A 144179-nucleotide genomic window follows, 5' to 3' on the forward strand; every position below is an offset into this window, starting at 1 on the left:
ACCTTGGCAGAAGTTCAGGAGTTCTACCAATAAAAACCTACTTGAAGAATCAGCCAAATCTGCCACAACTAGATAGCAGAGGAGCAGATGTCCCTGTGCCTGTTCATTTCTGTACAGTAGGTGAACTTTGGCTTTCATATGCAGCTCCATATCCTTGAGTATTTCCTTTTATCTCATTCCTAACAAAGTTTAAGCTGCAGAGTTTTTGTGGTTTGTTTTTTTTTTTGAGGAGTGGGATTTTTTTGGTGTGTTTTGAATCCTCACAGTGGGACGTGAAAGACATGTCAAAGTTGCATGGAAGCATAATGAGCTTTCAATTTCTTTGTGCTGCTTAGATATGGAACTGAAACTGTTCTAGCTTTGTGACATGACTTATGCTTCTGTTACCTAACAACAACAAGCTCCTGCAGAGTTCATACCTCTGACTATAAACTCTGCACAGGTCTTCTGACTCTAGGTTTCTATCAGTGAAGCAAACCTAAGGACTAGAATGGATTTTATTCATCATTGAACCCAGTTCCTTAGTTATTGAAAGAAATAGCTTGTTCAAATCTGTATCACTCTGATGATGCATTTTTTTTGTCTATTTTTGGGCATATATATTAATCAAATATTGTTGAATCTATATATAAAACCCATCACATACCTATATGGGTCTATACTGAACTAGTTTATGTCATTTTTTTGTGTCAACATTCTCATTTCTACTTTAAATTTATTTCCGTTGCCTATTTCAAAAATACATATTATTGTGGCATAATATAGCATTTAGCTGGGGAGTTAATGTTACTGGGTTGACACAATGAAGGCACAGGCTGGAAGTATTTGGAACAAAAAAAAATCCCTTGATTTTTTTTTTTTAAAAAAGCAAACAAATAGAAAATAGAAAGAAGGTATGAATACAATTGCAATGCCAGTCAGCAATATTTCAAGTTGAATCCAGATCCAAGACTGATTGATCTGTCTTTCTCAAGTTATAATGCAATTCTTGCTATGCTTTATCTTACAGAATATGAACACTTTGAAATAATCACCCAATAAATAATCTTAAAATACTTAATCATGATAGCGTAACATTTCTTTTATACCATGATCAGGTGTAATCTCTCTTTTCGTCTTCCATAACTGGCTTTTGAGTATGTGAAGTGCTGGGTATCATCTGTGGCGTGTGTTCACCCCAAGCTCTCTTCAAAATCAATGGTTGCTCTCAGCAACATACTAAATTGGGCTTCAGGCTTCAACGGGGCCAATTCTTAGGCAATATCTTGAATGTAATCATGTAAGTAAGCATATTAACTGAGAGAATAACTTCCTATTTTCTGTTTAGTCCAAACTGCATTTGGCTGAATGACGACTGGAAACGAAGGCATGACCTATTCAAATGCTGCTAGATAAATTTAGATTTAAAGGCATGGTGCCAATTTCACATTTACAGTTAAAGAGGGTGATCTAAAGTCTATTGACAAATTCTGTGGGAACCTTCCCAGTGCAACAGTTCCAATGTTAGCAACTTCAATTTTAACCAATTCGACTTACTTTATTAGCTTGAATCTTCCAACATTTTTTTCTGGAGAATCTCACAGTTAATCCAGTGCACATAAAACCTTCCTTGGGGATTCAGGATACCAGAAACTTACTGGGTTGTCCTGAAGCTGAAAAACTTCTTTTAAAACTAGGCTGAAAAGGACTAAATGGAGCAAAATCTATTAAATCCTCTCAACTTTTACACTGAGGGATTAGGCATCACTAAATGTCAGCTTAATAGAAGTCTGTTTTTCATTTCTCCCTTTGTGTGAGTATATATGTACATTAGCAGCTTGATAAAATGTTGTATTTACACCCAAATCAAGTCTAGATAATACCTAGACCAAGCTCCTTAGGGTTACTAAGTAGGTCCTATGAATTGCTGAGTACAGTCCCTCCAGCACTGTCTTTGTTATGTCTGAACTATGGACAAAAAACCATCTAGAACTATTTTAACCATTCTCTGGTGCAAGGCACCTCAGGCTTAATTTTTGAGTTTTTCTTTTGGTGTGCTTCAAAAATACTACTTTTGTACTCCCATCAAAAATCAATGGGTTCATCCATCAGCCTTCTCATTAGTTTACAAAGCTGCCTACTCTAGATTGCATTTCCTTCGATATAAATAGATTTTGCTGTGGTGGCTACCATGACCTTCCTTCGTGATGTAGACACCTCGGAACTCCGCAATAACTTCTGCCCAAAAAAGAATTGAAGCTATTCCCCCCCCCATCTTTTTTAGCAAATATAAATGTGTATCGTGTTTCTGATGATTCATCTGCTAGAAATGGAAGAAAGAACTTGTCAGTCCATACTATGAGACAAATTATGTTCTGTATCTCCTCCTCACGTATATTTCAAATTCAGTAGATTAAAAAGAAAACATGCAGCCCAAGTGGAAGCGGAAGGTTCAATTCTGCTAAATTTTAGACTTAATTTTATTTCTATAGCAGCTATAAAAGTATAGCTCATTTTCCTTACAACCTTCTATTTCAGAGCAGTGTTTAATATGTCTGCATAGAAAGTTAGAAATATATTAAATCCTTGGCGCCTAGATAAAACTCTCGGACCTCCTTAATGAAATTAACTGTTTCAGATTCTTAGCAGTGGGTGAATCACTTCCCAGGTAGCTCAGGAACTAAATCTCACCTCAGGCCTAGATTCCTAACCAAGTGGCAGGAGGCACTGGTATTTACTGGCAGAGATTCCCTAAGAGCCTATAGACTGCCCTGCCTTAAGCTTAGTTCCTTCTCTTGACTCCTGTCTTTCACAGTCTCTTCTTCCCCAGACTGCTTCACTCTTCCATCTGCTTCTTGTGGGTCATCCTTATTGCCTGGATCAACGTGCTACTTGACTGTGGCCTGAACTCCAACCATGCTACTCCTTTGTCTTGGTATTACAGCGTGTATTTTAACGTACTGATGGCCTAATCTCTGATTGTTCCCATTTTTCCCCTTTGACTGGACCTTCTGGTCTCCCCAGTTCTTAGATCTGGTTTGTTCTGGCTGCAACACTTCTGTCTTCCTCGCAGATCTACTGAAGGTCTAAATGCTAAGTTCCTCACACTCTGGTTGCAATACCATTGCAATTTGTTGCGTAGGTCTGTTATACAAGATGATGAAAGCTGGGAACCTATCTGTGCTGCGCAAACGTTAAGACATGACACTTTGTAAGAGCAGGGTTTGTCTTTAAGTCCACAGACATAATTTCTATAGCCAGCTCTGAGAGAATTTCATTTCTCAGGGGAGAGGTTCTGGCATACAACACAGTTGTCTACTTCTTCCAGTTGTGTTTGTTGTTATAATAAAAGACATTACGTCTTCCCATAAACCTCGTCTGCAGTTACACTGTCCTCTCTGGACCAGCCCCTGTGAGGGGAACAGCACTAGCCACTCTCAGAAGCCAAAGTCTCATGTAGAGTTCCTCTTGGCAGCTACAGATGCTTTCACCACTTTCAGCATCCCAAGAAGAAAAGGAGATTGGAGACGAGCGTGAACAGTTGAAGGAAAAGCCCGAATGTGTAATAGTGTTGTCTATCAGACAGATCTAGTGCTGCGCAGGGGGGAGCTGTGAAGTAGGACACCTTTTCCCAAGAAGCATCTCAAAGACTCTGTGCTCCCTGCTGCTTCAAGTCTGCTTTTAATGGTCCTCTCCTCTTCCTACAGCCTCAGTGAATACCTAGAAACCCTTCTGCCCCAAGCAGTGGCCTTCGGGAGGAGAGAGGGTGGGGATATTTCTGACCTTTCACGTTCTGCCTGCGAATACCTCATCTGTATCTTCACCAGTGTCAAAAGAACAAAGGTGAAACCGTGGCCGTACTGAAGCTGAAGTTCTGCGTCCATTCAGAACAACAAGAAGAACATTAAGACAGTCTAAAATTGCTTTTCTAACTCTAGAATTTAATAAATACTTCACTGTCTGCTTTTAACAAAGAAAAGGGGCCAAATGCTGGGTAGTAAGTATCATCTGAATTATAATTGGCATGGGTATCATGTATAATGTATCAACGGACATAAATAGCAGGGATGATTCTTGTTTTTGAAGCTTCCTTGGAAGGATGTTACATATTTACATAGAAGGAAGTGTTTGATTGGCTACATCACCACCCATAATTCATGGTGCGTCCTAGTAATACTTCTTTGTGTATATTTAGGCAATTGATCTACTCGCAAACTCAGAAATGAAGAGAACTGCCCGCGTCCAGAGAGGGAACAGGGAGCACCTGGGAGGCTGTGCCTGCGTAGCGCAGCACCCGGCCGAAAATGTTGGCGAACAGAAGGCGCCCGAAGAGAAGCGGGGCCCAATCTCCAACCCCCTCTTCGAGCGCTGCCTTCCGAACTGGACGCTGGGCTCCGCCCCGCCGCGGCCACGCCCCTCTCCGCCTCACTCCCGCCTTCCTGCTAGCCACACCCTCCCTTCGCCTCGGGATGAACCCGGCCCCTTGCTCCTCCCCCGCCTCGGGGCGGTTTGGCCACGCCTTCCGCCCGTTAGCCCCGCCTCTCCGCGGGCCGTTGAGGACGGGGCCGCGGTGCGCGCGGGGACGCTGCGTGGTGACGCAGCAGGAGGAGCTGAGGCGGCGCTGCCCGCCCTTCTTCCTCCTCCCCCTCCCCCTGGGCGCCCCGCGGACGGTGACAGAGCGGCGGAGCCAGCCGCAAGCGCCGCCGCCGGGACCCCTCAGCCGCCGCCGGGGCCCGGGGGAGCAGCCGGCCCTGCCGCTGGCCATGGTGGCCCGCCTGCCGCCGCGGGGGCAGGAGCAGGCGCGGCGGCGGCGGCCGCCATTGCGCGCGGGGGCCGCGGGACTATGAAGGATGGAAGCGGACGAGGTGACGATCCGCGAGCAGAACTTCCACAGCCAAGTGCGGGAGTACACGGTAGGCGACGCCGCCCTCGCCCCGCCGTCCCGTCCCCCCCCCACCAGCGCCCGCCTCCCTCCCTGACCTGTCACTGCCGTGCCCCGGAGGCCGCGCTGCCACCGGACCCCCTCCTGCCCTGCGGCACTCTCCGGCCCCGGCCCCCCGCCGCCGGGCTCCCGTGTGCGGACCAGCTCGGGTGGCCCGTCCCGGGCCGTGCGTTCGCAGCCGCGCTGCTGTGAGGCGTGCGTCGGGTTTCGTCTTACGGCTTGCGGTACCGACGCCCTCCGAGCCTTTCGCCGCGGCTGCGTCTCTCCTGCGTGCTCTCCCTCACCCCCGGTGCCGCTCGGGGTAATGCGGCGTCCTCCCTGCTCGCCGAGCGGAGCGGCCCGGGGCGCGGTGCCGCACTCCCCCTCGGCCCCCCTCGGCCCCCCTCGGCCCCCCTCGGCCCCCCTCGGCCCGGGGCACAGCGCCGCGCTCCCCCTCAGCCCCTGTCGGCCCGGCACCTTGCGGACGGAGGGAGGGGACTGCTGCGCTCCCCTCCCGGGCCGCCTCAGGGCCGCTCTCGGGGCCGGTGGAGGTGTGTCGGTGGAGCTTGTCCCTTTTCTGCTTCGGTTCGAGGACGGGAGCGCATGCTGCGCGCGGGAGAGGTGCGGTGCTGTTTTCCCCGCAGATGCTGTCCTCGCTCAGCTGGGTAATGGCCTTCTCTTTGCAGTTACTGCTCTCTGAGAAAGAGTGGATTTCTGGAATAAAAATTTGCGTTCATAATCTAGCTTTAAGTATTTTTCAGCTGTATTGGGAGACAAATACCACTGTTAACTAATTTACATAGGCCTGTGGCTAGGTTATTTAATGACAGAGACATGTTTGGATCCCTAGTATCTTCATTTCTGTTCTGTGTTTTAAGAATCCACGTGGTAAGACCTTCTTTCTTTTGGCGAAGTATTATGTTTGTGGTTTGTTTTTTTTTTTTTTTTTAAGAGTGCAAAACAATCTTCTGTATGAAGATAACTGTTACTTTAAGAGATTTTCTGGACCTTCCCTTTTCTGCGAATGGATGTAGCGTGTGTCGTGAGAGCTGTGACCAGTGGAGGGGCACAAAAAGAAAAATATTTTTTTTGTAAAGAAGTCTTTAATCATTATGTTAATCTCCTTTGTGCTACAAAAGCACAGGTGTATACTCAAATCATGCATCTCTTCTGGACGCTAGCACCCATCTTTTCCATAGTGTCCATTTTTTCCATTTATATTTCTTTGTTAATTGTATGTCCACTGGAGCCTTGTTCTGATGTGTGGTATGCTACATATTGTGCTTTTGTACCTAGTAGGATGCACAGGTTTGAAGTCTGAAGGAATGGCTGTGCGCAGCCTCTCCGGTGCTGTTACAGATAGTGAAGGTCTATTAAATTCTGAAAGAACTAGGTAATCTATGCTACAGCTACTTCTCTGAAGCTCTTTCAGCCCCTCTAGAGCAGTTGGTAACTCTTCCTATTGGTGTAGTTGTGCAAGAAATCACATAAGACATCAAGAACTCGTATTTTAGAGGTGCAGTGTTGCGTTATTTGGACAGTGGAGGCAGAATATTCAGTGAATGACTGCTTGCTTTTGAAACTGATCTCTAATATTGATCAGCAGCCATCTATGTTATTGTTTAATCAGTGGGGATGATAATAACAATTTTGCCTTTTAAATTGCGCATTGTGATTTTGTCTTAAATTTATGTTGAGAGACCACAGGGTTTTATGAGTGCATAAACTGCTGCCATCCACGGCTGAGTGTACAACCTTCTTGTGGCTCTCACATAGCTGCAGAAGAATATTACAAGTATGATTACACTTGTGGTTCGTTTAAGCATGATGAAGCACGCAGAGTATGTTGCTTACGTGTACTATTATGTTAACATCCCCTCCTCATCATTCCTGCCCTCGCTGGTCATGAAGTTACATGGTGACTAGAATTTCTTAAACTGTGCAAATAGACAGTTGTTGTGTGGGTAGTGGGTAGAATCGTCAGCCCCTCAGCTGGAGGAGGGAACATATTCTACTTTCTGACACATGCACAAGACTAATTCCAGCTGTAGGTGGGCTGGGGGCAGTGGAGCAGTTAATAGGAGCATTTGATGTTTGTTGTGTAATATTACAGTGGAGGAAACCTCTGTATGCCTGTAAGAAGCAAGTCAAATATATGAAATCTGATAGTATTGTCTTTGGAGCCCTAGATGTATGGCCCAGTCTCTGCTGAAAGATAACAGTCATGACAGAAGAGAAATCAAAGTTGATATCGTTGAAAAGAAAACCCTTTTCATTTCTCTTTTACAAATTTTCTTCATGTCTTTGAATAGACAAGAATTTGTAGATTGTGCTTTCTGATGGAGTCCGAAGGCATACTAAGCTTAACTTCAGTGTAATGCTTCATTTCTATTTCATCTCTTTTCTGAACTGGCAAGCTACAAGGGTTTCCATGAAGTTGTGTTATGTAACACAAATTAAAGGCTTGTTAACCTTCTGTTGGTGGTGCCTGCCTCATTCTGTAGGTGCGAGTTTCTGCTACTTCCACCTTAAAAAGACAGATGTTTCTGACACAAGTTTATAGATTGAGCAAGGGTAGTAAAAGATTTTTTTTTTCACTAAATCCTTCATTTGCTTTTGAGTTGACTTTCTGTCTGATTTAATCCTTAATTTAACTCAGGCCAATTCACTCTTGTCCTCATTTGGAGTGCCTGTATGGTACCTTGTTTTTTTAAGAGGGTGCCTGTTGTAAGAAGATAATCTGCCTTGTATTTTGTTGCTTCATGAGGATGATGTTTTACTAATAGGAGATTAACTAATTTTGGCATGATTCTTTGAATGTGAATCTGCGATGTTGAGGACCTGTTGTTTGGAACAGTTATTGAAAACATCCAGGCTGTTTCAGATTTGTATGAACTTTAAAACTTGGATCCGGTAAAGCAGACATGGAGATTGAGAACAGATGACCCGGTGTATGAGACACGGCACAGCCAAGAGTTTGCTCTAAGTCAGTGGGAGCCTTGACTTCGATAAAGCCAGAGTTGCACGTGGTTCTGACTAAAACGGGCATCTTTCTGAAAAGCAACTTGAGGTGGTTACAAAATATCGAGGAGCATCTGTGTTCTGTACTAGATCAGCATTTCTATGAAAGAGTTGTAGAGGCCAGACAATGTTCTGTGCTGGTCTGATACTATCTTTTATTTTTATATGCTTAGTTTGCCTTTCTTGATCCTTTAGATTCATTTATAGTTTGCTGAGATCCTGCACATCCATGGAAAATATTAAAGCTTTTAGGGAACTGCGTTTCCCTTGAGTCCTGTTATTATGTCTGTTTATACAACATAATTATAAAGTGTTCCCTTTTCCGCTAGTATTGTTCTGAATTGTTTATTTCAAATGCAAGTCAAGTAAATGCAAAGGTTCAGTCTCTTTGTGTTCCTCTGAGTTTATTTTTTAGAATATTCTTACACTCCTTTTTTTCCCCCGCTTGAGTCTTCTATTCTGCAATATGAGTTTGTATTTTTAAAATTTAGATGTAGGATTTTGACTTTGTAAAAATATGTACATACACTTGGTTATGAGGTTTCCTTGGCAAAATAAGTACACTGTGCTTGCATTTGTATTATGGGGAAAACTGCAGAAGAAAACAATTTGGTGACCACAGAATTATTCGTTAGAAAGCTTAAGAACAAACATAGTATATTTGGAAATGACTTAATTATATTAAATATGTCATGAAGAATGGTATGAATTATATTAAATATGTCATGAAGAAGATCAGTCCTGGTGGAATAAGTTCAAATACAAAAGTGCTCTCTAATTGCTTCTTGCAAGTCCAGGCAGACATTGAAACTGGTATAATATGTAGTTTTATGATTAATGTCATATGCTTCCATTGGAAGGACTAAAGGCTTTTGGGGCCATAGGCTTTAGATGCTAGATGTCTGAGAAACTTAGTTTCTCTGCTTCTTAATGCAATTCCCTCTACAAGAAGACTTTTTTTTTTAAGCCATACCACTTTTAAGTACTAAGGTGTTTGGTGTTTGTATTTTTTTTTTTTTGTTACAGGTGGTACAATGGTTATTTATTGTGTGTGTGTGTAAATCTGAATCTAAAAATAATTTCCAGCAGTTTAGAAAGGTCTTTTTAGGTAGTTGCAACTGTCTCATGTCTTTGATTTTTGTTTGCAACTTCATACTAATACCACTGGCTTGGTTTTCTTTTCTGTTTTTTTTAGCACCTTTTGTCCTCTCATCCTGTTTTGGGGTAGAGAGGTGTTCCGGACTCTTCTATATGAGCTAGTGCAGTGTGGTTACTGCTGCTATTAGTCCCCATAGGGCTGGAAAAGGAGAAAGCTGATTGAGCACTGTACTCCTGTTAGTGGCGTGCTCTTGTTCCTGACTGGTTCTGCTTCCTTGAATTTATGCCCCAGACAAAAATTGTAACCTTCACAGACCCTTTTTCATGCCAGAAGTGATGATATCCTGATAGTGGGCCAGGAAGAGAGTGCTGATTAGAAGCGTGGGTGATTTTTAAGAACAAACTTAATACAAATGCTGAAATATTGTTTGAATGTTTATGCAAGTTTATCTTCTATTGAATAAAATTGATGCCTTTCAATTTTTATCCGTAGGCTGAAAATTTGAGGAGTAATTTATCTTAAATGGCTTCTTGTATCTCACAAATAACTGCCTAGGTTTCTCAGTATTGCTGCTTTTTTTTTTTAAGTTTTGAAAAAGACTTGTAACCCAATAAAGGAGTTTTTGTGGTAGTGGCGTGGGATGTAAGGCTGAAGGACTGGTGTACATTTAACATCATTGCATATATAAACTGTTGGTGTCATTCTGTCATCCTAAAAATACGTCTTTACTTGTAAACATGGGTGCTGTGATGCACTTTAAGAAGTGATGAGTTATCTTCTGGCTGCTGGTCCTGCAGATCAGCACTGGTGGATCCATCTGGAATCAATAGACGTCTCCAAATATTGGCATAGACAAGTGGATAGAGAGATGGTTATTCCCAAACAAAGAACAACTTTTGGAGAGTTTCACTTTCTCTGTTTACAGAAAATAAGCATGAGAGGTTGAAGTGTAAAAAGTTGCTATTAGTTACAGTTCAGAATAGTTCCTTTTGAATACTGGTGTGTTTCTTTGTGGTAGCAGTTGACCAAAAGGACGACACACTTCATGAAAACTACAGACATCTGTTTAAGAAAACTTAGATTAAAGTGTAAATTAGATTTGAGAAAATCTTATGAAAAGTGAAAGAACTGACAGCAATCAAAAGCAGATGTTGGTTACAAGACCATGGACAAGCATATCTGTCTTGGGTTTTGTCTGGATAGCTGGTCATCTAGTAGAGGGACTGGAGAAGATGGCAGGATGTACCTGGGAGATAGCAGGGTTGTGACAAACATCTCAGTCTTTGCTGTGGTGTGGGTATGCTATGTGATTCGATTTGTAAGTGCAGGACCCTTGTGAAGGAAGTGTTTTCAGAGATGTTGACGGGGTGGGTGAAGCGGAGGGTGGAGGAGCAGAGGAGGTGAGGGTAGAGTCGGAGCAGAGAGGGAATCTGAAGCGTGTTGCCAGTGAAGTTAGGATAAGAAAGCGAGAGTTCAGTTCTGGTGACATAGATGGGAATTTGGGTTAAGGAAGACTAAAGAAAACATTTCATTCGATATAAGAGTACTGCTTTTATTTGAATGTTATGTAAGTGCTTTGTTTTTTTTTTATTAAAAAAACTGCAGTGTTTTCTCCTTTGCTGTTTTTCACCCTCTCCTATTTCATTTGGTATTTATCCTCGTGTAGGAGGGCAGTGATAACTCTGAGAAAGGCTGAACTTCTGCAGTGCTCTCTAGTCTCTCCATCCCCTCCCCCTTGCCATGAAAACCGCCAAAGCTTTCCTGTAAACATGTTCTGTCAAATGACTGGGGACAGTGACTTCTTGGTAATGTTAATGTGCAAGAATTTACATAACTTATAACCCAGGAACAGGAGAGACTACAATAATTAACAGCCTTGGTTGTTGCATCACTCCAGAAGGTAAGCTAGGTAGAGATGACCTCGGATAAGTTACTTCTGTGACCCCCTTATTCAGCCATTTGTGTGACAAGTGAAATTGCTTCATACTTTCAGCACCTTTGATCTGTTGCTCTTTGGGCCCCAATTTACTCTCATGAAGATGGTGACAAAAGTCATGTCACCGTTTCATCAGCTTGGTGTTGCACAGGTGTCGTAGTGTTGCTGAGCTGCTTCCCGTACAGAGGTTTCTAAGTTGTTTCATTAGCTGAATGTATTCAAAGTTGCTTCTAACTACCATCAACGTGGTTCCAAGAAAGAGACCAGTGCTTTCTACTGTTTTAATATTTGAGCACTTTAATAATTTGGCTTTGAAAATTTTGATTAAATGGAAAATATTATTCTGCAGAACTTTTGTTTCGGTTCTATATTTCCATATCACGTGTGCTTTCCACAGCGAGTAGTATGTGTATAGATGGCATTGAAGTCTGTCTGTGGCTGAGTTTAATACACAGAGGATAGAAGCGATGTATGCACGTGATTTCCAGCCTCCTTAACTTCTTGCCTTATAGTGGTGCAGTTTCCAGGGTTAGGCTCCACAATCGTTGTCGAAATGTGGTGCTTCACAGTTTTACTGTTGAAGTACCTGTTTATGCCCGAGTATCCCATTTTTTTCCATTACCCAACTGTAGTTTCTATTTTTAACATATTTAGCTGATGGGAAGAATGGATGCTGAGGAGTTTGTGCTGAATTTGACAATAGCAGCGTGTCTAAAGTATTTGCTGAGTTTAAGACTGCAATAACTTATGTCTAGTGGAGCATCTGCTTAATTGATGAGAATTATGAAAACATAGAAGAACTGCAGTTTAAATATGTTTGTGCTTTGGGAGTGGGGATGAAAAAAAATGTGCTACTTAAAAATTCAACAGTATGTATGTGTGAGAACACAAGGAAGAGGATTTTTGAGTTAGGAGGACAGAATTCATTAGCTCTGTCTTCTAAGGTAGTTACACATCTTGCCCTGGGAATTAATATTAGCCAAAGAAGCTGTCTTAACACAAATAGATTGTTTACAAAGTTTGTATTAATGAGAGTTTTGAGGTTGTTTTTTTTCAGAAGGGACTTTTTAATGGAATGACTCTGTGAAGTTTTAATATAACCTATTATTATAGCCTGGCTGTAAAATGTTGAATAATACCTTCATTCAGTGGCAGAATGTTGGCGTGATCTAGGTTGGTGCTATTGGTGTTAATTCTAGAGGGTATTTTTAAATCTTGCACTAATGCTGAAAAATATTCTTGAATCCGATTTTAATGGCATTGCTGTTGCCCATACAGGTCAAAAAAAATGCCTTGCAGTCATTTTTTGAGGGGTTTTGAGTGTATTATTGAGTATAGAATACAGTACCCTGAACAAAAGTATCTTGGGCCTATTACGAAGGGTCGTGGGAGTGTCATAACATTGTTCCCCCCCCCCCCCCTTTACTCAGCAACATAAATACATTCCCTTTTATATACTTAATAGGAACGTAACAAATGCGTATATTGATTTGAATTCCTTCATTAGTTTGAAGTGGGGCTCTGCTGCTGGCGAAGTTAACATGAAGGTAGTTTTGAGTGATGTATGGAAGCTACCTTCTGAAGGGCTACAGAGACTGGGTTTTGTCTTCAGCTGAGCAGCGTTTCTAGCATATGAAATATGTTTTTGGATGTTTCATACTTTCTTTTATATCCTGGATTTTTTTCATAAATGAGCAAGTCTAGGCACCCAGCCTCTGAACTACTTATGATTTCTTCATGACTTGGGAGCCAACAAAAAAAGTGGGTCAACTTCTTGCACTTGTCTTAAGCCAGGGATAAGTCCTGAAAGGAGACCATGAGGCATGTGAGGGAAATCATAGGTGTGGAGGGCTATGTTTAATGAGTAAAATTAATCTGTAGTCAGAAGACATATTTAACGTTTTGTCATAAGCTTGAATTTAGTGTGTCATGCTAAGTGTATAAGGCTGGCTAGATTAGAGTGAACTTCATCTAACCACAGAAAACAAGGTTTTTAAGAATGAATAGTTAATATCTCATTTTTAGAAAAATTAGATGTCCAGAGCAGATGATACTGTGAATGCCAAGGTCAAACTGAGAACATAGCTAAAAATTTTAATTTTCTTTAGTCTGCATAGTTTGTTATAGGTAACTTACTGTTGACAGATCTGAAACAGTTGGAACACCTCCTTTGCTTTTTAGATGTCTGTGGGATAATGAAGTTATTAGAAATAGACTGAGCAGAACTGCTTGTCTCCACCAGTATTTTCTTGCTGTTTATTCCTGCCATCCTTTCCACAAGTAAACAAAAGTAGTTGCCAAGTGGTACAGCAGGAAGAAGCTTTTTAGTTGCCATGTGGCATTTTAATGCACATTAAAATATTTAGCAGCATGAGAGCAGTAAGAGATGAGTGTACAATGCTATGTTTAGTTGTTTTCTATTATAGAAATGAAAACCCAGAAGTGCAACACTACTACTTTTCTGTAGGTAGTAATCACAGTCAAGCAAAACACTGACAGTTCTGTTTTCAACTCTTAAACGTGTTCTTAGATGTGTTCTACAAGGTGATGTAACCCAGAGTGACCTCTGCCTTCTCGTTTCTCTGTGCTGTTTGCTCTGTTTAGGGAAAAGGACACATTCTGTAAAGTAACAGCAAGAAGTGGAGATATTCTTCATTACGTCTGTAGCTGCTTTTTTTTGCGCATCTGTTGCATGGAAATGCTGGTGGTTGTCATAGCAGTAACCTATGTTTTAATACTGACACAGCCACTTTAAAATAAAGTTATTTCCTTCCCTTATTCCTTAGTTTTCTGGACCTTCTTGATCTTTAATTTCATACATAGTGTAGTAAAATACTGTTCACTTCTTGTCTGTTTTGCTCCTCCAGATCTGCTCTCCCTATTCTAAATGCTAGTATGCAGTCAAGTGGGAGGAAATGATCACTTGTCCGCTTTGATGCTTTTCAGGTAGAAGCCTTGAACCTGTGTTTCGTGCTTGCAAGTGTATTAAGTCAAAAAGTGTTATGAAGGTCTGTGGCTTCTTTATGCATAGGTTTTCTGTGGTGGTTCCATACTGCTAAAAGTTGTTGTTCTGCAAGATGTCCAGCCTTTCATAGTGGGAGGACATCCCTGACACAGTCCTACAGGGGCTGGTGCTCGCACTAATACTTTTAAACACATTCATAAATGACCTAGAGAAGGTTATAAATTATGAGGTGACAAAGTTTCTAATTGTGCTTATTTATTCAGAATAGCAGAGAAGTATGCTGACTGGACTCCAGCCTACTGCTAGAGGAAGGTCAGCTCTGACATCAGGCTAGGCTGCTTAGGGCTTGAAAACCTCCAGGGATGGAGATTGTACAGCCTTGCTGGGCAGCTGGTTCCACTTGTTGGCTCTCCTCACAGAGGGGATTTCTACTTACCTTCATCCTCATCCTACCACTGTTGTCAAGAGCCCAGCTCTGCCTTCTTAGTAACCTTCTTGTAGGTACTGGCAAGCTGCTGTCAGGTCCTCCTGAAGCCTTGTTGTTCTCAGGCTGAACAAGCTAAAGTCCTTCAGCCTGTCGGCACCATGTGAGTGTTCCAGCCTCCTGACCATCTTGGTGATCTTCCTTGCTGGAATTACCAATGTCTTTCCTATATTGGAAGCTCAAAACTGGACGCAGCAACTACATGTGCCCTGATGAATGCTGACTGGAGAGAGCGAATTACTTCCCACAATTATTTGGTTTGTTTCTGGTAATAGAGCCCAGAATGCTCTGTGGAGTGTTTGCTACCAGGACACACTGATTGTCAGGTATTGAACAATTATTGGACAATGCAGCTGTACGCTATTTTCCTAGTGTAAACTACATCTGTATTTCCTGCACAACAGTTGGGAAGAATATCATGCTTTATAAATAGAAGCTGTTGATCTTTCTGTACACAGGTGCAGCTTTGAATGCACACACACTCACAAATTACAGCTGTGAAAGATGGTTGTATCGTGTGCATAAGGGAGAAAAAAAGAGAATCTTGTGCATTTTGGGTATATTCTTTCTTGGCATTAAAATGTAGCTCTAGCACCTACAACAGAAGATGATGCTTTACCGGCTCGAGGCATGAATTTCAGTGTCAGACTTCTGAAGATCATCCACATGGACAAATTAGTGTCAGCTGAGCTTTGGTGACTGTCAGTGGGAAAAGTACAATGTAATTCGAGTTAGTTCAGACCTTTATTGGTTGTGTTTAGTGCTGGACTCTTAGACCCTTGGACGCCCATGGTTACAAACTGAAATGCATGCAGTTTATCTCCAGCTCCATTCTCACAGGAGCTGAGAGCTGTCTGGGGGAGCTCCAAAAGTATGACTTGGATCATACTTGGATCATGGATCTGAAAGTATGACTCAGTGGAAGAGCTGGGCACAAGATCCCCAAGAATGCAGTGCAGCGCGTCTCCAGAAGTAACCTCTCCTGGCATGTCTAAAATGTAATCTAAGCATAAAGCACTTCCTTTCCCAAATGGAGATTAAGAACTCCAGGGGCAGACAGGTTTCTTTTGCTTGTCTTACCAGAGGTTGTATTTAGTCCATGCAAAGAGACGTGAATGAATTACATGCTTAAGGTTTGAAGAATTCTTGATGTGCCACTTGTTAAAAGGGAGCCCCTAGATGTAGCGTAGAATCCAAGCGTTTTGTTTTCAGTTACTGAGTGGTGTGGTAGAGGGAACACAAAGACATTTAAAATTGTGAAGAATTGCTTTGCTTGACTGTTTGGCTATAACAATATAAAATTCTCAGACTGCTCTTAATTTCCTTTACATTTTGATGTAGCTGGTCAAACATGGACTGAGTATATTTCCCCTATAAAGTGAGAATGTACCATAGTTGGGTTTGAAGTAGCTTCCCAGGAGTGGTCTATGGCAACAGATGCACAACTACTTTCCCCCTCCGTAAAGTTGGAATGAATTTAAGGAAATAAATGTTAAGATTGGAAGTTATTATTTGTTGTGTTGTTGTTCGTTTTTTTTTTTTAAATTGACACTATTGGGGAATGTCAGAAATCCTTATTCATCACAGTTGCAAACACTCTCTGCACAGTGTCTACACTGTCTCCTCAAGTCAAACCTGGAAGAGCTGCATTTGAGCTGCAGTGAAAAGTCCCTGCAGAGACCTTGGGGTTATGAGGAATATAGCTTGTCCTAGATTTGCTGCATTTGCAGCATCCTTAACTTTTGTCAGCTCTGTTGTAGAGATGGGTGATGGCATAAAACACTGCTTTTTGGCTGAAAACATAGAATGCAGTATGATTTGGATTTAACATTGCATTCCAATATTGGCTCCAATATTGTCACATATAATAGTTTTCTGAAGAAAAGGTGAAATTTGAAGAATATAGGCTCTTCTATCACTGAAGACATCAGTGCAGCTTTATGTATGGTGTTCTTTTTCGATTAGTGCTCTATTTCAGTATGCTTTTTAATAAGTAATTAGAAATCAAAGTTGACAGATGATTTAGGGTACTATGAACATGTATATGTGGATTTGCCTCCTGAGGGTTTTTAAGAAAGTCAAATTAGGAGGAGTTAAGAACTGTATTTTCTGAAGCCACAGGACTATTGGTAGAATCTTTCTTTTGCATATGCCAAGGGCTATATCAAGGAAATGCACTGAAACATATTTCTTAAACTAGGGTCAGTGTGCCTTAGTAGAAGAGCTGTAAAGTGAATAAGAAACTGGCTGTAGTACGCGTGACAATAGGTGCCGCATTTGGGGGGGTAAAAAAGCTGCTATTCAGTTTCCTCAGGTATCAGTATTAAGAGCAATGTTGCTCAACTTAGATAAAAATGAAGTAAAACATCCTGTTGTAGGCATTAAATCAGTTCTTCAGGAGGTGTAGTCAATATAAAGGAGGGTTACAACATGGTGTAGAAAGGACTCGATTACCCCAAAATAATAGATGTAGTATGAAATTAAGGTGTGGTTTTTAAAAGGAAAAGACATGGTGATGAACTTGAACCCCGAGAACAAATTTCTACTGCAACTTGAGAGCTGCTCTGCTGGAAGCAATTGGGGAGGACAGCATGAATGGATTCAGCGATTGGAGGCAAATGCAAAGTTACGAGTGTGACTCTCAGGTGGATGTGTTGAATTACAGAAATAGAGGCTTAGTGCTGTTACATATAGCCAAAAGACCTTACCTGGAGTACTGCATACAAGCCCAGTCATTCAAAATTGAGAAAGATGAACTGAAGCTAGAACAACTACAAACAAGGGCTGTAGGCTTGGTGTTTTTTTTTTTTCAGTACAAAAATATCTTGAAACAAAGAGCAGTATGAGGAGTAAGAACCCAGGATTGCAGTGTGACAGGACAGTGGAGTCTATTCTTTGGCTATCGCAGGCAACACATTCCTCTTCCCCAACTTAACTGAGTGCACTCTAAAAATAGTTAGAATGCTGGCTTTTGCTACTCCCTTTGGAAAGCTGTGCAAAATGCATCATTAGAAACACATCGGGATCATAGGTTTCGCTAAGTATGAATTGAGACTGAAATAGTATTTCTGAGTTTGCTTGTTGACTTGTTTTGGTCAGTACAAAGGACTTTTAATTTATGAATTGTCTTTTGTTAAGATCCTAAAGCTTTCACCGATAAGAATTTGCTGATTTCTTGCCGATTGTTTTAAAATTATATGTATTTTCCGTAATAAACAACTTTATCAAGTATTTACAAAATTGTTCTCAGTTCTGACGGAAGCAGAGGGATAATTACGCTAAGATATATAGTTACACCTTATTGCTGAGTTGCAAAGTAGCTGTCATCTAAAACTAGAAATACAACATTTGACAGTTCGCGTTACTGGACAGCTTTCATCTGCTGTGCCCTCTAAATACCTCAGTTATCTCAGTGACACCTTATAAGTACAGACCTACATTTTCATTGTGACCTTGCTGTCACAGGTAGAATAAAGGTCATCTATTTTATTTGAAGATAGAAACAAGATTATGGTAATTTTTACTCTTGTCAAATAAAATTAAATAAAAAATGAGAGTAACTATGTCTTTATTTTACACAGGGGCAGTGTTATTTGGGTCTGACAGATTTTAGAAGATTTTTAATGACCCTGTATGTGTGATACCTAATTTTCAAAAGTGGATGCCTAAAATTAGATGTCTGTATCTGTAGCCTTGGTCTAGTTTTCGGAGGAACTGGAAACCTATAGAAGGACTCACTCTCAGCACTGGCATTGCGTTTTCTGTTATTGACAGGACAAGCTGTGTCAGAATGCTCTGAAAACCCAAGGCTAGTCTGAGTTTCTTTTGTTCTTCCGTATTCAAGAAATATACCAGCATATTTTTTTATTAAGTCTTAATAAAATTCTTTATTAATAGAGTTATTTATTTAAAGACTTAAATTCTCCATCAAAACCCTTTCCTCTTTGAAGCATCCTCTGAATAGTTGGAGTGGTGAACTTTATTCAGATTAAATATTTGAATTCAGAGATCTAGTTATGAAATCTAATTTTCAGCACCTGTATTTCAGATATTGCCACTGTGCGTTGCCTGTGCAGAGGATGAGCTCAGCTGCCACTTGCAAACCTATGGCACTGTAATACTTCTGGGGGACATCCATAGGGCACTTGCAGGCACCCAAATGTTGTGCTCAGACACTTGGCTATGCTTTGTTTTTTTATCTAAAATGTCTGACTACAAGAAAGAAAGAACTCTCCCAGTTTATTTTTATTAGTAGTTCTTAAAGTCTGTCTTTCCTGATTGAGCAGTCCATTCTTTCCCCCTCTGATTCTGCTGATTCAGATGTAATATGCCTCTTAGATGTAAATTTTTAAGGGCTGTCATCATTACCTTTGCTTTCACTTTTTCCTTTTGCTTAGGATAGCTTTTCTGCTTCCGATTTTGTTTTTTAAGGCAGTGAGTTCTTAAAGGCAACAAATCTTTAAATGATTGATTACAGAAGAAGTTTTCATACTGGTGAAGTAATTTTTGAATTTCAGATCATAAAGCAGATTAAATCTCAGACTGAAGCAGAACATGTTTAGGGTGCTAATATTATGAATTGCAGATCCAGGCATGGCAAATTAAAAAAAAACCCCTTGTATAGGTAATAGGGCAAACTCACTTCATGTAGTAAAAACTGCTCAAACAGTTTTGCCTGATTCAGTTGGTTAACAGCTGTGTGTCAAGATTTATTATATAGCTACTAGTATTGTGCACAAGCAGAAGAATCTTAACAGTTTGGGCTACTTCAAGTATCTTCTCAGCCTGTGGTGTGTTTTTTAATTTGTTTCCTGCAAGCTCATAAAATTTATTATTTATTTTGGATTCCCACAAAGGCTTGGAGGGTTAAAACTGTCTTGCTGTTTGATTCCTTTCCTCCCCAAATTTCCAACATATTTGTAGATGTTTTAGTCTTACCTTATTGTATTGAAATTCTAGTGCCAAATCTCAAACAACTTGATGCGAATCATGCAGGGCTCAAGGTTCATCTGACTTAAATCAGCTGCCTACCTTAGGAGGGGTATCGTGCCCTGGGCTTCTGACTGTAAGGGAAGCGTTGTGTTTGACTCGCTCGTGCTTGGACATCCACTGCAGGCAAATGAGCCTCTCTTGAGTGTATTGTCACTTAGAATTTGTTTGATTCAAGACATGATGGAAACAGTAAACATAGTGCTTTCTTCTTCTTTCCACGTATGTTGATAGCTTTCTCCCAAATAAGTCTTCAAGAGCCCATTGAATAAAATACAATTACCCTTAGGTTGCATGTGAAGGGAATATAAAGCATAGTAACTTACAACTCAAGTGGATTCAAGCATTAAAACCAACCCACCCTACCCACCTCTCCCTCCACCAAAAAATCACACTGTAAATAAGGCTTTTCTCTTAATTTTAGAGTAAAACTTGCTGCCCATATAATTGATCTGATAATTGTTACTCTAATTAAACTGTTCTTGTTATATGACTTCCTATTAACAAGATATAAAACACAAAAATAAGTGTTGACATGTAGATAGAATACATTTTTGTTGATCTAAATTAAATTTTAAATTGTTGATACTGGACTTTCTATTTATTCTTATCATTATCTAGGCATTTCTTCACAACCTAATAAATGCAATGCTTTTTTTCCAGATCTGTTTTCTCCTATTTGCTGTTCTCTACATAGTTTCCTACTTCATAATCACAAGATACAAAAGGAAAGCAGGTAAGCGTAGACTTTTTAATATGTTCAAAAATAATTCTGTTTTTGAAGTGAATAGGTGTTTTTTTTGTGGGTGGGTGGTTGTTTTTTTTTTCTTCTCTCTGCCCCCACAAGGAAAGCAGAAGAACTGGAGCTCTGACCAAAAGTGTTTCTCTGACGGCAGGTCTGTGGCAGCCTGAACTGATCTGATTGTATATGCTGCTGTCTTGCCCTCTGTCTGCTCCCTTTGCCCCTGAGCCACCAGTTTCCATCCTTTCTCTTGTACCCGCTCTGGCACTTCTCAGACCCTTCAGTGTGCCTTCTGATGTCATTGGCCAAGGGAGGGCTGTAGCTGGCACGCTGCGATTCACTGGAAATGGGTGGCTGTTATGGAGATGCTGTGGATGGCCATAATCAGCCGTTCTGTTGAGGCTGCGTGGCAGACTAAATTTAAGCAGTTTTGAGAGGGAAGAAATGGGACAATTTCAAGTAGGTGCTTCTGTCTCCCTTGCCTTTAGATCCTCTTCTCCTTTCATGTGAGCTTTTCCAGAGTAAGTATCATCAGTCTGTGTTCTAGCACCAAAATCAAGTTAAAATCTTTAGTTGGTAGAGTGAAAAGATTGCCAGTAATACAGAAGGGAAGTAGTGGATTTCTTCTGAAAATCCTGCTTTGTTCAGGTGCAGTTATTTTAGTGTTCTTAACGTGTTCCTTATGACCTCACCACTGAGGTCTTATTCCTTGAGATAATCTTGTATTTTTTTTTTCCTTTAGAAAAGATATCTGCATGAAACTAGTCTGTAGGGACCCCTGTCATTTTTTTTTTCTGTGTATCTTCTAAAGACAAATAGCATGAAATTCTGTGTAAAATGTCAGAATTTTTGACTCTTGACAGCTTATCTGGGACCTTGGTGCTCGGTGATACTCGGTCAGTCAGGCTGGAGAAGCATTCTTATGCATGATAATCCTGGCACTTTGAACTTTGATGGAAACTGTTTACAGAGCTATAGTGACGTATGTTATGATAGAGCTGCTTTCACAGATGGATTCATGTTCAAAAAAAGTAAACTCTACAATAAATTTAATACCATTTAAAAATAGAGTGCAGCTCTTTAAACAGAGAGAGTAGTTAAACAAGTAAGATGCATGCTATCTTCTGATCCTGATGCGTATTTTGGATACTGCGAAGCTTATACCATTTGGAGATAGGGAAGAACAGGAAGAGGAAAGTGGTTTGGCAATATTATTGGACATAGAGACACTTTTATTACCTTTTTGGCAGTTGGTCTTGTCAGCTGGTTAGAGCAACTGCTCTGCAGCTGTCCCGACTTTATGGATGCTTAGTGAGTATTTAGTTAGGCAAACTTTCTAGCCTGCCAGGATCTTCATGATGAGACGCATTTGGAGAGTTAGCACTTCTGGAATTCTTTCAGGACAAATTGTTTGCCGTTTCTACAACAAGCTCTTGACCAAAATGATTCATGAGACCTTGGCTTAGTCTATCAAAACACCATGAGATACCCATCAAAAAAACAGGAACAATAACCCAATGTAATTTCAAAGAAGAATTTCAAAATAGCATGATGTTAGTGGCTATGTGTTTATTTCAAGTATGTGCATGACTTTTAAGAGCTTTAAACACCTGGCTTTATTAGTAGATTTTTGAAATAAATTGGAGTTGCCTCTCGGAGAAAACCTGAAGGACTTAAAAGAAGAAAGCTGACTCTAAAATTATTTCAAATGTGGAAATGCATACATTTGTGTACACATGTGTAGAGAAGGATCTATAGAACAAATAAAGGGTACTTTAGTTGTTGACCTCTGAGTTAAATGTTGATAATATTTCAAAAAGTTGGAATATTAACTGAGGAATAAGTGAACAAAAGTGGTCTAACGTGAAATACCAGAAGGGAAGCCATGGTGTCTTAAATCCAAAACAAACAAGAACAACCACTGTCCTTCCCCCTCTCCCCCTAATCGCCAGGAGTGAGAGGGGAGGGATGAATAGGGGGAAGCAACTGAGTGGCCATTACTGCTGTTCTGGGTATGCTTTCTTGTTTCAAAAAATACATAAATACTGAAAATGGAAACATTTATTTAGGGATTTATAATAGTAGTTAGTATGGATCCTAAGACTTTCCTGTAGCTTGCCTGCTCTCCATGGCTTCAGAGATGCCCAAAGGGACAGTTCTAACAGCAGCTGTGGTAGTAGTAGTCTGAAAGCTTGTGTGTTGTAGAGCCATCTGGAAGATGTTTCTAACAAGTTTTGATCTGCATATTTAAAGTGAAATAACTTTGTAGTTACATTGAGTGAAAAGAGCTTAAGACTAGCAAAAAAAGACAGAGTATTCTTTTTCAGTAGGAATGTTCTTAAAAGATTGATGCTAATAAATTGTTTTAGTAATTCTAAATTTTAATTGAAAATTAAAATTATTCCTATGTATATGCATTTTAGCCTGAGGAAAGATCACTAAGTATTGAATGTAACCTGCTATAATTTAATTTTCAGATGAGCAAGAGGATGAAGATGCCATTGTTAACAGAATATCGTATGTATAGTTCTTGTTTGCAGAACTTTTTTCCTGACTATATTGCTGTGATAGGAATCTTGTATGCTTCCAAATGACAGTCCATTTTAGATGTGACAGCAGATAAATTGCTGAGGTGCAGAGGAAAAAGACTTGATCAAATGGCACCCTGTGTTATGAAAGGCACGACAAGAGGCAGGGCAGTTTGGTCTAGGGCTTTTTTCATCTGTGGTTTTCCTAGTAGGCATGAAGTTGGCCAGAATATTGCATGAGGACCTGATGCAGGAGGTGGAATTCGGTGCAAGACCTGCACCTAAGTTTAGGTCTCTAAAATGTTGATGTTTATGTGGGAGACAGGTGTTTAAGTTCCCACTGCAGCCGATGGAAGTCCTGTCAAGGGAGGTGGTGGATCCGGGAAGGAAAGTTAGCTCAGGCTGAAGTAGACATCTGTATTTGATCATCTTAAAAAAGCTTGAAAAAGAATAACAAATGGAAGACAAACACTTGCCAGACCTGCTGGTCTGCCAGCAACTCTCTCTCTCCTCTTCCTGTTCCTTTGTAAAGCTAGATATTGATCTGTCCTATTTAAACATGTCTGAAGATTTACAGACGTCTGTGAGCTGTTGCCGCCCTCTCAGTTATGTGATTTGCTGAACTGTGTGGACTTGCTACTTGCTAATTACAATGTTCTTAGCTCTTCCATGGTGATACTGTCATCCTCTTGGAAGGAGAGCTCACGGAGTATTTTATTGATTTGTCTTGTACCCTGGGAAAGTGCCGAGTACACTGCAAGCTGTTCACTTTTAGTTGTGTGTTTGTGGCAAGCTTAAAAGATATACAAAGATGATGTAAATCTTAGGTGTGCTTCTCCCAGTAGTGTCTGATACCAATATTTTTTTATGAATTTGAAATACTTACTTGCCACAAGGTCTACTTCAGATCTAGAGAGAGCGACGTACGTACTTCTAAATGCTATGAAGTTCTTTGCTCTCAAGTAGAGGAGCATTTCTCCTCTGTTTTTAAGACTACAGTCAAGGCTTTTCTAACAGTGAAGGCTTTTCTAGATTGAATGATTTTTGTAGCAGCTGTGGTCTTAGCCTGCTTCTGAATTTTTCAACATTCAAAGAGTAACAGTTGATAAGACAAAATTTATGCCCCTGCATCTATCTTCTAGTGTAGCTCTAAAATACAAGTATCAATTGTAAATACTGTGTTCTTCGTGCAGAACCAATGTAAGACAAGATTAGCACTTCCATCAGAATAATAGCCTTTCATTTAAAGTATTATAAATATAACATGCTTCTTGTTCCTTAAATGTGCATGTTATTTTCCAAAAGGCAATAACTGTCAAACATATGCAGATCGGTATTTATTGCGTAGCCTAATTGTCAGGACTTAAGAGGTGAGTTCGGGGAGAAAACAAAGGCAAACTACTGTAGCACCTTGAAAGGCTACAGTGTGTTAGGTTTCAGAATTCTGGCTTAGTGTACTGAGAAACCCTTAAATAAAAGAAGAAAATAACTCAGAAACGAACAACAAGAACATGCAAGAATGTATTTTTAAAATAAAATTAGTCACCCAGACTTTCTTCTGTAAGTTAAGTACTGCGTGAATGAAGAACAGGTTGTAGACTGTTAAGGAAAAGTAAGAGCTGTGTAAGCAGCTTACTGGCATTCCTGTTGTATGAATCATCTATTGAAGTTTATCTTTTTTGTCATGCAATTTTGAGAATTATTTCTGATTTTACTCTAGCATTGGATTAGTTCTGTGAGAATATTTTTGTTGATCTTAGTTTTTTTGAAGAACACAGTTATTTTCAATGCCACAAGATGGCATTTGATAGAATTTGTATTTGGAATCTGAAAAGAATAAGCTTAAACATCTATAATACTGACAATTTCTGTGTATTGACTTCATAGCTATCAGAAAATCCCAAGCTATGGGATGATACTTGAATAACTACTTTGTTAGAGAAAAGCAGTATTTTTTTCAGTTTGGTGTTAAACTATTTGTTTGTGTATAATTATACTCACTTTTTAGATGCTAAAACCTGCTCTGCTTTTAAAAATTGTAGTAAGAATATAGAAATGGATTTTTTTTTCATTCTGAGTGTGTATGTGGAAAATGAAGACTAACATAGGAGACTTGTGAAAAGATACTCCATGAACTCCAGTAATTTATCCTGTGTATGACATTGGAACTGAATGCATGCGAATCCCAGGAGCATAATTGTAGTAGTTCTTAAAAACTAATTATGTTTACTGGATTCTGTAAACTATTTGGTATTTGAAATTTATTTTTTGGAAATGAAATATTGTAGAAATCAGTTTCTCTTGCCCTTTACAATGCAAGAATGTGTTGCCTTCAGACACTGAACAATAGGTAGGATAACTAGTTTTTTTTCTTTCCCCTGTTCAGAGTGTGTTGGTGGTAACAGTGGTACATTTCTTTAAATTTCAGGCTGTTCTTGAGCACCTTCACTCTAGCAGTTTCAGCTGGTGCAGTCCTGCTTCTGCCTTTCTCAATAATCAGCAACGAGATCCTGCTTTCTTTTCCACAAAACTACTATATTCAGTGGTTAAATGGCTCACTAATTCATGGTTAGTACTCAGCATGATGTAATTAAAATGGATGTCTTCATTATACGTGCACAGATATATTCTCATTTTCAAACTAATAACCCCATTTTCACTTAAGATTCTAATTGAATTGTTAATATGTTATTGGCCAGTTTCTTTTGCTGCTGTGTGATATATCACAAAAGTCTGTCTTAACTGTTCTGTTGGGTTGTTTAAGAAATTACACAGGCTTGATGGAATTAAACCAATTTTACTGCTTTGAATATTAATGTGGAATAAGAGCTACTAGAAGCTAACTTGAAAACACACTGTTCAAACTTCATCATGTGTTAATGCAAGATTCGTAAGCCTGCCTGTTTATGACGATACATATAGATTTAGTCTCAAAATAAAAAGTTTTGAGAAACTTGCTGCCTGTGAACAGTTGGGATTAGGTAGTTAAATTCAACTGTTAGTGATTTATTTGTCAACAAGGAAAATTACAGAATGCAAGTATTGAGTGTGGTAAAGAGGCACAATAAAAATGAACTGTTTCAAGCAAAACAAGATGCAAGAGAAGAATATTACTTGTACTTGCACCGATAGTGGCTTGATGTCTGGCAGAGTGAGTTTTGCATCCTTTCCAGTACTGGTTAACATGCTTACGACTGTGACATGTGTAATGGATACTAACGTTTGAAAATAATTTGGACTCTTCTGTGTGTCTAAGGGAAATAACTGGTGGAAACAGGACATTTTTTAGTAGATTTTGCTGGGGAAAGAAGATAATACCTTCACTCTGTGAAACATTTTATTTAATCTGGAACAAATAATTTAGAAGTTAACTGTGCTGTCCTTTTCCTGTTCTTGTGAAGAGATGGTAGTTGGGCTTTGAAGGATTTTTCTCTGAAAAATGTACTCTTGTTGCTGTCTGCTAATGCTCACAGACAGCAAATTCATGAATTCCAGATCCACATTTTTTTTTTACATCAAATTAAATGTGTATAGGTGAAGACAGGAAATGCTGCATATTGCCTGTCATCTGACAGTAAAATTCTTTTTTTTTTTTTTTTTTTTAAACCCCAAACAAAACCTTGAATAAAGAGGAGCTGACTGTAGGTGTGGTGGTCAATGATGACTCTGACTGTGGTGATGAAGTAGTTGGAGACCTGAGAAAAGCGAGGAAGGAAAATAGTAGAATAAAGGCGTTAGATTTTCAAAGAGTAGACTGTCCTCTTCAGGAATTGTGTTTGTGGGACCTTACTGGAGAAGGCTCTGAAGGCAAAGGAAGCCAGGAGGGACGCTTACTTTCAAGGGTAATCTTCAAGCACCATAATGTGCACCTTGGCATGCAAGAAAATGAGCAGGTGCAATAGGAGATCAGCTTGGCTTAGTGGGGAAGTCCTGAGCTCAAAACCAAAAAGAAAGTGTACAGAAGGTAAAAGTAGGGATGAAATCCCAGGAAGGGGGTAGAGAGATAACAGCTGGGTTAATATCCTGGTGTGAAATTAGGAAAGCCAGGGCACAGCTGAATTTGCAACTGGTGAGGGGTTTGTATGGAGCCCGCTCTGGGCATGCAGTGAGAGGCAACAAGTAACGTCTGCAGGACGTAAAGCGACAGTTCTTCACAGTGGGCATGGCTGAACACTGGAGAAGTTTGGCCAAAGAGACTGGGAGATCAAAGTCCTTGGAAATTCTCCAAAACTCAGCTGGCTAAAGCCCTGAGCAACCTGGTTGCACCTGAAGTTTAGCTGTTTTAATCACAGAATCTTTAAGCAACAAATCAGGCGACATGACTTTAGAGATTCTTTCAGGTTATTCTGTCATCTGTTTTTGCACATCCTGGGGGACAGCTAATTTGGTATGTCTCCAACTTGAAAGGAAAAAACCCAGCTAACTGTAGTTTTTCACATAGATTTAGTTGCTCAGACAGATACACTCCAGAACATGACAAAAAAACTATTTAATGGAAAACAATCCTTCCTTCTGTGTCTGAATTGACTTTGGAAAAACTACAATAAAATGTTTCAGAGAGTGAAAGTTATATAGTAACCTATTCAGAAATTTTCACTCTGTCAGAGTTGCTACAGTACTTGGGAAAACTTGGGTTAATGGGAAATCTGCTGGAAAAAGTAGCTGTCACATAGGAACGCCTTTGAATTTTCCAGTGACCATCTTCTGGTTTTATTGTGATCATCTTTTGAAAGTACCGCTTTATACATGCACAGTGTAATGTGTGTTTCGTAAGTCCAATAATAATGGATAGCAAGCAAGTAAATTCAGCATCTTGTTGTTTCCAAGTTTGGCTGTGTATTGCAACGCTTACGCTGGGGGTAGACGTGACTGAACTAAACCAGGATTCACCACAGTTGGTGTGAGGACTCCAGAAACAGCAGCAGATTTTGGATCTGACCACGGGCTCCTGTTACTGCAGCGTGACGAAAAAGCAGGGTACCTAACCCGCAGCCGTTACCTTGGGGAAGCGCTCTATCTGGTGGTGTTCGCTGGGTCTGCACGGGGGCATTGCGCCGCGCTGCAGAAACCCCTTCCGTGCAGGGGCAAGAGCTCTCTGAAATTACGAAAGACCTGTGCGAGTTTCGAGAGCTGACCGTGCTGTCGTAAGCATTCAAGTTCAGAAAATGTTCGTATCCCCATAATACTCTGTCTGGCATAGCTTTCAGGTGCGGCTTGCTTGCTGCTTTGAAAATGTTATCAAATGGGAAAATTGGCATGACTCTCGAACACGTCGGTTGTGCTAGGTTTATCAGTTACAGCTACAGTGAGGTACTTGAACATAACATGAAGGGGTTTTATGTGGTAGGCTGTTGCATTAGTTGTGGCATATAGAAAATCTATGCCTCTAATTTTTGAAACTAGACAGAAAACCCATACCTGGGTCCAGTATAAACACTCTTACCTAATGCGTGTTGAACTAAACCCCGAAATACTTCCGAGAGCCTGATGTTGCCTTGTGCTGTTGTTGGATACAGCCAGCAGGTGGAGGTAAAATGTAATGAAACTGCCATGAGGAAGGAAGAAGAAAAATTGCGGAGGGTCTAATCTGTTTGCCTAAGGCTGAAAGACTTTAATTTTTATGTTTTATTAACTTGTTTTATGGGGGATATTCTTAGGTCGCTACAATGCAAAAAAAAAAAAAAGTTATCATATTCCAACAGACTGCTTAAAGCTTTTATATATGTTGATATCTACAAGTCTCTCTCATGCAATGTTATGATGCAGTCAATGTAGTAGGAAATAATTATTTTTCAGAGTATTTTAATATGATTCCTGAAATATCAAATTAGCAAAAGAAATACAGTTGAGGGAAGAAGAGGGCCCTGTATATTCCTTACTTTGAGGGAAGTGTATATGTATGTCAGCAGTGGTACACCACAATCCTCACCTCTCATAACTTTACACACATGTTGTAGCTCTGTAATTTAATATTCTATAAATCTGGTTCCCACCAGCTGCTAATGTGTAGATTTTTGGATTTTAACTGCTTAAAAATCACCCCAGATGTGCCCCACTCTCCCCTCCCTTAAAATGCTCTGTACATACTATGCAGCTCCTAAACACTCTGTTACGTTATAGATACACGTGTAATGGAGCTGCTGAAATTAGGACAACCGGGTATTCAGCTTTACGTCAAGTGACTGAATGCGCTGTGTGTTTTTAGTTGGAGAAAACAAATGAAATGACGCACACCCCGATGTAGTAGTATTTCTATTCCTGGAAAAAAGGAAAAAAAAAAAAAATTTACATGTTAACTCAGAAGTGCTTGAGTTAATGTACCTCTAGTAGGGGCTGTTAATGACATTCTTGCTGATGTTGCTATGTGTGAATGTTCCTTGAATGGTAACAGGAGCTTCCCGCCAAGCAAATTCAAAAGAAAAGATCCTCGTCTTTGTTAACTGGAGTTTAGCCACCTTTAGGCAGTCTGTTTTCTTTAGCAATGGAGTATTGTATTTCACGTATCTTTGGGAATTTTCTTGTTTTGTTTTCTGTAGCTTATTTGGCTAAGTTTGGTTCTTGGTGTCCCGGTGCTGTCAGTTGCTGAAGAAGTAGATTTCTTGCCCACTCCCCCCCCCCCCCCCTTCCCACCCTGTTTTTATTTCTCTCTGAAATTTTATTTCATTTAAAGAAAAAAGTAAGTATATATGGTGAAAGCATTTTTTTAAAAGGGGTGTAGGTGAAGAGAACTGCTAACTGTTTTACATTTGGGGCTGAATACAGGAGTTTCTCTCAATAAGGAATACCCCAGACATGCAGTAGATGTCTCTTTCCTTCCATATTCTTTCCAAAATGGGAATTTCAAAGAAGACGACGCACAAGCTTGTACATGAGAAGAAAGAAATAAACAAAGCTGTTAGTTTAAATTTTCTTATCACGGGGAATGTTCTTCTTTGGATTTCAGGTGATATAATATAGTCCTGCAGAATTGTGGAAATGTGCATGTTCTGCGGAAGGTGGGGGACTAAGCTTGTTTTTTCTCAACTACAAAATAAAAGCTGTGGTTTCAGGATGCAGCACATGCGACACTGGTTAAACCTTTTATCTGCAATTTAGTACTAGGGAAGCTAAGTTTCTGCTTTTACAAAGAAGAAACACCGCATCCTGCACAGCTATTGATGGGATGATGATGGTTCATGTTTATGCACCAGAAACTGGCTGTTCAGAAAGTGTTCAGCTTAGAAGATGTTAATAGAGCAGATACCCTTAATGGAGATCGGTTATCACTTCAGGTTGTTTTCTAAACCTTTTTCCTTCCTGCCGATGTCACATGTGTCTTACAGATGTCCTAGTTTTAGTCAGTTGTTGATTTCCCACCTAGATTGCAGAATGGTGGAGGTTGGATGGGACCTCTGGAAATGGTCTAGTCTGGTCCCCTTGCTCAAGGCAGGGTCGGTTAGAGAAGGCTGCTCAGGGCAGTGCCCAGTCAGGTTTTAAATAAGAAGAGGATGGAGATTACAAAACCTCTCTGGACAGCCTGTTGCAGTGTTTGACGGCATTCACAGTGGGAAAAGGTGTGTGGTGTTTTTTGGGTTTTTTTTTTTATAGTTAGGTTGGATTTTTTTGTTTTCAGTTTGTGCTCATTGTGTCTTCTCCATTCACTGGATGCCACTGTGAAGAGTGCGATTGTTTTCTTTTCCCTCTCCCTTGCTAGATATTTATATACATTGATGAAGCCCTCTCCTCTCAAGGCCAAACAATTCCAGCTTTCATAGCCTCTGCTTCTGTGACAGATCCGTTAATCATCTTTCAGCATGTCCGTGTCTGTCTTGTATGGAGGAGCCTGCAACTGCGTGCAGTGCTCCAGATGTGTGCCACCAGTGCTGTGCAGAGAGGAAGGGTCACCTCCCTCGGCCTGCTGGCAACACTTCTCCTAATGTAGCCCAGGATGCTGTTGACCACCTTTGCAGGGGCACGTTGCTGGTTTGTGTTCAACCTGGTGTCCGACAGAACCTCTATGGCCTTATTTATGAAGCTACTTTTGGAACGACTGGCTCCCAGTGTGTGCTCTACCCATTTGGCCAGCCTGTTGAGGTTCATCTGAATGACAGGCCACTGCTCGTCCCCATCTTGTAGCTTCAGCAAAATTGCTGAGGATTCAGTCTCTCCCACCGTCCAGGTCATTAATGAAGATGTAAAACCTAATATCAACCCCCTGGGGTACACCACTGGTGACTGATTTCCAGCCTGATGTTGTACTGCTGGTCATAACCCTTTGAGCCTGGAAGCTCAGCCAATTTTCAGTTGACTTAAGAGTCCACTTACCTAGCCCGTACTTGATTAGTTAGTCTGAGGAGGTTATGGGAGATGATGTTGAAAGCCGTACTAAAGTTGAGATAAACAACATCCACTGCTGTCCTTTTGCCCACTGATCCTGTCATCTCATCGCGGAAGGCTGCTGTTGCTGTTACCATCACCTCTTCTAATTTAGAGGTGATGATGGCATTTATGTATTGCTGATGTCAAAATCCCTGATTTGTTGAAGTTTCTCTTGAGGAAAAAAATATCGTAGTGAGTACGCAGAACCGAATTTCGTGAGATTCACTGATGGTAGTAAAATACTTTTGATTGGAAAATTTTTTAAACAATTACCTAAAGAGGCTGAAGTGGGATATTGTGGAAACGGTCCACCGGAGTTTGCAGTCTGTCTTCCAAGACTTCAGACAATTTCTGCTGTTTAAGCTGAAATCTGATTTTTATTTGAAGATCATTATGCAGAGAAATGGGTGTGTTTCAGCAATGACTTTATCCATAAAAACCTGGCTTCTGCTAGGACTTGTATGTATGCTACATTATTATATGTAAAAATGTAACAGCTTTAACTTTTAAAGCTGAGAAACCTGTAATGTAAACTTTTTCTTGTTTGTTGCAGGTTTATGGAATCTTGCTTCTCTTTTTTCAAATTTATGTTTGTTTGTGTTGATGCCTTTTGCCTTTTTCTTCCTGGAATCGGAAGGATTTGCTGGCTTAAAAAAGGTAGGAAAATACTGTTAAATACAGAGCAATTACAGAACATAATCAATTTTCAGCCCTTGCTTCTGATGAAATTGAAATTACTAATTTGGGAGGATTTGGCACTGGGATGCGTATGCTGATGTGAATGTTTATGTACAGATGTGCACCCTTGCACAAGCAGGTGAAGTGAGTATACAGTGTGTGGCTGTGAGTAAACTTAAGGGGGGAGGGGAAGTCCTTGAAAAGCCGTCCATACTGAGATCAAGAAAATTACTTAACTCATCTTTTTTTTTTTTTTTTTGCTTTTAAATAATGGAATGTTGTAATTGAGATTTTATTTTTTGGAAAAAGATTTTGTTGGCATGCTCAAAGGAGAGAAGGTTCAATAAGTACACTAGAAATGAAATAGCAAGGGAAAGAAGTACAGGGTTCTTACTAATGGGAGGAGTGATGAAATAACAGATGACCCAGAGAAAACAAGCTTCATTTGTGAATTGTAAAGATTACAGACATCCCAAAAAAGGTTCAGATGTGGTCAGTATTGATAATAGTTTAAGAAAACTGTCTTAAAAGGTAGAGAGTAACTAAAAATATTGAACTCAGTTGAATATATTCAAGTTGAGAGGGCTGAATATTTATTTCAGTGAGGCATCTAATTTGACAAAACAATTTCTGAACAAAAAGATAACTATTATGTGTGAACTAAAGAAAGATAATGAAAAGTTACTATAATGGGAGGCACAGTAAAAGGAATTTCAAATTATATATAGCAAATAAATTCAACTGGAATGACTGACTGGGGACCAGTTGTAGCACATTTTCATTAATCTTTACTGTCCACATGATTACACTTTTGTTTTTAATGATATTACACTGGAGGGAATTCCACGCCCTTTGGATGACAGTTACTAGAAAGCAAAGGAACTTAAAGTGGTCTGAAATCAGGAAAATGAAATGCATTAAAGATGGATGCAGAAGACTGAGTCATGGGTGGACTGCATGTAACATAAATCAATAAGGGGATGGTTGTGTGGGAGGGAAAACATAATTCCTGGTTGCTTTGGCAGGAATGTGGCATGGAGGCAATGAAGTTGCCATTTTTGTTCTTGGTGGATGTTCTTGGTGGAATTGGGGAAAACTCAAGTGAAGTACTGCATCCAATTTGGGATTTTAGGGTTCATGCGGACACTTAAGAGAAAAAACAGAGGACAGCAAAGAAAATAAGATACAAAGTATAGCATGAATGAAAATTTTAATTTGGAAAGAATAATGTGAAGAAACAAGAGATTTTATTCTATAGTTGAAGCTACTGGGAGATTACATAGACTGAGCAATATAGCGGTGTCAGAAAGGACCTGGAGGACCCAGGCAAGATGGTGTGTAAACACTTGTTTGGTGTAGCCTGTTCTGAGCTCGTTGATGTTACTGCAGTCTTACTTTGTATTGACTGAATTGTAGATGTCTCCATGTTACTTCAGGTAGAAGTTTGGATTACCAAGCTAATGAGTTCAACTTCAAAGGAGTCTGGTGGTAGGCTAAGTATTTTCCATACCCCTATGTTTAACTCTGTTTGTCCAGCTGGGCTGGAAAAAAAACTCTCCTCTCCTCTTTTTCCTTCACTTCAGGTATCTGCAGGGCTAAGAAAACTTTCAGTGACTCAGTTTGTCCTTTCAGTTTTCAGGTGCAGGCTGCTCCATTTTCCTCTTGATTCTAGGTATCTAGCCTCAGCTAATGTAGATCTTTGCTTTTAAAAAAGAAAAAAGTTAACTGATTTTAGTGGGATTTGTCTCCTGCAGTCCAACCAAACCCAAGGGTTCTCTCCATTAGCGTACCGTATGTGGTACTGTTGGTGTGTTCCCTTGACTTGTAGATTTCTGTTGGCTCAAGCAGATGCATTATGTATCCTAGCTGTGTTTAACTTGCACTTTACATGAAACTGTAATAGTTATAGCATAACTTTAGAACTTACAATACTGGCTATTAATAAATCCCATTCAGGATAAATAGGATCAACCATTGCATGTTTACACTTGGAATGGAAGCATTTGTAACTCCAAATGAGAAGGAACTGTAATCTGTCTACAGATGTCAGGAAAAAGATGATTGTTGGTGCTGCAGAGTAGTTTTGCTTCTTCATGGGGGTACATGAGATCAGATTTTAGTATCAAACCCCACATATTGTGAGAGGGGGAAGAACCCCAGTTTTTGGGATGTTTTGTTACTTTGACTTCTGGATGTTTTTGGTACAGCCCAGAAGCAAGATGTGATTCCTAGTACAGGTACTCAAGGCCTTTATCCAATGTCTGTTCTACCTGGCTGCTCTTGTTTGAAAGTATACAAGATGAATGCAGGTATACACTGAAGTGTTTTACCATCTTTGAGCGAGCCCTTTAGCTGTTGGTGAAGATGTAGGAATTGTAGTCCATTTTTATATGAATGCACCTTGTCTTTGGTTGCTTTTTGTAGAAAGTAAGTGATAAATGTCACTTTGGGACTAAGTTGATAGTTAAAATTCAGTGTGCTGTTCCGTTCAAATTCTGATGCACGTAAATGATTCTACTTGCAACAAGTACTATGTATTTTTGAAGAGTTACATCACATAATAGGGTGATTGGAATCTGGGAGAGTTTGTGCTTGATTGAACTCGGGATTGCACAAAAGCTTTTCGGTTGTAGAATCCGTGAAGGGTACATCACGTCTTTTTTTTACTTTCCTTAGATTATGGCATGTTGCTTATGTCTTTTCAGAGAAGATTTTGAGAACGTGATTGCCTTGTAGAATTCTGGTACTTTAACAAGTTTTGATTATACATGTGCAAGTTTAAAAAAAACTGTCATATTTTGTCATTTGTCACATCAGACTAATGGGCCATAGAGATAAAATATCGTTCAAATGCTGTTACTGTTAACTATCTAAATTTGTTTTTTACTGATCTCAACTTAAAAGAACATTTCATACATTTGGCAAAACTTGCAATGTTTTAGAACTGTAAATGTGAGGACATTCAGTAAGGAGGTTGGACACGGGATATGTGATCTTTAATCTTTCATCTGGGAGCTGGATACAAAGAGTAGGGAAAGCAGTTGATTCTAGATACCTGCTCAGCTCAAAACTTGGATGAAAAGACTGTTTTGGTGGAAACTTTCATACAGATGATCATGAATTTGTCATAGAATCATCTTTATTATGATGAATAAATAGGTCACTTGAGAGTTAGGTGTGCACAATCAAGATATCTATTTGAAGGTGTATGCGTAAGAATTATTTGCTGGATTTTAATAAAAGTTCTGAAAATGATTAAAAGAGGTTCAGTTCTGAAATAGGATGGCTCTTTTCATTTTTTCATGTATTTCTTTGTTCAGCTTAAATTGCGAGAGTGAGGTTAGTCATTATCACATACAGGTCTAACTCCCAATGTTTTTAGCCATTTGAGTGTTTATCATAGATTATGCTATAAAAGTTGATTTTTATCTGTTCACTGTAATAGGAACTTTTTGCAAGCTATGATACTTCAGATAGCTCATAGGTTACTATTATGAGCTTTGTATAACTTTTCTTTCCGTGTTTTTGTAAGGAACTATTGCCCCCTTAACAGTTTGAGTTTCATGAATCTGAATGGGTTTGATTAACCATCTTCCAGTTTACTATGGCTTTTTTCTTGGTTGCTAGTATACTTTCTAAATGGCACATGGCCCCTCTTACAGACTCGTTTCAATTCCCCAGGGCAACTGTTTAAAACAACTGAGGACTTGCATATTGTGCAGAGGAGAGAAATACGGAAATTAAGCACTCGCCATGGACGGATGCAGTGTTGTACTGAAAATCAAATTGATTTTCTGCCTAGTTTTTAATTACAATCACTATGTTAATTCAAAAAGGGCATTTTGGGCCTAAGGGGGTTGATCATGCCCTTTTAAAGAGCTTAAGTGCTCTTCCTTGCCATAGCTTATTTCTATTTAATGGCAGTTGCAGATGTCTGTTCTCAGAAAAATAATTATAAAAGTAATATTGCTGGTGTATAATATGTGTATATCTTTGTGTATATGCATACACACAATGTGTGTATTTATGCACACATTCTTTTTGCCTTCTTTTGCAGAGTCTGTGCATAAAGCTATGTCTTGTTTAGATATTCTTTTGGTGCTTTGTCAAATTGTGTAGTACAGTTATGAAACAAAGGTGTCAACGAAGTTCCTTAATGTCAGAATTAACCTCATTCTCTATCATTCCTTTCAAAAAAGGAAAATTGTGGTATCTGCAGTTGAGCATCTGTAGTTCACAGCGCCGACGTTTCCATGTGTGGTAACAGACTGCACAGAAAACTAGATGTGTGCTGCTGAGTGAAGGAGGCAAGCATTTTTGAGGAGATAATTGCTGTACCTTTTCTTGACCTTAAAATATGCTTTCTCTTGATGTAACTTCAACTGAAATTTGTATTTGTTTGAAGTTGACAAAGATAAAGATGTTTAGGAGTAATTTCCTTGTAAGAAAATACAAATAGTGCAATTTACCGCCGTGAGAAACTGGAATGACTAGGTATTGCATCATCACGAGTGTAGAGTTTTAAAAAGACTTTATGAAGTATTTTACCTTAATACTGATCTTTGAACTTGAAGTCATGGCATAAAGTTTAACATGAGCGACAGCAACATCCTGACCAATTATCCAAATTATCCAGACATCCCAAAATGTTCAGAACACAACACACAGAGTCTGTGGATTAAGAGGTTAACTCCTAGAACATCAAAAGAAGTGCATGATAATAAAAACAAATAGTACAAAAATTTGAGGTAACTTCCTTGCTTAATTAATTAGGTGGACCAGGTGGAAGCGAAGAGGCCGGAGCTGGTGCTCAGAATGTCTATAAAGCTGAGCAACATGACAGCACAATGGAGGAGGAACAAAGATTTTTTTAATATACTTCTATCCTGTGTCACAGTTTGAAATTGTCCTGGTTTATGTCCCTTTTGGCAAACTTACATAAAAGTGACCTTGTACTGTATTTTATGACCAGATGACTCTTTTCCCAGTGGCTAATTTGTATCAGACCCCCATCTTAAAGAGACACCGAAATGAGTAGGAAGTCCAAGCCGGTTTGTCTCAATGAGCTTTCATTGCATGCTTTCATTATTTTTGCTCGTTTTTGCCACTGATCATCCATAAATTGTTGGAAATGAGTGATTAAGGAAGTGCTGCTTAGTGTTAGTGGCACATGCACATTCTTGGTATGTTTTTTGTGGGTGAGAGGAAATCACGTACTGCACAAACAAAAAGGAAAACTCCTGCTGGGAACCTTTCAAGGAAATTTAACTTGCATAATGTTTTGATCTTGGTGTTTATTACAGAAAATAAGAGTACTATTTCACCAGCTATTGTTATGTGTCAGCTAGTCTCTCCATCTGCTTGCTTTTCCTTGATATCTCTTCCTAAATGCTCATGGAGTTATTTTAATAAGAACACCACTTAAAAATGTAGCGGTTTATTCATACACTTAAGGCAGGTGAGATGGGCCATTGTTCAGAACAGTTTATTGCACAGTGCTTGCTACTGTAGAAAGATTTGGCTGTCGTGACTGCAGAGTCCTGCCTGTGTTAGCGGCTGCAGCTTAGTCCGTGCAAGTAAAACGTGGTGTGTAGGTTCCCTTCCAAATAGTGAAATACAGTGGTTTCTGCTGTTAAAGGCAGAATTCTTCCCTTCCCCTCTTTCATTGGAGCATAGCGTTTAAAAATGTGTTTTGTAAATAAATTTACTTATTTGGGGATGGAGTGAAACGTTGACGCTTTGCAAAATTACAGTTACTAGCAGTTTTGAAACTGCTTTTTTGCTGTAAAGGTGAGCTGTTGTTAACCTGCTGAGCAGCCACAGTGTGTACGTCTTACATCTCTTCAATATCTGAGTTGATACAATACACTTTATCCATTGCAATGACTTTTCGTAGTCATGTTACTATATAATAAGACTGAACTAAGCTTAAGTTTCTAATGCAATGTGTTGCAGTGCATTGCATTTGCAAACTCTGGGTAACTAAACACAGTAGTAAACATAAAAGTAAACCTGCTGCTTTTTCCTTTCGTGGTGGGTATGGAAATTCTGATTTCTGTGTTTTTCTACATAGAAAAGCTGTACTCCCCAGTTTTGCTGTGTGTACCAGTAGAACTCTGGTACAACTATAGGTGTAGAGCCCTGTAAAATACATTTTCAGTATGTGATGAAACCAGGGTTGGACGTACGTTCACAGTTGATTTTGAAGTATTTACTTTTAGAAACTTTTTTTGCTAATCTCGAGCAGTATTCTGTGGAAAGCAGTTGTTCCTGTAATACAAAATACTGGGGTAACTGGCTTGGAAATCCTTTCCAATATGAGATTATCTCTAATTAAAACCAATCAGTTTTCTAAATTTGTCTTGATTTGTGTGGAAAAGTGGTTTGGGGAGTGCAAGAGTCTTGAACCTTGTTTGGAAACAGCATTTGACTGCGTGTTTTATGCTTGCATGTACCTCCAACTGCAGTACCCGTGGGCCACTGTGTGTAGTGGCTCACCAAATAGTCTTGAGGTAACCTGTTAACAGTGTATGTTTATTTGGCATTTAAGCTTATATTCATTTGTCTATAAAATCATTCAGCATGAACTGAGATTTTAGTGCTCTGATCTCCATGAAATGTTTACTAGTGTGTAACTGAATTATTGTACATTATATTACAACCCACTTACTCATTCCATTAGTAATACCAGAGACAAAAGTTGTTTAATCAGTCACATCAAAGGCAGCTGTTTGGTTTTGTATTTTTGACATAAGCTAACATCTTAACTTCAGATATGAAGTCCAGTTCTTTAAACTAGGGTCATTTAAAATGACACCATTTAAAATTTATTAGACTCTTTTTGTTGTTGTTTAGAAGCAGTTCCTGGTTATTCTAGGATTCAGATTTGGCAAGTGGATTTATCAGGGTTTTTCCTCCTCCCTATTAAAATAAAAGCATACTTAACTGACAGTTATACAAACCCGTAACATAATCTGTAAGATGTAAGGTGGATAGTTAAGGACTGTATTTAACGGTAAATCTTGCGGTAAGAATGGTGCGTACCTTGACTCTTCATGTGCTTCCTGCTTCTGTTGAAGCCTCAGAAGGTGTGTATACAGCTAAACGTAGAGTATGTTTATAATTTGCAATGTAGAGGACAGGCACATCTAATAATAAATTTGAGAAAAGCTTATAAAATGGCAGGAAATGGAAGTTGAGAAGGTTTAGCGTACTTGTTAGCCTGTCACATTCACAAGTGTCTACACTAAGCTCTGGAAACATGTTAAAACTGACTATGCTGTAGATGAGAATGAGATGCAAATAGCTTTGTCTGTGAGCATTGCAGGGATGTCTGGTTTTCTGTCCTTTCATGACTGCAACTAAGGCAAAGTTAAAGACAGTAAGAACATGAAAATTACTACAGTTAGGTCAAGAAGAGGTTAAGAGTGTTGGTTATATTTATTTTTGTATTACAAAGCCTAGACTTCAGCGTGTATAATTTATTTGGTATCTGTATTTAGACACTTAGGAGCAAAGGCTGTGCAAGACAGCAACTTTTAGGTAAATAACATGCATGTATTCAACTTAGGGCCTTGTCATATTTCAGTAAGATAAAATTTAAGAATCAGTGGTTAGGACAGAGAAGTGTGTGGCTATTGAGTAAAAATGGCTTATTGTGAGTTTGTTTTTGTAGATATATAAAACATTTTATAAGGTTATATAAAACATCTTGCTTAACTTGGTTGGGGACATTAGATGCAAAATCTGTCCTTTTTGTTTTACCATAAGGAGATCTATGATTTGTTGAATGTAAGTAACAGTTGTGTATCTGGGACAGCTGAGGGGGAAGTAAGTGGATATTGGTTGTTGCACACATTGGATCAAGATGTGATGAGATGTGATCTGTGCTCCGTTTCATTGAAGTAGTTAAATGTCAGTTGGTTGCTTCCATAAATTAGAATGTACTTCTTTTAAAGAGGCCTCAGTGTAAGTTACGAAAAATAGAGTAACAGGAGATAAGCTGATGGTGTAGTTTACTCGGCATAGCTTTTCTGCACTGCCTGCCTCCTTGCAACTTCATTAGCTGAGCAGTGATTCAGCCTTTCTGCAGTAGTTTATGGGGTGGAGATTATAATTACATTTTTATTCTACCAACTCTTTAATGTAGATAGAAAAGCAAAGCATGTCACGTTAGTCTGTGTTCTTGCAACATTTTCGTGTGTTTGAGCTATGGAAATGAGTAACAAGATTAAATAAGAATTATTAGTAATATTGGAGTGAAAACACTGTGCAGAGAAAATCCCAGACATGCTTAGTGTTGTTCCAGAATGTGGTTTTCTAACCATTATCTTCTGGCGTACTGCGAGAAACTGTATTAGATGACTCTTGCATATGAGTAGGTAGCGTCATCTGTAAAACTAATTAGTTTTACAAGCTAGCACTGGAGCATCGATTATTCCACCTCGTCTGAGCCAGGAACGAAATGCGTTGCTGAACTTTGTGCTTTCCCCACTCCTACATTGTTCTGGACTTGTACATCTCTGCTGTACTTAGCATGCTTATGTTTTGTGGAATTTCCATAGCTCGTTGCAAAAAGCTTTAATGTGTAGCTGGAAGCCTGCAAATAGAATAAGATGTGAATATTTTTCTCTGCTGCTCTCAGTGAATAAATTGAATGTTTTTTTTTTTTATGGTACAGTCTTTATTTGTTTTTAGGATAACTTACAGAGTTCTGCATGAGTGAAAATAGGCATGCTAAATACTTCCACTACTTGTAAAGTGTACGGATGGTACAGCTACGAATACTAAGCTTGAGTCTCTTCATTTTATTGTTCTTGTGAACTGAAGCACTGGGTTCTAAAAAAACTTTTTTTTTCCTGAGATACTTTTTTTTTTTTTTTTTTTTAGACAGAAATGAGTAGTTTTCAAATTCTGTTTGAATGAAGCATTCTTAATGTCCTCTGTAGACCCTTCTGTTTGTGGTAGGTGACAGCTATGTGTCTAAAAACCCTGAGACGTATTTCTTCGGTTTTTATTGTCAGTTTATAATAAAATTCTTAGAACTATTTCATTTAAACTAGAAAATTTTGCCATCCTTTGGTAAGTATTCACACGTGCAGAATCCCAGAAATGGCTGTGATTCTGGGGATTTAGAAGCCCCCTCTCTTAGGCAATGGAAAAAGGCAGATGCCTCTGAGAAATCCGCATGTCTGGGTTAGAGGCTTCAAGAAGACACAGTGGACACCTTTCCATCTTACTATTTGTGTTCTGCTTATTAAATGGTAAGAAACATTAAATTGATCTGCTGCTGTTTTTTATTTGAGCATGGTGATTTGTCTTTTATAAGAGTGGCTGGTTTATGCGTGAGGAATGTTTTAAGATTTGAATATTTTCATGTTAGTCTGTGTTTTCATTTGAGTCTTCATTGACATCAAGTAGTGACCTTTCAGGACAAGCAAAAACATGGTATCTATTTTAAGTCTCTTCATGCACTTTTGTTACTTTATGTAAAGAATAAAAAAGACTTCCCAGATTTAATATAGAGTTGTTTTAATTCACAGAGAGAAAAATTGCCATATAATTTTGTATTGATAGTGGCAAGTTTTAATATAAATGTCTCAATCATAGAAAGGCATGAAACATTTTCTACTTGGCTTCCTTTTATTAAGTGAGGCTTTACTAGGTAAATACCACTTTTGATTCCCTCTCTAAAACCAGTGTTTTTTTCATTAATACTGATACTCAGCAATGAGATATTTAGACCTTTAGTCTATATTACTTATTTAGTATTACTGGAAATACTGCACATTAAGGATTGCTGTATGTGAAGAATTACTTGCTCTGAATTGAGAGCGCAAGGAAGGCGCTAATGCATCTGTGGTGAGGATTTGCAAGGCAGCCAACAATTTTATTTACAAAGGAGGGGATCAAGGAGGACCGATGAGTTTGTCTTCCATCGCTGGCCATTTTATTTTTTAAATTTTTTTTAAATTTTTTTTTTTTTTTTTAGTTTTGGGTGTAGTGTTTTGAAGGATTTCCCAGCTTACTAAACGGACCTTTGAGCAGTCTGGTGCTTTGACCAGTTTCTAGAAGTATGATTTCTTGATCTTATTCATCCTTGTAGGGGGTTAGTAATAGACATTGACACCAAAAAAAAATTAGGTTTCTCATTATTTTAGAAATGTAATAGTGACCTGTGTGCTTCTATGTGTCATTTGCTTTTGGGATCTGCGTCTCATTGTTTCTCTCTGCCAGAAACAGAATCACAAATTCCAGTTCTTTCTTTCTACTTTTGTGTTACTTATCTTAATCCTCTGCCAAGCTACGAAGAAGTTGGAAAATATCTATTTATCTTCCTATCACTCCAGTCTAGCAGGAAAGATTCTTTCTGATCCAAAAGCAAATGATTAAAGGGAGACTCAGTGTCAGAAATCCCACAGCTCCCATGTTGTTGTTGCAGGTGGCTTTGGAAGGTCTGGGAAATTTGGTAGGTGGAGGGAGTGGAGCATCTAAAAGCTAATTAGTGAGGGCTGGGCTAGCGAGTGGAACAGCAGAGGAAACTTGTGGGGGAAAGGGGTAGCATGGAGCCAGTCATCATTTTACTATGTGTAAATACTATTTCATTCCTTACTTCCCTTCTTCCCAAAAGGTTTGGGTTGTATGCTTTTACTATAGCATCAATAGATCTGCATCTGTCCTTTTTAACAAGAGATAGACATAATCCTGGTTATTTTTGCAGTAGTTTCGGGAAAAGAGGGGAGGGCAGGCTGCAGCAGGGTAGTCGCATACATCTGACAGCGGTAGGCTGTGATTATTTTATTCCAGCTAGTAGGCGTTTGCATTTTCTCTGATACTTTGTCTAGCTTTTCCTCGTTTGAGAAATTGGTATGTCTTCTGTTACAGAATTTGGAGGGCATGTCTTTTTAATATTCTGTTTCTGTGTTAAATAGGCAAGAATGATACCTGGACATGGAAGGGCCAGGTGTATGCTCATTCTTTAAGGGATTTGAATCCATGCAATTGAAACAATGCCTCAACTGCTAGGCAAGAGATGAATCTCATGTTGTCATTCTCACTGGAGTCCAACTTGTATTGGAGAGTTACATAGACACTAGGGAAAAAAGTGAGAAAGAACTGGTTTTTATCCCAATCACGAGGATGCAAGTCTGCAAGGAGTCCATCTTGGTTGTTTGGTTATTTCAGTGAGTTATTTGCATGCAGTGATGTCAACAGGAAAGTTTGACAGATATGGATCCCAAAATATGCTGTAACGTTGTGGTTTGGATACTCTTGTAGAACACTGGAGAAGAGGGCCTAAGTTTTCTTTGGCAGAGGAGTCACTCCAGTGGGTGTACTGCATCCTGGATAGATGTCCTCTTCACCAGTCTAATAAATACAGACATCTTTTCTTTCTGACCTCTAGTTGAGCGACTTTGGTCCTTCATTTCCAACTTGGCAGGCATAGCTCTGGTGCGTATTGGTACATGTCTTTAGCCAATACCCAAAGAATTCATCCTGAGTTTTATCCCATCAAGTTTCTTTTAACTTTCATTTTGTTTTTCTCTCTCCAGTTCATAGTTTCTCTTTGAAATTTCTGGGTTTGGTTACTTATACTGTGTAACTGTTAAACTATAGACAGTTAAATGATTTCAGCTGCCTCGTCTTGCTCCATTGACAGAATGGTAACCACTGTGAAATCATTTGGGAAAAAATACTAACATAAAAATCAGCTGAAAGTTGCTGGGAATGTTTTGTGACTGATTTTTTTCGTATTGTGTGGGAAAATAAATATAAACTTTACACTTGTTATATGGTGATGTAAAGTGTTCGTTTTAAACTTAAAACCCCCACAAGCTGGAAGGATTTTGTGAGGGGTGAGGTGATGTGGGAGAAGACACAGTCTGCTTGTTACAGTCTCAAGTCTTTGGTTCTTGCATGGGCAAGGAAATTTTTTTCTGATTGCTTGAATCCAATATCTGAATATATTATTGCTTGATTAAAATTTTTTAGCTCACTCTGTGAGCGTTCTGAGTCATAGGCTTTTACATTTTTTAAAATGAACTGAGTTTTTCTAAAACTGCAGCTTCTGTTTTCAACTCAGTAATTTGCGGTAGTATCAATTTATGGTAGCATCATAAGGTAATGACCCCTTGACTAAATATCAGTGTGCTAGGTGTAATGTGTGTTTCATTGTTACCTGATGGAAAATGGGTCTCCTTTACTTATTCAAGGCAGTGCAGAAACATTTTTTTAATAGGTCAGAACAAAGATTCCTCAAAGTATGGTTTCTAACCATAGAAGTGGTTAGAGTGCTTGAAGTTGATGTCTTCACTAATGCTTGCCAATTGAGAAAGAGGGGGTATCGCGTGCTAAAAATGTAACTGATGTTAATATATAACATCTCCAACCTCATACCTGCTTTAATTCTCATTCATTTTAGAGCCTACGGTTATTTTCTACAGATGTTAGCATGCATGTTTGTTGCAGTCGACCTCTCGCTTAACAAATCTTAAGGTTACTAAGACTCCTTTTTGTCACATGAAAACAATGGGCTTTGTGTACTTTAAATGTGCCATGATTGCAGAAATGTTTCCCAGGCTTTCTCCATGGGTCAGGGCATGGGGTAAAAAGTAATGTGTACCTGCCTTGCAGGAGGTCAAGATGTTCAGGCAGAACTGTGTTCAGATACTCAGCACCATGGAAACTTTGTTAGGACTCTTGGGTTTTGTGTGTAATATGTTGTAATTTTTCCTTCATTGATAATAGTTATTTCTTTCCTCACAATTTGCAACCAAATTGAAATGTAGAATTAACAAAGGCCACACCATGTTGTACATTGGTGATATAGTTCCAAAATTATCATTCTTATAGGAGCTAATCATCTGTTCATAAAATCCCTATAGCCAAGTAGTGTTCCAGCGAAGAAAAGCTTTTTCTCAAGGTAAGGATGGGGTTGTAGTTCTGTGGGTTTACCAGGAGTTTTGCGACTTAGGGAAAGAGAAGATAACATGTTGCAAGATTTTTCTACTCTTTTGTCAGTGTTAAAACACGAGGACTCTTGGTAAGTACTATCCGTACGTATGTGAGATCCTTGTAGCATTAGAAAGCATTAAAAAATACGCTTAAATTGCTGGAAAATAGTATTTGTGTTCCTAATCACAACTTGCAGAGCAGAAATTGGCAAAAAATGGCTTGATTGCTTTCATTTATGTAATCACTCTTTACCCAGAAGTGACAACTTTTCAGTTTCTGGCACAGCGTTGTGTCACTGCTTGGAAGATAACTGTGTCTTCCACAGTGTTTTCTGGATATATGGTGCATGTTTTACCTTAGCTTTGCAAGAATGACAGGTGTCGGAAATTTTGTTTTAAGCCTTTCCAGACTTTGCTTGTGACTCTTAAAGGTGAGAGGAGCTGTCAGGAGGTTTCTTGCCTGTGCACTGTCCTTGTGAGTCGTCGGAGTCAGAAAAGATCCCTGTGCTAGTTATGCAAAACTCCTGAAACCTTGTGGACAGCCAGTGTGCAGAGCAAGTTCTCTGCTTGTTACCTATGCTAGCTTAATGGCAAAGCATTTTGTATTGTTACATTTATAACCTTCAAAATAGTTGCAGAATTTCAGATGGGGAAAAAAACCCCAATACTTCTTACTGTCTCCATTATCAAGAAATCTTCCTTTTCCTTATTGAAAAGCTGTAAGAAACTATCACCAAATATATGTTCTGTTATAAAGTAAAATACAGCTTCTAGGGGTGTGCGTGTGAACGCAGGTAGTGGGGAAGGTCTGAATGTGTTGCAATTGGCAGAATACTCATCCTGCTTAGCACAAATGTGCTGGGGAGGAGAAGCGGTTTCCTTAGTAATTACACTTTTTTACTTTCTTGTCTGACATACGTCGTCCCTTCAGGACTGTTGTTGCTGTTTGTACTTAACTGGGCTTTTCAGGTGGAGAATTACCTTTTTTTGGCCACGTACTGGTTTTTAATATGTTTTGGATATTTGTCATACAGGATGACTTTTCTGTGTAAATCATAAGAGGAAAGAAACATGGTGAGGTTTTGATGATGCCTTGCCATAGTAGCAATTAAAAATTTGTCAGAACACTTCTAGAATAATTAAAACCTTTCTTGCTAAATTTTGGCTTTTGTGGAAACATAAACCCTTAGGTCTGCTGCTTCAGGCAACATAAGTAGCTCAGGATTAAACAATCTAAAAATTTCTGAATGTCTCAGCAACTGAATTTTAAAGAAGTCTGAGAGTCAGATATATCTAAGGCTGTACAAACCACAAGGTCCTTAGAATGTGTTTGTAGGACAGCTTTTGTTTGTAGGCATGCCTTGAGAGCTTCAAATGCTCTTTTTGTTCATCTCTTTTTTTTTTTTTGGTCCCATCCCCCCACTCATTATTGTACAGAAAAGATGACAGATATATTACCAGGCTTCTGGTAACTTCAGGCTCTTGGGATTCATGTGTTAAACATCTTTCCTATTATTTCACTTGGCTAAGCACTCATATTGCAGAACTAGGTGGATTTTGAAAATGTGCTGTGAATAAAAGTGTAGGTGAGCTGTTTGGTCTAGACTGTGAAACACTGAAGTTTTTTAAAAAAAAAAAAAAAAAAGAGGGGTAGAGGGTTTAATTTGCCAGGTTTTTCCCCCCGTTTTTCTTGATAAAACTCATGGGTTGAGATAAAGTCGGTTTAATAGGAAGGATGCAATAGTGATGATGATGGAATATACAAAATGAGTGATGTATAATGCAATTGCTCAGCACGGGTCGGCCGATGCCCTGCCCCACTCTGAGCAGCAGTCGCGGCACCCAGCCAGCTCCTACCAATTTATATGCTGAGCATGACATGGTATGGTGTGGAATAGCCTTTTGGCCAGGTGGGGTCAGCTGTCCTGGCTGTGCTCCCTCTCAGCTTCTTGTGTGCCTTCTCAGTCGGTAGAGCACAGGAAGCTGAAGAAGTCCTTGACAGTATAAGCCCTGCATAGCAACAGCTAAAACCATCAGTGTGTTATCAGCACTATTTTCATACTAAATCCAAACCACAGCACTATTAACAGTTACTAGGAAGAAAATTAACTCTATCCCAGCCGAAACCAGGACACCCGGGAACAACATTCCTCTCATTTTTTGGACCTAGAGAGAAGTTTACGTATGAATTGAAGACCAAAGATCAGGTGGTTCTTCCCAGCACTCCTACCTTTCTTTTAGCTTGTGTTAGTGCTGTCCCTTTCCCTTTTGCTCTTCTGTTTCACTTCCAGTTGTTCTCTTTCTCCTTCTGGGTGTTTTATGGCCTTTCCTCTTCTCTGCCTGTTGTTGGGGAGTAAGAGCAACAACAACACCTACAAAGGTGAGGATGCTTTCTGAGCCCTTATCTATAATAAAAAAAAATCTTTTCTGTTCATGTCATGCTTGTTTTTTGAGATCTCCAGGGAGTGTCTGAAGAAGTGACTTAAGGTCTACATTGCTTTACCCATTTCCTTTGAGGAAATTCAGATTGAGCTTTTCTAATCTTCCTGACTAGCAAATAATCTTTGTAATCCAAGGCTTTATTCTAGATGAGTATTTTTTTAAAGGAATATATTTTTTTTCTAGGTCCTACTTCCCTTATTTCTTTCCCACTCCCCTCTCCTTGTGCACACAAATGTGAGCTGGTCACAGCAGTATTCTTAGTGTGTAGCAGTGAAAGCATGAAAACCCACAATCTTAACATGTATTTCCATTCCCCATTTAATTTTATAACTTCAAGCTCAGTTAAGTTTTATGTAGCTTATGGTGGGTTGTTTTTTTATTTATCTGATATTTGTAGCATTTTAAAAAAGATTATAAAATCTTGGTGTGTGTTTGTTTTCGTTGTTTGTTACCTCTCCAACTTAACCATCATCCCAACAGTAATTGGCCAAGAGAAAGTATGGTATTTGACTTCCATAAAATTAGTATAAATGAAGTAGTAATAGAAGTACTGCACGGGTCAGCTTGGCTTACTGAAAATCAGTGTATTGCCTGAGCTCACTCTTCTCTTAGAACTGACTTATCACTGTGTTTAAAACCAACACAGTTTAGCCTGAGGTGGAGGCGAAGGTTTTTAATTATTTCTGAAGGCTATGGTTGTGTTCATCTTGTAAGTCTACAGCACAGGAGTATTATCTAAGGCTGTGTAGTTAATGCTGTACCAAAACCTGAGTTTGATATTTTAATTGATAGTGGTATCAAAGTTGTTCTCTTTATGACCCCCTTAATAAGCTGTATAGACATTTATTATTTGTTTCAGTCTGCATCTTATGTTTGAATTCTTCTTTAAGTACTAGAACATAGGATAGATGCAAGCCAGTCTTTTTTTCCGCAGTGTGTCATTATCGTGGGGGTATCCTTCTGGTGCTTTACTGTGCTGTCCATGCTTGGTTTGGAGATAAATAAATCCCTCCTCCCTTAAAACAGGTTAAACTGCAAGTGGAATTGCATTGAAATAAATCATAAGGCAGTAAGTTAATTGTCATATGTGCATTCTGTTTGTGATGAAGGACAGTTGAAGAGTGAAATAGTATTTGTGTTACCAAATGCAGGTTTGAAAGTTGAGTTTTAGAACAGTTTTCTGAAAAACCTGATGCAAGCTGGTTGGTTGTATAGTGCTTACTTTCCTGGTTCTTACCTGTCAGAACCATTAGGAAAAGAAAACTAGATGAAGACTTGGACAACTTAATTTTCCTTCCCAAATACAGTATGGAAATCTAAGAATAGAAAGTATTTTTCCATTCCTCTTCCTTGTAATCAGTTTAGTTTCCAACAGAATGTTGAACAGTGATCATGGGAGCTCTTGCGGCAATTTCTCCTGATTAAACAATCAAACTGGAGAGCTCTGATGTAAAAGGTGACTGTTCCCTGCTTCTTCCCTTACCTGCCGCTGTATGTATACATAGATACGCACATGCGCATACACTTCACTTGCTGGGGAGCTGCCGCCTTTGCTTGGGTGGTGAAGGTTTCCTTTGTTTCCAGTTGCACAGTGATGATGAGGAATCAAAGAACTTCTCTAACTGATCCAAACGCACTCACTTTTCTTGACATTAAGATTTAGTGGTGTATGGCAATTTTTCCTTTGTTTTGAAGTAGTCCTCTGTACCTGCACTACGTGTTTTATCATATTGTACTCATTTGTTAATTCTCTACTCAAGACAGATACGATGGCGTAGACTGAACACAAACAATAAATGCACTCTTAAGCAGATTTGAAATCTCCAGTTTAAGATGGGATTGCTGCTGTTTTTGAAGTTGGCAGACTCTAATGCTCTTTCACACACAATAAAATGTGAGGAGTAAATGGATTCAAAAAGTGCAACAAAAGTATGCGAAATAGAAGTGGCAATGTCTTCTGTGCCATGTGCCATGTGCTGCGACATTTAGTTCGTCTAAGAAAACAGAGTAATATAATGGGGCTGTGGGAGAGAAGTGAAATGACTCAAAGCAGAAATGTTAAGTCACAACCGAAATGTCAGTGAAGAGGTTTTTGCTCAGGAAAAAAAAATATTCAGCGCTGAAGTTTGAGATTTTTTCGTGTAGTTTTGCTTTTATTGAAATAAAATTAAATGTTGCTTGTATTTACCTGTTTTTTCTCTCTCTTCTCGAAGTCAGGAGTATAGATTTTTGCTCAGCTCTTAAATAAGTGATGTTACTAGTGACAATCTTCAAGCTTTAAAATTGTTACCTGAACAAATAAAACTACCTGCATCAAAAATAAGGAGTAGTAAGGGTGTTGAAAGGTCACTTCTCACTTTTTTTTTTTTTTTTTTTTTTTTTTTTTTTTTTTTTTTTACTGTGAGGGTGCCTGAGTGCTGGCATGGGTTGCCCAGGCAGGTTGTGGAACCTCCATCCTTGGAGGTACCCCGAAGCTGTCTGGTCACGGTCCTGGGCAGCCAGCTGTAGGTGGCCTGGCTTGGGCAGGGCGTTGGACCAGTCGACCTCCAGAGATCCCTGCCAGCTTCAGCTGTTCGGTGATTCTCCAGAGGTTTTCTGTGTACGTGTGCGCATTGGGAAGTTCTGTACCTTTCATTCCTTACAAAGAGCAGCTGTTTGACAGGTACATTAATGTATGTAAGTATGAACTAGCGTGCCTGGAACGTAAATGTTTTAATAGGGCACAGTCTTATGGGTGCCTAATTGAGATGGAAGTATTTACCTATATGCTTTAAGCATAGTTGTGTTTTTTTTTTTTTTTTAAATGCTGGACTGTTACCAGATATTCATAAGTGCCTGTGACAGAATCTTCTATCTAGTCACTTCACTGAAGTTCTTCAAAACAGAACTACTTTACTATTTTTAAATGATCATAAGTGTGTGAATCCTATTGTGTGTGCTGTGCAATATGAAAATTGTTCCGCCCTTAGAGTGAACTGTGGGTCCTGCTTTTCAGTACATACGTGAGACTGCAGTATTGGTGATGCGTCACATAGGTGTGACTAGTGAGAACAGAAGGAGATTGATCCAACTTTCTGAGAATCAAAGATTGTTTAAACTAGTGTGGAAACCAGAAAATGGGGAAGACTCATTAGGCAACCAGCTGGCTTTTTCTAGAGTTTGTGCCAATGGTACTTTTGTCCAAAAGCAGTGATTACCTCTGCATACTTGCTGTGGTTATCTCTCTTATTGAGAGAGTATTATTTGTATTGTCTTAATCTTACCTGTCTTCAGAGAACACTTGCAGTAAATATGAAAAAATGTTATTTACAGTTGCCTGTTTGCATCACAGTGTATTTGTTGTTTGCCTGTTTTGACAATTGAGCAACTCCACCTGAGGGAGGAGGATTTGGTGTTCAGGTCACCATGTAAAATGAAATGTTTTCCAGGTTTGTCCAGAAGAATCTGTTGCTGTGAAACTTGAAGTCAGAGAGGCTGAGATTTATGCATGTGTCTCACAGTAGGGAAGTAAGGAATCCTCTTTCTGTGGATTTCTAAGGCTTTCAGAAACCCAGAAAGTAGCTGTATATTCTCCTCTGCCTAGGAGAGGAAGGGGCTCTTCAAGGTTTTTGGAAAGCTTGAAGCAGATCTCTGTGCATGCATCCTTGAATGTTTTGGGTTTTCTTCCAATCCTGTGACTACTTCTGTTGCAACATGAAGGCTCTGTATCAGTGCTTAGTACATAGACTGGAAGCTGTTTGTTTACTGGTAACTTACTGCTCAAGTTCAAAACTTTACTAGTAAACATATGGCTATTTAATCTTCAGATATGTATATTTGACTTAAATGCTCACCTTCAAAATAACTCATGGAAAACTGAAAGCTAGTTTGAGCACTACAAAAACAACATTTTAGTAGCTTTTAACAACCTCACAGACACTTTTCTTATACACAAAAGATATTCTAGGAGTAAATCCATATACTATCCATACTACCTTTAATTGGAAATTTGATGTTTGAGATCCTTTGTGGAGTTGGACTTAATCTGCCCACTTAAGCCTTGAGGGGAGTTTTGTGAAGGTCTCTTTTGGTCTGTTTCTCCTTCGTGCTACTTTAGCTGTTCTGATGGCAGAGAGGAACTGGTGTGCTAGAAGAGATCAATGCTCACGGTTAGGATGCCTGAGGGTCCTCATTCATGGCTGGATGCAGTGGCTATGCAGGGAGCGTAATGTTCAGGGTAAACGTCATGTAAAGATTACCCTCTTCTGTTAAGCAGTGAGGGAAGAAGAGAGGTAATAAAAGTAGACAAACAATAAAGTGAAACAAGCTTTCACCTTTTAAGTATAAAGTAGACTTTTCAGTGGAATATGTCCAAGTTGGGGTGAACCTGTGTGAGAAACGAAAGATTGGGCTTGCTTGTATACTGGCAAATGAAGAAAAATATAAGTAAAATTGTTACGTGAACAGCAATCTGATGGTTCCTTAATGGCAAGGATGTCTGAAGAAAGTGTGCCAGCAGCGCTATTGCTTGATATTAGGGCATTTAGTGTTAAAAACACTAGTAAAAAAAAAAATTAAAGATGATATTATGTATTATTTGATATGTTTACATTTGCAAATCTAGCACTCCACTATTAGAACGTTGTTACATTTTTAGGCTCAAGAGCAAATGCTGTGGTATAACCCTGTAGGCCTGTGATTTGTGTGTGTTGTAAGCGAGATGTTCGTGTCTTGTGCAGCGTGGAGGATGCAAAGGTGGGAGGTCATGGATGCAGCAGCAGTGTGTGGGCAGACAGAGAGCGAGCAGTGCTGCGACTGTACACTTGAGGGCTCTGAAGACTGTCAGGAACGGTGCAGAAGCCATTGCAGTTGAAGAATGTATTTTAATTAAATTGGTGCATCGTACCTGCGCAGGGTTTAATGCGTGCTGGGCCATTTGGCTGTTTGCCATAATTGGCTTTCCATTCCCATGATTGGAATCATAGATAAAAATTTGCTAATCCCCTTTCTTTGCTGAAAGTATTAGGAAAGTAATCCATCTTTTAAAAATGCTCGAGCAGAATCGTATGGTATAAAGAATACTTTATGGAATAATGAGATTAATGAGAACTGTAAGGCATATGCAATTTAAAACATTTTTCTGTGGTTTTAAGGGGAAAAACGCAATCTGGGCACGATAAAGCCATAAGTACTTCCTTTTCTTGTGCACTGCCTTTTAAATGTGAATTACATGTTATGCTTTTGTCTGAATGATAAAATGTGAGTATATATCTAGGAAGAAGGGACTGCTATTTATTTATAGTTTTCTTATGTTTGAAAATATCCGATTCAAAGTTCTTGGCTGTGTTTTTTCCTCACTGTCCCCTCTTCTGCCCACAGGGCATCAGAGCACGCATTCTGGAAACCCTTGTAATGCTTATTCTTCTTGCACTGCTTATCCTTGGAATCGTATGGGTGGCTTCGGCCCTCATAGACAATGATGCTGCCAGTATGGAGTCTTTGTATGGTATGGAATTTAAAATACATGACGCTAGTTTCATTTTAATTATGGAAATAGATATTTTCAACTAAATGTATTTCTAATATATGCTATGTGAGTGTTGCACAGGTTGTGAAGAAGCTGTATTAATTTAGCCAATACCATTTTTTATGTTAAATCCATTTTTAGCATGCTAAGAAGTTCCACGTTCATGTGGACACAAGGTACGTTAAAAACAAGTGACTTGAGTGATAAAAGCTGAAGATATTTTTCAAGCTAAAGTCTAAAGTACTTTGGATTTAGTTGCCGGCAGGGTTATCAACTGACTAATTCTTAGCTTATACTTGAAAATACAATTGTTCAATCCTGAACGCTTAAAAAAAGTAGTTAATTCAGATGTGTTTGTGACATAAGTATCTTACTTGTAATAGGCTAAGACTGTGCCCAATATTTGCTTTACAGACCTCTGGGAATTCTACCTCCCGTATTTATATTCCTGTATATCACTGATGGGATGCTTGTTACTTCTGTGTAAGTGTTTTCCTGATTGTTCCAAAAGATGAATGTGTATTTTTTTGAAGATTAAAGGAAACCATTTTCCATTGTGAAAATTAAGATTGTGAAAGTTAAGAGTGTGAAAAATCGTAGTGGTTTTCATTCTTAAGTTTAAACTTGGATGTAAATGAAGTTTGTGAACAAATGCTACCTTACATTTTCAGGTTTTGAGGAACTTCACACCTCACCCAAAATAATTTAAATTTTTGACTTCTTAAAGCAAGTATTTGAAAAATAGGGACTCCATTCTGCAAAAAATAACACAGTTTCTAAATGAAATGTCTGCAGGAGGTCAGTAGTGTGGAGAGATAGTTGTTTTGGAATACTTAGTTTGTCCTATATTCAGTAAACGATCCTATGAAATAAATGCAGCAAAAAACCCCAACCTTATACCGGTCAGTCCTAGCCAGAGTTCAGTCATCTGTATTTAGGGGAATAGTAAAGACAATGGAAGGCTCGAAATCCCACTTATAATTTCAGCACACCCCCATCCTCCCCAAATAAATTCTAGAAAATTGATGAGAGGGGGACAGCCCTTTCTAGATTATCATGGCTTCACCTGTTCTCCAGGCCTTACAGGTTTACAGCTAACACTTACAGGGCTGTTGCTGTGGAGAAAGGGGGGGGGGGACGACTTCCTTAAAACTAAGCAGACCTGTCTCTGAAAGGTGTTGCTCACAGACACTTTGGTGAGTCTCCTTAGGTTGTCTGTATGTGGAGATTCCTAAATCTAATTTATTTGGGGAGAGGAGGGAATTAGAGGGGGTGAAAAAAAAAAAAGGTGGTTCTGAATGTCTCCTGTAGGCTGTTCAAGAGCGTGATTCATGACAGTTGCTGGATGCTTTAATGGGGAAGCTGGCTTACAAAATTCCTACATGTGTCTTGCAGTTTGTTTCAGCAAAGCTGCATGCGTTTTGGGGCCATTGTAAACCAGTTTGCCAAAATAATTGGGATTAAATGCCAATTTTTAGAATTTATTTGTGATTTGTACAAGTAAATGGCTGAAGTTGTCTAAGGCCCTCTAAGCTGTTGTACCTGTGTAGCTGAAAGGGTAGCAGCATACAGCAGTGGGAACGTGGTGGATGCTGGGGTGGAGCTTCGTTAGTTCTTCAGCTGGCTTAATTGCTGAAGCAGTGTATCAGTAAGGCTTATTGCAGTGGTGATTCAGAGAATTGCTTCCTTTCTGTCTTCTCTTCCTGCAGCCTTCCTCCGTAGGAAAGCAAGACTAGCTCAAGTTAGCCTTTTTGAATACACTCTTGTATTTTTCTTGTAATATATAGTAGTCATAGTGAAACACTAGTTAGTAAAAAATAAATTAATCCTCACTGTAAAACCTAGTGTGCTTCTCCTTTTTTTGACAACACAGTTTTATTACAGTGGAAACTATAAATGTATATCCTCGTTCATGCTGTTACAAACTCCTTCCATCTCCTACACACTTCAGTGTTTGAAGGTTGTTCTCCCTAAACTGTTGATTTTTACTAACATTTTTTTATTATCATGGTTTTAGCCTTTCTCCCAACAAACCTATATGCAAAATACCTGGAAACCATCACCAGGCTATGATAAAAAAGGGCCAGATGTTATCTGATAGAAAAGTAGCTTAAAACCTGGTAGCTGAGCCTGCTGTCAACTGAAGTTGTGGTATAACTTTCAGAGCAAAGCAGCTTCAGGATCTCTTGACCTTACAGCTACACCTGTGCTAATAGATTAGATGTGCCTGAGACGTTCTCCAGTGCTGTGACCAGCTACTGTCATTCCATCCGTGATACTGCAGTTTGCAGAAGGTGGCTGTGTACGCGTGCTGCCTCATGAGAATGGTTCCTGGACTGCACGAACTCTGGAGCTGCACCTGGGAATTGTCTGGGAAAGTGCTGACTGGCCCAGGGCAAATCATGTCAGGGATAGTTCTAGCAATGTACTGGAGCAGACAATCAAGTCTTAATGCCCAGGAATGTATCCTGGCACTGCTGAATTTACTGGTGTAGACATAGCCGCTGGTGCCACATGCTTTGAATAAATAATTACTTGAGGAAGTTAAAGATACCTGATTATATGGTATTCCTTGTTAACAAAAAATTCAGTTATGCTTTTGGAGGGGAGAGATGCTTGTCATGTTCAAAATCTGTGTGATAGCAATGTGTTTTAAAGTCGGTGTTGGAGTTTGAAGCTCTCGCAGTTCTCTTCAAAACCGTACTTGGTTATATGTGGAATAACATGTTGAACATCCAAATGAAAATTGGGCTTTGACTTGCACATCACTGTTTTCCATAATCTTTCCTCCTCTGCAGTATGCACGCCAGTGGGACTTTCACGGATGTTTACAGTAATGGGTCAGTTGCTGGTGAAGCCAACAGTAAGTGTTACACAAATCTGTCCTTGTGTGCTATCTGTTAGGAGGTAGAATGGCCTGAGGGTACTTTCTTTTAGAACACTTGCACTTCTCCATAACTCTCTCTTCATTGGCGTTTCCATGGTCAATATTTATGTACTTGTTTAAAATTTTTCATATACCACAAAAGCCTGTTTTCTTCCAGAGAAGAAGTTTTTTTAATAGTATAGACTTCCACTGATTTTTCCAGTTTATAGAACTGCTACTAGTATTAATAGTTACTGCCAGTACTGCCTATTTTATCTGTTTTGCAAATACCTGAAAGGCATGGGTCTGTTCTGAGTTCAGGAACAAAGGATACAAGACTAAACTAAGGCTGGATGATGAGAAGGGTACCTCGGGGTACCTGTTCTTAGATGGGTGAAATGTAGGTGGTTGGCATCTGTACGAACTTCTTATACATCAGTACTCTGCTGTGCTTGTACTGAGTGCTGTGAGGGAAGGGAGACGTTTGTGCCGTGTGCAAGTGGTCTAGTGACTTTGCTATCATGTTTCCTAGTTTGTATCTGCTAAAATTTGGATGCACTTAGGTCTTGCATTCCTTTTTGTTAGTCAGTTCAACCCTCAAAATACAAAGAAACTGAAATACTGGCTTATGTGGAAAGTGACTCAATGTACTTTTTCAAAATCTGCAGTTGTTTTATTTAAATCAAATTGAGTATGAAGGTGGATAGGTTAATTTTTTCCCTAGAAATGATTTGAGCATGTCACATGTACTGCCCTTCCTCTGTTCCCTAAGTCTCTTTAGTTTGAAACTGAACATATGAGATGTAACCTGAAATGAAAACTTAACAGAAGGCTTGCTTACAGTAAAGAAGTAGATCTGTAACGGAGTGGAATAATGTTTCATGGAGTTCTTATTTGTATCAGTATTGTGAAGTTGTAGACTATGTATTTAAAATAGAGGTTACTAGAAAAAACCAAACCTGACTAGATTAGTGCAGTCAGAAAAACAAGTGACTGTGATACTCAGCTCATGTTTCTGTTTCCAAATACAGATCCTTGAAGACCTAGACGAGCAGATGTATATCATCACTTTAGAGGAAGAAGCGATTCAGAGGAGGCTTAATGGTATGCTTGTTCCGATACTGCTTCAGCTACAGAGTGGTTCTGGTCATGAACACTGATCTCACAGTTACGTAACCCTTTCTCTGAAAATAGAAAATTTCAACATCTTGGTGTGTAACAATCATTCTAGGCTGCCATTTCATTCCTCACTGTGTTGTTCAAGATTGGTTCGTGTGTGTTGGTTTGCTTTGTGTTGGCTTTTAACATGTTCATTGGCTCTGGTATGTGAATATTCTGAGACTGAGAAAGCAAATTGGGTAGTTGACCAGACCCAACACCCTTACTGCAGAATATTTTGGGTTGGTAAATGACTGTATTTTAGCTTTGCCTGAAGAACAGGGAACAGTGAGCAAGTGACTCAACTTCCTGCATTATGACTTTTGTTTTTTATTTGGAGGATTTTTCTCTGTTTCAGCTCATCATTATTTAGAATCTTCGGTAATAATTTATTATACAGCAGAGCACTCCTTTATATTCTAGGAGCTATTTGGTGAATTTAATAATTTTAATAATTCTATTAATTATTACAGTGACTGTCCAAATATTTTAGACTTCTTGTATTTAGTATTACAGTTTTGCACTTCTTGATAAGGTGTTTCTTTGTTGAAGTATTTCAAAAGCAGTATGAAGGTTTGGCTTCTAAGAGAAAGAGTATTGCAGCATGGCAGGCACCAGTTATGGAAAAATATATAATTTCTGTAAACCTGGAAATCATGTTGTACAAATTCTCTTCTGAATTGCTTTTAACTGCATGGAGAAGCCATCCATCAGAATTTATACAATTGCTTCAGGTTGGAAAACCAAAGAGTAGTCATGTCATGACACATCTACGGTTGTGTTATCTTGTGACTTATTTTTAGCCTTAATTTTCTTCATTTCCTGACCTTCTCTCTTACTCTTCAGTCTTCTGTCATGTATCTCAATCTTTTCTTCTTTCAAGTCTTGGTAAATCTCCTTTCGAAATTGCTTGGTCAGGGAAAGTACCTTTGATAACAGTAGATGGTGGTGATAGTCTTTATTCCAGCATATAAAATTTGTTGAGGAGTAGTGACTTGTTTGTGCTAAAATCAGACATGGTTTCAGTTTAAAAGTAATGTTCACCTCTGCTGTTTTGGGAGCTTAGGTTTTTATACTGACATGCATATATATAGGCGTACACATACAGACATGAATGTCTTTGAAGCTGTTGTGGGGTAATTATAATTGTGCTGTGTGTTTGAAGTTAGCTAGCAACTGTAAAATATTTGTTACTGAATATTTTATGTTGTCATGGTGATTGTGCTTATGTACAAGAAAAGTGATACAGAAAGATGACCCAGTAGTTTTTCAGGTATCTATTAGTAGTGCAGAGTGCTTTCCACTATTCAGGTAGATAATGTGGTTATTTAGGTGATGATTGTCTGCTGGTTTTCAGCAGTTCCTCAGAATTCAGTAGTAGCACTCATGAGGTGGAGCTGGTCTGTTTGTAGGCATCTGTTAAATGGATCTGGATGTAGGACGTGTGCAGGTGGCTCCCCTAGCTGCGAGCCGAAAGACTGGATTCTCCTTCAGTGAATCGGTTCGTGTTCACCGTAAAGTGGAACTGCAACCCACCCATGTTCCACAGAGCTAGGCTGAAAGATGTGAGGCTGAGCTGTCCTTGGACAGGAGAGGGAACAATTCTTCTGTTTCACATGCTGAGGGAATGGTATTGACACCATCTGAAGGAACGCTTGAAAAACCATATGTTGGTGTATAGAGAAAATTAATGGACTTAAGCTGAGAGGTAAATAAAATTCTAAACTTGGATATAGCATGTAGGTGGAGGGCAATATGTTATATGCCCAAGAAGATGCTCTGCAAGATTTTTGTGAGTAATTATTTTAGTCATTATAAGTATGGTTCTCATTTATGTGGCAAGCATGGAAATCTTCATCTTTGCTGCCAGAAGTCTTTCTAATACATGCAAATTATGCTATGAAAATAGATACTATTTTTGCCAGAACTATGAAGACTGATGCTTATCATGTTTATTGTGTTTTTAAAAATGTGTACAAATGGAGATGTGGTGCGAATAGCATCAGCAGATGTAGTGGCGTGGTGTTAGAGGCCGTATTCTGTGACTTAACGTTTTGCTGATGTATCGGAGCAGATACATTAGGCTACTGGTGAATTGTGTCATGGCTATTGCATCTCTTCCACAGTTGTGGTGATGGAAATATGTGTGCCTAAGTAAACCTGTGGGACAGTTTGGTAGTGAAGTGTTCTGAATAAACACTCCATTTTCATGTATAACCAAACAGTTGAATTTTCATTAAAACTGAAGATGACTAGAGCAACAGGCTTAAGTAATACTTGGTGATTGTCAATGATGACTTTTCTTTTTTCTTGGTGGAATAATTGCTGTCACGCTCCTAGCACAGCTTTACCCTGTCCTAATTAATGTTTCCTCAGGCTGTGCCTGGGCATAGGGAGGGTGTAGCATGAATCGCTGTTCCCGCTGAAGAGGCTGGGAAAAGCCTCTGTTTTTGGAGGACGAAAATAATGTAGCTGTGTGAGCGGGTGCCCTCCTTGATTCATATAGATGTAACTATTGTGGCAGTGATGCAGTTGATAGAGTATTCGGTAAAGCTCTTCAAATTTGAAAATAAATCTAACTCTGAAACTGCCTGTCTTCTTTGTGGAAGCTAATTTTCTTCCATCTCTGATGTCTGCAGTGTGTTATTGAAAATGGGAGGAGGAGGGAGGGGAAAGCTTGATCGTGTTATCTACCCTAGTATTTTTATCTATTGAAGAGATACTGGGCTTTGGGAAAATGGAGCTTTGGGAAAATGTTTGTTTCCAGTGTATTATATTTCAGTACCCACATCACTCCTACAGTCGAAGAATAAAGCTGGGACTTTTTTATATTAAAAGAAAAAAGTTGCCTTCAGCTATTAGTTTTCCTGAATCCAAAGAGACGGGTGGGGTAGGATCAAAAATACTTACTTGATCAAAGTTATTGGCTCTGAAGGTATCCTTACCTATGTAAGGAAGATGAAAGGTGTTGTTTTTATTGCACGCTAGTAACAGTGTAATTTTGAACTAATTGGTGTTGAACTGCCAATCACCTAGGGGGAATGCAAATAGATACTCTTACAATTTCCTTTGAGGTACTGAAATCTTATGTCGGGGCTGGAAGAAAAACAGAATAATACCGTTAAATTGACCTTAAATGAGCTGCTTTGTGGCTTTCTTGGAGAATCCCTTCTAACTTTTCATTGCTAGTCCAAACAAGTCTCGTCTACCAATTTGATTTATTGGCTAGACAGTGCTGACATTGAACTTTGTGCGCGTTTGAAATAAAGCTAATGTTATAGAGCTTTTAAGAATTTAGCTGCATCCTTTTCAAATACGCTTTTGACTGATCTGAAACTTTGCCTTCCCCTCTTGTAAAATATCCTTTTGTGTAGCAACCTGTTGTTTGCCACTGTTTTTAAGGAGGAACTGCAACAGTGCTGAAATATGATTCAGAATTTCTACTGGAGTGTCTCTTAGGGACCTAATGTGGTCACACTGACTTTGTTGGAAAGATTCCTATGAATATCAGTGTGTTGAGCTCTGGATTTTTATACTGAGTTGGGGAAACAACATATATCTTGAATAAAGCTTTTCATCAGAGACCCCTAAATCAATTATGGAGAAGAAGAAAATGTCAAACGCTAACCTGAATTTTCTTGCTTCTTCAGCTGCTTCCATTTAAAGACTTCCATTCTGGAGACTTTATCCACTGAGCTCTATATAGCTATCCTTTTTCTTAACTCATAGTGATTAGTCATTCTGTAAAACATGTTTTAGATTTTTTTTCAGAGGGAATGAACACAGAAGCTTATTTTCGTAATGATAATGAAAACTTTTTTTTTTTTAAAAAACCCACCTTTTCTAACCCACCCCCCATATTATAATTACTGGTTTAAACACTAAGAAATTAAACTGGCATTCGTATTGCAGGCACTTCAAGTGAATAGAAGTTGTTACAAAACAGCATTTGTAGGTTACACTGGTTAGTCCTGGGATTTGAGATATTTATATGTTTGAAGCCACTGCAAATATTAGCACATACACATTATATCACTGATACCAAAGAGAAGTGTTTAGGCATAGCACAGAGGTTATGTGTTAAATGCAAAAATGTGTGTGAAAGAAGCAGCTAATTAAACATTTAAAATTTTTTTGAAACAGTTGGATGCCTCCTTGACTGCATTGAACAAATCAGTATGAATACTCTGAAATAAAAAGAGTAAAAGTTTAAAAAAAGTCCGAGAAATACTCTTGTATATCTTGGTTTTCAGGTAGGGCCTCACTGTGCTGGAATATGGAGAATGCGTGGGCTGCATGGGATGAGAAATTTACCTTCTTACCTTGTGCTGAGATTCCTGGATGGATGAGCAGACAACAGAAAATAAGGAAATAAAGAGACTGGAATATAAAGTAGTGTTAGTGTGCCAGCAACCAAAGTGCTATTTAGTTTTTATAGGCACATGATCAAGATATGAAATAAAAATCTGGACAAGACTATTAATCTCATAGAAATTTATCAGAGGGTGTTTAAAAAAAAAAAAAAAGTGTTTGGAACATGGTGCTATTACAGGTTAGCCCGCAATCGAAGGTGCGGCCAAGGGTAGGGAATGGCCGAGGGGTGAAGGGTGTCAGTGTAAATCAGGAAAGAAGGTAGCAGAGGGGACTTAGGGTTTGTTAAGACCTTGAGCTGTCACTGCCACAGACTCTGTTTTTGCAGACTGAGATTGGCCTGGAATAGACAGGGAAAATATGAGCCTGCATAACTTATTTTCAGGTGAGATTATTCAGAAATAAAAGGGATGCAAGTGGGGCAAAGATGAGAGTGGAGAGTGTTTCTTGCTTATCCCAGGAAGAAGACTTCCAGTTTGTGACTGCAAAGAGTAAAGACTCAAGTGGAAATAATGAGACTGGAACTGAACAAGCAGATCTCTGGTCAGCACATCGGAGCTGTATCAGTGCTTGAACACTGTGCAGTGTTTGTAGAGGAACTGGAATCAAAGGAGAGAAACCACAGTGCACTTGCACCGGAAAAGATGGGTGGCTGGAAGAGAATGGGAAGTTGAAGAGAAGGATGGAGGGTGTGTGTAGGGAAAGGAGGAAGAGTAGCTTGCAGGCAGAAGATGAGCAAGGGAGAGAGGAATCAATATTATGGTTGTCAGTTTTGAGCTGGTGTAGAGGTGAGTTTGAGGAGCCGCATAACAGGGACATGCGTATACTGTAGACTCTAAAAGGGAAAGCGAAAGGATGTGCTCTCGTGGGTGGTTGTGAGGACGATCCGATTGTGGTTGTCAGAGGGAGGCTGACCAGAAAAGGCAGACTGATGCGAGGAGAAGGTACGTCAGCAACCCGCTCAGCAGTATGGAAGCGGAGTTTGCTGGGTAAAAAGGAGTGGGCAAAGGGAGGAAGAGGCCGAAGCTGAAACTGGAGCTCTAGCCACCAGCGTACTTAGTCTGGAGGCAAAGGTCCACTTTGTCTTAAAGTTGCTAAATAATAATGCCCTTGCAGGGCATCGAGAGGTTCTTTACGTCTTGATACAGGGATGATATAGAGACACCAGAATGAGGCACTTGAGCCATCCTGTGTCAGGCTGCCACACCGTAACTGGTTTTTGGCCTTGGGCGGCAGTTCAGCAGGAGCTGGTCCCTTACTCCGTGCAGCAGCTGGCCAGCAGAACAGGCTGGGAAACCACTGATGCGTCAAGCTCTCTGGTTAGACAGAATGAGAGGGTTCTTGACTAAGGCCCTCTCCCTTCAAAAGTAGTTCAGGAGTCTCAGAGAAACACCTGCGGTTTGAAGCCAGAAGTGCTAATGTGGTGCTTGCTAAATCAGAATTGTCACAGCGTGTCTTACAGTGCTATAGTTAGTCTCATCCAAAAGAAAATACTGTCTTCTGTTTTAAAAGGTGTATCTTCCACGGTGGAATACCAGACAGTAGAGTTGGAATGGGAGCTTGAAAAAGTGAAAAGCAAGAAAACCAATCTAGGTAATAAATTTTTTTCTACTGTTTCTTGGGGATTGCGGTTTAATAAATGACTTCAAGATACTGTATTTAGCTTCTAGCGGTCACTTGACTGATTCCAGTTTGTTCAACCAAATTTGTGCATTTGCAGTCCTTTCAGATTGTCGTAGTTTCTACAAATGCATCACAGGGAATCACTGCACCCTTCTAACAGACAAATTTAAATAGGGATTCTGATTTGGATCTTATTTTTAATATAATTTTAGAGAATTTGTAGCACTCTTAATTTCCTTGTGTGGAGCTCAATAGCACGATCTCTTCATATATAATGTTATGCTTATGATTGTTTGGGATAATATAAGATGTTACTTTTCTCTTTTTTAATTATTTCTATAAAAGTCAAATTGTTTCTAAGAACACTAAAATAATTCTTAGCAGGTTTGTGCACTTTTAAAATGGAAAGTGATATTTCTGGTAATGGCAGCCACTCAACAGGAATCTCCTTACTTACTCAAAGGCTTGCAGGATTTTGCATTTATTGGTGTGTTATGTGCAAAACTAAGAATGTGGTAAGAAAAAGTTGTTGGTTTTTTTTTTTAGGCACTCTAGTGGTGTCCGGTGAGTTAGTTTTGTCTGTCTTGCCTTATGTTAGAAGAGGAAAACACGGTTTAAATATTTGAAATTCCCTGCTGTCCCTTTAGGTCATACTAAAGTATAAATGTAAACAACATATTTTTAAATTCCGTATATTTTAAACTTTACAGAATTGCTGTATGTCAGGTAGAAAAAATGTTACGGTGAAACATACCTGTAAACAAGGAAGACTTTGTCTCCCCAGCCTTTCTCCAGAGAGGTTTCTTATCTTTGGCATTGCTTTGTACAGCTCTTCAAGGTGGACATTTTCGTGAACTGGTTGGTGTTGGTTCCAGATAAGATTACTTTTGTTACCTATAGTTATAACAAGAGCTTACAGGTAGCTGAATGACTTTTATTTGTTTTGTTCTAATGTGATCTGCAGTATTAAACTTCTGTTTTTCTATTCTGAACAGAACGGCGGAAGAAAGCTTCTGCTTGGGAAAGGAATTTAGTTTATCCAGCCGTTATGATATTGCTACTGACTGAGACGGTAAGAATCTTTCCTCTTTTTTTCTTTTTCCCCAACAAAAAGTACGAAGAATTCTTTGGTCATTTGGGGGAATTGTTTTAAAATTTTGGAGTGATGTGTGTTTAAACAACAAAGTTGACATACTTTTCTTCACGATTTTAAAAGAACGTTATGATATCTGGTGAGGCTAAATGTATACATTTTTTTAAATGTGGAATACTTTTAAATAACAACACTGTTTCTACTTTTTTGTAGTCCATCTCAGTCCTCTTAGTTGCTCTCAACATTCTTTACCTGTTGGTTGATGAGACTGCCATGCCAAAGGGATCAGGGGTAAAGTAAACTTCTCTCGTGATTTTTGTCACTTCAGTAACACACTTTTGTAAGGGCTCCAAAGCAAGTGAGAACTTCTGCTTTAATAACATTGAAACTAATGAGCCTCAACCTTGACTTTGCTTCTAGGTTCCGGCCTTGTGCATGCATAAACATTTATTATATGTCATGTTACAGTGAGTTCTTAATAGAACTACTCCAGAACCTTTATGAAGATACGGTCATTCAGTAAAGTAAATCAGTAATCTGGAGTTTGCATTTTACTCATGTCTCCTACTTTCATACGGTCCAGAAATGTTCAATTCAAGAAAACATGTTAAAAACCAATATGAAAAGCCTGTCTTGTGTTTGTGTTCCTTTTACAAAACATTTGTAACATTTGTGACATTTTTTCCTCCTTTGTGGTAAAAATACTTCAAGAAAGTAAAGAACAGCAGATTGAGTCGTAATTTCTTCAGTCATGAGGAGGGTTTTGTTAACTTGGCAGTGCCTTCCCCTGCCTATAGCGTTCAGTGAGCTTGCAGAGCAGTGAAAGATGTTTAGTGGTGACAGCCGCTCTGCCCGTGGTATTGCGAACAGCTAGAAGCGTCGTCTTTTGAGACCTCGCATTTTAGCTTCAGAAGGAATGGAGTATCCAGAAAATGCAGCATGGTGGGTAGGTGCAGTGTGCATGAAAAACGACTCGTTACAGCTTCTGTCTTAGCAATGTGTTTCGCTCCAGTCTGAAAGCTGGCTGGTGCAGTTGCACGGGATGGCAGGCTTGAGGGTTAGAACAGCAGAATGCTCCTTGAATACTGAATGGGGAAAAGGCTGTATTTCATGTAAGATGTTAGGTTTTTTGGTCCTGGTAGAAGTTACCTTTGTGAACAGTTGCCTGTATCTTATTAAATTGCGCAAAGTATTTTTCTCCTTGTAGGGGCCTGGAATAGGAAATGCCTCCCTATCCACCTTTGGTTTTGTGGGAGCAGCACTTGAAATCATTTTGATTTTGTATCCTTTCTTTAAAAGTTCTGTCTGTTAACAAGTATTCTGTCTTCTTTTCTGGGACACTGGCAATTTACTAAGACACTTGCCTGGAAGGAAGAGATAGGTCAGTCCTTCTCAAGCACTTGAAGTGTTTTTTGTTTTTTTTTGTTTTTCCTTTGGTTCTTAAGACTTCTAGGAGACTGCTGAGAACTTGAGTGAAACTTGCATTCCTTGGAGGTTCCTTTTTCCTTGATTCTCACAGCTATCTTATGGTGTCCTCTGTCGTCGGCTTCTACAGTCTTCGGTTTTTTGAAAATTTCACTCCCAGGAAGGATGACACAACTATGACAAAGGTGAGGTGAAGTCGGGGATGGCGAGGGCCCCCTCCTTGCTTTCTTGCCACCCAAGACAAACTGATTCTTTTAGTTAGTAATTGCCCTGAATGGCTCATTTGCGGTGATCAGTATTTGTTTGTAAGCTGCGTAAACACGAACTGGAAGATTTTCAAACTGCTGAATAGAGTGGGAAAAAGGATGTGCTCTGTTTAGTTTGGATGGCATCCATTCACTTGTAAAAAGCTGGGAATAGCAGAGCTTGTTAACTAGCTATAGAAAAGCTAGTGAAAGAACTTTTTTCAAAGGAAACGTATTGCTAATGAGTAACTTTGACTGTGCTAACTGTACTTCAGCGAGCTTGTTTGAAATCTGAAGAACTTGGTTGCTAGAAGTAATACAGACAAAGTAATTCAAATTTGAATAATTAAACTGAGACTGAGGAGGTCTGTTCAGTAACATTTTGCAGTCTGAGGCTAATTTGACTTTCTACAATTTAGCCCTGGCTTCAAAATAACAAACGCTGTTACCTAATGTGCAGGAACCAGCTTGGGTTTTTGGCAAAATATTCCCACAGCTGATAAGGGGAGGTGATCAGTAACCAAGGAACAGATGTTGAATTTAATTACTTTTTTCAGTATGTTTCATTGTGTGTGTTTTGTCGTCTTTTTTCTTTAAGTAATGGATAAAGACATTTTTATCTTAAATTATTGGAAATGAGAATGTAGGTAAAAACCATAGAATGGTTATAGTAGATAGGTAGTAGGGAGTGGTACTGTTCTCAACGTTTTCTGTTATTTGTTTACAGTACACCAGGAATAGCGTAGCAATATCTACCTACTTTTAAGAAGTTTTCTGTTTGTGTTTTTTTCTTTTGAATTCTGATAGAATTAGAGCTGAAGGAAGTGATCCCTTGTGAGAGAAAGTTTCAATTTCTCTTTATAAAGGCTTCACAAAAACTAGAGTAACATCTAGTTAACATCTAACAGCTGTGAATTTTTTCATACTATTTAAAGTAGTCAACAGGCGTTCGATTGAAAGGAAGCTCTTTGTTGTAATTTTTTAAATAATGCTAATCCTGCAAGCAGTTACATACAAAGCTTAAGCTGATGTATCAGTCATCTATTCTAAGCACATGGAATGGGTCTTTTATAAAAAGTCTGCAGGAATGAAATAAACACTTGATGCTTTGCAGCATGGTAGTTTTGAATTATTTTGAATCAAAGTGTATGTAACACTTTGATTAAAATCAAATGGTTACATACTTGGTGTATTTTTTAACTCTTCTCTTGGATCATCTTCATCCTGTGTAACACCATATGGAGAAGTGTGACAGAAGTAAGCAAGACAAACAATATGTTATTGTAAATTGCTTTGGGTTCAGTTTGAAGAATGTAACTTTCCAGAATTCTTCTTGTTCATCTTGACCACTGTTTATCTTGTTGTGTGGTGGTGTGTGGTTTTTTTTTTTTCCTTCAGCAATCCCACTTACAATTTAAATGCTGTTTGTCACTTTCCAACAGATCATTGGAAACTGTGTCTCAATCTTGGTGCTGAGCTCTGCTTTGCCAGTGATGTCAAGGACACTGGGTAAGTGAAATGGAAATAGAAAACATTGTAGTAAAGGATGTTTCATTGAGTATTTTTAAAAAAAAGGATAGCCTGTAGCTGTACCTTTCACAGTGTGTATTTAATTTGCCATCGCTTTTGATAGAAATAGCATGTATGCGTGGCCTTCTCTTCTACCCAAGCTTAGAGCTGTCGAACATACATTCTACATAGATGAACTACAGAACATACATTCTAACAAAAGCTATTAAGCATTTACCAGAGAATATATTCTTTTTACAAAGGTAGGTCAGATTTTAAATTCCTTCAAACAGGAGATGATGAGAAGAATAGATATGGAGACTGCTTGTTATGGCAGTACAAAATAGTTTCGTCTTCACTGTGGAATTACAGTGCTCAGTTTTTGTGAAAAAATACATTTGGCAATTTCAGGTATAAAATTTGAAATAACGTGTAGTGCAAATGTCTTTGTAAAAACAGTTAATGACTCTTCATTTATTAAGTTTAGCAGCAATGATACCAGGCTACTTTCATTTTCCCTAAAATAATGTGCTTGCGTTCTTTGTTACTTCAGTTTTCAAATACAATAATTTGGAATCCAGCATAGTAAAACTGAGGAAGTTCTGATTTTATTGTTAAGACGTGGCAGTAGCGTTTGAAGTAGAAAATCTATTTTAACCAGTTGGAAAGACAGGATGTTTTGTATCTTCACTTTGTTTCATTAGGTAATCTTCAGCTTGAATTCTTGAAGTCAGGTTGCAAGTGTTTAAGCAGCGCAGAATACTTGCAGCTAATGTGAATATCTTTAAGAACATTAAACAGAACAAACCAAAAATCGTCACCTCAGGCTGTGTGACTCTGAAATACAAGCTTAGGAGTTTAAGCTCAGCTACACAGACCAGTAATGTCTACCCAGTGGTTCTGCAGCTGATTTTCTTTTCAACCAGAATACCGTCAAATCAAGAGTGGTTAATATTTTCCAGTAAACTGTACTGTATATTTTTCATGCTTTATATTTTCATCATCTACAGATGATGATTTTTATTAGATTCACTAGATAATTTCCATAACAAACAAAAAAACCTGTAATGCGTTTTGGAGGGTTGTATCTTAAAATACACACTCTAGAGCTCATGATTTAAAAATCTGTAGTAAAACTTCATAGAAATGCAAAATAATAATTCAAGCATTTAAAGTAGTGCAGATCTAAAATATAGGCAGTACAATGAAGTTCTGAGAAGCAAAACATTTCTAGCATGTAGAACAAGATGTTATGTTGAAAAATTAGTGGTTTGGAATAGGATTTTAACATTAGTATTGTGTCCCCTAAGCTACTGCATTCATCATTTGTTTAAAAAAAATTAAAATAATTGTTAATGGTCTATGAGATTAACAGTTCATAATAAACGGATTTTGTGGAACTAAGTATACGTGCTGGGTGCATTGTTGTCTCATAGGAAACAGATTAATGGTAAAACTCACTTTAAAAAAAAAAAAAAAAAGACGACTAACACATGAAATTCCTGAATAGTTTGCCATAGAGATAAATAAAAGAAGAAAAAAGATGGAACAATTAACACACAGCTAACAAACGCGGAGTCACAGCTGTCCAAACAGGATTAATAGAGTGTGTTAGGGTACAGTGAGTCATGTGGTGCTTTGCAAAAATATCAACATGTGTTGCACTACTTGCTACTGCCCTGTGGCACTGAACAGATGAAAAGAAAGAAATATGTTAAGCAGGTTCAGAGTCTTTTCACTTTATTAAAAAAGTGAGTTTCTAAACTATACAGAAGACGCTAGACTTTATCATTGTACAGAGTTAAAAAAGCACAGTTATCTAATACGTGTACTGACCCTTTTCAAGTTTTAAAAATGGAAATACAAGAGTTTTTTTGTGTTTTGTAGCATTCTCGTTAAATATGTAGGTGGTGGATGTCTCTAATCTGTTGTTCTTTTAGAAGTCCAGGAAAGTTTTTAATAAAAAAAGTTATTTTACTAAAATAAGTTAACTCATCTTTTGCAGAAGTTTTCAGCCCTTTAGTGGTCCTTCTTGAGCAGTTTCCCACCAGCACCATATTGCTAACCACTGTGAAACAAACTGGGAAAAGATCCTGTAATAACCAGGAATATAGAAACCAGGAATTTCAAACAAAATTGAATTTTCTAATACAGAAGAGTATTCCTAGATTTCTTCTCTTGATTATTATAGTTGAGTAAATAGTGATTTAAAACTTACTTGTATGTACAGTCTAAACCCAGGGGTTTTTGTTCTTGTTTTTTTTTTTTTTAAGCCTGAACAATTCTTTAATATTTTCTTTGGTAAATTGTAACCAACTTTATTGGGTACATATTTGTGTCCACTAGAGGTGTAGCTTTCTGCTCGCTTGCTGAGTGGTCTTTCACTTTGCAGCCTTGGGAATTTTTTTCTGTGGGCTGAACAGACACTGCTGTAAGACAGACAGCAAAAGCTTTTCAACCCTTCTCCCCCACAAACTTACCAAATGGTACTGTGTCACATTTTTTACTTCTGATGAGCAGTGACTTTTTTTATTCATAAGAGGAAAATGAATATAACTTGTGGACAATATTTTCCCTGCCTGTTCTAACAGATGTGTCGGGCATCACTTTTGTTAGTCCTGATCCCGCTGTTCCATTGCTAGCTATTCTTTGGAACTCCTTTGTGTCAAGGAATATTTCTGCTTTCCCAGAGAACTCTTTCCTCAGTGCTCTACCTGTTGTGTTTCTTTTCCTTTAAGGATCTGGAAGCCTGTGCGTTCAAACTTGACTTTCTCAATTTTCGTCTAGCTCCGCAGTCTGACTGAGACACTCTGCTTCTTTGAAAATATTCCTAAGGACACTGTCTGTTTGGCTTCAAGCGTGCAAGCAGCTCCGTGTTTATTATCCTTCATCTGCTTACCGGTTGATTCAGCCAGCCAGTTTCTTCTTCTTCTGCTAAGACCTTCTGTGCTTTTTTGATATTTCTCCGTGCCTCTCTTGCTATTTTGATCAGCTTCAGTCTTTTTGTTTTTTTTTTCTTCTTCTTTCACCCTTTGAAAATTCTCTTTCTTTTCGTTGTCTTCATTTGGGCATGTTTTTCATAGATACTAAATTTGCTTCCCCTATTTTTTTTAATTGAATTGACTGATGCTGAGTACAAGAGGCGTGCATACCTTTTAACATTGTGATAGCTGGCTGCCAGTCTTGGGTATCAAGGTACAATGAGATTCGGGAGTGCCAGGTTGACCCTTGAAGGGAAGGTAACTGACCCTTAGTTCTGTCTCTCTCCATTTATTATCACTGCTGAAGTCATAGTTCTTAAAAGCCCCCAAACCCTTTTAGAATAAGAGGACAGAGAACTCGCTTCCAGGAGCTTCAGAGCTATGGTTATTTTCCAATTGCCTAGTTTTCTGCTGCCATTTTGGGTCTGGGGGGAAGTAAGCTTCCTTCCTTCGCACTGCTGGTCTTGGCTGTGAGAACGCACATCACTGCGACGGCGTCTGTGTCGGCAGTTGGTTTGGGAATGTAACGGCTCATCAGTCCTAGAGGACCGTTACTTGGGTGTCATCTCGATATTCCGCCCTTTATTCATTGCGGTCCTTGAGGCAGACCTGGCCAAGGAACAGCCTGCGGTTCTTCCTGGTCTGCCTCCTGGGACGGACCCTGTAGCGTGCAGACACTTCTACTTGTCGGAAGAATGTTGCTGACTTAGCTTTAGTGATTGAGTAGCCTTTGATGGGCACAAAGCCCAAGCGGCAGCGTCACGGGGTCCGCTGCGAAGATGACCTGTCAGCACTGTCAGTCAGTCAAACTCTCTTCCTTCTGTGCGAACGCTTGCTGGCTGTAGTGCTGGGTCGGATGTGGGGAAAAACTGCAGCTGGAAAAGTGTTGTAAACTTTGGTTTCAAAAGCAGCGGCTCTGAAAAAGCGCTTAAAAGGCTGAGTGTTTACTACAAGATGTTGTGGCTCTCGTGGAAAGGCTTTTTGCTGTCTGTATTGTTTTAATAAGAAAGCCCACGGTGTGTTCCATCATTTCTTGGAATAGTTAAGGATTTCGTAGAAACTGAGATTTCAAGCAGTGCTCATACCAATACTGATTTTTTTTCCTAGTTGTATTTATTGAAATTATAAAAGCAGCATTCTTATCTAGAAAAGACAATTTGCTTCAGCTCACATTATTGAAGCATTTTACTAGGTAACTTAAACATTTTGATTGATCAGTGTGTCTTACAGTTTTATAGTGGTCAATGAAATGGCAACTGACCTTGAGAACATTGTCTTACGTATTTAGCAATATGTCCTAGAGTGTGTTGTCTGAAAGAATTTTGCTTCCATATGTAAAAAGTAATAGAATGAAATTTTTGTTTCTTAAAAAATGTAATCGAGATTTTGATGTAAATCTTAAATGCGATTTTAACAGGAATCACCAGATTCGATCTGCTTGGAGATTTCGGAAGGTTTAACTGGCTGGGAAACTTCTACATTGTCTTATCTTACAACTTGCTCTTTGCTATTGTGACAACGTTGTGTCTGGTCAGAAAGTTCACTTCCGCTGTGCGAGAAGAGCTCCTGAAGGCATTAGGTAATACAGCACTGAAAATTTAGTTTGTGCTTGAATGTTTCCTTTGTCTCCAGCATTAATACCCTGATGTGCTACTGTTAAAGTTCTGTTACAACTCGGAGACCCTTTTATTGGTGGAAGTTTCTATAAGTTAAGGTGAGAATTCGTGGATTTGTGTTCTTCTTTTTTGAAGAGTTAAGAGCCAAGGTACAATATTGATCATAGTGATACGTCCTTGCACTTACTGATTTGCGGCTAGGTTTTCGGCCTTTCCAGAGCACAGAGACATTCTCAGTGCTACAGAGCAATTATTCCAAAATAAAACTTCAACTTGTGTGTGGGTTGGCTTTTTCCTCTTTTTGTTTAAAGCAACTTGGTAATTTGCTCAAAATAGTTTAGTAGAAGTCTTAGCTGCTTTGTTGTGATGCTTTTTTTTGAGCACCACATGTTCAGAAGATTTTTGTACAGAATATACAGAATCTTAGTAACTCGCTGTGTAAAACCTTTACTTTATATCAGCAAAATTTTGATCGAATTGTGCATTCATGTTTCTTGGCCATAGAAGAAAGGCATGAAACGTATTTGATACTAAGAGGATCAAATGTACATATTTAGTAATTGTGTTGTTACTACATCTTATCTTTAGTAATTAATGAAGCTCTTCCTCTTTAGAACCATGGAGCAGTATTTGCTTAAATTGAGAGAACTGATGGTGAAACTTCAGGGTTGATTTATAACTGCGGGTTCAGTTTGGAGGGTCTCAAAGGTACTTACACTGGTTCTCACTGGTTACTGCTTTCCAGAGCTGTGACCCTGGTGAACAAAATCCAAACCTTTCCTGGTGGCAATTGAGTTAAAATTGGACCTGCCAGATGGGGAAATGGGAAACAACTGATAGTGCAGGAGTAAAACGAGTCATTCTGTGATTTTGTGTTGAGTTTTGAAGCTCCAGGGGAACAGATCAGTGGGCCAGGCTGTGTAAATCTGTCCATTGATTTTTATACTGAAAGTATCTTCAGAGAAGTTCCATTGTTGATTGAGACAGATATATGATGCGAGTATGATGTATTTGACATTATCCCTCAGCTTTTAGTTAGGGTCACTTTATGAGAAGGCCTTAATTTGTCTCTTTCGGTTGACCTTTTTGCGTAAGCCTGTTCTTTTTGTGCAACTGTTTTGCCTGTAAAGGGATTACTTTGTATAATGCAGTGGGTGTTGCAGAGCTCTGAAGGAAATAAATTAACAAACATCTGTCAGCATGGGCTTATAGCAATAAGTCTGGTAAAACTTTAAAGTTTCTGTCTTAAAGCAAATGATGCAAAAGATTTATCTTCATAATTCATGGCACTTTACTGTATTAAACATACAGTGTTTGATAAAAAAACTATGTATGTTGAAAGCAGATCAACAAACTTCAAAATGCAAGGCATAGTAGGATAATGGTCACTGGATGGCATCATTCTAGTGGATTTCCTAGGGATTTTTTTGGCCTCTCGCTATCACATATTGTGTGATTTTTGCGTAACTGTTGTGATCAAAATGGAGAAACAAAGTAATTGGTAAAAGGTTTGCATTTGACGCAAGCAGGGAGTTATAAATCCTGAAGAGCGCAGGTTCCTGACACAAACTGTGTTTCCTTTCAACGCTACGCAGAACAGACAGTGTCTGTTAAAAATTGTCACGTGGAATTCAAAGAATGAGAACCAGAATTTGTGTGCCCCTTGCTCCCCCATGCTGAAAACTGCGACACTGTGGAGTAGAAGTTGGTAGAGCATCATAGCTAATTAGTGGGAGGTAAAGTCCTGCTGCAGGCCTGTGGCCGAAAAGCCATGTAATATTGGGACTTACAGATAATACAGTATTGAGTAGACTGTGGGTTTTTTAGTAGTGCGGGCAATTTTGGAATTCCCATGATGGAAAAAACTTCCCTTGGTACGCCATGGCACTTCAGTAAAAGGCTCAATACCGTCTGCACTAAATGAACAAGAAGCTCCTTCTGTTCTTGATACTTAATTTTAGAGACTTGATAGGAGGCTTCAGAGAGAAACGTAGCAAGTAAGGAAGGACTGACATCATGCCTCTTGTGAAGAAAATATAGTTAAATTTACCATCTTTCTCCACACCCCCCCCCCCCACCGCCCCAAAAGAGCAGTTTAACTACTTGCCTGAGGCAGGATGGGAGACTTCAATTAGTACTTGTAGTAGAGAACTACGCCATAAGAACAAATGGCTGGAAATGGAGATAAACAAATTAGTAATAACATAGGTCTAAATATTACTAGACATGTAAACAGCTCAGAGATGTGATGGGGTCATCACCAATGATCTTAAGATCAGCAATGGATGCTTTTCAGAAAGATGCTATACTTGAAACATTTAGGTAATTGTTTTGGTCTTTGTAGGTTGACAGAGTGAAGAATTGCACATCTTTCTCGGTTCTTAACATCTAAGTCTGTGATTTAAGCACTGTGAAGTTTGGCTTCTCTTGCTTCCAGGCTTGTCCGTTGTGGTGGACTTCTCTCACTTAAACACCACTGAGGGAATTGCCCAGAAATAATTCTCACCTGAGCTCGAATGTCAGTGCTGGCCTGCAGCAAGTGCAAAGTCCTTCATCGCAAAGTAGAATTTCCTTTGTCTGTGTCCTATTGAATACCTGCATGCACGAAACGTGGGAGAATCTCAGTTTTAACTTAGTGCGTAATGTTTTGCAGGCTTAGATAAACTTCACCTGTCAAACAATCCAAGAGACTCGGAGACAAAGCCGTCTGCAAATGGGCATCAGAAAACACTGTGATCGACAATCACCTGCAATCAACAGGGCTGAAAACACCAACCTCGCGGCATTCCTGTCATCTCATCAGCATTTTAATATTGACTTTATTTGTTGATAATTTGGGTCCAGCCTTGTCTCATTTTTGATGCTGTGTGCTTCTGAGGAAGTTAGGTATAGCAGATTCTTCTCTTGCCAGTGAACTTTTGGTCTGCTTGTTTATTTCCCAGTGGGTTGATGCAGGAGGTGCCTTGAGGACTGGAAGTGGAAGAGAGTAACGTACTCCTCTTGATTTGCTGACAGTCTCACACCTTTAGATACGATCCTGCTGCCGTTTGAATGCACAGTGCCTCCTGTGTTACACAGACCCAGCTATACAGAATAACTCTGGGGGTTGGTTTAAAAAAAAAAAAAAAAAAAGAAAAAAAGATACACTTGAATCCCAGTGTGCCCCTTACTGGAAATGTAAACTACCTGGAGACGGTGTCCTTGACAGCAGGTGAACAGGCTGTTTGTAGTCTAATGTCACAAAGCTTGCTTGGAAGGCCAGCGTTTTCAGCGTTCTGTTCGCAGCTGTAAATGTCAGGTTGCTTTGCTGGTAGCCGGACAACATCTTACCGAACAGAGTGAAGTAGGAGATGAAGATGAACTTCGGTGTTCAATCTGAGCCTGGTATGCTTTGTGAAAAGCTGTGTAGACCCAGTTCTTACAGTTGTGTAAGCCGTGGTGCTGTGGGGGTCGCTCACCCTAGCGAGTACATCCCTGTAAGTCTGTATGAACTACTGTGTGTAAGCTGTACGTGTAATCAATGCAAGTAGCACAGGCCTGGGAGGCTGCAGCTGCAGTTTTTTTACTGTCTTCTTTAGTTTGAAGTAAATTATTTCTCTGATTTTATAGCATAATTACCAGGATTTCTGTTCAGTGGCATAATCCAGTGTCTTTCAGTAGCCTGTTTTTAATGTACACATGAACATGTATATAGGCCTTTATGTGTAGATATGGTAAATTAAATTCAGAGCTTACAGAGGTGCCGTAGGTGGCTTGGTAAGTACAACTTGTGTGTTCAGTCTCAGTAGTACGAATTTCGGCGGTGTTACAGTTTAACTGCTCAGAGGCCTTAGATTCAGGATCGCATCGGTGGGTGGTAATGACCTTCTTCTGAGCATTGCTGCAGCCTTAGGAATCCTTGAAGCAGTTTATAGCAAAGAAAACACCCCTCTGACAAAACCCCAAGTGTTTAGGATCTGGTTGCACTTTTGTCCTCCGCTGCCACAGGTAATCTTTGAGCAGATGGGAGCGGGGACGCCTTCAGTGCGTGCCCATTCCGTAGCGAGTCGGATAACATTCCTGTTGATTTCCCATTTCTGTAGAACAAGTGTGTCTGTCGGTAGTTGGAGGTCTTGCTGGTGATCAGTTGGTGACAACCAGCTCTCCAGTGTGGTTCTGAAAGAAGACAGACCCTGTGTCAGAAGCTCTTTGGCTGTTCTCCCGGGTGACTGCCCTGGGCTGTAGACCTCACTGTTCTCTGTGTGAATGGGAGCTTCCCCCCCCCCCCCCCCCCCCCCGGAGTGCTTCAAAAACCCAGCTCCAGTATACACAAGGATTTCTCCGTTGGCTTTTTTCTTTACAGGCTACCTTTTGTGACTTGAACTGGGGCATAATGTAGATACTAGTGTAGTAAATACCATGCTAGAGAGTTACTTTTTTTTGGTGTGATTAATATAAATTTAAGGCTTATTAAACTGACTATTGATGTGTTGTACTGAGTCTTGGAAGACTTAAGTAAAATTGCTCAATTTCATTACGCAAAGCATCTTTTCTGTTGTTTAATGCTGATGTTTTAGTGAGAAATCTTTACCTGAGTCAAAGTTCTGCAACCAAGAACAGGGAGTTGTAATTAAAAGTTGTTTTAAAATGCGTTTACACTTAAAATATTGAGAGATTTATTATTAGGGGCATCATTCAGGTATTCTCGAAGCTGGTAACCCTATGTATTAGCATTATAGTTAAAAATAACTGAAATGTATCCACTTGTTCATGCAAGTGATTGTGCGACCAAAATTGTCCTCGTGTCATAATGGGGCTGGTGAATTATGGTGTGTGAGGCTAGTTAGCTTTATTAAACTATTTCTATTACAACTTTTAAGACAGTTATTTAAATACACTCTGTGAAACTGAGGAAATGAATTTAAGGAATAAAGCTAGGGAGTGTGAACCAGCGTAGGTTTCGCTCTCCATGCTTTTGGAGAGATGGTTGTTCTGGCCTCGGTGACCCGAGAACATAGAGAAAGATGGGATTATAGCGTGTGTGGGGTTTCTGAAAGTGAGTTGGGCAACTGCTTACCTTGAGCAGAGGCAGTTCCTGCTGATAAGCACACAAGTTTCAGGTGAGGCTTTTAAAACTCTCTTTCAAAACAAATGTTACAGCCTTGCTTGTTCCCCCTCTCCCCGTTCTGTGGGATTCTGCAGCCGGAGGGGGGTGGGTTACGGTTGCGCTGGCGAGGACTTTACACTGGAGTACGGAGGGTGGTGAAGGTGCTGCTGTGTGGCTTCCAGGGTGGACGAGAAGTTCAGAACTACCCTGTGCAGCTACTGACAGTGTTTGGTTTGGAAATCAGCTGTTCATGTTGTGACACTGTCCACATTCAAACACGCCTTTGGCCTTGAAAGTGACACGCTACTGCAGAACTTCTTTATGGATGCAGTGCTGCAGATACCCGACGTGCAAGATGCAGGTCACTATGTACTTTTCACAGAAGCATGTGGTCACGTAAATACAAGCAACTGGTAATTCATTAATGGATATTGACAATACATTCCTAGTATTTTGACTCATGTAGAGTCAGGTGGTCTGTACCTTCAAGGTATATACAGCTGGTCTTAGTAACATTAACATCTGCCTCACTTCTTACGAGGCAAAAAGCACATAAATGCTTCCATCTTCAACTAGATACCACAGAAGACCAAAAAAGTAGATGTAGACTCAGTGTTTTAAGTTAGCCATTTCCTGGCTTTATTCTGTGTGGGTAGCACAATGTTATATGCAGTGGCAGAACTGTAATGTTGTGGGATTTCGAAGCGTAAAGCACACATAGTTATCACTTTAAGCTGAAAAATAATCGTGTTGGTTACTGTACAAGCAACAGTTTTTGCGTTCATAGGAAGCTTTGTTTACTGTCTGTAATGTGATGTGTTTATCTTTGGCCCTGCTCCTCCCATACCTTTGACCCTGTTGACTGTTTCAGTGTCATAGATATTAAAGGATTTGTCAAGTTGTTTTCCTTGTCCGGTTCCAAAGTGCCCCTCGGGTACCATGGTGGCCCGGCGGTGAGCGGCTGCCGAGGTGACGCCTTCTCCGGTGAGTCACTGGGAGCGACGAGTGCGGAGGGGCCGCAGCCCGTGTCTGCCTGTCCCACAGGGCTCTCCTGCTTGCCCAGACGTCTCTGCAGCAGCTGATGCTATGTTGGGTGCTCATGGGTGCCCACTGCTGCGTTGTAAAGACAAGATGGGCCTTTTTAAAAAGAATGGGCAATCTAAAATAGAAAGGAATAAGGCAGAAACAAAGAGCAATTGGCTGCTTCACGCCTGTGACTTCCCTTGAGTTTTGTGAGAACGGTCCAGGCTGTTTTCCTTTCTTTTACTCCCCTTCCAGAAGTGTGATGGGCAGCGGTCGTGTACATACAGTGGCTGAGCCTTACGCTTAGTAAGCTTAGATTTAAGCAGCATCTACATTTGCGAAATACCAAATACAGGAAGACAGCTAAATCCCGTTGTTTTGCATACACTCTGCTTTTTAACATAGCAGTTTGTCAAATCTAGGGGAAGTCATTGAAACAGGGACACTTAGTACACTAAGGTCATTTTAATAGCCTCTTTAAAGAAATGTCCTGAGCTTTGCTTAAAAAAAGGGTTGCTGTGAACCTTTAAATGCTTTAAGGAAGTAAGTTCACCTACCCCTAGTGTTTGTATTTTTGTTGGTATTCTAGTGCTGACTTGAGACAGTATTGCATACGCTGACTTACCTCCCTAACCCGTATGTGTCGAGCTGAAATCTTCAGCTCCTGAATATTGAACTCGCTGTTGGTGAACTGGCAAGTTCTTTCAGTCGCATTAATGCCACTTCAGCTTCACAGAAATGTGGCTCTTGAATTCTCCCTGCTCAGGGAGAGCCATCACCCAGCTGGCGAGAACCTCTGCCACCTCCTCCTCCCTTGCCCAGTGCACTGGCCCGAGGGGAGCAGGCTCTGAGCTGTTGTGGGAAGCCCTGATGCTCTTGTTCTGCCCAGGGTGCGAGGAGATCCGGTGGTGTGTCCGGCTGCCACGTGCAGTTCTGCCTGCTGGGCTGGGTTACGTCTGGTGGGGAGCGCAGGCTCTCAGCTGCCGGAGGAAGGCTGTGTGTGGCCCTGCGCTGCAGCTTTTCACTTTCAGCTCTGATGTGTCGGCGCTAAGAAGCCAGCTGGGGTTTTCTGGTTGTACGGCTCTGTGCAGGCCGTTCCGTGTCTGAGGGCTTGCTGCTGTCGCAGGAGTGCTGCCTGGTTCTGAACAGAGCCGTGTCCCCCCGGAGCGTGGCCAGAGAGCATCTCCTGTGAGCTTCGTTTTAACAGTTAAAGCCTGACGGTAGTGGTCAGAATCGGAGGCAGGAGAACACATCCTGTGGGGAATTAACACCAAGTGTCACTTCCAGAACCCCCACTGTGCCCAGTAGCCAGGGAGGAGCTGGGGGGCGAATGGTGTGGAGCTCGCCTCTGCAGACAGTCTGTTCTCCATCCTTTTTCTAGTCGATCTCTAAAAGTCCGTATTGCTAAAAATATACTGAAAATCCTTAAATTCGTGAAAATCATGGGCTGATGAAACTTTTTTCCTGAATCTGGCCGTAATTCTTGAAGACATCTGACATCTTGGCTTGCTTTGATTTTTTTATGTTTTCAAGTCATTCACTAGCTTATCTGGGGGCAGTGATGTTCAGAACAGATACTCTGCTTCATGTAGACAAAACGTGAAGCAACAGAACAAGAAGAATCTAAATAGATGTGATGTGTGATCTGTAAGACTTCGTACCAGAAGGAAACCTAAATGGGAAGGTTTTTTTGAAATGTTCCCCAGCTGAAGCACCTCAAGCTCCCTTTCAAAGAGAGAGAAGAAACACGTGTCCATAGTATATGAAAGTTAATTTTATATTCTCCAAATATGCCAGTAATTCACTCACACTGAAAAGAACTTCAGAAATTCTTAAAATCTGTTTTGTGATTCACAGCACGACAGTATCCTTGACTTCAGATTTATAGAAGCTTGTGAACTTTTGAAGATAGCTCTGTCTTGGCAACAGAAAACCTGAGGAGCTTGCTAGTTCTGCATTAATTACCATATTTTTCTAAGTAACTTTTTCAGTTTCATTTATTGCTCATATTTTTTTTTATATACCTAGCATTAAATGTCTTAACAAATATAGAAGGTGACTCCAAACAGCCAAAGAGATAGTGTCAGAAATATCCTGGGAATGCTGATAATCCTGACATAGCTAATTCCAAGCTCTTTAAAAGCTGCATCTGTGTGAAGGCCTCACATAAACGTAGAAATTGGGAAATCCCAGTTCTTAAAGGCTTTAGGTATCCGACTACTCGTTTGTTCCTACATGCACCGTTTGGGATACTCATTCTGAATTGTTTCTAAATGTTTGTTGTGTATTAACCTCAAGTGTTGCTGTTGCTTCTCCCCCGTGACATCAGGTTTTATAGTCGGCGTCACCAGATGAAGCTCGTTGTTTGAACAGTGCTTGATTTTTGCATTCCTCGTATGTTCAGTGTTCCATAGGTACCGGCTATTGAAGCGTCAGGGCACTTGCTTCAATTTTAATATCTCTTTTCCCTCATAGTCTACACAGAGATGTTCCCAGTTAGAAACATTCCTTCATCATGAAAGTGTTAGTTTCTATTAATTTGTCTGTGCTTGATCTGGTCTTTACCACTAGATTCCCTTAAAACAATCCTGTCATTAGAGTGAGTCCTCTAACAAATTACCGAGAGCTCACGTAAGGTTTGAGTTGGGCGTGAGATGCGAACGGTTCAGTCAGCACCTATCTACGTGCCTTCAACTTCCCATAGTGAGGCAGCCGCCCCACTTCTCCGTGCAGCCGGCAGGAGACCCTCCGCAGAAGCTGCCAGACCGCCCGCTCCTCTGCGCTGTCCTGTGATGTGAGACTGCAGCTCGCGCAGCGCCTCGCTGCCTGCCTTGGCCGGAGATGGGCATGCGTCGTGTCTGCGGTGTGTCACTCCCGTGTTTTGGTCGGAGTCACGCTGCGTGGTGCGGAGGGGAGGCTCTCCATGGGTCTTTTCTGTACCTGCTCTGTTTCGTGTGTATGAGCAGGTCTTGGGCCTCCTCTCCCCGTGTCAAATGGTCACGCAGAAAAGTGGCGTGATGGTGGTGCCTGTGTTGTGAATACGATGGATCTGTTTAAATGCTGAAGGAGAAAATTCACTGGTGCGTGGTTTCTGTTTTCCCCCAGCCAGAAGCTTTCCCATGCTGGGCCAAAATTAGATTCACAAAATCTGTGCAGGTAACTTTCTCCTCCCTGGCTTTATGTAGCAAAACAAAGTGGAGCTACTTCTCATTTTTTTTTTCAAGGTAGGTTTCAAAGTATTTTTGTCGTCTTTAGCCTGACTCCTGCTATTTTAATACAAAGGGATAGAAAATGAAGATACATTTGGGTCATGGATTTGAAATCCCAAAGTGTATGTGAAACAGACAATACAGCTAGACTTCCTGTGCTTGCTTGTGGGGTCTGGAACCCAGCCCTGCGCTACCAAAATGGAAAGCGTGTATTGCTCTCGTCTCCGTGAAGCTTCGTCTGTAAACTCGCATTGAGGAGACCGAGCATGTTCCTGTCTCACCACTCGGGATCAGCTTCACGTGGGCGTGGGTGACGCAACCGTAAAAATCCAGTTCAGAACTAGTGCTTCTGCAGCTGCGGGCACTGCTGGCGCCGCAGCAATGGCAGCAGGCGCCTTCTGCTGCGCACTTCCAGGGTTTGCACTGCAGTGTTGCTGGGTAGATTTCGGTTTACCAAAAAACCCCCAGACTGCGCCTGAGGCTGGGAGATGCAGAATGCAATCCGGGGTCCCCTCGCAGTCTGATCTGTGCTTCGGGCTTTGCAGACTCCGCAGTCCTGAGCAACTGGTGGCTCTGTCACATGGATGTGTCCTGGACCAAGGTAAAATACAGCTGAAACAGTATGCTTTTAGCATTACTGTCATCGGAACCATTTTCTGTGTGCACACCTTCTCCCCACCAGACCCCTCCCGGTTTGTTTTGGGTCATCCAGAATTATGTTCAGTAATGTTCTCACTTGTGGATATTGCACTGTTACAAAATGAGATGCAAGTTCTTGCCGCCTTAGCCAGGTTGAAGTTTTTGTGAAAAGCCGTGGTAGTGTGTTTTTTCCTTTGTTTGAAATGTTACACTGAATGTTTTGTAGATTTTTCTTTTTTACTGTGTTTTCAATAAAGTTGAAGTGTGATTCGTAGTGGGGTTCTGCTGCTTTTTTTTGTTTATTTTAAGCAATGAACACCCCCCCCCCCATCTCTGTGGCATTCTAAACTATCCTGTCAGTGGTTGGTGTGGTTGACGTTCCCCTCTCTCCTTCCTTTCCCCCAATTTAACGTGCTTTTCAGATTCTCAGATGGTCAAGATTTTATCATACCTGAGTTATGATACATGGTGGAGGTTCCTGTACATTCAGGGCATTACAGCCCTGCGTTTGATGGGAGCGTGATTATTGTGATCTGGGATGGCTTGGTGGGACATCAGGATGGTCTGTGGTGGCTTGGGGGGGTGAGCTTGGGTGGTCCTGGCAAGTGGAGTCTGTTTATAGAGGAGCATGCTGATTATGTGATGTATCGGTCATTTTCGATAGCTTCACAGCTTGACTGAAGTGCAATTTTTATATATTAAAAACCTGACCACTGTGTTTCCTACACTATTTGCAACTTAAACAGCCTCACACTGCCCATTTCCTGGGAGGTTTTAGGCCTCTTCTGAAGTTCAGGAACAGCGTGGCTGGAAGGGACCTGGAGATGTCTGATGGGTTCAGCTGCAGGGGATCAGACACTGCTCTGGGTGTTTCCCCAGCCCGGCAGGACGAGCTGCCGTGAGCTTTCTGTGCTGTCTCCCGGCAGCATATGCCAGCGTTCAGCTGACCAAGGCTTCCTAAACTTCAAATGGGGACATCGAGTGCACCCTCAGCAAGTTTGCAGATGACACCAAGCTGAGTGGTACGGTTGAGACACCAGAAGGACGGGATGCCATCCAGAGGGACCTGGACAAGCTGGAGAGGTGGGCCTGTGTGAACCTCATGAGGTTCAACAAGGCCAAGTGCAAGGTCCTACACCTGGGTCGGGGTAATCCCTGCTATCAATACAGGCTGGGGGATGAAAGGATCGAGAGCAGCCCTGCTGAGAGGGACTTGGGGTACTGATAGACGAAAGGCTGGACATGAGCTGGCAATGTGCGCTGGCAGCCCAGAGCGCCAACCATGTCCTGGGCTGCATCAAGAGAAGCGTGGCCAGCAGGTCGAGAGAGGTGATTCTGCCCCTCTACTCTGCTCTGGTGACACCTCACCTGGAGTACTGCGTTCAGCTCTGGAGCCCTCAGCACAAGGAGGACATGGAACTGTTGGAGCGGGTCCAAAGCGGGGCTACAAAAATGATCCGAGGGCTGGAGCACCTCTCCTATGAGGACAGGCTGAGAGAGTTGGGCTTGTTCAGCCTGGAGAAGAGAAGGCTGCGGGGAGACCTGATTGCAGCCTTTCAGTACTTAAAGGGAGCCTATAGGAAAGATGGGGACAATCTTTTTAGTAGAGACAGCGGTGACAGGATGAGGGGTAATGGTTTTAAACTAAAACAGGGTAGGTTTAGGCTGGATATAAGGAAGAAATTCTTTACAATGAGGGTGGTGAAGCACTGGAACGGGTTGTCCAGAGAGGTAGTGGAGGCCCCATCCCTGGAAACATTCAAGGCCAGGTTGGACAGGTCTCTGAGCAACCTGATCTAGTTAGCGGTGTCCCTGCTCGCTGCGGGGGGGTTGGACTAGATGACCTCTAGGGGTCCCTTCCGACCCAAAACTTTCTATGATTTCTATGCTGTAGGGCTTAGTTTGCTTCTCAAGCAACCGTAGTGAGACAAATCTTCGCTTGCACCGGCTTTCCCCACACCTGAAAGGTCACGTTTCCCTTTATCTTCCACGTAAGACGTGACCCCCAATTCCCTCAACCACTTTATCTGGCCTCTCAGCATCTTTAGCTGCCTGTGGAGACCCTCGTGTGCTTCTAGAAATGCAGCACTTGGAACTGCACACAGACACCTCCGCGCTTGAGCCCTCATGTGACATCATGGCGTCAGTGCTTTTGTGTTTGGGGGTTTTGTGGTGGTGGTGTTTTTTTGCTTTCCCAACAACATTCATACATCCTGAACTTGTGTTCTCCAGTACATTTCTGGATGTCTTTCTACAGCAAGTCTCTACATTGCTACGTATGTAAGATGCGAGTCATCTCATACATGGGTTATTCCTACACAAGTGTGTAATTTGCTTGGGTTTTGTGACCCTACATTTTCGGCTTCCTATGCAGGATGGTGTCCTGGCACAGAAATGAACTGAACTGCCTGGATGTGATTCTCTTGTTGGCAAATCCCATTTCAAACACCAAATCCCATTTCAAACACCAGTTCTTTTTAAGCAGTTTGTACCAGTGTTTTTCTGGGAAATGAAACTGCTGTCTGCCCTTCCCCAGGATTTCCTGCCCCCTCCCAGTTCTGATAGGTTTATCAACTCCTAGTCCTGTGGAGGGTCACACATTCTGCACACATTTGTAGAGACAACCACCTCTGAAAGCCCTGGAGACAGCAGTGTCAATCAGCAACCGATCTGCAAAACACCTTTTCCCTAATAATTCTCTAATCCAGCCTTTCCCACTTCCATCTGAGGACTGTGGGCCCAGGCACCTGGTAGGGTGGTGGCCGCCTCACCTGATGCATGACAGTCTGATCTTGTTGGCATTATTTGGAAGCTTTCTATCATTTGTGTAGTTGATCAGTTACTGCCTTTTTAGGCAAAATTAATTTTCTTGTTACCTTGACATGTTGCTACTGCATTTTGATTTAGCTTCTTTTGCCTTTATGTGTCCATATGTCTCTTATGAATTACCTGTGGTGACCTGACTTAGTTTCAGCAATGCATAGCTGAAAAGTCATAGTCACGTTTTTATTTCTTTTGGAAGTGGTCAGTACCTGCTGTGGCTCCATGGTTCTCAAGTTCTGAAATGATCCTGCATCTCTGAGAGCCGCTTTTCTCCACCTGCAGCTACCTGGAACTGGTCAGAGTCACAGAATCATGGTATGTTTGGGGTTGGAAGGGACCTCTGTGGGTCATCTAGTCCAACCCCCCTGCCGAAGAAGGGTCACCTACAGCAGGCTGCACAGGACCTTGTCCAGGCAGGTCTTGAATATCTCCAGAGAAGGAGACTCCACAACCTCCCTGGGCAGCCTGTTCCAGTGCTCCGTCACCCTCAGAGGGAAGAAGTTCTTCCTCATGTTCAGACGGAACTTCCTGTGACTCAGTTTGTGCCTGTTGCCCCTTGTCCTGTCACTGGGCACCACTGAAAAGAGTCTGGCCCCGTCCTCCTGACACCCACCCTTCAGATATTTGTAGGCATTTATAAGGTCTCCTCTCAGCCTTCTCTACTTCAGGCTGAAGAAGCCCAGCTCCCTCAGCATTTCCTCATAGGAGAGATGCTCCAGTCCCCTCACCATCCTCGTAGCCCTCCACTGGACTCTATCCAGTAGCTCCTCATCTTTCTTGAACTGGGGAGCCCAGAACTGGACAGAGTACTGCAGATGGGGCCTCACTAGGGCAGTGTAGAGGGGAAGGAGAACCTCCCTTGACCTGCTGGCCACACTCCTCCTAATGCACCCCAGGATCCCATTGGCCTTCTTGGCAGCCAGGGCACACTGCTGGCTCGTGGTCAACCTGTCGTCCACCAGCACACCCAGGTCCCTCTCCACAGAGCTGCTCTCCACCAGGTCAGCCCCGAGCCTGTACTGGTGCATGGGGTTGTTCCTCCCCTGGTGCACTCTACACTTGCCCTTCATCAGGTTCCTCTGCGCCCAACTCTCCAGCCTGTCCAGGTCACGCTGGATGGCAGCACAGCCTTCCAGTGTATCCACCACTCCTCCCAGTTGTGTGTCATCAGCAAACTTGCTGAGGGTACATTCTGTCCCTTCGTCCAGGTCACTGATGAAGTTGAACAAGACCGGGCCCAGTACAGGCAGAAGCAGCAGCCAGGGTTCTAGTTAGTGAATGTGGCTGAAGGAAAAGAAAAAAGGTGTTTCTTGCTACAACTGTGGGTTGCAGCAGTGGGAGCCCTTGTGAGTGGGAACCTGTGCTCATCACATCAGGTGTAAAAAACCCCCATGAGGGATAATAGCGGGGTACTGCTGAATGAACACAATACCTGAAACAACTGTGGCTCAGCTTTGGGAAAGGGTAGTGAAAACGGGGGAAGGTGGGAGTGACAGAGAATAAAAATGCTGTAAGACTAAAGGTGAAACTGAATATAAAAGGGAAGCAACAGCACCCTTCTAACTTTTATTTCTCTAAATACAAGGTGAGTACCATGGTCAATAGAAAATCATTTGCTCTTGGGAGATCTGGATCTGAAAATGCTCAAGTTAGAAGTACAGGTGCTGTCAGCTATGTTCTACTCGGTAGTTCACTATGAGCTACATTTATCAACATTTGAGGATTTTCTTTTGATAATATGAGCAACAAAAAGGACAAAAACGTCGCTGTCCCAAGGAAAACACTTCAAATGCCTGAAGACAGGTATGATGAAACAAATGCGAACAAGAAAGCAGAACAGTCTGCCATGCAAACTGATGGCTGTTACCAGAAAGGAGACAGGCGGGAGGAACCGCAGGACTGAGTGGCGCGATACAGATGGGACAGTCAGAGATCTCTTGCCGAAATGCCTGAGTGAAAAACCAAACAAACCAGCCTGCAGTGAAACGATGGAAGGTAAATACATCAGCAATAGGCGAATTCAAATGTTCAGATTTTGTGATTGTATTTTGAGGAACTATCTCAATTTTGTCTGCAGCCTCTTTAACTGAGTAGAAGAAAGATGCTTATGAGGTAAATCTCTGAACGGTCAAAAGTTTTTAGTATTTCTGATTTGGAACAGATGGACCAAAATTTAAGAAAACAGAAAACACTCAATTGTGACTAAAATGACTGCTGTGTCTCAAAAAAGCATAAACAAGTTTACAAATGCAAAGCTACTAAAAAAAAAAAGAAAAAAAAGCGCCAACCAACCTGCATCTGGATCTTCTCCCCGTCAGTTTCACTTATTGATATTTCTTTTCCTTCCAATTGCTGAAACACATCTCGACTTGCAGCTATAGAATAATCAATCTCAGAAAAAAATTCATCTAGGTTGATGTTGTAAAAACTCAACAGTCGATTGCTGATCTGCTGGACCTGAAAAGCAAATCGACTGCTGTTAGATTTGGAGTTACTTACAGGCACTCCTTACACAGATGAACTGTGAGCGACTGGCCAAGCGGGCCTGATTGGCTGCGTGATCCGTGAAGTCTTGTTGCCATTTGCAGCTGGTGTGCAGTGCTGATTTAGAGGTGAAAAGCATCAGGTCCCCAGACTCCATGGAGGGACCGTTCTCCTTCAGAGAAAACAGTGTTTTCATCACTGAACTTTCCCAAGACAGATCATAGAATCACAGAATTGTTAAGGTTGGAAAAGACCTCTAAAATCATCAAGTCCAACTGTCAACCCATCACCACCATGCCTGCCAGGGCATGTACTGTTCTTAACCCCCATGGGTGCAGCACAGAGGGTCCAGCTGCGTTAGAGAAAGGAAGGGCAGAACTTGGTTGAGCACTGGGTTACTCAATGGGAAACCAGTGCATCTGCTGTGGGGTTAGCTAAAGGCGTGGTATCCCGTGAGAGAAGAGGCATCCTGGGTGGTGTCTTTGGCACCAGCTTTTGTGACCTACTGCCTTAAATACGTTTCTGTGTATTGCACACAGGCTGAAGCAATCTGGTCATCATATCCGAAGATGCTCCCGTCACTGCTCAGCAAAATAAATACCTAAAAGCAATGAATGCTTTTCTACATCATGTCCCCGAGTGCCATCCCAGCTCACTGTGGCCATTTTCTCTCACTGCTGCCATGCTACCTCAAAGTTCTATAGGCAGTCACACAAGTCTTGGACCAGTCTTTTGTGACTCTGTAAGTGCTTTCAGCAGCTTGAAGGCACATTTCGACACCTGTGCTGTGGGCCATGCATCCACATATTTACTGTGAATGAAAACTTGATAGGAGAACAAGGAGCCATCTTCTCAGGGAGGATGGGATGGGGAAGCGGGAGGTGAGGTGCAGAAGGGGGATTGTCAAGGCTGGACAGCCTGATGGTAGCTGAACACTTCCCTATTGTTTCATTTCACTTTTTTTTTTTTTTGGTAGCTTTTCTCTACTAGGACGTGCATTCCCTTACAACTGCTAAAGGGATCCTTCACAGCATGTATCAGCATACTCAAAGTCAACTTTTCTAGACCCAAAGGAATCAAGAGCCAAATCCCACAAAAACTGAGAAGCAAACTTAACATTCTCAGATTTCATTGAAACTTGGAATTTCCGAAATTTCCTTCTAAAACTATGAAAAAACTCATTTAAAAAAAAATGATGTCCATATAATGTGCAAGTATCAAAGTGTCTTCCAGTGAAACCCATGATGTTTCTCAACAAAGACTTTAGAGACAAACATTAGAAGGGTCCAGGTAAGGGAAATGGTGAAAACCATCAAGGAAGGCAAGTTGTTTGCTTCTTGGCGTTAGATTTGATCCTGTGCATTCTTGTTATTTTATGGTCTGATTCACTGCTAACCGAGACCAGTTACAACTTGCTGTACTTCCAAATGATTGCTAACACAACAGTACATTGAAAGGATGTATCCATTTGTTGGTACAACTCAGATTTACTTACCTTGTTTGTTAATGCTGATGTAGCAACATCACTTAAAAAAGAATAATAATAAAAATAAAAAAATTCCGCAAGACCCCTTGTATACCATCTGTATTTAAATCACAACGTGATAGGAAAAGCAGCGACCCCTTCTGTACTCTGTGAGAGAATTCTGTATCTAGGAAAAAGCAGATGGGCAGTCTCTGGGTGCTCCTCTCACACCTGTTCGCTGACAAGAAAGAAAAAGTCTGATTCTGTCCCACCAGAAGATGCACACTGACCTTCAGTGGTATGTGTAAAACAGAAAACAAACAAGAATCCCACCAAGGGCCTCCTTCAATATTTACACTTGGTGATCTCCAAACAATCCCCAATGATGACACTGTGGGCTTCCTGAATGAGACATGAAATACTAATGCACTACGCTTTAATCAGGTTATGTGTTTAATATTTTAATATGATTATTTAATTAAGCAATAACACTCCTAGTAAATCTTATCTGAATTGTCCTAACCTAGGGTCTAGAACTGAATCTACTCCACATTGCAATTTTAACTACTCTCACTGATTTCATTTTAAAATCTGACTTCAGGAAGAACAGGGTAAGATTATGCCTAAACCTTATCTAATTCATGGCTTCTGTTCAACATCAAGTAAAGGTTGATCCATTTGAAAACACTTTTGGTCCTGATTTATACTTGGTCTTGAGTTATATTGGTATCAAACTTTAACAGATCGGAACTGTTTTCATAAGAAAGCTAGGGGAGGTGTAAGAGAAAGCTAGGGCAGCCATGACGATGCTTTCTAACAGCCTCTCAGGACCCAAAATTTGAGGAAAAACAACCATGTTTTAACTCCGCACTTATCCAGTGTCTATTTCTGTGAATGTGAGAGCAACACAGACAGTATGTGGTCAGTTCCAGGCCTTGGCCTGTCTTTATGAACTATACTATGAGTAAACAGGCTGCTGAGGAAAATTAACCAAGGAGAGCTGAAAGCAGGGGGCAGAGCGGGGCTGGGATCACATTAAGCATGCAGTGCTCCTCTGCTTGCTCCTTTTCCCTCAGCAGGGAAAAGCCCTCCATTTCCTTCCTATGCTTACACTTGTGTTTCTCTTCCCCATTTCACGAAGTCATCCTGAAAAGTCCTCTCATGAGCCTCCTTGAGCAGAAACTAAAAATAGAGGAAAACTCTTCTCCTGCCCGAGACAGCGATCTAGTAAGTTCCCCTGCTGCTAAGATACTATCTGCTTTGAGCTACTCCTGTATTTTCTGTAGTATGACCTGGCTCAACCCATATCCATCAATCAGCAAATAAAGTCTTAAGGTTAGGAAGAAAAAAAGTGTAACTGAAAGTTAACCCAAAATTTATGCTAACTGGCAAATGAGGACAAACTATGACCATGAACAGAAAAGAAATAAGAATTTTGGATCATTTGTTAGTGTTCTAGGATTCAAATATTAAATCCTGCTGTGTTTTAATGCATAATACTGAATAATCTTTTTCCCCCTGGAACAACTGGAACCGATTAATTGAATTTATTTCTGAAAACACCATACCTGTATATTTTATGTCTGTGACTTCTTTAAAACTTGAATAGACTGGCACAAACTGAATATTTGAAATACTCTATCAGTATGTAAAACTACATCAGTCATCTGTACAGCAGCACAAGACTATGACAAAAAAAACCCGATGAAACAAAGCACTGAGGTGAACTTTGTCCACAGGGAAGCCTTTTTAAGTGATCCAATGTCAGCAAATTGCTTACTAATGTGTTGACTTATGGCAACCCTCAAAAGTAAAATGAAAAGGCTGGAATTTACAGCATATCAATGAATCAGTTGATAAGCTTTTACTGGTTTAATATCCTCCTAGTTTTGCTGCTTGGAGCCACTTCAAGTTAGCAACAGAATGTTTACCATCTCCACGTGATAAAGGAAGTCAAACGACTAAACAAATTCCAGGACCATTATACTGTTTGGTGAGATTTAAATTAAAATTGTTGGGAGAAATCATCTGGAGGGGGGAGGAAGAGACTAAAGTCAACTACATCACTGACTTACCTCGCTTCCTAAACAATGGCAAGACTTTTAGCAAAGCTGGAGATAATGTAAGGCATTTGAAAAGATTTAATTGCACCAATAAAAGACTATACCACAATTAAATGACATACAGAAGTGACATTTATAGGTGGGATCAAAGAAATTCACTACCTAACATGCTGCAACACCCTGCTTTTTGCATATAGTAGTGCTAAAAAGTAGCCTACTTTGGTTTCAGTGACCTTTGTTATCGCCTTTGATCTAGATTAAAAATTTTAATGATAGGTGTAATAAGGGCTACTGTAGCACCCTGAAACAAGTAATATGTGTCCTCCCTAGCACTAATATTTCAGAGCTTGTTTTTTATTTTGTGATATTTATTTAAGAGTATGAAACTTGACATTTAACCTTTGAGATCCTTCCGGAGGAGGTAGGGTTATTAAATTTTTTTTTTCGGTTGTAATGCCATTTGATTATGCTAATGTTTAGTGAGTGACATTTTAAAAGCACAGCACAAGTTTGAGAGGCAAAATTTATTTTAGAAAAGCTTTTTAGCATCTGGGAATGGATAGCTCCTTGTGAAAAATTTCTTTAGTGTTTTCATTAACCAACACTTAAAAGTATAAGAGCAAACAGCAGGAAAACTCATCTACAATTCCCACGTGAAAGCTGCTAAGAAAAACAAGTATGTATCCTTTAATCATAATTGGTACTGAACTAATTTAAACCTAGCTAATCCACATGAGAAGACATCATAAATTTATTCTTAAAAAAAAAGGTGAAAAAGTAGTACCACTTTGTTCCCTGCAAAATCCTGAAGTGTTCCATATGAGAATGCTTTCCTAATGCTATGGACTATATATGGAAACTATGTTAAATGAAGACATTCCCATGGCTTATACTCATGCAACGATATGTGGGCAGCCTCTCAGGCTGTTTTTCCCTAAACCAGGTCTCTAAGGTAGGGGCCCTAAGAGCTAGCCCACTGTAGGGAGCTTGGTAGACTTCTACTGCAGCCATCTAAAGTTCAGTGAGAGAAATTTTAATAAATGACACTCAGCTGCAACTTTCAGCATATTCAGAAGCCTTCTGCAACTTCCCTTAACTGGGACCCTGTTTATAGCCGAGTATGGTATATTGAGCCCACAGAAAATGGACAACCTTACTGGGAAAGAGGCATGCGGCTGTTTCCCCAGTCTTCATGAAGAAACATCTAAGCGTTTCTGTTGGCTGTTCTCGTCAAGCTTCTTCAGGACAGTCACAATCCACCGAAAGATTCATTTCTTCCAAACTTAAGCATTTGAGCACTTTCAAGTGTAACATTATCTTTCCTCAGTTACTTCCATGTTCATTCTCCCTGTTACAGTGAAGGCCTTTGCACTGATTACAAAGGTAGCGTAGCAATCGGCAAGCTGTCTCAAGAGTTAAGGCTGAGAACAGCATTTGCTCTCTCTCCCCTTACACTCTCACCACACAAGCAGAACAGGGGTGTCAGTTTTGTTGCAACAGCCTGCAAGACCACCTCTAGGGTACCAATCTTGCTATCATACATAAATGCAGAATATAGGAAGAGAGGGTCTTTGCCTTCAAAGCTCACCTCTAACACGATACCACCAAGTAAGCATGAGAAATAATGCCAGACAGTAACAAGCTTTTTTCTGAAAGCACTCTTCTGTTTAACTACAGCATCAATTTAAAAAAACCCAAACAACTGATTTAAGCATTGTCTTAAACCCACCACTAATTTAGGTTGCAACTTGGGTAAGAGGATTTTCCTAGTTGCACGAACTAGCTATGCTTAAATGTCGGTCTTGTGTGGCTTTGTTAATCTCTGTCAGCCAGGCTGTTCGGTAATCCGGGCTGGAAGGTGGCTTCTCCGACTCCCTGAAGGACGGTTTGGTAATCGCTGAGGATGTATCAGAACAGTTTTTGTTACTGAAAGCTGAGCTGGGCTGGCCATTACTGAACTGGGGGAAGACTGGAAGTTGGCAAAGGTGGCCTTGGGGATTGCACAGGGACTCTGCAGCAGCTGTGTGCTTACAGCAAAGCAGGGTCATTACAAAATGCTTGCACCTGGTTTGGCCTCATTTCTACGGGGTCAGGACCCTAATTTATCACACTCTGACTTGCACCTGAGCAGAAGTTTGAGAAGGGCAAAGCTATGGAATGGAACTACCCAGTTTAGCATCCAGTGGGGGAACAATGACAGTGAAAGGAAGTTATGATTGTTCATGGATTTATTTCTTTCTCCCCTTACTATACCCCCTTCATATAATTCTACAGGAAAACAGATTACCGTGATTTATCAAAAACAGAAGGGAAATACACAGCCTCACAAAAAGCCCCACTGTAGTTGGCCTAGGCAAAAGGCAGGCCTTAAATATTTAAATTATTTTCCTTACTTCTACATGGTAAAGAGGATGGAATGACCAGACTAAGAAAACAACTGAGTGCCTCCAGGGCTGTCTGTTTGGTACAAATAAAAAGGAATACATGAGAAGGTAGACAGCTGATATTCAGGAGTTTTGATTTAAGGAAGCTGAATCATACCAAAGAAGCAAATGCAACATACCTTTTTCTCAAAGAATTCCTGTCTTAATTTGCTATCTTTAGGAGGCACTGTTTTTCTCAAGTTTTTATACCATTCTCTAACAATGTATCCCCTCCAGGAAGCTTGAATTCTGTAAGACACAATTTTGCTCAAGAAGAGAAAACTCAAATTTAAATAATTTTACTATTTGTATGAAACAAACATTTTATGTATTTTTTTTTAAACTTTAACTTTCATAGTGCATTCATCCTGCCTAGCTTCTTATTATATTAAAGTTTTAACACATTTGGAACCTTCTTTAGAAATAAATATTGTCCAGTGACAACACCTGTAGCAGAAGGCTTACCTAATAGCGCACTTTATTTTAAACAAGTTTGCCCCATCATGTACCACTCTGGTCTGATACTGCTCTTTTCGACACAGAGGGCAAGACGTTTTACCTGTAAATTTTTCAAAGGCTTTCAGGCATGCTTAAAAAAATAATTGCAATTACTTTCAATATATTTCATACCATTGGAATGGATGAAACACGATAGATTACAGAATGTGAAAACAGTTTATCCGTCAGTCCATGAACACTCTACAAGATGCATATTGCTATAATTAAAATGTTAACAGAATCTTGTAAATCTCCACATATTCGCATGAAATTTCATGAATTAAACTATTCCCACTTTGTATACAAATGTATAGCTCAGTTACAAACTATTGTTTCCCATATGGTTTTAAAAAAGGTAATAAAATGGAATAAAGTGCTTTATCATAAAAAAGCCTTAAATTATATTTCTTACCAAAAAATCTGGAATCAAAATTACTTTTCAAGATGATTACATTTAATTCATTAAGCTACTCAGTTAAGTAGTTTAATTAAAATACTCATGTATTATGTGCTTGAATAGTTATATAAAAATGCACTCACTTTATGGAATACATGGGAACATGAAAGCAGCACCTGTTTTTCAAAGGAAAAAATAATAATACAAAAATCCTCAAATCTCACTTTAAACCATTCTAAAAGCTGAAAAGTAAAAAATTCTGACAAGAAAAATTCTGACTGCCTGAAAGTTATCAGTTTGTTTCTGTTACTACTGCAGTCTTCTGGTGAAAATAAAATTAGTCTTCTGTAGAAATTACTTAATATATTACATCTTAAACTAATGTGTGAATTTTATGTTAACAACACATGGAGTGGCAGAAAGCAAGAAATGTCAACTGCTACTGACTGGAGGAAAAGATTACAAAACAAGTACTTAAAATGAAAGCTGATTCATTTTTCTCCTTTTTCCCCTCAGAGACGTTAAATTTCAAGAAGTGATACACATCAGCATTTCACACATACAAAGAAAAACAAAAGAGAAAGCATGTTCACAGGCTACAAGAAAACTTCACCTTTATTTGACCTAAATTCCCACCAAATGCTGATGATCTCCATCCTGACAAAAGACATAGAGTTGGACAAAAAAGGCAGTTGGCTCTTAGAGGAAGGAAAAACTGGGAAAGGAGTGAAAACCATAACAAGTAGTGTGCACTATTGAGCTGGCAAACACAAAAGGATTAATGGCTAGCAGCCAGCTGAAGGGAAAGCTTTCAGATACAGTGGCTTTTTTCCCTTGAGGGAGGAAAGCTAACGAAACACTGAGGACAAAAAGAATTCCAGAGGCGTTTCCTTTTTTTGTGCCAAATCTGAAGTAAACTTTTTAATGAGTGCTGTCTTTTGCTCTCTCTTGCCAAGCTTTAGACTTTCAGGGTAGCCAGAAACTGGCAGAATGGTCTTTTGCCAGATCCATCCGACCTGTCTGTGGACAACTGTACACCTTCAGTTAATGTTGATGTAAAAGGAAGCAAAAGCCCTGTATCTAAGGTTATTAAAAGACCCTGATTCACATCACAGATTTGGCTGTAAAAAGTCTTGAAGAAAAATTAAAAGGGAAAACAGGCAGAAAAAACACCCTAAAATGCACTGTGCAGAGAAACTTCCAAGCAGTTGAGATAATTCTTCTAATTACCATCATCATCTCTCTGAAGCAGCACTTCTCTTCGATCAGTCACTTATCCATTTTGCTTAATATTTTCAAGATGATAAATGAGATAATCTAATAAAGCATAATGTATTTATGCTTACGCTACACACATGCACTGAATAAAGCCATCATGGTAAAATGCAAACATTTCTTCAGATAACCTAAGGAAGTGACTGACTTGTCTTAAGAGTACATGTACTTCCATTTTACAAACAGAAATAACCATCGAACTAAACTGCAATTAATAAAACTCATGAGAAAACAAAATATATCTTAAATTGTATCATTAGTGAAAATGTACCATTCTGATAAATGAAGGCTAAGATCATATCTAACAGGAGTTTAAATGAAGCAGAAAATAGCCTGTACCTGCTTTGCAAGCACAGATAAAAAGGCCGACTACCTTGTCCTCTACTGTCATAAGTGAACAAACGCTACTGACCTTTCTCTACCATGTCAAGTCCAAAACACTCTCAGAGCTGGCCACTGATAGCTGGGTCCAGCTATTAAATGCTAAATGGTGTCTTACAGCAGAATCTTTCCTTCCTTTCTTCCTCCAGCCAACGATTTATAGCAGTAACACTGGAAAAAAAATTTTAAATACAGGTGTGTAGTCCACCCAATTACACGGTCATACACGTACCTGAGGCTGAAATGCAAATTCTTCCCTGTATATTAGGCCTCATCTGGAGTACTGTGTCCAGTTCTGGGCTCCCCAGTTCAAGAAAGATGAAGAGCTACTGGAGAGAGTTCAGCGGAGGGCTACAAGGATGGTGAGGGGACTGGAGCATCTCCCCTACGAGGAGAGGTTGAGGGAACTGGGCTTGTTCAGCCTGAAGAAGAGAAGGCTGCGAGGGGACCTTATAAATGCCTACAAATATCTCAAGGGTGGGTGTCAGGAGGATGGGGCCAAGCTCTTTTCAGTGGTGCCCAGTGACAGGACAAGGGGCAATGGGCACAAACGGAAGCACAGGAAGTTCCATCTGAACATGAGGAAGAATTTCTTCCCTCTGAGGGTGACGGAGCACAGGAACAGGCTGCCCAGGGAGGTTGTGGAGTCTCCTTCTCTGGAGATATTCAAGACCCGCCTGGACAAGGTCCTGTGCGGCCTGCTGTAGGTGACCCTGCTTCGGCAGGGGGGTTGGACTAGATGACCCACAGAGGTCCCTTCCAATCCCTACTATTCTGTGATATTCTGTGATATATTGCACAAGGCTGTACGGAGTCTCCATGCTGTATGGATCTCTGCTTTAGTTTTACCCATTCTTCAGCTGTTAGTGGCAAGGAAGGAGGCTCAGCTAGGCCTAATTTCTGAGCTGTAGACAATAACAACAAAAAATCACGGAATAAAAACCACTGGCAGATGCAGACAACGGATTTTCTTCATGTGAAATTCATCCATGATGCACTTCTTTAAAAATACTTTATACAGATACTTCACATAAATCTATCATCAGACAAACCACTGGCAGGCAATGTACTTCTCACTATTAGTTAGCTATTCAGGAATTGTCAGAACCTTTTACATACCTGATTTATACAGGAAATTTTTTTAAATGTAGACTTTTATTTGCCAAGTAATTTGAATTTGATACCTTTTCACAGCCATTAAGATGGGGATTACTAACTAGACAATGTAACAATGCACAATAACATAATTTCAAATCATCAGTATAAACAAAACCTCTGTTAGAATTAATTTGTGAAGGTTTCTTCAACATTGCACTTTTGAATTCTTAAAATAAAAATTAATAAAGTGGTATAATAAAAAATGGTTGCTGATGCAAAATACTTAAGAGTAATGAGACTGTGACGGATGCAAGAGAAATAAAGAGAATAAAGAAACGAAGAGATGGTCACAAGACACCAGTGACAGTGTCACTGTGATAGCTGAGCTTGTCAATCTCAACTGATAACTGCGAGGTGCCTTGCCGCACATCCATGTGAAATCTCTGCCTTCTCAAAGAAGGAATCACTGAAAATACTTACAATATTCCCCCCCACCCCCACAAATGGCAGATAAAGTCCAGTCTCAGTATCTCAGTAGTAGAAAAAGATGCTAGGAGGTACAGCAAAGAGTAGATCTTTGTCATCTCTGAAGACCAGAGGAAGCAGCTTGTGTGGACTGACCAAAGTCACTGGAGGAATGTCCAAGCTGTGTGTAATAAGCCAATAACATGAGTCCATGATCAGGCCTCAATGGTATTTGCTAAAACCAGAAAGGAAGAAGGACATGTAATAGAACACAAGCTGATGACACCTAGATGAGAGTTTTAGTTCTAAATAGGAAGGAAAGGGTCAACTCTCTCATTCATATCAAAATCTTTGCACAAACCAGACATCAATAAGAAGCACTTATTTGTTCTGTATAAGCCTTCAAAACCCCATCAGACAGACTGTGTACCCAAACCTATTACAATAGTTAGTCATGAAGAGAAAAGAAATCCTAATGAATCAAAGAATGGGGTTTTGGTGATCCATTTGCTCAAGTATCTCATTATTCTAGGATGGGATTTGCTAATTTCTGAGAGAAAAATTCTGCTCCTGAGCTCATCTATCTACAGATGTGTATTGTTAATTATTTAAAATTTGCACAAAACTGTCTTTAATCTTTTTAACGAACTTTTCTGAGGTACTAAAGGAATTACAAGGAATACTTTCATCCCTTTAGTTGAACTATCTGCCCAACCTACTTCCTTGTGAGCTCACGACATCCTTTGAACGTAAATCAATTTGAGTCCATATCTTAGAACAACAAGATGCCTTTGAGATTTCAAGCTGGGTCAGTTTACGCTTTTGGAACAACGTGGAAAGTGCTTTCTCTACATATGGTTTGGTTCACATAGACCCCACCTTGATACCTTTGACTTCATACCTTTACACGGGTAACAAAGGCAAGCAATGGATGTAAAGCTCAGTATCAAAAGAAAATTTGAATCAATGAATGTTGTAGATTACATTGGTGGTCAAATACAAATTGTCTTAGAGGCACGCTGCTTCAGTTCCTGGACAACTCGATACCCAGACACAAATACAGCACCTCCACACGTGCGGGAGCTCACAGCTCTGCCTGCAGGCTATGGGTTAGAATTCAAACCACTCGTGTCAAGCAACAAAGCACATACGTATGTATTTATGGCATCGTAATTTCAGAATGTAAAATATACACTCTATTAAGATAAAATAGCATTATCTATGAATTTTGGTGCAGTAAAATGCTTTTATCTGGTGGTCTTGATGGTGAAAAATGATATGAGCTTTAAGAGAAATACGAAGGATCCTGCAAAATTTTGAGAGTCTAAAAACTAGTTCAGAACATGTATTTTCCTTGAAGCTTATGCATCAATTGCTGAACACTAGCAGCTGAGTGACGAGGAAGTTTTTCTAACCAGGAGTGCTCTCCCTCTTGACCATTCAACTCTTGAAGAGCATATATTGCACAGATCAGTGTTTCTTGCTACAAAAGAAGACTCAAATTACAAAATACATGATAACAGCTTCAGTAAAAACATATATCAAGTTTCATCTGACAGTAATACCTAAGAGTATCAGTGAATGAGTACAGAAACAAGATCCCATTTTGATAGTTCAATATACACAAGCGATGGTCTTTATGATGAGAAGACCTGGATACACAGGGAGTGAACAAGATAGCAAACCAGTCACAGCAGGAAAGACAGTATCACAACATAAAAAATGCCTACCCTTGATTTTCTTCCAAGCACTGTAGTCAGAGACTGTTGTAAGGGAGACAATGAGATGGCTTTGTGGAAAGCCTTTTGTATACCCCCGGGGTAAGAAAAAATGCTTATTTAAAACTTTCACAAATGGATGATTAAAACTGCCAAATAGGAAGAGATTGGCAGCAAAACCTAACTTCTAAATAATATAAACCAGATGGGACATTTGTGAGGGACAGGTAATACACGTGTTTAGAAGGAAAGCTTTTATACGACAAAGTTGATGAAGGAAAACTGGCATCAGGACACACAAGAAGGGATATGTGGTTGAAGCAAAAAGCTCTGTGAAGAGATTCTCAAAAGCACTTTGAATAAACCCAAGCAATGAAAGCCTACATTTATCACAGTTCAAGACATCCAAGAATTTTCATCCTTGCGCATCAAGTTTGCAAGCCCAACCCATTTACTGACACACCCATTTACAACTGAGTTATTTATCCTCAAATGAACATTACCGAAGTGATTACATACATTAACATTTAACTAATTATTATTTGATTTTTGTACTTAAGTCCCTACTGAGAAAAATTTAATGATAGAGGCCTGTGAGATTTTGTTTGATTACCCACAAACTCAAGAAGAAAATGTTGCACTAAATTAGATTTTCAAAGTTGTTTCACAGCTGTAAGGTTTAAACCCCACAATTCTTAGTAAGAAGAGAAAGCTTGACAGAAGCATTTTATAACAATATGAGACTATAGGTGAAAATCCTATTAAGCAAAACTCACAAACAAGTGCAATTTTTAAAAATCTTTCAGTACATTCTTTCAAATCGCTTGCACAAGCATTCATACGGGACATTTCAGTCAATGCTGTGATTTCAAGGGAAAAATCGTCTTTCTGGTAATTGCAGAGAACATGCTCACACTTGGGCTGCATTTTTTCACCACAACCTTTAGCTTCCATAATCACTCATTATTTATATTTGCACTAACCCAGTACCTCTGCTGTTTTTTCACCCACCACTATCCTCTCTTCTTTCAAACTCCTCTTCAAAAGGAACCGAAGAAAAAACCCTCCCGAGAACTACAACCATGTAAACATAGTAATAATCACCTTGTCTTACTACTTTTGTCCTTTGCACTTGTTACACTCACTTGTTGTATATTATCTTAAGTTACCCTCTTAACCTTCAGCTGATTCCAAAAGGCAGATGCCTGTGCTTGTACAGAGCCTCATTGATTTACATGGTTCTCTTTAGAGCTGGGACTACTGTGACAGTTACTTTAGCAAAGGCAACATGATCTTCAGAGAGGCCTAAGGGCATTTTTATGAAAAAGAATAAATAAAACAATTATTAATGACGATGAAAGTTTATTATGCTTGAAAGTGCACACTGTGGAGCTGGAAGGTCCTTTAAGAAACGCCTAACCAAGACAACTGAATGGATGAAGACAAGATGTTCACGGCAAGAAACCTTCAGAAAAGGGAAATACAAGACTGAAACTGGTAGGTGGGAAGCACATTTGGACTCCTGGGCTGCTAAGATGCTCTCTGGCTCTGATTGTTTAAGCAATAGTCTGTCGCTGCTGCACAACTGTATTATTATACTACTATTTAAAAGTGAGTTTTCTCACCAGGCATCATTCCAAGCCCTCACATCTGTGACTTTTATCTTGTTGCATGTTTACTTCTAAATTTGAAAAAGGTATTTAACTACAGGTGTTAATTCTTCCCGGGTTTAGCCCCAGGACCACTGTAAAAACAAACCTTTTTAACTTTGAGTAAAGGTGGATATATATTAACAAAGAATACATTTAATGCAGCGCTAGTCCATGTCTTTTTACTGAATAAGGAATAAAGAAAACCATTTCAAATAGACTTACAAAAAATCTTAACACGAAAACATTCCCCCAAATAAATACAGTGTCAAAATCACTGATATTTGCTTGCGAATATAAGGTAAAGAAAGTTATGACAGTCAACATACAAAACATATTAAAAAAGTGTAAAGGACTTCCTGTTGCTTAATGAAGAATTCTTATTCATCAAGATGCACTTACTAGCTTCTTAATTTTTACCTTCATTGTCACAAGAATAATATTTTTTATAAATTTCAGATATGAAAAGACACATTCAAGCCACTGATGGCAATTCCATTGTTTACCTGATGGCCTAAACTGCTGAATTTTGACAAATTTTGAAACAATATTTTATGTTGCTTAGCACTGAATTATCTTATTGAACAGAAAGCTTATCTTCTTCATTTTAGTTTATTTTAAATAAAACCAAAAATTCACAAATCAGAATATAATGGTTTACCTAACGTTAGCTGTGGAGGACTGGGATCAAGAACATACTCCTTTTCAGCATCTTCCTTGCTTTTGTGGCGACTGCTCTTTTTTCCTTATCCCAGTATCTACTACTGCTCTGACCATTTCTTTGTTCACGGGTTTGTAAATGGTCTTGGTATTCCTTGTCCTTGACTTAAAAGGATCTGCTAAAGAAAGATCCTGGAGCTGATGAATGTGTATTATATGATCCTGTAAAGCAACTGCAGAAACTAATACCGTCTGTCGTTTGGAGGGACGGCCCTAAAAAGAAAAAAAAAACCACCCCAACTTTGAATAATTATTGTTATAAATGAATTAAAAACATATATATTATACTAAATTAAAAGAAATTCTGCTCCTAGCCCATATTTCTGACTTGTCAAAGGCTTTTATACACATGCAACTCCCGTACTTGAAGTGTAACATACAATTACCATAATATGAAATTTAAGATTGATGTTTCTGACACATCCTAGTTTTAACTTATAAAAAGTCAAATCTTTAATTTATCATTTATATTAAATAAAACAGCAGTAATTTTAAAGTTTTAATTACTGAGCCCATAATTATTATATGCAATAAACTCATTATGGACTATAAGTGTTTGGCATGCCCAAACATATTTTTACTTCAATATAATTAAAAACAATCCCAAAGGCTAACCATGCCTTCCAAAACACTGAATGTAAACAAGAATATATGATTTTTATATGGGGAATGGGCTTATCTATCTATTCCTCCATTTCTCCACACCCTTCTGCCTTATTTTAAAAGATGAAAGATGTTAAATCATACCTTGTAAAAATCATGATGCTCCATTGATCATCTTTGGCTGATTTTACAAGTCATGTGGCTATACAAACAGATACGCACAAGAACTTGAGTAATACCTCTCCGCAGAAACAGCCTCATCGAAAGCAGAAGAGAAACCTCCAATTTCACTCGTTTTCTCCTAGGCCTAGCACGGGAGACAGCTTAACATGTGCCCCAGGCACAGCACGCTAACTCTGGATCCATAAACCACGAGCTGTGCCCTGCTCCCGCCCACCTCACCTCACCCTCAGTGGACTGCCCGTAACGGACACGCAATAGCCTCAAAACGAATGGCGCTAACCACAAATTTCAAGCTGAACCGAGGAAAAAACACGTCCATAGCAATAAACGCCACTGAACTGTTCTGCCAGAGGAGTTTATTGTACACAAGGAGGCCTGTGATACGTAGAGCGAGGATGCCGACAGCAGCCCCTTTGGGGCTGAAGCTGCTCCGCTGCCACCTCCGCACTCTTGTCGGTACAGCAGGAAAACCCGCAGCTCGGCAGCGAGAGGAGGCTGGGGGGGGGGGGGGGGGGGGGGCAATGACACCCCGAAAGCTGGCTGTGCCAAAATCCAGCCGCGACGTCCCCGGGCGGGATGAGGGCGTCGCGCCCGGCCAGCCGGGCCACCTCACGTCATGCCCGAGCCCGCTCTAGGACTTGCCCCAGCCCCCCACCCGCGGCCTCATCGCTCTTTTTCACCTCTCGCACCTTTTTTACCTCACAGACCTCGCCTGACCGCGGCCCACAGGCCGCCCCGCTCACCCGCCTCCGCGCCTCCCGCAGCAGGGGCCGCGTTGCCGGGCAACGCAGCTCCCCGGCGCGGCGACGGCGGGGGAGGCGACTGCGCAGGCGCGGCGGGCTGGGCGGGAGGGCGCCGAGGGGCGAGTCTGCCCGCTCCTCTCCTCAGGGGGGACCGTGGCCTTCCCTGGCCCGGCAGGGGCGGCTGGTCGTAGGGGCGGCCCCGCGAATGGCTCATTGCTCATTTCCCCCCAGCACCGAAGCTGCACACTTTCCTGTATCTCGTCCTCGCTGGTTAGACTTTCCCCTTCAGATCCTGTGTCTGTGGTGTAACATAGGGGTTGGTAGTGCACGTTAATGGCAGCCCTCCGTGTGCGTTTTCACTTGCAGACTGTTTTTTACCTCTGCGTTTTTCATTTTTGAATGTGCATTTTTAATTTTGGAGCAGTTTCTCACCTGGCGGGTGGTAAGATGAGAGGGAGGCCCTGTCACTATCGTCCATTGAAGGGCTTCCTTCAGCAGCGGCCTTTTAGCAGAGCTCTCCAGCTTCTCCCAGCCCCCAGCAATGGCAGCAGGAGTGCGCAGTCTTTGGCCATTTGCTCGAGTAGCCTCCCTGGTTGGTGACAAAGACTGAGGCACTCACTGTGCTGCTCTGGCGCCAGTTGGCTGTTGACCTCTGATCTGCTGGGGGGTCAGCAGTTCAGTCATGGGTGGCTCTGGCGTAAAAAACACCTTAGGGTGATTATTTTGGTAGTGGTGATTGCACCTCTTCTGAAGCATGGCTGGGTGGGGTGGGGGTTTATATTTCCCCCTCTGTTTAGCAAAGTCAGGGTGGCCCCTTTGGAGTTACTCGCTGGTGGCTTTAAGTTTTAACGGATGCTACATCACTGCCATTCTGGGTGACCAGTATTTTTGGCAATAGAGTCACTATTATTAAAAAATCATTTCTATATGAAGAGAACAGATGAGTGGTATCCATATGGTTCAAACCAAAGATCCATGTCACTTAGTGTCCCATCTTTGTCCATGGCAAAAAGCAGATGGCTCGGCAAGACTGTTAAGACGGAGGTTACTGTAAAGCAGCAGCTCCTTCAGGGACTTCCCAGCCTTCAGAGCGTGGCTTCCTGACCCAGAAGCACTGCCCTGTTTTTCATAAGCACTGACGTGTTTCTTAAAGATCCAGAACTGTGCGAAGGTACTTGTAACACCTAGCAGGAGTGTAGGCTTCCTCTGGCCATTTTCCTCGTTATTCCCACTTGGAGGCCCTTTATTTCCCAAGAGGACAGGTACAGATGCTGCCTCAAGTCCAGGTGTGCCATTTCTTTAATCTTTTGCATTTAAATAGTTGCAGAGCCCTTCTCAGCTGCTACTGACTTGAGACATTTGTTTTCTTGTGGAACTGACATTTTCTGAGCAAAAGCAGTGACGCTGTCTTGAGAGTAATCCTTCAAGCAGTATATAAATGGAGTGATTAATCCACTGGATGCACTTCTTCTCTGTAATTAGAAGTAATTACTTTAAAGTCAAATCTGCAAATGAGAATACCTCTGTGTACTGTAGGGAGAGATGTAAAAAGCAGCTGAAGTGGCTATCTTTAAAATTACATTAAATCACTGATTGTTTCTAAAGACCGGAATAAAAAGGTAAAATAATAGTTTTTAAAGTGAACTTGCAAGTTAGCCTGGCACCAAACCAGACTCAGTAGTACCGTAAAAGGATATTTTATAATATAAACTTTAAAAGATATTTAGTAATAATTTAGTAATAAATTTTAATTAGTAAATAAAGTAGAAACTTGATTCTAAAGTTTAAATGAAAGTGTAAATGCTGTAATATTTGTAAAAATAAACCCACTGAAGTGTAGACAAATCATTAGTATATATCAATTTGAATACAAAGATACCAAAAAATATCTCTTTTGTACCTATTTTGGTTTCACTGTTTTCTCCCTGAACTTGGTTCAGCATTCTTATGTCTTTTTAAGTATTACGTGTGGTTTTTCTTTTTTAGGAATCCCTGACTGAGTTTCTTAAAGTTGTTAATAAGCTTCTTTTAAAATAATGTTTGCAGTCTCTTCTACTTCTGTCATACCTCATTAAGGTGATCCTATACACATGTATGCTTAATTAAGGCTTTTCATTAAAATAAGCCTTTAATCCAAAGGTGCTGGCTCTTAATTGAAACTCAGAGGAGATTAGTGTCGTCTCTTATTTTGGTTTTCACTTTTACTGTACTTCCTACTGCTTCTAAACTAAAATGTCTGTATTAGCCTTAGCTGATACATGGTCAGGAAGAAATTAAAATTCATACTGCAGTCTTCTGGGGAGTAACATGGCTCAGTAATTGCCATTTCTTATTGAGTGCCACCTTTTACTGAGAGCCTCCACTTCAAATGCAAAAGGTTGCTTTAAACACTCCAAGGATATTAACATAATGAACACGCTGCTTGTTTTGAAGGTGACTAATAAGTGACTAATGATACCTGTTTTTATCCATATGTATAATTTTAAAATGTTAATTGTGTGTTTAAATAATGCTGAAATTGTGGATCTGTCTAGGATGGTGGAGTTTTACAGAATTCTTTTAAAGAAGATTTAGGAAAAATGCCACAGGTTAGCAGCACTCATTTGAGGTACCACACGGTCTAGTAAGTTTTAAAGACTTCTTGAAGGAGTAAGACACAGATTCAACAGCTTTTGGTCTGCTAGAACAAGATGCACTATCCAAAGAGCCAATCCATTTTCTTCCTGTAGAGTTGCAGCCAAGCATGGCACTGCTAATTAGCAGAGGCAGATGGCCTGTTGTCGTCAATGGCAGGACAGTAACATTTCAGTGTAGTAAAAATATTAGTATGTTTGAAAGAAGTGTAGTGCTTTTGTGGAGGTTACTTCAAATTGATCAACATTTGAATGGCAGTTTTAAGAGAATGCGTTATAAACATGTATATCGACACGATGAATAAAACCCGTGTTGTAAACAGCAAGAACAGTGAGTGCTGTACTTTTTGTAAGCTACACCTTTTTTAAGCTTATCCCTGGAAGGGTTGTTACGTAGTATTGTTACAGTGATGTTGGGCTGTGTTATTGTCTCCAAACCAAGCTTTGCGGTGCAGACAGTCGGATGGGGAATGATCTTTGATTTTTCTTTTACTGGAAATAAGGACATTTATGTTGCTGAAAGTGTACAAGCCAATAATTCTTCTAAGAATCAGGTGCACTGCTGTTCTAAATGGTGAGAACTGAGTCTGAATGTGTTAGAGAGGAATTCCAGCTTGAAATACTTCTTCTGGCTGAGGAAGGCAGGTTTTGGCAAATCTGCACAAGTGAGCCATGCCTTTGGCTCAGCCAGGAACACCATAGAGCTTTGTAGTTGCCCAACTAAAGTTTTTTTTTAAGAGAACTGAGTCAGACATCCTTAATTACAAAAATATAGCACCTGTTCTTTCTTCTCAGAAGTTTGAAATTGTTTACCTCATTTACTATTTGTTCACTTACATTTTAAATATATGTATTTGATTATATGTATGTGTACACACATGCTATGTGTTTTTCATTGTTGTGCTGTTTGTTTATGCATTTTCTGTCAGTTTCTGCTAACTTTCAGGCATGTGCTTCCAACTCAGCAGAAAGCTGCATAGTTTTAGTTTGTAAGGGTACCAGAGATGTTATTCGGTCTCACTTAAAGCCCTTTCAAGTCAGTGAAAAGGCTGTCACTGGTTTATAGCTGAATTCAAAATCTGTTCTGTTAAGTAAATATTATTTCCTTCTCAGGGAAGAAAAACTTCATTTAAGGAGAAATTTGCATATGTATGTGTTTGGAACAAATAAGATTCCAAGCCAAATGTGATTTCATGCATGACCATTGACTTTTATTACATGTATGTCATTTACTCCAATAATGCACATATTAGTAAGGATTTGTAGATCTGAAGCGCTTTATATTTGTAAAAACTTTGAAATATTTTATAAGAATGCATTGGAGATTACTTAGGTAATGTTACTGTAAAAAGAGCAAACCCCAAACACCTGCTTTGCAGTATTTCTGTGTAATGGTAGTGTGTAGGTTGTGTAATGCTGTAGATGTGTGAATGTTTGGTTTTGGATGTATCTGTGAAGTGCTGTGTATGTAGTAATCTGTAATTTCCAGTGGGAAATCCATTTAATTATGGAAAGGGTGAATTTTCTACAAATGTGTACTGTAGAGTAGAAGCCTGGAATTCATACCATTGTCAGCATTTAATGCACTGATATTGTTTCTTCCACTCTGTTTGTCTTTGGAGAGGTCTTCATTCCTTGAGGATGAAGTAAAGCTCTGGTTCCATCACTGTGGTCTTCAGAATTAGCACTGAAAACACGGGATTCTTTTCCTGGCTTGATGAAAGTAATTTCTTGTTTGCTGTGTCAAACAAAGCTTGCTATTTGTCACATTGTGGTTTGTGTGTCTTTTAAGAAGCTTTCAACTTTGATCTGAGTCAAGGTACACTCAGTAGCATAGATGACAGAAGTAACAAACCAGTGATGTTCATTGTCATTCATACAAACTCTTTAAGTCAACAAATACTGAGACTTAGATGTAGAAAACCATATTGCTTTTGAGGGGGCTTGTGCATTCTTGTGAGAAAATGCAGACCTTTGCTTTTCTTGTTTCAGACAAAGGTGTGGAACAATTTATTAGTTAAGGATTCAGTTCAGTGTCTGCAATCAAAAGGTGCCTCTTCTAGTCCAGATTCTGGCCCTTGCTTATATTTTCTAGGTAAACAGTTGCATTTAAAAGACATTATAGAGGTGGGCTCAGTAGCACATAAAAGCTGCTTTCTTCAAACTGTCATCACAGAGGTTTTCAGAGCGTGCTTTTAATACTTCCAGCCCTGGCGTTTGTGTCTCTCCCTCTCTCTCTTTTTATGTTAAATGCTATTTGAAACAGGGATGTTTTTTTAAATGCAACTTTCACCTGCTTTTTACCTGATCTGTCTGTAGGGAAATTCACCTTTTGTGTAACAAGACAGAGGGTTAGAGAACTGTTTCACAAATTACTGTTTTAAGAGAATGCAAAAAAGACTGTTATAACAAACAAGTGGTTGTTCTGAATAGTTGCATGATTCTGAAAGTTGTGTCTTGCCACATGTTAAAACTTTCAGGTTTCAGATGCAATTTGATTGTCCGGTCTGACCTTCTAACATTGTGCAAAGATTAGCAAAGTTTAGAGCTTAAACCATTTGTTTAAATCACATCTTTCCGAAATCCATTCAGTTTCCATGTAATAATTTCATAACTTGGGGGAGGTTGTTTGTTCAAGTGGTTATTTATCATGACTGTTACTCTTTATTATATCTCATTTGAATTTGTCTGACATCAGCTTCTAGCCATTTGCTCTTTTTATTCCTTTCTCAGCTAGGCTGAAGAGCTCTTTATTAACTGGTATTTTCTCCTTGAAAAGGTACATTAACAATGTCATCAAGTCATTCCTCAATTTTTGTTGCTAATGTGAATAGACTGGGTTTGTCAGAACCCTCTTGAGACATTCGCCTAGGCCTAGAATATTTTCCTGTCTTTTTTCCACCCTGTGCATTATACAAATTTTAAACTTTAAAAAATTAAGATACCAGAACAATATAGTATTCGGTTTGTTTTTTCATCAGCAACTTATACAAAGCAAAAATATTTCTATTCTTGCTTAGTACTATACATTTCCTGATAGAGCAAAAGCGTATGCAGCAAAAAACATTCTTGACAAGAAAGAGTATTTTTCCATAGTTTTGCTTTTCTCCTCTTGGTATTTTCAGATGAAAATATCCTGTTTCTTACGTGCTGTTTAGATGTCTCATCTTTGCAAAATACATGAAAGAATAGGAGATACAGTAAGCAACTGCAGCTGTGGCACAGCAAAGGTGAAAGGACACTGCTAAAGAGGAACATTTCAATAAAATAATAAAACTTGCAAATACTGATACAAGGAGCTTAAAGGAAATGCTGGTTATGGCTTAGTGTCTGGCACTGAGATAATATAGGTATAATTTGTTACTTGTGAAATATGGTGCTCATGAAAATAATCAATGAGATACAATAATTCATTTCTGTATACTGTGTAGGAAAGACGGATTGGGATGTGGAAGTGGGAGGCTGTTCTATAAATCCCATAGGGTTTTTTTCAGGCAAGAAAAGTGAAGAGTTTATGGGACCATGGGAGGATATCCAGGCTGAATACTGCCTTGAATAGGTGAAGTATGACAGTAAAGAGCACAAAGCAAAGACTGTTTTCTTCTCCAATGGGATTTTAAGGAGTATGTGATAGAGGTAGATGATGTCACTCAATCTCATGTCAAAATGTGAGACACAATACAATATAAACTGAACACCGTCTAAACCTAAGGTTTGTAACACATCTAAAACTTGGCATGCGACTTTCGATGTATTTTAAACAATATCTTTCTATTATTATTTCAAAGCCACATCCCTCTAATACGTGTGTAATTAATCTCAAATAAGTTAGAGGAAATCTGAAGAACGTTTAGAGTTATAGTGATAATGTGCTGGAAATGCATGAGGAGTCACCAGGGCACAAAGGGAACAAACTGAAAGGACAAAGAGCTTGTGCAGACACAAAGTATTTTCGTTGCTTAGAATTTCAGCAGAGCAGATCATAAGAAACTACCTGCCCTAGCATTTGCTATTTACAAACAGCAAGTGTTGCCAAACGCAGTGATGTATATACAGGGTTTTCAACAACCCATGGAATTAAATGACAGTGAAAGTCAGAACATGGGGCATTCATCCAAGGAATGTGAAGGAGCTAAAGAAGTACTAACTGAATTCCTATTAAAACTTAGGTAATTAATCAGCAAAATGTGATACAATAGAGGAATACTGAAGGTAGCCAGCTTCATAGAAAACTGTTTTGGGGGAAATGGTTCTGAGAATGATTCCAGGAATTAGAATGGTGAACCTTTCTTTGGTGTCAGGGAACTTAATTGATAAAATCATTAAAGATAAAAAAACCTATAAAGAACCTGGATGAAGTATAATTCTAAGGAGAAATAACTGTTACTGTTGCAACAGTACATCTTGCTGCTCCAGACTTATATTTTAAAGGTTAACAATGTAATGGAGAAAGTTGGCAATACAAGTACTATGTAGTTTTATCAAAGAGACGAGTTCCACAAAACATACTAGATGAGGTTTTTTAGACAGTAGCTAGTAACACAGCTATAAAAAAAACCTTGATAATTAAGGTGACACAAAGAAAGCCAACGTGGGCAAAAACTAGGTTTGTGATAGAAAGTGAAATATTTCATCAAAAAAATAAATCAGTCAGTGGAATGTCCAGGGTTCATTGTGGATGTGTTTAAATTGCTGTCGCGACAAAGCACATGCCACCGCTTGTTGTGACACAGCGCAGTAAGCAGGTCTCATTCCCTGAGACGCTGTGCAAGCTGTGCTCTGGGCTTCCCTTCCTGCACTGTGCCAGACCGTGGGGGTACAGCAGCCTGGGGCAGGACTGCTGCAGGACACCTCGTGCTGCACCTGGTTGTGAGTCTGTGTTTGGACGAGAGGCCAGAAGTGGTGGCTAACAACATCCCAGTTTGCTGGTGAAACAAAGTAAAGCATTTTATCACTACATTTCTAAGATAAAAACCCAACCAGGAAGGGTCAAGGGGGAAAAGAAGAGTGATTAGAGGCATGTGGGGAGCTTCTTTATGAGTAAATTAACAAAAATGGTCCAGATTTGCAGCTGATGAAAATTGGCAGGGTTCCACTGGAATGAATGGCACTGTGCCAATTTACACCAGCAGAGAATATACCCCAATGCTTTTTGTAACATGATTATAGCAGACACCTACAGTAAAAGACCAATGTAATTACAAAAGCAGGGCTGCGAAGGTTAGGAAGTGCCGGAATTGACACTATGTGCATCTTTAGAGATGCATTCTCTCCTGAGTGTTGGTTAAGATCAGTTTTTACAGTCAATGCAAAGTTGCTTCCTATTTTTTGCTGTAGAATACACATTTTTCCTGTCTTATCCCAGTCTGCTCCAGCCTAGCCCCTTCTTCTGCCTTCTCCCAGTTCCTATTCTATGCTCCATTGACATCAGGGTGTTTTTTTTAACTATTCTGCTTAGGCACCACAGAGCGAAAATGGGAGCAGCTGAGAGCACAGGAGGCAGCTTGAATGCCCATACTGCTGTCAAGATGTGCCTGCTCATCTGCTGTCATGCCCAAATTAGATTTAAGGTGGGGAACTCACCTCTTACCTCTAAGTCTCTGCAGCATACAGCTTAGTGGGAGCTGTAAAATATTTCTGGAAAACAGAGTTAACGCTTAGGTGGTTGGCCTATGCTGAGCTTAAAGCAGACTTGGCTGTGTTGTTAAACTACCTGGGTTGTATTGCCCAGATGTGTATCCACAGCTCTTAGGCTGCAGTGTAAGACTAAAAGCTGTAGCTTTTCTGACCTCAGTCCCTGTGCTTCTTACTCTGCTATTCCCTGGTTGCAGAAAAAGTTGTGTGTAGACTTTTAGGATGAGAATAGAGAACGGTCAGCTGCTGGGGTTAAAATATGGTTGATGCGGTTTTACTTTCAGAGGTCTGGGAGGATGACACATGTTAGCAGTAGAGAGAGGCTTTAAATTTGCCAACTGTGACAAGACTACCTTGAGCATGTGTAGGACATGCCCAAATTTGATCTCTTTTCTGCAATTGTCACACCAAAAATTTCAGTGAAAGGCACAAGTTTTTGAATGAAGATGGAACAGTTTTTCCACTCACGTAGAAAGTTTTTACATAAACTTTCCAGAAAATTTTCTTCCCAAGACAGAAACCTGGCATGGAAAACAGTTGAAGTTTGGCAAGAGTCTAAGCAACTGAAAAGATGTAATGAAGTGGTGTTAAACCACTTAATTATAAATGTAGTTACCAGCTAAATAATTTGCGTAGTGAAGATGTGCTTGATGCAGCTAATTGCACTTCCTGATACTACCTGAAATAAAAGATGAATTAATGAGAGGGAAACACAAAGTTAATGAGAGTTAATAAGATACAAGAAAATGTGCATCTAGATATATCCACACGGGGGAGAGAGAGAGGGAATCCACATTGCTTCTGTAGGGCAAGCTACTGCACAGAGTAATAATTCCTTCTATAATTCATTTTTTCCTTGTAAGATTTCACTTTGTTTTACTGATCACCATTGCTTTGTAAACTCTCATCACAATCATTCTTGCTCATCTTCGTATTTGCCCTTGCCTCCTCACCTTATTATTATTTTTGTTTGTTTGTTTTGGCCTGAGTGGAAAGTCGTTCAGGGGGTCAGCGTGCTCATCTCAGAGAGGAGAGGAGCAGAGGGATACCTTAGGCCCTGGCTATCCCTTTGCTTGGCATTGTGTATGGCTATCATCGCCTTGTGTGCGCGTCCAGCTTGACAGGGTATAATCCATCTTGGAGTGATAGGTGTTACTGAAGAACAATTTCAGCTGAGATCATTAGTATCCGAAATGATCTGTTTCTAGTAATAGTAACTATGGCTGGTATACAAGTTCAGCTAAACACAAGATTTTTGTCTTAGTACTGTATTGCATAATAATAGATCTTTTTAAAGGATTGTTTCTTCTTCTAAAACAGAATTCACTTAATATTTTAGAGACTGGTCACTGGGCTATTGGTGCACTCTGATGCCCTAGTATTTCTAATTTTAAATTAATTTTTTTCCCTATGATTTTTTTAATAGACATTTAAAATTTCTATTTTAAGTGCCTATTAAATGCCTATTTAAATGTCTATATATTTTCTATATTAATTTCTTGTTAAAAGATAGTAAAGTTGCATCTTCATCCTCCCTTTAAAATTTCCTTTTGATCCCGATATTTCTCATTGGAGTTTATCTCAAAGGTGGAAGAACCAGTAAAAGGTTTGTTGTATAGGAAACAGAAATGCTGTTGCTGATAACACCGTAGTGTTGTAGCTATTGTGCCTGTGTGAGGCTTATGTGCCTGAGAGAAAAGAAATTTTTATTCCCAGTGTATCTATTATTATAACAAAAGTTATTAAGACTCTACCTATATCATGTCTCCTGAGTAGAGCTTTGCATATTTTTTTTTTACTGAAGGTTATACTTTGGATTTGGAAGAATGAGTAAAATCAGACATCCTGTCAAAAAAATATGCTACCATTTATGGTAGTCCATATAATTAAAGAAGTAAATCACAATTTAGGTTTAGCCTTTACGCTGTCAATAATGGTGGAATGATAGCTGAGTAGTTCTTGTTGAATGAGATTTTCTCTAATGCTTAAGCCACCAGTAAAACCCCCAGTTAAGTCCTTCATAGGAAACTTGAGAATTGACTGATGGGAGTCACATGGTTAAATCAGTGCTTGTTATTCATAATTTATTCAATGGTTGATGGAAAAAAATTGTCCAATTATTTGACAAATACTGCTTGGCAAGATGATTTACAGAGAATAATGCAAGTATTTGTTGAAGAATTTAAAGTGACAAAAAATGCCAAAATTACGGCCTTTATTCTCAGTGCAGTGATTAGAGCTGATTGAATGATATTCAGACAGTTTGACTAATTTTGAATAGTCCTTACACAGGCAATATTCCCATTGACTTCAGCTGGAATTTTGCCAGAGTAAGGACTACAGGACTGGGCCTTTGAGTGTAAATGTCTTGAAAGGGTCCCTTTATAAAGCAGCAGCTTAAATTCTGAACTGCAATGAAAACCCATTTTCGCTTTCCTCTGTTACTTTGCCTGTTCTGTGGAATTACTCTGTATGAATGTTAATCCCATTCCCTCTTTATCAGTAGAGGGTGCTATGGGAGTTTTGTGCTCTCCAGTAGCCTTTTGTTTATGCATGGTTCAATCTAATTTAAGTTGAACTGACCATTTCAATGGGAGTCAAGTGTGTATTTAAATGGTGTGTGGGAGAGCCATAATTTAATGGCAAACCATTTCCTTAATTGATTCAAGTTAAAGAAGGGAGACATTTTAAAGTGGATAGTTTCAGATTCCTGGCCTCTACCCCCACACCCTCCTAAATGGGTCACTGAACGTGGCCTTATACTCTTACATGATAATTGATAGCATTTTCATGTGTTTTTCAAAGGCAGGTTCAGTATTCCAAGTTACCAGAAATGTATAATGAACTAATATTTTTGAAGATAAAATTCAGTGACTTATTAAAGTTCACGATTTTTTTACATATTAGTAGGACTTTAACACAAAAAGGTGTTTACAAATCCCTGACATGGAAATACTCAAAAGTGGAAGAATGGGTTTTGGTAAGCCAGTATATCATATGCTTTGTTACAAGAGTGTTAGGGTTGTAAAGTCAAGTGTAGAGAAAACAGAAAATACATAGGCAATCTTAATTCTGGTAATTTTTCTGATTGTTCATCCACATCCTGACAGGGATATTAAATTACATGATTGCATAGCTACTTTTTTCTATGAGATGTCTGCACCTTTAACATATACAATAGACACCACTGAATAGGAGCTTTATGAAATGTTTCTTTTTATCTGAATTGCTCAGTGTATGCCACTGAGTTATTTGCTGCACATCATTCCGTCCAGCGTTGAATGCATGAGATTATCGACTTCCTCAAGTACCTTTCTAAAGTGGTACTGTAAGAGGGTAGCTTATTAATCCTTTGATTAATCACTGTTCAATGTATTTTTGCTATTTAAGACACAAGGACAGAAAAAATTGTGAAATGCAAGATAAAAATGATCACTAATTTTATCAATCCAATTTGAGGTGCCTTAAACCTGACACGTTTCAGAATACTTTGCACTTCTTGTAGCAAAAGCAGATGTGCAGCTGACTCCAGCTGCAGTACTGAATTCTCAGCCCTTTCATAAATCAGATTCTGTGATCTCAGAAAATCTGGATTTTCAGAATGTAAGGGCCAGTCAGAGTTCAGCAGGGTGATCTTTTCAACATCATGTAGGCTGTGGTCAAAGCTGAGCAGACTCAGTAGCTGAGGATGACATTTTTTAACCTTAAGACCATGATTTTTCCTTTCCTCATGCACTGCCTGTCTTTTAACTCCTGCTGTAAATGAAAGAGGATCTTAAAGATGGCAGTCTCCTTGGCTGTATAGCTGTGACGCGTTCCAAGACTATTGTCCTCTTAGTACACTGAATGAAATGGCTCCATGTGGGTGAACATCTTATGGTTAAAAACTGTTGAGGTAAAGTTATGGAGGGATGCCAGAGTGTCGGGTTGTTTTTTTATTGGTTTTTTTTTTTGTTTTTTTTTTTACAGCCTTAATATTTATAGTGTCATTCTGTGGAGGGAAATAAAACTTCAAAATTGTTGGAAAAGTTGTTGTAAAGCTGCACCTAGAAACGTACTGATTGCCTGAGACACTGGCAAGGCCAGAATCCTTGGATGCACTGGACAGTCTGCTGCCATTTGTTGTTCTTCGTTATGTGGCCCAGCTTCTGCTGTGCACTTTGTAACCGAGCTGCTTTCTCCAATCATCCCCAAACTTTTCTGCCTCTTACTCATTCCACTGTGATAATTTGCAATATTCCCTTCTAACCTAACCGAGGAGAGGAAGGATAACAGTAGGAGGCAATAAAAAGCACAGGAGGGAGAAAATTTACTGCTTTCATTCCTAGGCAGTGGACCTGGTGGCTGCACACAGGCAGAAAGACTTGCAAAGCTCTGCCAGGAATAGGACCTATGATTCGGGAGGATGTGGCACGCAGGCTCCAGCTGGCCCAGCAGGTTGAAGAGGGTGGAGCTTGCTTCTTCTTATCTGCTATACAGTGAAAATTTCAGCTCAGTCTGTGTGGGCAGATCTCTCTGAGAGAGCCTCGTTTAAGAGCACTGTCCTCTGCAGACAGTGTGTTCTCTACTGTAAACCATAGTCTTCTGGCAGTGAGAACATTTTGTTTATTACTTCTGTGGTGCCTCCTAACTCCCTTAGAAATACATATTTTGAATTACTACAGCCCTTGTTAGTTCTGCTCCACACGCAAATTTGGTCTCCTCGCCATCATCAGAAGCCTTTTTGTATTTGGATTTTTTTAAAATAGCAGTTTGAAATCCAAAGGTGACTCCTATATTGTTTGAGACTACTGCTAGAACAGGTGTAAGATGATGCATTCCCCAAAAATGCTTGTAATAATAAATGCTGGGTTTCTAAATTGAAGACTATCCATCTTTTTTGGTTGACACTGTAACATATCAGTGTGTTTCACTTCCAGTTGTATTTAGCTGGAAATGTTACTTTTTGCTCATTTTCACAGTTGTATTCTTAGTGCTTCCAATAAGAGAATTTTCTTGTAGGTCAAGTTAGTGTCATCTTGCTTACTGGTCTCTATTATGTGGTCTTCCTTCACAGCTACTAAGGAATAAGGACATTATTGTTAAGGATATTATTACTGCAACATGGCTTTTAAGTACAGAAATGCAGAATTTCTGTATTTAGGTAGGTAGTTAGGCAAAGTGATGTAATATTCTTCTTAAATCTAGTGCTAGAGGAAAAGTTTTGGCTTATTGTTTCTTTGATTATGTTCAGTGAATTGGAAGAGACTTTTAATAATGATCTGTACTAGACTTTTTAATAGTGATCTGTACTAGAGCAAAACAGGTGCAGAGAAAGTGAGTAAAAGAATTGAACCTTAGATTTCCTAGGAAATCTCTTACCCCATTAGATCGTTCATCCTGAAGGTAATGGTAAAATGCAGTCAGTGACCAAGCCTATCATTGACTGGGTAGAAAACAAAACAGTTCAAATCATGTCTGTATCCGTACTTCAGTTGTGGAAGAAAGAGTGGTTGGATTTGGTTATGCTAAAACTCTTATTTTCTTAGGGCCTGACTTGTGCTTTTAGTTTGCTTAAAAGTGACATTTCCTATGTAATGAGTGCATTGTCACTCAGGGCCTTATCTGAAAAAATGCTTGAGCATGTGCTTAACTTCTAGCCTGTGAGCCAGCATGTTCATTTAACATATACTTAAGCATCTGAATGTAGGTAAGATTCACTTCCAGGTCTGACCCTGGGGCATCATGAAAGGTTACCTGCAATGAGAGTGAGTTAGGGAGGTCAGTGTCTGACTTACACTGCTTGCATAGTCTTTGCTAGGAGCTTTCGGTGGTGGGCTGTGACAGTTTATTCAGTGTTACATCTTTAGAGATGACCCAACTGACGCTTGCAGGCATCCCAAGTAATTTTATTATTCAAATATTGTATATGTTTTTCTATTTCCGAAGTCTGAATGAAACCTCAGTTTCTCAAATTATTTTTTTAATTGGTAATTCTAAGAGGAAGTGTTATTTATAGCTATATATTTTCAGATATGTGACAACTTTTTGTTGATAAGGCCCATGAAATTTTTTACAAATAAAGGACTGGTCCCTGCACCAGTTGAGGCAATGTTATCTTGTAATTTGCTTTTGTATACCAAGACCATTTTATAGGCCATTTTTCTTATGCTGATTGAGAAAGTTAAGTGAAAGTGGGGATTTTTTCATTGCTTGTAAATATTAGGATGTGTATGTGTTTTTACTGCTGCTATAATTCTCTTTAAGAGTTGCTGAGCAATGAAACATAGGCAGTCAGGAGGAATAAACTGGTAACAATGTACTTGCTCATCAGGAGCAGCTTTCTTGCAAAGTTCTGTAGCATAGAAAATGTTTTGTTTTATTAATTTTTACTGTTGTAAAAGCCTCTTTAACCTGCATTTCTGCAAGTTGCAATAAGGAAGCCAACAATTTTCCCATATGCTTTCCTAGTTTGTTCATATCACTTGCACAGTTATTGACACTAAACTTGAAACTGCTCCATCCTTTCCTTTATTTTAATTATTGCTAAGCTCTTCTGCTGTGCTGTGTGTTCTTATTTTATGCTATATCCAGTGGCAGCAGAAAATCTCCTCATATTGATCCTTGTGGTGACCTGCTAATCATTTCCCTTTGCCCTACACTTTTCCGTTCACAAAGGCCTTCTTTCTTTGATATCCTCCCAGTCCAATAAACAGCTCCTTCCCAGTGCTGGGGAAGTTTAAATTTTACATTAGGGTATAAAAAGGCCTTCTGAAATCTCAGGTAAATTATATCCAAATCTGTTTAATATCAATGTTTATCAGATCCACACTGGATTGGGTCATCTGTTTTTCCCATTCTGTGTCTCAGTTATTTCTGATTGCATCCCTCTGATTTTGTTTCTTTTTTAGCCCATGAGTAAATAAGATCCCCTAATTTCAAGGATTTTGATTTTTTTCATGGTATATTCTTGTGTTTAAAGCATTCAAGCATTCTTTCCAAGAAGGATGGGAGAAGGAGGCACTACAGAAAGAAAAACTTCCATGAATGAAGGAGCTGGAAGAATGAAAGAAGAAAAGAGAAAGCAGAGCAGTCTCTCGTTATTGATCTCCCACACAGGTATGGTTTATAATTAGAAGTCAGAGCTCCATGTGGAAGGAATCTATTTGTTTCTTCATTCCATTATAAATGCAATGTAATATCCTTTTGCCAGGGAAGTGTACGGTATCTAAAGTATATTTGTAAGGTATTTATTAGGTGTCAGTGCGTCTGGATTTTGGCTTGAACACCAAAGAATATTTTGTTTGTGATGATCCAAAACTGGTAGGAGGGTAGATCTGTCCACTCTGAGTCACTTAGATAATACAACAAAATCAAAAGGCCTGGATATTCAGAGGACAGAGGACTTACATCATGAGTTGGAAAAGTCTAAAAATGGGTGCTCACCTTCTGATTAATCTTTATGAATAAACACTTTGCAAATAAGATAAAACAAATTGGAAAAACAATTTAGAAAAACAAACTGGAAAACATGTGTAAGACTTTTCTTCATACAGTTTAGTTTGTTCACTAATTACCTTGCCAGCTTCTGTCAGGAGGAACCAGGCAAAAGAAGGCTCCTTGCGTACCTATGCTAGACATATGCTAGTGTTATTATTCATTATTTTGGAATAAAGCCTTATAAAGAACTGGGACTTAAAATTCCAAATCCCACCGATCTGCTGTTTCATTGATGCTAAAGGCAGATTGACTGGGAACTACCAATACATGTCCCCATTCAATAAACAGTGCAGGAAATTCCAGTTTCTCCTGCTTATGGTCTTACTCTAAAGGCTACCTGAGGTCATTATGTATTGCATTATCTCCCACTGCTTTTATCCTGGGAATTCCAGGAAGTAATTTTTCTCATGATATAATAGCCTTTGGTCGACAGCTTGTATTGTTTTTAGGAAAAGTAGATAACGGCCAGTACCAACAACATTGTCCTGGGAGTATGGGTAGTAAATCCCTCCCAGGAAGTCTGGCAAATACTTGGGTATTTAGCATGAGTATTTGAGCTAACTTCATTGAAGGGTAGTTTGTGTATAGCTTTGTGCATAGCAGTGACAGTGGTGTAGATACTGTGCCAAAGTACATAAAATTTGAGTAGATGTTTGCCAGCACAAACTCCACTCATTTAATTACTGACTACATTTGTCCAATGTGCAAAAGTGTGGTGGAGAGAATTGTCCACGGTACACTACCAGTTCCTTTACTATTCTTGAATGTCAATCAAGGACAGCTGACACTTTGTCATTGTGAATAGTATTTCATAGTGCTGATGTTGTCAGGTTGCTGCTTAATTCCTCCTGTGTCGCCTTAACCTTATCATAGTGCTGGCTGAATAAATACACACCCTTTCTTTGTAAGCGTTTTTAGAGCAGTCAGAGAATTTTCTTGTATTTCAGTTTTTCTGTCTGTAGTTACCTACGATCATTCTTTGAAGAGCCTGTTGGGGTCACATTTATATCATCCACGTAAGTGAAAGAACATAGGTGAGAGTGAAGTTCAGAAGCATGGAGTTTTTTTGATCTTCACTTTCCCTTGTTCAACTGCATTTAACAAACCAAACCAATTCAGCTTCTGTTATCTTTTTATTTGGTGCTTGGAGAACCGTTGAGAATTACTTTTCTGGAGACTGATGTCTGTTGTTCAGTCTCAGCTGAACGAGTAATATTGGCACAGAGAGGGGAAGCAAATGCTGTGGGTTACACTGTACTGCCCCTTCCCTCTTCCTCCAAGGCTGTGTGTTAAAACCAGCAGCCCTGGAGAGGCATGGTATGGATCTGGGCATGGAGATCCATGATTCACGCAGCCTAACCTCTGCTTATTTGATGCCTTCTGTTGCCTGAGAATCCTTGAAAGCCTAAAGGCAACAAGCAGCAAGAGTTAGGATTCGGGTGGAGTTTGGGCTGTAGGAATCTGGACCAGGAGATATTGAGATGAAGTGTGACCACAAGTGTGTTTCCTAGAAGTACTGATGTGAATAATCAGAGAAGGGAGCTGGTTTTTGTTAATGACTGTAGAGACGTAAAATACTTGAATACTAGGGCCGTAACAGCACCTTGCAGCATCTTGTGATGTACTTTGGATTGGAATGGCCAGCTTAGAAGCGACAAGGTCTGTATTCCTTCAGACCTGGGGATCTCAGAGGTATGTCATTAACACAGTCTGTTCTTTCTCAGATTTTTGCCACTACGTTCCTGTTTATCTGCCATAATGAAACTCTTAAATGAATTAAATTCATTGGAAGCCACCTCTGAAAAAACAGCGATTTTTCTTGAGTATCTACCTCTTAAGACTGCAGTAGTGGGATAAAGCTTTTTTAAGTTTTCATTGGGAAGTGGAAAAATTTTTGCAGTACAAGTGAGCTAAGGAACAGTGTTTCTAGGTAGTAACATTCTTAAATAAAATACAGAAATATTTTTGATGTCTTTGCACCTTCGGATGTATTTGGCTTGGGTAGTGATGGTATCCTATATCCAAACCATAAGCAATGACATGGTGTTACATAATGTTATGTTTTGTTAGCAGCCCTAAGACTTTTCTTTTCTGGGAAGAAATTTCCCTGACTACATTCCCACAAGAAGTATGTTTTAATACAGATCTCCCTGCTCCTTTTTTTCTTCTGTTCAAAGAAAATGTCAGCTCTCTTTACAATTGGCCAGGAAGCATTTTTAAGAGGTTAAGTGATACTACAAATATTCCTTAATTGAGTTTAGATGCATTCCATGCATTTTTACAGCAGCATCAAAGAAAACATCTTTCCAAAGATAAGCAGCTTCTTCTTGTATTTCAAAAAATCATCACGTATTTTCGTCAAGCTTTCAGGAACGAAAGCTACTGGACTGCAGTGTTGTCATAATAAAAAAGAAAGGTGCACACAGAGGTACTGTGATCCAAAGGTGACAAGTGCTGAAGAAATAGCGTGTGAAGACGTCTTTCTAGCTGACAGCATCCGTCTCCATCAGTTATTGCTCTTGTACTGGTTCAGATATGTTTGATCAACTTTCAGATGATTATCCTGGCAGGAGCAGGTGAAAGCAGTCATGATACTTTGATTCAAAGTACAAGGCAGTCTGAAGGAACCTTTCATTAGCAGTTGATACTCAGTTGACAGTGAGATTCATATGAGGAAGTCAGGATAAAAACAGTTTTCCCTTTCCCTCCTTTATAAGAGAGGTTTGGTCAGAGTACTCTGAGTGTAGCGAACTTCTCCATACTGACTTGTGCACAAACGCATCTGGTATTCAGACTTAACACTGCAAGATATGAGTATAGAGGGGAAGCCTTCTGTGCTTTTTGTTTGTTTGCATCTCATATTTTCAATTAAGTGACATGGCTATTCTTTCACTCGGGTTTAATTTTTAAAAGCAACTTTGAAACACAGCTATTCCTGTGACAAAACGAATGTAATTGTCTGTGTGCAATTTTAAAGCACTCCAGTTTCAAGCAGCTCAAACTAAAACCCAAACTAAACCTTCCCAACAAGAAGTTGATTATATTGGTAGCAATAACTTTATCCAATTAAATCAATATTTTTTTCCCTTTGTAAATAATTTTGTGGATTGATTACAATTTCTGTGTGTGTATTTCTTTTTCATAAGTATTCACCAAATTGTTCATGGCAATTTAATTTCATTTTGCGGCGGCTTCTGGGCTATTTCCCTGATATATCTTTGTTCTTCACTGTATACATTGGGGTTGGTTACTTAGTACACATGATAATGGTTTTGTTTTCTGAATAGATTACACAGAGCTGTTGATGCACACCCCAAGATGTTCACATCAAGTAGGAGTCTTTGAAACATTCTCCATTCATACAAATGAAAATGAGTTCAGGTGAATATGCATGAATGATGAGTAAAGAGATTAGCAACCTAGTTAGTCTGGATAGTTTTTAGAATATGAACACTTCTTTTTTTCTGTATTTAACCAGCTCTAGTGTTAAACAATTTAATTTTATTGAAGACCAAGTTTTAAATTCTTGTCAGCACTGAAGCAGGTGAGGTCATGCCAGTAACTCCAGTGGGGTTATAGTTTGACTGTATGTTTCATTTAAAAACTCTTGGAATTTGCTTTTTTTTTTTTTTCTCCCATTCAAAGCCACTTTAAACAAACAGAAAGGAATAAAGGCTCCGTAACATAAATGAAAATCAGACCAGTGGTGTATTTTCGTATCTCTAATATCCATGCCTCTTTTCAGCATTCATCTAACCTCTTTGTCTCATGTTATAATTTCATGCACCTTCCATTTCTTTTACCTGACATCCTAATGTATGTGTCTTAATCTGTGTCAATCTCTTCATCACCTCTGATACTTTACAATATTATTTGACCCTAAACTTCGAATGACATAACTTTACTTAATCAGATGGTTCTGTTTAGGTGGCTACTAATGTTAGCTGCTGACTATACACATTGCGAAAGAAGTGCCTTTTGTATTATACCACTTTACATTTTACTTTTGCATTTTATCAAACATTTATATTTTGTCACTATTATAAACTATTAAAAATTCTCTCCTCTGCTACAAGAAAATATGATTTTTAAAAGTAAATAGATGCTTATGCAGGCTTTAATGGTTGTAATTTTTGTACTCCCACCTCCCATTTTCCTCAAAGAGACAAACTCTTCAGTTGTTCTTTATCTTCCCTGAACCATGAATTGTCAAGAGTGAGGTAAGATTGAACCATGTTGATGCATTGGTGAAGGGTGGTTGGACAAGCTGAGCTGTGAAATAGAGTAGAGAGGGTACAAATGGTGACCAAAATCATAATTTCAATTTTTTACTGTGCCACATTTACACAGTGGCATCAAAATTGGATTAGCCTCTCACCTGAATAAAAAATAATGAGATATTAAAATAAAATTCTGTTTAGATGTATTCTACAGGACTTCTGTTTATCTATATAAAACCTAGGGACTCATACGAATAATTTACATTTTCTGCAATACCTACTCAGTGTTTCCTGCAGTTGAACAAGACCTACCATGAATCAATGTTTAATTATTTATAATATTCTAAAGGGGTTCCACACCTTATTCTGGATGCTTTGGCATAATACTCTTCAATAAGCATGTGAAAGTAGAGTTCTCTTCTGGTATCAAAAAATAGTTACAGTGAGCACAATTAACTAAAATGTGCTTCTACAGACAACACCCTCAACAAAGTATTCCTTTAGAGACAAAATCTTCAGGAGCTGAAAGGCCTCAGGACCTTTGTGGCTGTTGTTCTGGGCTTGTACACTCAGATTTGCAGCAAACATCTGATTGAGAGCCCTGATATCTTTAAAGTTTATTATCTTTGTTGTCCATTTTTATGGTCTGTGTTTATTGCACTTGCAAATACCTCTCCTGTGTCCTGACAAACTCCTTTAGCAAAAAGAAATGTACAAGGAGAAGCCTTGAGTCATTTGGTTTTTATTTGCTGTAATAATGAGCTGCACTGTTGACTTTCCATTGTTTTTTGGTGAGGAAACTGTTCTAATATATCTTATGTTGCTTTGTTATAGTGTGATGCTCAGTTCAACTGTTGTAAATTAAACATACAGCATTTGCCTTGTACAGGATACCTGGTTCTTGATGGAATGTGTGTGAATAAATGGATAATGTTTCCCCTAATTCTTATCAGTGTTCTCTTGATTCTGATCTAGTTTGACTGCACTGGCAATGGTCTTGAAAACAAGGGAAAGCTTCTTAAAAATAGGAATAATTTGTGCGACACATTTTGTGAGGATATTTTGAATATGAAGTGGGTTTTGACACAAGGTGCACACTGAAAGTGGAAACTTTGAAATTCTGACCCATACTATCCCACCAAATGCCTAATTCCCTATTACGTCACAAGGTTTGGCTGTCTTTATTTTTTTTTTTGACAGTGGCACGTTAGAGAACAGCTTAGACTCTTTGATCCATAAAATGTCCATATTCACCTGCAGTGTTAAATGGAGAAGGAATATAAAGCCCAAAGGCAACCAAAAATACATCAATAAAACTTCCAGGCACTATAACAACTGAAAAAGTGGGGGTCTTTTCAGAGAAGCAGCATTTTTCATTCCCAAAACAGATTTACTGGTCAGCTTGTGAGTGTAGCATTTCAGATGAAACTGAAGCCGCATACAGCAAGATGCATCACAGATTTGGGGCATCTTGGCTGTAAGAGGGATTTTCCTTGTGGTGACATCCCCTGCAGTGCAGAGGCCTGCCCAGTTTCAACTGTCTTTAAGTAATGGTGAGACGTTACAGTGATAGCACAGACAAAGAAGATTCTTGCACTAGAAAGTTCGTAGCAAACGGCTGTTTTCCTTCACCTGTGTTTACTTCTATGGCCTGCACAGCTGATCATTATAAGTTAAAACCCAATAAAACATACACCTCCTCTTCAGGTTGTCCTGTTTCTCAGCATGACATCCAACACTTCAATGCCACCGGGAGAGGTCACATTTGGAAAATGCCCAGTTGTTCCCATGCCTTTGGGATGGTTATGTGCTGTAGAATTCTTGAAGTTTAACCTGATTTTTTGCTTTATTTTAGCACGTCTATTTTCCTTCACTGAGGTTGACTCCAAGGAATTTTTTTTGGCCTTCCTCTGAGAAAGGAGGATACCCGAGGCTTTTCTTGCAGTTTATACACATGAACATGTGAAGAGAGATCAGGCAGAAAATTTAAATGCCACCACTTGCATAGTCTAAAATTGTAAATCCCTACAAAGTAAGGCTAATTAAAGTCCCTGTCTTCACTAACTGACTATTCATACTTTGTCATACTCCAAAAACACCTGGTACGTGGGGTATTAGTGAGTGCCTGCATTACCAGATATCTGGCATCAAGTAACCAATCAAGATGTCCAAATTTCTGTGATTCATTGGAGCTGTTTGTATTTTTGCAGCTGGACTAGGCATTCCTCTGCTCTGGGAAAACAGGGAGGGAAGTACACCACACCTCCAAATCCCGTTTACTTTCTCCTTTCCCACAGGAGAGAATCACTTTGTTGAGAGACAAGGTGGTTAGATGTTAATTGCAATTTAATTACTCCTCATGTATACCTTTGCAGCTGAAGGCAAAGGCAGCCTCTCAGTTACTATCTGCATGGTTTCAAAAATAGACCAGTGACGCTTTCAAAAGAGGTCTGTAAAATTGAGGTACACTTTTTACATATACAGTCAAGCAGGTCCCCAGTCTTGCTTTCACAAATGCCAAGGGGCAGCATGCCTTTTTGGGGGGGAAGATGTTATCTCTCTGATTAAAATGATAAGATTTCTGAAACCAAGCTAGATATTTTAATCAACTAACACAATAGTAGTGAAAACATTACTAGTTTTATTTATTATTCCTACGATGTTGACACATAGGATGAGATCTTCATTCCTACAGATGCTATACAAACATGAAATAAATAGACAGCCTCCCTCCAAAAGAACTTAAAATCTTAAATATTCTCTTAAGGGGTAGATTTTTAGATAAACCTCTGATAATCTAACCTATTCTATGGTCATGCCTGTTTAAAAAATAGTATAGTTATTAGGCTGATAAAGACTGCCTTTTAACATGTCATTATTGTGCCATTAACTTGAAAATACCATTATTGTAATATGATTTTTATTGTTACAATTAAAGATTGGCTTGATTTTACAGGATTGGGTGTAACTGCGTTTTATAGAAGCCTCTATAGTGAAGTTCAAATGTTTATCTGAATTCAAAAGCGCATGTGTCTGTCTAAGATTGTAGTTTACTCAGTATACCTAGTACAGAGGTGGGGTGAAAATATGTGTAACAAAGTAAATGTTAGAACCAGCATTTTCTGGGGAAGATTGATGTGTGGTAGATACGGCAGAAGACTGAGTTTCGGGAATCAAGTGCTGCTTTTCTTGTTGTTGTTTTCATTGTAAAATGTTTTAAATTCTTGTGTGAAAAGGCCTATGTAAATGCTCAGTATTGGCTTGTTCCCATTTCTTCCACTACCTCTTTGTTTAACCAGGGACTAATAATCACTTAGCTTTTGTATGGCTGAGTTTACTCATGAATGTATTCACTATAAGTGTTTTGTCAGAGGTGTTTTTAAGTTCCATTTCTTTTTGAATCTGAAGATAAAGTAAGACTTTATTTTTATAGCTAATTCCTGAAGCAACACTGACATACTAAGTAAAACAGTACACAATTTTTATAGTGTCTTCTATTAAAAATACTTAGCCCTGAATGTGTTTTACAGACATATATTTGTCCCTTTAAAGAAGGAGAAAGATGTATGCTACTAGAATTTTTGAAATACAAGAAGAGCTGTTGGTAACACAGTTGGTGCATTTACCAACAGTGTTCCACAAGGCTCTGAAGCCTGTGGTCTCCTCATTTTAAACTGCAAAACACAAAATTTAACCTCGGACACCCTATGGGATAGTTTGGCACTACCTGAACAAAGACCTCAGGGAAAGTGACAAGAATAATACTTTGCAGTTACAATGCCTTTTCACTGGAATAGCTCTCTTAGTGCATTTTGCAGATGGGGAAATTGAAATACAGAGGAAAGGTGGGGCTCCAGTGCAATGAGACACTAAAGCACATCTTCGTTATGAATGATTGTTCTTTAACTTAAAATTAAGCACGTTATGCTATTCTGGGGCTGAATTGCTTGTTTAAGGTCGTACAGCAGACATTTCCAGCATGAAGACTTGCTACTCCGCTCTTCTACATTGTGGATCAACAGCAGAAATGAGAAAGTGCAATCTCTAGAAAAGAATAAACCTGACTAGCAGGTGGTTAAAATTTTTACAGAATATGACATTTTCCATCTTTGCTAGCATTAAACAACCAAGAGATGCTGATAGTCATGGAAGAAAATATACTATGAGAAAAAAATGCAGTTAAGGGCTATTCCATGTGCAATTCAAGGCTATATGTGCATTGAAGAAAGACTCTTGAACTCTCCTGAGAAGACTAAAGTTTTTAGTGATAGTATGACATTGAGAGAGGATGTGGTTATTGTGCTCTTTGACATTGATCTTCACTAATGCGAAGTACAGTTTTGTGCATGCAGCTGTATGTAATAAATATGTGCATTTGCAATAGAATTCCTGCAGAATGACAACTTTTGTTATAAAAAAAAGTATATAGTGTTCAACAGAAAATTTAGCAATAACATGTTTTTTCTGCTTTTATAAAGAAGATGTAAGTGGTTCAGTGCAGTGTGTTTGTACAGCAAAGATATTTTATTGATATCAGGTTGCCCCAAAGTCCAGCTTTGGGCTTTGGAAGGGACTGAATTGTTTCTGGAGGCGGGTTTTTTTTTGTGGGTTTTTTTGACAGGATTAAAGAATGTAGAAGACTATTTGTATTAAACAGATTAAGCTGTTAGTAAACATGTCCCCTTTAAATTAAGTGGTGGTGAAGACAAAGAAAGTGCTTTGTTGTTGTCAGCTGGATTTGTCTGAAGTCAAATGGGCAAACAAGTTAAACATCAGGCCTCTTTAAATCCCTAATGGCTGTGCAGATTAAATCTCAAAAGGTCTGTAAAATGAGTAAAAAAATTAAATTGCTTTACTTCCCCTCGTTTACTTTGGCTAAAGCATTTTTCTTCTTCCTTTTCTTTTTTCTTGTTATCCAGCTTTAGAGAACTTTGTTTTCAAACTGCATTAGCATACAGACAAATATTAAACAAGAATTTCACTTCTCTGCAGTCGTCTTGTCACTTGTGATGAATACATCCTTGCTCGGTAAGTGCTGGTGACACATCATTGTGGCAGCTTCTGCCTCTCAACAGAAGGATAATTAATCTTGCTATCAACACTCCTAAACAGGGGTAGTTAGTTTGAAGTTTTATTCGGTAGAGCTGCTTTGTGTGGGGTGGGATTCCTTCATTTGAAATGGCTGCCTGTGAATCATGGCCTTCCTGTGATTAGCTTTTCTTTAATGCCGGGGGTGTTGATCTGTGTGGGAACAATGAAATGAGCAGGCTTTGTGCTGGTCTGACCTGGCACTTTTATGCCTTAAAGTGGGTGGTTGCAGCATGCGATTCAGAAGAGATACCAAGAGCTAAGGTGGCCTCATAGGAGTGTGGAAGGTGTTGTCCTGTGGTTTCTTCTTGCATCGTATTGACTACAGTGGGAATTTGGGTGGTTTGGTTTTGGACAGAAAGATCTGGGGTGTACACATTGCTTATACATCCCAGCTATGAGTGTGAAAACATTTTCCATGCGCATCCAACAGCTGTCAGCATCAGAAGTATTAGAAGGGGGACAGACTGCTAGCTAGCTAAGCATTTAAGACTGAGTATTCACAACTTTTCCCCCCATGAATTTCATCGCTCCAGCAGCTCTGTGATGATGAAAATCAACCAACAGAGTGTTTGCTCCGACTGGATTTTCATTCAGTTTATTAATGATAAAGAAGCCCAACTTCATGCATATTTCACAAATGCCGTGGGGCAGCATGGGGAGTGTTGATTGAAGGTCACAGAGGTGCTGTCTGTGGTGTCCTGGCTAAATTCCAGTTGGCTAATTACAATCTGCCTTCCTAAAACTCCCTTGTAGTTTCGTTATTTAGATCATTAGCTCCTTATATTTTGTTCCAAACTCTTAGGAGCATGGCTTTATTTTTGTTAAAGAGCTTTCACTGTGGAGCGTGTTGGTTCATCAGAAGGCTAATGGTGAAGCCAACTTTCTGCCTCTTTGAATGCAGTATCAATGACATAGATATGGGATTTAAGTGGGAATACATCTAGCTCCAGTAAAAAGCAACTGAGGCAAGTTTTACAATGTCACGTCTCACTCTGTGGCTGCCATTTGCTAGAATCTGATGACACACATATGGAAAGATGTGTCTTTTTGCTGTTTTCTTCCAGTTATCTAAACACACCATTTGACATGATTTTTCCCCCTACTCTTTCATTTCTGAATTGCGTGCTACTTACTCCTGCTTGCCTGATACTTTCTACCCTGCTGGCAAGAATCCTTATTTTGCAAAGGTCCGTTGAACCAACTGAGTCAGATGGGCAATCTCTTTTTGCAGCTTGTCTCATACCAGTTGCTTTTCCCAAAGGTTAGTGAGCTATCTGTGGCCCTTCTAAAGAGATCATGCTGGGAAACACATATGAATATATTTTCTATTTGGTGGTGCAAAATACGATTGCCCACCACTCCAGACAAACCTCTGTTTGGCCAGGTCTCTCAAAGCTCTCTAAAGGAGAAAGATGGATTCTGTACCCAGTTCTGGACTCAAGCAATTGTGTTGCAGCTTGCAGAGCTGATTCATAGGTAGGTGGCATTTGGTGTCTGCAGAGTTGTTTTCACACTTAACGGGGGTCACACGTCAATGTTGGTGTCTAGTAGTAACAGACTGAGGTCAGATTTGGCTGTGGTCTGTACTGACTTTACTCCTATACTCCACTCATGATTTTTGGTTGCTAAAGGTCCTCTGTAAACACTGATGGAGGAGAAGCAGTGAAGCAGCTATTTAGAAAAGGGTTCAAATGCAGTTGAAATAATTGGCTCTAGAGATTAGGTCCGTGCTCTTAATTGAAAAAGGGAAGGAAAATGATTTATCAATTATTCAAGATGTTTTCTTTGTACAAAACATTGAGGTTTTTTGTAAGTATACATGTCTCAATACAGTGTTTTTATTGAACTATTACATGTAATTAGAAACCAAAGGTAAATGGTGTCTCGGTGAGTCAAGAAAGGCATGGAGGAGCTGAGTGGTGTCTGTAGCTTTCGGAGCACTGTCAGTTCCCTGCGAAGCCTATCTAAGAGTGATTAGCTCTTTACTCACACTTACTTCAACTTGTTTCTAACTAATGATGATTTACCATTTTGCTAAATGTTAAGCAGCATTTGTTTGACAGAGCGCAAAGTGCAGGCTTGGAGAAAAGCAGGTAAAGATTCACTACAAAAGGCCTATCAAAATACTTCAAAAATATACTGTCATAGTGTTAAACAATTTATTAGTAAGTCTATTAATACCCAAGGACATTTTTGTGTGTGTGTCTTGAGGTTCTGTTAAAAACATCAGTGTTTAAGATGCTATCCACACAGGCTTAATGCTAGGGAAAGCAATCCCATTAAATTGGACCTCATAAATATTTCATGAGGTCCAATTTAAAATTAATCTTGGCATGAAGCCAAACCAGGCAGTATATTTGCTACTGTATTAAAAAGAAGCAGCAGATGAGGTATTTTTCCACAATAGTAATCTGACTGGATTTCTGCACAATCCTAACAATATTGTTAATAATACAGCTGTTAGTTTTGGCAGAAGAAATGCACTTCTTTCATCACCCGTTCATGCAAGTATCATACTGCAACTAGTGTATTTTAAATGTCATCATTCTAGAAAATGATTTTTTTTTCTTGGTGATGAAATCTCTGTTTTCTGAAAAATATTACTTGAAAGGAAATAAATAGTCAGATCTATAACTTAAAAGTGAGAGTGTAGGTTTCTTTAGGAAAGGGCTATGAAGTAGTCAGTCTTCAGAAGGTATTTAGACAGGTAGGAGGTTTTCAGTGTGATTTGAGTCTGAAGTACCTGAGTCAACTGGGAAATGAAGTTCAGGTTTTTAAACTGTTTTGATAGGATTGTGAAGTTTACTTCTGGTCACAGTGCTAGTAGGCAAATGGGAAGAACAGCGATTTGACAGCAGTTGAGACTCAGTAAAAATATATCCCTAAGTCTGATCAAAATCTTCTAGGAAAGCCTTTATATATTTTTCAGAGACAATGTGTCCTGATTTAATGCCTCTCTGAGTCAGTCGGGGTTTTAATCGGTGGATACAGAATCAGAACGCATATTATGTAGGCAGAGAAAGGGCAACTCATTTACTTTGCTCATTTAGGAGATCAGATGGTTCTGGAGGACTGCCTGATGAGAAAAGAATTCAGGCAGCAAAAAAAATCATTGCAAAAAGCAAAAGTCTCCTACTCCTGGCAATAAGCATCAGATGAGGTCTCTAAATTGCTCATTTTTGACAAGAATATCAGGAGATTCTTTTCTGTCTTTCACTTACTGCTTGTTCTCCTAATCTGTGGCCAAATTCCAGTCTCTAGAATTTCCATTATATATTTGAAAAACAAAACTATGTGTATGAGCAAAGGGAACAAATAATAAATACAATGGCAATATAGGAGCTTGAGTAACAGTTTGTGTTGTATGGCTTTAAAACTGGTTTGAGGATGAAGAAGAAAGCCTTTTATGCTGGAATAATTTCTGGGAGACACTGGTAAGGAACAAGATTACAGGGTGTTTAGAGATGTGTGTTTCAATAAGGAGCAATCACCATTCATATGCATACGTTTCATTTAAATGCATTATATACACTAGCAGATTGGGAGGCAATCCTGAGACATTGAACATAATTTATTTGGATTTGAAGAAAGCCTTTGCTTTTGTGCCTTACAATGGATTTGCTTTACTAAGTCAGGAGACACAGTGGAAGCAATTTCAAATGGACTTGCATTTAGCTGAGGAAAGGGGAAGAGCAAGAATATCGATGTGGAAGTGGACAAAGGTAATATGCAGGAAATGGGATGGGGTTCAGCTCACCTCACTTGCTGCGTGAAATTCTTGTTCAGGAGTAGCAGCGTGAAAGGGGAAGGGGAGGCTTCCTAAGATAGCAACTTGTGTCTCCTGTCTTAGAGGTGCATTACGTCCTCTTGTGAAGGTGCTGCTCTACACCATTTACTACAGATGGAGCCTAGAGACCTACCTTAGACTAGATGCCTCATCTGAAATTAGAATAGGTGAATCCCAAATTTGTTATTTCCTGTGTGTGTTAATTGTCTCTCTTCTTGATTGCAACCAGTGAGAGACCTAAGGGTCCATTTAATTCATCTGGACTCTTCTCTAGTGGGTTTTGGGCTGGGCCCTCTAGCCGTATTGGTGGAAGGGAAGGAAATGAAATGCCTCCTGTCAAGGAAAGGTGACCTTGGTCAAACACTATGTACATGGGCAATACTGGATAGGTTATGCAGGGAAGGAGCGAATAGCTCTGGCAGCCAGCAGGGATTCGCTGAGGATGGGTCACCTCCAAGCTGATAGTAAGAGCTAGTCACAGCTCAGCAGCGGGGTGTGTCAAATGCTTCAGTTACACATAACAGTCTTCAAAATCTGCATTTAAAAGAGTGTGTGAGATATGAATAAAAGGGAAGGTAAGAAGCTAGAGAGGCTTGATCCTTCCAAAGAGAAGCTTGTCAGTATGGAGAAGTAAACGATGCAGACTTTAGAGAAGTAGAGATTTCATTAGTTCAGAGAACTCTACCCATAATATTGTTTAGCAAAATTTGGTCAAAAACGGAGTCTTATTTAGCTTTCATTTTACTTTCCAGAGTTACAGAATGACTATGGAGTCTGTGTAGTTCAACATCTCCAGCTCAAAGCAGGGTCATCTAGAGCAAGATACTCAGGGCCATGTCCAGTTGGGTTTTGAATATATCCAAGAATGGAGAGTCAACAGCCTCTTTGGGCAACCTGCTCCAGTGTTCAGTCACCCTTAAAGCATAAAATTTTTTTCTTATGTTTAAATGGAATTCCTTGTATTTTGCTTTGAACCATTGTCTCTTGTCCTTTCCCTGGATATCACTGTCTGGCTCTGTCTTGTGGATACTGTCTCATCAAGTATTTATATACATTGATAAGATCCCTCTGAGCCTGCTCTTCTCCAGGCTGAATAATCCCAGTTCTCTTTGTATGACAGATGGTCCAATATCTTAGTCATCTTTGTGGCCCTTTGCTGGACTCACTCCTGCATGTCCGTGTCTCATAGTGGGGAGCCCAGCACTACAGCTAGCACTCCAGATCTGCCCTCACCAGTGCTGGGTACAGGGAAAGAATCGCCTACCTCAGCCTGCTAGCAGTGCTCTTCCTAGTGCAGCTCAGGATGCTGTTGGCCTTTGCTGCAAGGGTGCATTGCTGGATCTTGTTAAACTTGGTGTCCACCAGGACCTCCCGGGTCCTTTTCTGCTGCTTTCCAGTTGGTCAGCCAGGCTATAATGAGATTATTCCTCCCAGGGGACAGGAGTTCGTGTTTCCCTCTGTTGAACTCCATGAAAGTCCTCTTTGCCCGTTTCTCCAGCATTTGGAGGCCCCTCTGAATGACAGTACAACCATCTGGTCTATTAAACACTCCTCCCAGTTTTGTATTATCTGTAAACTTGCTGAGGGTGTACTGTGTCCCATCTTCCAGTTAATTAATGAAGATGATAAACAGTATCGGCCCCAGCGTCCATCCCTGGGGTACACCACTGGTGATTGGCCTCTAGCTGGATTTCGTGCCAGTAATCACAACCATTTGAGCCCAGCAGTTCAGCAAGTTTTCAGTTCATCTCACAGTTTACTTTTCTAGCCTGTACGTCATCAGTTTCTCTGTGGGAGACACCACTGAAAGCCATACTGCAGTCTGGATGAACATCATCCACTGCTCTCCTCCCCTGCTGTCCTTCCGCCCACCAAGCCAGTTATATCATGGTAGAAGGCTATCATGTTGGTCAGTCATTTCTTCTTCATAAATGTGTGCTGGCTAATCCAAATCACTTTCTTGACCTTCAGATGTGTGGAAATGGTTTCCAGAATTATTTGCTCCATCACATTCCCTGGAATTGAGGTGAGGCTTCAAATGATGCAAAATAAAATAAAACAATAATTACTTTGATTAATTTGATTTTGACTTGAAAATGATCCTCCACAGGTTAATATTGCTAGATCCAGATAAAAGATGAAATAAAATAATTGGGAGGGAAGATTAAAGGGCAAGAGAGGGTGTATAAAAGCTGGAAGGTCAGTGAGAGAGGTCAAGAATTCAAATTCTGAGATTCTGCTGCCAAGATCTTTGGCTTCCTAGGGCTTGAGGTCGTTCCAGAACTAAACAGCAGGCAACTACTAATGTCATCTGCTGGAAAAGGGAGCTTGCAGTAATGGGCCTGTTTTCCCACAGTATTTTTCATCCACTAATCTTGATGAAGATGGCTGTTTTGGAAATAGTCACATTCTGAGGGAAAAGCCATTATTACGCATCAGCTCCTTGGAAAACAATAACACAAATGGAAGCTTCTGATGATGGAAGATCAGTTTATTGTATGTACATCTTTATATGCTGGAGTACATACAAGGCCATGGTAGTGCCATTGTCATGAGTCTCGTCATTGCTTTTAGCATTGTTCACTGCCCAGTCCAGATGCTGTTAACAATACCTTTCTCTAGATACCAGATTTAAATACCCAAATATAAGAAGCTAGGTTGTCTGTCTGTGGATAATCAGCTGTTTTCATCTGCTTTTTCTTGCTCCTTTCTTGCTCATATCCTCTCAACAAAAAGTGACCCTGTTTTCTTCTTGGCCCAGGATGTAAATTCTTATCCAATAAACACCTTCTTTCTTCAGTTATGCCAAAGAATTGAGAGCTTGCAATGATTAAGAGTGAAGGGGAGAGCTCATGTTTTATCAAAGAAAGGATATATTGAATGATGGTAAAAAGGTAACTTAGATGGATATATATAAGAAGGAAGAGAAATAAATGAAATAAAGCATCATAGTATAAATTTGGTTTAATAAAAGGAAAATCTGCTGTAATCTAGAAGCTCACCCACTCAAAATGACAAAGGGGGTGGAAAGTCTGGAGTCTGCTAGTCAACAACAGGATGACTGTGATTCACCAAAGCGACTGCAGAAAAGGCAAACAAAGTCTCAGCACAGTGTTCCCAGTAGTGAGAAAGAGTATTAATGTCATCACAAAAAGCATTGTTAAAGCCTAGCATTGTTTAGCCTAGCAAATGCTGTGCTGTAAGTGTATATGGCTTCTCTCTGTAAACCTATCAAGGGAGGAAAAACACCAGTGCTACTGAAGCTAGAAGATAACGTTGGCATTAAAACAAATGGGTTTAATCGTACATGAGTAAGGCTGACAATATGAACAACGTTTGTAAGTATCAGAAAGAGCCGTTATAGTTCTGGAGCCACCTCCTGTTAGAAACCATGGGGAGCTAAAAATTTAAAAAGCTTAATGGTGGAGTCTGCTCAGTTTATAAAAGAGTATAATGCAGTAGTCTTTGACAGCTCACACTGTGTCCCAAGAGCTTTCTTCTAGTAAATGTACTGCTAAAATCATGAGAGGTGGGATTCAGTTGCCTGACCACAGGTGTCTAGTGCCTCTTGAAATACCTTAGGATATCATGGCTGGCCTTCACCTACCACTTCTGAAGGCTGTAGGTCTCTCAAATCTTGCATCACAGCTGATGGGTGTCAGGTGGATGCTTCGGAGTCTCTGTGATACCTCAGGTGGCGTTAGACGCCTGTGTCTGGGCAACTGAATCAAGCCCTGAAAGGCAACAGAGAAGTTAGGAAAGTTAAACTCAGCTTTGCTTATCTCTGGTTTGTAGTGGTAGTGAAATACCAGCACATTATGCTGATACAGTGTGCTTTTGCATCAGCTCATTAACTCTGAGTTGTGTTTAAGTTTTTTTTTTTTTTATGAACTCATTAGAAGTGAAGGAATTAAAACTATATGAAGCATAGTTTGTGAGTTATGTAAAGAAATATCTCTTCCTGCCGAATACTAAACTATGCTGTAGAGGACAATATTGAAGCAGCCAACAGAAAATTCTGTACAACACAAACATTTTTTTATCTCTATCAGGAGTCTATACTGTCCCCTTGCCTTCTGCAATTCTTTCTTCGGTAACCAGTGTTCATTCACATTTTAAATTGATGGGTAAAGAGTGTTGCCTCCAGTCTTACTTAAATGTGTCAGCTTCCTGAGATGCCATTATACGTCTTTTGTAATAGCAATACAGAATAAGCCCGTTTTAGATCTCTGGTACCAATTAATGTTTGTCTTAAATTAATAAAATATAAGATGACTCCAAAGCCTACAGAAAGGAATAAAATTAGTTGAAAGTTATATTGATTTAGTGAGATTTAAAACAAGCTGCGCATATGGAAGTAGGATTAATTAGTTTTTATTGACTGCAACACAAATGCAGAAAATTGTCCAAGAAGAGGTAGAGGTGCCCTTAGAAGTGGGACTGGATGATATTTAGTGAAACTCTGGAGTTGATAATAGATAAATTTGGCACTCTATGAAAGTGGATCAGCATTCCATTCAAGTTGTCATGCTCCCCTTTCAAAAGTAGACTTTTATCTCTTGCCTTCAGAAGGAAAGCATGTGATTTTTGCAACCAGGTGTTTCTGACCATATGCCAATATTATTAATATCAACACATTAATAATATTATTAGACGATTATCCACTGTGCATAAGGACCTACATAGCATTTGCAATTTTGTATGTTAATGAGCTCTGGGGATAAGATGGAAGTTGAAGTAGATTTGTATCTCTACAATAGCACGCAGTGTCCTGACAGCATGCTACTGTTTCTGCATTATATAGGGTAAGATTTATACCAGACTACCAGCACACAAAGTTGAAAGCGTTATCTTTGGCTATAGATTTTATAGGGGAATTTTTTGAATAGAAGGAACTTGTTGATACTAGATAAGATTTTCTGTGGAAATTATGGAGCTGCAACTCAGGTATTCCACTTGTAAGCTACACCTGGAAAAGGACAAAGCATTTGACTGAGTGGAATGGTGATGTCTACTTGTGATAGTTCAAGAATGTGTATGAGATACAGGTGATGTACCCTATAGTATCAGAGCTTTCTTTTTGGCAGTGATTTAGTTTCAGTTCTGGCAATGCTTTACGGTTGCTCCTATTCGTTCTGTCTTTGCAGTTTCAGGGACGAGGCCATTGCAGAATTATGGGGTTTATGGCTCAGCTAATTCAACTCTACTGTAGTGATTTAGATATTTAATGCAATCATGAACCAAAGATATTTTAGATTTTCCATGGCACATTTAGGCTCAGCCAGCATTTTAATTTTGACTCACTTTATGGTGTGGGATTTTCTCTGTCTTGGAAATCTGTTATTTTGTTTCCCTCCTCTTCCCACTTTAAAATAAACCAACAAGCCACGTTGCCTTTAGACTGATTTCCTCTGCAGATATATTTTTAAATTGACCGATGTTACCCTATTATTCCTTAACTTAGTCTCCTTTGTTTCCTTTTACAGTTAGATGGCTCTAATGTGTTTTGAGGTATTTACATTTCCGTATGTGATCTTATTAATTTTTTAGAATAAATATTGGGATATGTCTTAAGACACAAAGAATGTAATTTAAATACCTTCTAGAACACATTTTTTATTTAAATAAATTAATAAATAAAAGTTCTCATGTGCAAAATCCATCGTTCTCTTTAGGCTGAATGAACATGGAATGTTAAAACATAACGGTAGGAAAAGCCAATTTTGACCCATGTTTTGCAGATAGATGGAATCTACAATGTGATTACATTTAGGCTTAGTAGAACACAAACCCTTGCTTGCATAGGCAGGCTTAGGTTACAACAGAGGAGCTGTTTCTTAGCCTAATTTTCTTTTTTTTTTATGTAGTAGAGATAAATGTGTATTCCCAAGTGGAGTGAAGTGTCTTTTGAGCTCTCTCTGGAATCTCAGAATTGAAATTACGTTGTTCTTCTGGTGTAAATGGATATAGACAGGTAATACAAGGCCAGGTGAATTGTATCAAGGAGGCATTTTTATTAATCTGGCCTGCTTACAAAATGCTTTTAGTCTGGATGGCAATCAAAGCGCTGAGATTTGAACTAATGTCAAACCCTTAGGACAACTTCTTAGTATTACCACATAGCATGATGCTTGCAGAAAGCTAAAGAAATCTAGCAAGTATCATGTGTTCAATGAGTTTGGCATACCTAAAGCATTCTTTTGGTTCCCCGAGACTAAATTGCAGGGGAGAATGAGGTGTTCATTTTTACAAAGATGAGTGGCTAGAATTCTCAATTCTGATAAAGGATTATATATGAAAGTAAATTTTAAATGTATCTGTTTTTAAATGTTGCAGGGAATATGAGGGTCTCCATACAAGTGCTTAGAGGTAGGATTGATTATTTCATAGGTATGTTTTTATTCCAAAGATCAAGATTTCTTGAAACAGGACTTTGTGATTTATCCTGTTTAAGACCACATCAACCCTAGATACTTTCCCAAACATCAGCAGCATGTTATGGGTAAGACGAGAGATACCCATGATTTTATACACTCATGCTGACCCAAATGGCTTGTATTTCTAGTAATGGTGAAGTTCTTATTCCATAGACGAAGAAGGAGAGGGAGAGAATTTGATAAATAATTGAGTTTGTTCCAAACAAATTGGGTGGCACAAAGTAAGGAATATACGTGAAATTTGGTGAAGGCGGTGGATTTGCTAGAGCTACGGAGTGTAGGAGGCGATGAAAGTAGAGATGTGACTTTGAAAGAAAGCTTTGAAAGAAAGAAGAAGAAACACGGATGTGGGAGATTTGAGGAGACATACTGAAAGAGAGGAGCCATAGGGAGCCGAGTTTCAAGTGCAACTGTGCTGGAAGGGTTGAGAGTGAGAATGTGTTATGGAAAATGGGAAACAAAGTTGAATCTTAGCAGTGAAGGTGACAATACAGGACATAGCTGGAGGTGTAGAAAGTGGAGAAGCTTCAGGGTCTAGATATGAGGGCTCCACAAGGGAAAACGATGGGGATTTCAGCAGTAAAAAGGCTGGTGTCATCAAACAAGTGATAAGGAAAATAAATGTGATGTTATTCATACTGGGTCATATTCTCTTTGAGTTAAATGGCCTTTGCCAAAGAGAGTTTACCTACTGAGGTGCACTACTAAGTGATCTTGAGGATTAATGATATTATAAAGCTATAGACATCTTAGGTATATCAGGATCTGTAGAAGGTGGAGAGACAAGCCTTTAGGGTATGACAGAGGAGGTCGCTGAAGAGACTGAGAAAGTTAATTAGCCTAAAGGAAATTTGTCTGAGAGAAAATCAAATGAAAAGCTTCAGAAAGCAAACCGAGAAATGTTGCTATTTTTTATCAGTTCTGCCTCTCCTAAAGATTTGTAAGAGACATTTATTGCACCCAGCTGTTGCTACTATGCTAGTGGACTACAAATATAGGAGCAGAAAGACTGGTGTTTAGAACAGATGAAATTGCCTCCTGAGAAAAATGGGTGGCAGTCTGCACTTTGAATTTTGTTTTTAAAAATTGATTAAATCAATTTAGATCTTCCATTAAAGCAGAAACAAGTTGAATCCTAATCTTATTTTATCAATGCGCTAGGATTTTAGAAAAAAAATTGATTTTACCTCAGGTCTATTTTGATGAATCAGGATGTGTTTTGAGAAACCTGATATCTAGGCAAACAGTGCTGCATTTTTGTTTTGTTTTACAAAGTGTATTTTTTGCTGGTAGGTATGTTGAAATAGACTTGAAATTTAATCTACACCACCACATTTCAGGAAATGACCTAGCATAAAGTCCACAGTCTGTATTCTTCTCTGCATTTTGTAAATGGGAAATCACTGACTTGGATTTCTTGTGAAAAGAATGTATGGATTTCTTAAAAGTAGCTAGAGAGTAAAGGTACTTAAAAGAAGTGTGGGTGTCCAGTATCTTTTGGGTTCTCAAGAAATTTTTTTAGACTCTTGCACAGGTTTCATTTACATTGCTCTTTCTCAGCATCAAAAAGAGGACTGGGAGAAAGCTGGTGACTTTTGGGGGACTTCAGCATATTACCTTGCTTCTATAGTAACATTGACTTAAATCAACTGATTTACTCCACTTTGAAACTAAGTAAGCCTTACTCAGCCTTATTGCACGTATTTATCAGCACAGTTCTGTTTTAAAACGTTATTGGCTGTAGCAATTATAGTCTTTATAATTTATGATATTATAAGTTCTTTTTTGCCTGGAGCTCTGTAATTTATTTATGTGTGTTTTTATTTGCGTAACATATTTATTACTTATGAAAGACACTTCAGTGGTAGTGCTGAAGAGCAGTAACATGGAATACATGCACAGAAGAGTGGTTTTAAGGTATGTGCCTTCTTTGAGGTCATCTTGTGTAGCTGGTAGTTCCTGGCAGCATCCAGAAAAGTCTCATTCCTTTCTTCTAACTCAGTCTATTCCCATTTCGGCAAACTGCTACATAAATGGCAAGTTTTCAGCATGCTCTCTGTGTGTATATTTAGCATTTTGACTTCTGTTGATACCAGTAGGACTATATGACTCAATTTCTGTCCATCCATTCAGAAATACATATCCAAGAAAATGGCGCCATTTAGGAATGCAAGTTTGGAATTGGTGAACCGACTCACTTCCTAAAAGTTCCATTTGCTGCTTTATGAACATTGCAGGGCTGAGTAATATGGAGCTGTAAATCTTGAAAATGATACCAGTGAATGTTGACTCATTGCTTAATGCCTCCAGACTCCTGACTTGATTGTATATTTGTGAGGAACACTGCACCTTCTTGCTTAATCTTTCTGACTTAGCAGATCCTCAGTGCAGTGTCTAGATTCCATAAGCTGTTGGTGCTCCGTGAAATTTATCTTCTATTAGCCAACTAGACCAGCATTAAGCACTGAAGAAGCAAAACAAAGGTGGTCATTTTGGTTTGAAGAAGTTAAGTGCTATAAATGTGAAAGTTAGTAATTGAATGTAGTAAAATTGCTCCCAGAAACCTAACTGGTTTCTGCAGACTTGCAGTATAAGTCTACGTATAATGTGAAATTCATGTGAGTCTGCTCCCAGTTTTTTAGGATCTGTTCCTTGCATTAAGAGTACTTCCAATGTGTATGTGCAGTTGCAGGGAAATCAGCAGAAACACTAAAATGGGTAATAGTCCTCAGGTTGAGCCGCTGCTTATAATTGGAGTAGTGGATAGATCTCAATGCAAACAAAAGCTTGTCAGTACACAAGATTGTGGCTTCCGTGGACACATCATCATAATGAAAATCTTACACTCACTCTGTATCTTAAATTCAGATGGAATATCAGGAGTTCTCAAAATGTGATCGATAAGCTAGCCTTAAAATATGACATATTGAAATACAACATAGTGTCTTGCTTTTAAAAATGAATGGGATCAATACAGTTTGTTTAGATGTCTACAATCATGGAATTGATTAATCTTTAATTCTGAAAGGTAAGTGAAGGTGCCTGAAACATTGGATATAATAATACATTAAGACGATCACTATAAACGCAGTGAACCCTATGCCCTAGAGATGCCAGGAAGGAACGTGTTTTTCATAGGCAATGCTTGTTGCTCTGGACGCAGTTTTTTTTCTACAGGTCGTACATCCAGCATGACATATTAATGTCACTAGTATTGCTGATTGTGTAGTATTCAAGCATGATTTTTGCTTTGGTTCAGCAAGATGGCATGTCATGGGCTTCTATACTCATGCGTGACTTGCAGATAGAGAACTAAACAATAGTTAAAGCTCAGAGTGAAAGTGTTTGCATCATGTTTTGGCACTATAACTTTAGGTGGTTGCTTGCTTAGACTGTGGCGGCTGGGTTAGAGGGTTCTGCAAAGAAGTTGACATTGCAAAAAAATATGCTTGACTTAAGCAGAGTGCTTTAGAGGCAGTTTAACCAACTCCATGCCAATCAATGGAAGAGTTGTACAGTATTTAGCAGAAATTTTTTTTCTTTTTTTTTTTCCTTCCCAGTCAGTGTGATCACAGCTGTTAGGAGACCCTAGGCCAACTCTGTCAGAGTGTACTGAGAAGTTATCACTATTGAACATGGACTTCGGTGTCAGACAGAGTAATGCGTTATAGAATATTGTACTCAATGCTGCTCCTGTCAGGGAAGGAGGTGGTCCCACTTTGCAAATAAAACTTGCCTCGACTGTAAATGTTTATGGAACACTTTCTTCCTACAGTGAGTATTATATATTCAATTATAGGTGGTACAAGATGATTTGTACCACTCTGAAAGAAAGCTGGATAAAAACAACCAGCTAATGTTAGTAATAAATGTGATGTCCCAGCAATGTATGTCTCTGGTGCAACCTTAATAATCCTTCCATTGCCTTCTGAATGTAGATTTGTTTTGAAAAATGTTATTTTGAGAGAGTCAGAGCAATTTGTGTATTTAGGTTAGAGTGAATATGTTTTGCTGAAGAAACTACCATGAAGAAGAATTGTGCTTCATTGTGCCCAGTGACAGGACAAGGGGCAATGGGCACAAACTGAGGCACAGGAAGTTCCGTCTGAACATGAGGAAGAACTTCTTCCCTCTGAGGGTGACGGAGCACTGGAACAGGCTGCCCAGGGAGGTTGTGGAGTCTCCTTCTCTGGAGATATTCAAGACCCGCCTGGACAAGGCCCTGTGCAGCCTGCTCTAGGTGACCCTGCTTCGGCAGGAGGGTTGGACTAGATGACCCACAGAGGTCCCTTCCAACCCCTACCATTCTGTGATTCTGTGATTCTGTGATTATACAGCTATGCCTTATACACTTTACAGTACCCATGCCAAGATTTGAGAGCTTATTTGCTAATTGCAGATGAATATGTCACTTAATTAATTAGGTGCTACACACCCTGAATTGTATGTATCTATCATACCCATTTAATTTATAGTGATACATTTGTCTGGATAGTTTATTGCCCATGAAGGGAGGCAAATCACGCTGTTTATTTAAGGCATCTTATTTAGGTGTGATTTAGCTCACCAGAAGTTAGGAACTTCAGTTTCCCCTGTTGTTAGGGGACAGTAGCAGGTATCTCCAGAGGGTGAGTCAAAACTTGTACATCTGGACACATGAATACACTCCTTCTTGTGAGCAATAGTGATGAAATGAAAGAGTTTATCTTAAGAAACAGGTTCAGTACTAATCACTAGGCATTCTCATGAGGTGCCATAACCTTGGATTCAATTCTTCCGCATCCTAGTCCTTTTATGTGTCCATGGAGGCACGTGAGCTCATCCTCTCTGCATCCAGCTCTGATTAGCAATGTGACTGTCCTCTGTCCTACAAGGTGACAGTCATCTGTATCTTGAAAATCTGATTCTTGACTGCTGAGGTTTGATTGTCATTTTATAAGCTCTTTGGGACAATGTATAGTTTGCTTATTTTCTCTCCTGTGACATTATCTGCATGCTGTAGAAAAACATGAATCATCTTTAGGAATGACCATAACTGGAGCATAGAAATGATTTGGTATGTATGGAGCTAGGTATAAGATTAAATATATGGTAAAGGACATTGCAAAGACAAAGTGATGCACATAGTGTTACTGTTTTTAATATAAACCTTTTAAGAGTTAGCAATTTATCAAGGAAACGGACAGAATCTTAACCTTTGTTTGTATGAAATGTCTATGATCATAAGCATTTTTAAATTACAATTTTTGCTGAGCTTTGGAGAGGAATATCACTTACAAAGTATTCTCCCAAATAAAAGTAAAACCAGACAAACAATAGCTATATATGAAGGAAAAGTATCAGTATACAGTCTGTTACTGTAACTTTTTAAAGTTTACTAAGGGTGCTTATAGTGTGGTTGTCAGACTATATTTGCTGCCCAGTGACATATAAATAAGTAACAAAACATGTCAATACATCTGAGAGATCTTAATATTGTTAAAGAATTGATTTACTAAATAGATAATTTGATGGATTTAATTAATAATATGCTGTAGTGTGGAGTTCTGTCACAGTGACCCTAAGGTCAAGACCTGTAGTTTATGGACTATTAATTAGCCATTAAGTCATTCGCTCATCTGACCTGCAAATCTATCAGGCTGATGGATAGCAGAGACCTTTATGTTCCTAATAGGTATTCTATTTAACTTTCTAAATTTTCAAGCAAAGTTTGATCACTGAGTAAAATGAAGTGAGAAGAGAGCTTAACAATTTTTTTAAGGCTATTTCATCACCTTTCACTTGAAAGCAGATATTAACTTGAAGAATACCATTGCTGTCTTCACTGTTCTCCCAGGACTACTGACTGAACAGTGCAACTAGTACCTTAATTTCTTTTCTTTAAAAAGAGGAAATCAAAAAGATTTTTACGGATCTTTTGAATGTGTAATATCAGGCATAAATTTTAATTGAACTTCATTTACTAAGTGGTGCATTACCTCATCCTTTGGTTTTAACAATGGATTTTCTATAAATCTTCATATGGTTAAACATGATAAACTGCTCAACATATCACGGAACATGGCAGTGCTTATTAGCACTTGAGAAGTTATTGATTGCTTATCTTGATTAATCTTTTATGGGTCTCTGTAGTATTAATTCCACAGAAAAGACTTTGGAAGTTCTGTAGCATTAGTCTCCTCATTCATACATTCGCCTTCAATTACATGGATTTCTGTGACTGGTCTTGCTAGATTAATTATAACCTCTGTGTCACCAGATCTTGCTTTCAGTTTATCAAGAATTAGAATTTTAATGAAAAATACATTTTTAAAAGATTCTAAGAAAGAGTGGCATTAATGAGACGAGATGTTTCCTGCAATTTGGTAGAAAGAAGAAATTCTTGCGTTTCTGGCATAAGGAGGAGAAGGAAGTATCAATTTTAGAGGCACAGTTTATGATGTATGCATTTTGCCAGATATTCAG

The 144179-nt window shown here is 39.5% G+C and overlaps 2 protein-coding genes across 2 annotated transcripts; one reads left to right on the forward strand and one right to left on the reverse strand.

Moving 5' to 3' along the window:
* Positions 1-4574: 4574 nt before the first annotated feature.
* LMBR1 (limb development membrane protein 1) lies at positions 4575-77477 on the forward strand. The gene is made up of 17 exons (XM_075419766.1): positions 4575-4892; positions 20058-20130; positions 22614-22653; positions 25093-25232; positions 31576-31679; positions 52454-52580; positions 53016-53084; positions 55400-55464; positions 56499-56571; positions 62509-62589; positions 63615-63691; positions 63926-64003; positions 64920-64993; positions 65232-65322; positions 66825-66891; positions 71290-71451; positions 74142-77477. Exons 1-17 carry the CDS (start codon positions 4830-4832, stop codon positions 74222-74224), a joined length of 1467 nt encoding a protein of 488 aa, XP_075275881.1. The 5' UTR covers positions 4575-4829; the 3' UTR covers positions 74225-77477.
* Positions 77478-85864: 8387 nt separating this feature from the next.
* RNF32 (ring finger protein 32) lies at positions 85865-102449 on the reverse strand. Its single transcript, XM_075417490.1, is given in 11 exon segments — positions 85865-86217; positions 86561-86725; positions 92844-92952; positions 93169-93292; positions 93738-93774; positions 95487-95524; positions 96055-96159; positions 100846-100903; positions 100905-101117; positions 101652-101709; positions 102389-102449. Coding segments are annotated over 10 exon segments (1113 nt in total). The 5' UTR covers positions 101676-101709; positions 102389-102449; the 3' UTR covers positions 85865-85977.
* Between the last annotated feature and the right edge of the window lie 41730 nt (positions 102450-144179).

Source organism: Opisthocomus hoazin, chromosome 4, assembly GCF_030867145.1.
Source record: "Opisthocomus hoazin isolate bOpiHoa1 chromosome 4, bOpiHoa1.hap1, whole genome shotgun sequence".
Taxonomy (NCBI): domain Eukaryota; kingdom Metazoa; phylum Chordata; class Aves; order Opisthocomiformes; family Opisthocomidae; genus Opisthocomus; species Opisthocomus hoazin.

Excerpts from the sequence above, each read along its gene's own strand:
- LMBR1 (XM_075419766.1), top strand. The coding sequence starts at position 4,830 with ATGGAAGCGGACGAGGTGACGATCCGCGAGCAGAACTTCCACAGCCAA. Across the intron at positions 22,654-25,092 it reads GCCATTGTTAACAGAATATC|GCTGTTCTTGAGCACCTTCA; the intron begins GTATGTATAGTT and ends TTTAAATTTCAG. Across the intron at positions 25,233-31,575 it reads AAATGGCTCACTAATTCATG|GTTTATGGAATCTTGCTTCT; the intron begins GTTAGTACTCAG and ends TGTTTGTTGCAG.